Source organism: Arvicola amphibius, chromosome 4, assembly GCF_903992535.2.
Source record: "Arvicola amphibius chromosome 4, mArvAmp1.2, whole genome shotgun sequence".
Lineage (NCBI taxonomy): Eukaryota > Metazoa > Chordata > Mammalia > Rodentia > Cricetidae > Arvicola > Arvicola amphibius.
In genome coordinates, this window is record NC_052050.1 from 26,094,691 (window position 1) to 26,228,476 (window position 133,786).

The following is a 133,786-nucleotide window of genomic DNA, read 5'->3' on the forward strand; positions in this document are numbered from 1 at the left end:
ATGGTGAAGGCTTGTGAAGCACTTGAGGTACCCCCACCCCCGCCATCCCACCCCCCTTGGAGCCTAAGCAATGCACAGTTTAGGACTTTAGCACTCTCCCTCGGGGCATTCCAAGTCGAAGGTCCTCTGAGATCTCTCTTTTTTCTTATTACTCTCTACACAACAGCCTCTGAGCCCCCCTGTGGCCCTGCTCTGCCCCTGCCGCAATTCCGGCTGACACTCCCGTGAGTCTCCGGGCTCACACACTGGTTTGCTTTGGGCAGTCTGACCTCAGCTGTCATCCATTTTCACAGTACTTGAGTCCCAATCCCCACAGGCACTTCCCACACCTGTGTTCCCTAGGCCACAGAGCTGGGGGTCAACTCTGACCCTTTACCTTCTGCCAGTGAATTGACCTCCTCCATCCCCCCCCCCCCCCCCCCCCAGACACTTTTCAGAGCCACACACAGTCTCCTGTCCCCACTATCCCTTTCCTCACATTTCTAACCCTCTGGCCTAACTCAGGCTACCATCACCTCCTGGCTCACCCTGGCTCCCAGATTCACCCAGCTCTCAGCTCCACCCCTCACAAAGACCAGGATGTTCTTTGGGATGCTGTCTCCAGAGCACAAAGCCTTACATGAGGACTCATGAGCCACACACTGAGACCCCAAAGCTCGGCGCTCTCGCACCCCTGCCACAACCTGCCCCCCTTCCCTTGGGTCCCTCTTCCTGTCTTCCACACTGTAGCCTTCTCCAGTTAATCCCTCCTTCAGGCTTCCTAGGCTCAGGAGAGCAATCCTCCATCCCTTAGCCTACAAGGCCCTATCCCAACCCCCTGACAGTCCCAGGCCCTGTCACCCTTTGGACCCCAGGTGAATCAGGACCCTTCTTTCTCCCTTCCTGTCTCTTGGAACTTGTCTTCCCTCAATGCTAGGTGCTGGCATCTCAGAGAAAGGGCCTTCCCTTCCTGAGTCTTCCATGTCTCCCTCCCTGTTCACATTCCCCATACAAATGAGAACTACCGTCTCCTGTCCAGAGCCACACTGCACACCAGCTAGGACCCGACATAAAAGTAGACACTTGATAAGTATCCGTGGAACAAATGACTCTTTCATCTGGCCCCCTCAGAACCCCACTCCTGGGCTGTCTTTCATCTGTGGCTTTTCCTCGATCTGCTTCATCTGCCTAGAAGGTTCTTTTCTCCCCCTACCGCTCCACACATCTCCCACTCATCTCTCTGGGATCCATGTCGGCCCCCCTATTTAAGTTTGGCTTTTCCCCCGGGCTTCCCTAATGCCCGATACGAAACTTTCTATCCTAACTCTTTAAAATGTAAATTGACATCTAAACGGGGGGAGATTATTAATGATTATGAGCTAGCCTCTTCTCTCCCTCACACCACTCCAGACTCTGTCTGTCTGCCTTTCAAACATTGGCTGAGCGCAGACCAGGGGCCGGTGTGCTGTTTTCCTGGGGGCTGCACTGGGGAGGCAAGGGGGAAACGACGGAGACCAGACTCATCGCAGGGAAGAGCATAAGGAGGTGACAAGCAAATGCTGGGCCAGGAGCATTGGGTGCAGAGGGGGCTGGGCCTGGCAGGCCTTGGGCACTCGGCCTCTCTCCCTTTGCTGAGTACCCGCTGTGTGCAAGGCATGCTATGGCAAGGACCTGGGGCACGGGGAGATGTAGCCCTGAGTGACAGATACACCTTGGGAATCACCACTACGCCACCACCACGGTGTTTGGTTCAGAGGGCGCTGTGTCTGTGTCCTGTCTTCCCACTCTTTGATGCCCTCAAGGGTCACTATTTTCCTTCCCTCGCGTCCCCAGCATTCCTTTGTTCTTTTGTGCTGTGGATCATCCCCTCCTTTCCAACACTCTCCATAACAGAGTTTTTCTTTCTCCCTCTCCTTTTAGATGGGGTTTTACATAGACCAGGCTGGCCGCAAACTCATAAAGATCTGCCTGCCTTGCCCTCCCAAGTGCTGGGATCTAAGGCGTGCACCATGACACCCAGCCTTTCTTCCTACCTCAGATATGGTCTTGGGTAACCCAGCTGACTTAAAAAATCACTATGTAGGGGTTGGAGAGATGGCTCAGTGGTTAAGAGAAATGACTTGAGTTAGGCAGGGTGACTTCTACCTTGAATTCCAGTACTGGAGAGGCCAAGGCAGGAGGATCTCTGAGGGTCTGAGGCTAGCCTCATCTATCTACTCACATCCAGGTCAGCCATAGCTACATTGTGAGGCCTTGTTGCAAAAAAAACCAAACCAAACCAAACCAGCAAAAAGAAGAGCACCAGTTGCTCTTCCAGAGGATCCAAGATCGATTCCCAGCACCCACACAGCAGCCTACAACCCACCGTCTGTCATTCCAGTTTTAGGGGATCTAATGCCCTCTTCTGGCCTCTACAGGCACCAGGCAAGCAGGTAGTGCACAGATATACATGCAGGCAAACATTAAGAACAAAACAAAATTTAAAAAAATCCTTCAAAATCACTATGTAGCCAGGTGGTGGCGCACGCCTTTAATCCCAGCACTCTGGAGGCAGAGGCAGGCGGATCTCTGTGAGTTTAAGATTAGCCTGGTCTACAAGAGCTAGTTCCAGGACAGGCAAGAAAGCTACAAAGAAACCCTGTCTCGAAAAACAAAAACAAACAAACAAAAAATTCACTATGTAGCTGAGGGTAGCTTTGAACATCTGATCTTCTGCCTCCACTTCCTAAATGCTGGAATTACAAGTGTGTACCGCCATGACTTGTTTATGGGGTGCTAGAGATGAAACCGGGGGCTTTGTGTATGCTGGGCAAGCAATCTACCAACAGAGTTGCATCCCTATTTTCAGAAGGCTGGAGGCTACCTGGTTGGGGGTTAAACACTTGTAAAGATATACATATTCCCCCAATGAGGAACCCCGGGGCCTTCATAGTGGAGGCTGTCACTCTGCCCCGCTGCGTGGCACATCCAGGTGAGAGAGTTCCTGCTCCTTCAGCCTCCAGAAAGGTCCTTGTGGCCCACTTTGCTTCTCACTGCCTGCGCTGCCCGAGAGCACCTGGGAATTTTCTTCCTTCGCCAACTTTTTAAATGTCAGACTGCCCAGGACTCCTCCTCTTGTGCCTACATCTTCCCCAGTGCCCTCCACACCCCAGGGCAGACTTTCTGGTGCCCCCGAATGACCAACAGCAGCATAGAGAGACGTCATCGCCGCAGCTGAATTCCCCCACGACATCCGCTCCACACACCAGAGACTTACCCCCCCCCACCCCCGTCTGTCACACAGCCTGTCACACAAAGCAGGACACTGCGTGGCACCCTCACCCCTCCCTGCATCTGGCAACAGCCAAAGCCTGACTGGTTTTGTTCTCCAGGTTTGCCAGCTGCTGATGTCTTCAGGCCCCCAGCCCGATCTTCTAATTGCTTCCCTTCCCCCTCCTCTTTCCAGTGAACTCTCCGAAAGCTGCCCAAAATGCAAGCCGGACTGGAACCAGTACCTTAAAACCCTCCGGAGGTCCCCCACAATGGGTCCAGACCCCTTCAGCTGACACATAAGCCCCCAGTGGCTGGTCCCTGCCTCTGGTCTTTCCCAGGGAGAGGCACTCCCATAACAGCGAGGTGCTGTCATTTCTAGCTTCCTGTACCCCTGCGAGGAATAGCCCTTGCCAGACCTTCTCCTCTTGACCTCTTAGGTGGGAAGGTCAGTTCCCTCCCCCGCCTTTCCGGGTGCATCCTCAAGGCTTTCTGGAGACTGTGCCATCACACTCACTGCTGTGACTTATAATGATGGATTTTCACACACAGAGAGGGGAGATCCTTGAGGGCAGGGACTGTGTTCCATTCATCTCTGGAGCCCAGGCCCTGGCCTGGGCCTGGTATGGAGGACAGGTCCCACCAGTGGCTGATAGATGAAGGCAGAGAAGAAACTTGGAGGAAGTGGGAGCCAGGAGTGTCCAAAAGGGAAGCGAGGGCAAGCCTGGCAGGAAGAACAGCCCGAGCAAATGTGTGGGCAGTGCAAAAGCGAACCCTTCCATTTACTGCACTCCCACGATGCCCGCTAGCCGTGGGGCTTGCACTGGGTTTACACATCGTGTCTTCTCTCCTTCCCTAAATGACAGATCTGAAAACTGACATCAGAGCCTGGAAGTAACCTACCCAAGGTCACACAGCACATAGGGGTCCCGGGTGGAATCTAAGCCTGTCTGGCCCGAGAACAGTACTCCTTCTGCTGGGCCATGCTGCTCTCCTGGGAGCAGGACTTGGAATGGGTAAAGAGTGGGCCCAGCTACACCTCTGCCTAGCTGAGAGCGGGAACAAGCTGCCCACGCTCAGACCAACAGCGTCTTCCTCCCAGCTGGACCAGAGACTCCAAGGCCACATGAAAATTTACCTGCTTCTTCCTCCCCCGTGGCTTTGGGAATCTTTGTGCACACCACACACACACACACACACACACACACACACACACACACACACCGGAAAGGCCCAGGGCATCCAGGAGGCAGGGGCTCATGCAGGCTAGCTCCTTCTGCAGTCTCTCCCTCTTTCCACTTGGCCCAGGCCGATATTAAGATTCATCTGCATTCCTCGCACAACGCCTGGCAGATGGTGGGGGAGGAGGCTGGGTGTGAGCTGGGGGCTGCAGCCAGGGACCACACTGGATCTCAGAGGGACCATAGAAGAGAGTGCAGAGAGCCTTCCACAGGCCCGGCCTAGACTGGGGCCACTCCAAATGCCTCCAAGGGATCCGAGGATGCGACCTTTTGTTTTTCTCAAGACGGAAGGAGTTCTAGAGAGCTAGGAAGAGGTCTAGCTACTAACAGTGCTCCCATTGATGAAGGTGGTCCTGCCCCTTTGGGAATCTCTTGTCTAGGTTAGTCCTTCTTGCCCTGGAGATCTGAAGAGACCAGGGCAACCTGGGACCCCACTGGGATGGGCCCCCCTCAGCCTGATGAACACCTATGTGGTAGGGAATGGGTAAGAAAGAATGGAGGGACAGCCTCCAAGAGGCCTTATTCATCCCATTTAATGTCCTGTTTCTCAGGAGGCAAACCCTTACCCTAACCCCAGAATCCAGCCTGGCCCCTAGTGGTCTCTTCAGGCCAGCGCCTCAACCAAACGCTTCATAGTGATTGCTCCCAGGTCCTGAGACCTTCTAGGAAAAAGAACGGCCATGCTAAGAAAAGGGGTGCGAGCTAGACACTTAGAAGAACTTCCCTCAGCACCCTCATCAAGTCTTGCAGGAACCAGCCTCTGTGGCCCGCTGTTGATATCCTTAGACCCTTAAAATGGGTTTGGGCAGAATTGTCTATCCAAATTCCAGGACTCCTAAGGGTGGGGATAGGTAGGGCGACAGAACCCCGATGCCCGATACAGAATATGAGGTGCGCTGCCAGAAGGGCAGAAAAGCTGGTGTCCCCATCGGCGGTCTTCCAGTCTCTCGCCTCCTCTTCCAGGGCTCCTCCGCCCGCATCCTGTCCTCTACGCTGGAAAGTCGGCGTCCCAGGTCCCCTGACTGCGGGCCGGCAGGGGAGGAGTTAACTCCGGAGGTACCGACTGGGCTCACGGTACCTGCCGCCGCCGCCAGTGGGAGGGACGAGGAAGCGGGAGCCGCCTGGGCGCCAGGAGCGCTCCAGTCTGGCGGGGCGCAGCGCGGGGAGCGGGCGGCCGCGGCTCGGCTTGGCCCGGGGCGTACGCCAGGGGGCGCGCCGCGACGGGGCGGGAGGGGCCGTCTGGTCTGGGGAATTAGCACCGGGGACGGGCGCGCGCGCAGGTCCCCAGCACATCTGGGCGAGAGCCGAGCCTCTGGAAGCGAGCGGGGCGCCGAGCGCCTGTCTGGAGCGTCAGAGCCACCGCGCAGCCGGAGCCCCTTCGAGACGCTCCGGGCTCACATCTGGCACCGGGAGAAGGGACCGCGCAGCGCGCAGCTGGACACGGGGAGGGGGCGGCGGCTACACAGCTGGACCGAAGGGGGCGGGGTCGGTCCCAGCGACGGGCTGAGGGGAGGGCCGCGAGCCACCGGGACCTGAGCATGGGACAGCGCGCCTGAAGGAGCAGCCCGGGGAAGAGGGGGCCTGGGACCCCGAAAGAAAAAAAAGAGACGGGTGAGAGCGGAGGAGGAAGATGCAACTGACCCGCTGCTGCTTCGTGTTCCTAGTGCAGGGCAGCCTCTATCTGGTGAGTGGTCCGCGGGGAGCGGCAAAGGGCGGGGGCCAGAGGATGGGGAGAGCGCGGGAAGCTGCGGAGCCCTGAAACTTTCTCCCTCCACCCCACCCTGACATCCCGGGGCTGCGGACAAACGCTGGAGGCTGGGGGAGAGGGCGGGTCCGAGGCCGGAGGCCGGACAGGAAGGGTTAATAGGGGCGGGGAGGAGGGTGCTCGGCTGGCCCACCCACTCCGCGGCTGATGGCGGGAGGTGCGAGTGACACTAGGGAAAAGGGCCCTCGGAGCTGAGTCGCCAAGGATTACCCGACCTCTCGTAGCATCCCAGGACGCGCGGGACGGGGGTGGGGCAGATGACCTGCCGGATCAGGGGACGCGGGTTTCTCCTCTGACCTCTAGGGCCCAGAGAACCCCAAACTGTGGGCCCTGGCGCGCCAAGCCCGGGCGGACTGGGGGCGGCCCCCGCGTCCCTGCCTCCCGCCGTCCCTCCCGCTCCCTCCCTCCTCGCCTGTTGTTTTCCTCGCCTCTCCCGGCTGCGCGCAGCCCGAGCCCCACAGGACCTGGGCAGGCGGCTCCCGCCCCAGGCGCTCACAACAGCTGAGCTGAGCGCCTAAAGCCCGTTCCCCCGCGACCCAGGATGCCCTAGAACCCCACCCCGGACCCTAGCCCAGAGCTTAACTCCCCCGCCACCCATGCCCGCCGCCCCACAGCTGCCCCCGATCCCAATCCTGTCCTGGAGAAGCCTCAGCGCCACTAGATATGCCCCCTTCCTCAAAACGATTCCCATTGACAGCATCCCTCCCACCCCCAGTCCACTGTTGGGAAGGAAGCCTTCCCTGCTTGGCCCTTACCTGTGGCCCTGTAAACTACTGAGCTATTGACTATCTCAACCATTCAATTAAACCTAGAGCCAAGTACGAACAAGTGGGCAGCCTTGAACCCAGCCCTAGGAGTCTCCCTTCCTGCCTTTCCTGACCCTGAAGGCGCTGGGAATCTGGAAAGCAGGGCCAGCCCTAACTGCGGGACAGATACTGGCTTGGTCACAGAGCACAGCCATAGGCACAGCCGTAGGCACAGCCAAGGCCAAAGCAAGAGGCTAAGGACTAACCCTGTATGGAACCTCCCATCCCAGCTGCTCAGTAATCCTTCGGCCCCACCCATGTCATCTTCAATCCAGATGTGGTAGCTGAACTGGTGTCTCCTCGCTGGTGACATAGACACACTCGGTTTCAGAAACTGAGCAAACACATCCAGGCCACTGAGTCTAAGGAGCCAGGTAACCTCCCCGTTGCCCTGCCGAGCTCTGCCTGTTCTTTCCATCCTCCTCTAGAAAGCCTCCCCAAGGTGTGGCCTGTCACCATAGCTGAGCCTGCTGAGGCAAGACAAGCCCTGGCAGAGTTGGACAGGACATTCCAGGTGGAGACAGGGCTTCGGTAAAAGTCTTTTGCAGAGGTACATCTGGTCTGTGCCTTGGGATGGGACACTTGTGGCCCGTGTTGTGTGGTGATGTAACCTGCACATCCTGATGTCTTCACCTGGGAGACGGGACTCCCAAGAACTGGTCCCTCATCATGCAAGTGCCGTCTTGGCATGTCGTCACCGGTGTTCCCCAGAGAAGGGTTTTGCTTCCACAAGCTTGGCCATCCTAAGTGTGGCATTCGTACCTGGGTCTCCTAGTCTCAGCAAAACCTGAACCAAATTGGTTCCTGGTCAGAACTGTCACTGGGTTCTAGAGTCCTGTTTTATGGTCCATAGGCCAACAGTTAGGCTAGGAGTGGTGTCTTGGTCAGAAGATGAAAATGTCTTACACAGCATGAGATATGTGTGTGTTGACCCAAGGAAGCTCTAAGACAAGGATGGGGCTCCCCAAATAACTTGCAACTCCCCAACTCCAGGTGAAGGACTCCTGAGGACAGGAATGATGTATCCCTGGCATCTTGGCCATTTCGAGGGTAGGGAGTCTTCCTCGCCTTCAGACAGGGGGCTTCTGCAAGATCAGAAGCTGAGCCCTTCCCACTTAACTGGGGTTAATCTGGAGAGGAGACCTGTGTGTCCCTGATACCCTAGTCCATGAAGGGGAGAGACTTCCCGACCATCCTTCCAGATTTTGAATAGGAGCCAGGGGCTTGGTCAGTAAAGAAAGAAGGTGATTGAAGTATCAGAGCATGAGAATGGATCATGAGGGGGCCAGGGCATACACCTGACCCCAGCACAAGGGAACAAGCAGGTGTCCCCCTTAGCCTGGGTCAGACAGGGACAGAGACCCTGGAGAGATGGTGATAGGGTGGTGGACCAGATCTCAAATCCCCTGGGTCCTCTGGGGACAAAGCTCTAATTCTCTTTCCAAATCCCCCCATAGGTCATCTGTGGCCAAGATGATGCCCCCCCTGGCTCAGAGGACTCTGAGCATGATGACCATGAAGGCCAGCCTCGGCCCAGGGTGCCTCGGAAGCGAGGTCACATCTCACCTAAGTCCCGCCCCTTGGCCAACTCTACACTCCTAGGGCTGCTGGCCCCACCTGGGGAGGTGTGGGGTGTCCTCGGGCAGCCCCCCAACCGCCCCAAGCAAAGCCCCCTACCCTCGACCAAGGTAAAAAAAATATTTGGATGGGGTGATTTCTACTCCAACATCAAGACAGTGGCGCTGAACCTGCTGGTCACGGGGAAGATTGTGGACCACGGCAACGGGACCTTCAGCGTCCACTTCCGTCACAACGCCACAGGCCAGGGTAACATCTCCATCAGCCTTGTGCCCCCCAGTAAAGCTGTAGAGTTCCACCAGGAACAGCAAATCTTCATCGAAGCCAAGGCCTCCAAAATCTTCAACTGCCGGATGGAGTGGGAGAAAGTAGAACGGGGCCGCCGGACCTCGCTCTGTACCCACGACCCAGCCAAGATCTGTTCCCGAGATCACGCTCAGAGCTCCGCCACCTGGAGCTGCTCCCAGCCCTTTAAAGTTGTCTGTGTCTACATTGCTTTCTATAGCACGGACTATCGGCTGGTGCAGAAAGTGTGCCCAGATTACAACTACCACAGCGATACCCCCTATTACCCATCTGGGTGACCTAGATGGGCTGCAGAGGCCTGTGCAGGAGGCCGGCTGTCTGGGCGCTGGGCAGGGAAAGGGATGGGCCTCAGGAAGGGAGGGGGTGGAGAGGACAAGAGGTCAGGTGGGGGAAGGATCCCCAGTGCTGGCCCCAACCTGAGGTTAGAATGTACTCCCTAAGGAGGAAGATTGGGCTCTGGGCAGCCTTAGAGAGTTTTCCCATGGGTCCAAAGCGGACGCTAGGCCTTGAGGCCCCTGGGCAGGCAGGCCAGGTGCCCCCAGATCAAGCCACAGAAAAGACCTTAACCCTTGGCTCTCTCCTTGCCATTCGGAAAGAGGACAGCAGTGGACAAAGGGGTGTTGGACTGTGTAGGCCAGGTAGACAACTTGGGATGGACAGCTCAGTGGCTTCCTCCAATGGGGCTGGCAGTGGGCAGCCTGGAGCCCCTTTCCTACACTTAGGCTGAAGTGGTGACCTCATCCCCTACCCTCAGGTCTTTGCTGTCATGACTACCTGTTACCAGCCAGGCCACCCCTTCTCGCTCCGAAACCCCTTCTCCCTCCAGCACTGTCCCCTGCTGTCACCCTCTTGCTGATGGCACACCATCCCGTCCTTCAGCCGAGACAGGACCTTTAGTTCCTCTTAGCATGAAGGGCAGTGAGCAGAAGCCTGCCTGTGTGCTGCGTGCCCATTCTCCGCCCTAACCACTCTGAGAGTGCTCCCTCACCAGCCTGCTCTTCATATCACACAGGGGGACTCCGCAATAGGAATGGGGATTCCTTCTCTGGGCTGTGGGACTATCAGCAGAATGGGGCGCAGGAGGCTGGACTGTGTGGCCATGCTGGAACTGTGCCCTAGTGTTGTCTGTGGGGTGGGGGGAGGGGTGGAAAGTCTTGTGAAATGCCCTGTCACTTCTGTGTGCAGAGTCTTGTCCTTGGAGCAGAGAATAAAGCTTTCCCGGGGCAGCACATTCTGAGTTATTCAGGGGAGAGGGACCTGGGGCCCTGTCTGACTAGCATTTTCCAGATGGGGACCAAAGCTGCAGGCCTCTTGGTGCTGGGGCTCCCTGAGACTTTGGGGCTGCCTTCTCTGACACTCTTTGTAAGCAAACAGATTTAGTGCCCAAACAAACACGTTTGAGGCTGGGCATGGCACCTGAAGGGACAGCTTGTGGGTAAGAGTCAGCAGGGGAAGTATGGGCCAAATCTTCCTCCTGGGTCCTCACCGAGTTGCCATCTCTGGCCCTGCCTGCAGTGGTAGATGGTGTCCCAGCTCTGCCATTGTTTTTCTCTGCGGCCTGGTAAAGTACACTGGCCTCACTGGTCTCTTTCTGTTTCTCTCCCAGCATCACACGGCACTTACATCTCTTGAGAATCACCCAGAGGGCTGGTGTCATACAGCCTTCAGGGTCCTCCCTAGCTCAGCACGGGTGGGTAGGGCCTGTATCTCAGCCCTGGGCTTGAGTAAATGCTGACATACTTTGAAAACCTGCCCAATGACCTCTAAGCAAACTTGGCTCCAGCTCCAGAGGATGAAGAGATTCCTCTCTTCTCTCTCCAGCTGTGACTCCCATCTGCCTCTTGGGGGAAAAGGAACAGACTGGGGTGGCATTGGGGACAAACAGAGCAGGAGAATAGCCACTTCTCCCTCCTGCTGAAGAAGGCACCAGAATGGATGGACGTCCGGGATGGTGCCCCTACCATGATGTCCCCTCTGGAGGTCTTTTTGGGTCTATTTTCTTTGGAGGTCAGCACTCAGGTCCAAAGGTCCCTTTGGGAAGTGTAGCCATAATGTGGAGAGTCCTAGAATGGGGACCAGTGGCCTGACCTCTCCCAGTCTTTGCCCTCTGCCCACAAGCCCTGCGTCCAAATGGTCCACACTGGCACCCTGCAGCACACAGTCACCTGGCTGCAGCCCCTCTACATGGGAAATGACCTAGAAAAAGAGATTGGCTGCGGGCAGGGGGAGGGGGCACACTCTCTTTCCAGCTATGCCCTGAATCATCCTGAAGCCATTTCTTCGGAGCAGACTTAAGACACACATGCCCCTACACAGCCTTCTCCCTCCCTCCCTCCCTCCCTCCCTCCCTTCTGTACCTGTGACTGCAGTCAGAGGGTCTGGAGCTTCCCCCCCATCCTCTACCCCCACCAAGAGAAACCTTGGCTGCTAAAATCCGGAGGCTTCTCCCACCTGTGCCCCTCATCAGACACTGTCCTAGGGCACCTGTGGGGTGTAACAGAAGAAGAAACTGTGAGGCGCCCCCATTTCCACCTCTGTGTGAACACTGAACTCCAGAGCGGAGTACAGGGGCACTCTGACCGGCCCCTCCTACTCCTCTTCTCCCGTGGAGAGCCAGCTGCTGCCGACAGCTGGAGGGCCCGGCCTTTCTGGCACACGGTGCTGCCTGCACAGGGGGTGGGTTCATTTTAATAACTTCATTTCACCCTCTTGCACATTCTGCCTCCTCTCCCCTGCCTATCTCTGCCTTCCCCAGCAACCAGGCTGATCTCAGTTCAGATTTGGCTAACAAATGTCTTCCCAAATCCTGATTCCTCGGAGGAGCCTTCTGGCTTCTCAGTCTTTTCAGATAGTTCATGAGCCCCCTTGATCCTCACAAGGGTAGTAGGTCCGCTCAATTTCTCTGGCTAACAGGATACCCACTTCTGCCCTTCTGAGCAGCAATGGCTATAGCGCCCTCTGTAGAGATGGACCTCAGGTCCCATAATGTCCCTGATCTCTCACTCTGGCCTTGGGGAGCACCCACAGGAGACTGGCTTTTTCCTGAAGGAGCCCTTCAAGAGACGATGGTCAGGGTCCTGCCTCACACCAACCCTTTGACCTCCCTAGAGCACCTTGAGGTCACTTTGCAACCTTCTCAAGCTGTTTGGGGACCCTGCTTCCGGTCTGTCTTGTCCCCCCACCCACCCACTCAACTCAGTAAGGGTCTTGTCTCTCCTACAGGCTTGCCCCTGAAGCAAGCCTAGCACACCAGGCCAGGGAGATCTTCAGTTTCTTGGTTTGTGTCTCCCCACCAGAGTTTAGGTGTCCTCTGGAGGTAGGGGTTGTACCTCCCTCAACAGACTGGACACTCTTTGGTTGACACCAGTCCAAGGTAAAGACTGTGTCTCCCTCGTCGGTTAGCATCTTTCTGAGGGCAAAGCGCTGTACTGTGGCCGAAAGAGAAGCACTGGTCTCCAAGTGCCAGGGTCCCTAGAGTTGCTTTGCCCTTCAGTACTACCTGGCTTCAGCAGTGCCACCTCTGTGCAATAGCTTGCTCTGGAGCTTGGGAGCTAGTAGACGCTCCACCGTCAGCAAAGCCGAGTCCTCCTCTTGGTGAAGCTTAAGGCAAAACTGAATGGGCTCTGTCCCTCCTCCTCTCTCCTTCATTCTCCTTCCCTAGATGAGCAAGCGGGAACTGAGTCACCCCCGTCCCCATCCTTGGCAGGAATGCTGATGACCTTGCATGTGGCAGGCTCCTGTGGCGAGGACCATTGCTCAGAGAGGCACAAGGTGGGTGGGTGGAGAGGGAAGCTGGAGGAAGGGGTTTGTGGGGGTGGAGGCAGCTGAAGGTCACAGGGTGATCAGGGACTTGGATCATTGAGTGGGCATTTGCAATGGGTTGAGGGCAACTCCGTGATCCAGTTACTCTTGGTTGGGAAGTGAGCCAACGGAATGGCTGGGAGTGGGAGAGAGAAATGTTACTTCCGAAGGCTTGTAGTTCTGCCTTGCTGCCTGGAGAACCGGGGGCTGGGGTGACAGGTGACAAGAGACACCATCAGCCCCACCAGGCAGAGGCATGGTGGGGTAAGGGTGGCACCTGCCAGTTACGCCAAAGTCCTGGAGTGGCAGCTGACAATATCCCCAAGACACAAATGCCACAAGAGACCTGCAATTTGCCCATCAGGGGCTGAGTTCTGGCTCCACCAGGGACCTTGCTTCCTGTTGACCTGTCAAGCCTTAAGAGTCAAGTTTGCCGAGCTCAAGGCTTCTCAGTTCATTATCTCAGAGCCACCTGGCTAGGTGTCCCAAGGACCATGTCAATTCCTCCAGAACCACAGAGGCTTGCGAGGAAACGGCTACAGGCTGTGCAAGGGGCTCAAACTAGTCCCCATCGGGAGATGGGGTGTCCGGACGACCTGGGACAGAGGACCACCTCCAAGCACTTCTTTATTTGAATTTTTGCTTTGTTGTTTGAAACAGGATTTCTCTGTGTAACCTTGGCTATCCTGGAACTTGCTCTGTAGACCAGGCTGGCCTCGAACTCACATAGATTTACCTGCCTCTGCCTCCTGAGTGCTCTGTCTCCTCCAGGCATGCATGCACCACCATTGCCTGGCTGATTTGAATATTTTGAGGCAGGGTCTCATAATGTAACCTTGGTTGGCCTGGAACTTGCTAAGTAGACCAGACTGGCCTCGAACTCAGAGATTCACTTGCTTCTGCCTCCTGAGTGTTGGGAACAAAGGTGTGTGTTGCCTCGCTCAGTGAGCAACCTTATTTGAAAAAGTGGAAGTTCTCCCCACCTTGGTACACTGCTGGGGAAATTAAGTTACCTCCCCCCTTGCTCTTGGAGATAGGTTTCTGTGAGCTTCTTCCTCCCTCTGTGTGGTTGGGCGAGAGGGCCCAAGGCTGGAGGGAGAGACATGAATTCCTGCTTTACTTCTGATACATGATGCCTGCGGCAGAAATGGCTATAATACATGCAATGGTTTATTTGCCTTGACTGGATTTAGAACAGTATAGGGGCCACACTTCTACCATTGTGTAGTGGGTGTTTCCAAAAGGTTTAACTAAAGGAGAAAGATTGGTCCTGGATATGGGAAGGACCATCTCTTGGGCGAGAGTCCTAGACTGAAAGAAAAAGAAGCTGAACACCGGTGTTCATCTCTTTGCTTTCTGCGGATGCAATGTGACCAGCTGCCCCACACTCCTGATGTCATCCCCTCCCTGCCATGATGAACTGTGTCTCTTCAAACTGGGAGCCAAACTAAGTAAACAAACAAACAAGCAAACCCTTCCTTCATTTGTATCACTTTTGGCTGTTGTCATAGAAACAAGAGAACCAATACACTAGCCATTTCCCCTGCCTTCTTAGTAATGGGGTCCCCGCTTGTTAGTTGGATACACAGCTGCCTGGCATAATCCTACATTTCTCTGCCCCCACCCCACGTTCCCTGCCTTCTACCCGTGGCCATGTGCCTGAGATCTGGCCAGTGACCTTTAGGCCAAGTGATTATACTGTAAGTTTCTGGCGTCTTAAGGCAGAGGTGTTCATCCTTTGTTCCTTCTTCATCTCGTCATCCACCCAGCTGTCTGGAAATGTGGCCACTAACCCTAGCTGCCGTCAGACTCTAGTGTAAGTGCCACAGAGAAGTGGGAGAGCGGATGAAGATACGGTCCCCGAGAGCCCTAAACTGCCTGCAGACTTCTGCATGTGAGAAAAAGGAAATTCCTGCCATCTTTAAGCCTCTGCTTTAGGGCTCTATTTCTTCTTCTTTTTTTTCCAAAACCCGTTCTCACGCAGGCCAGGCTGTAAGCTAGAAACTGGCCTTGAACTCCAGGACTCCTGCCTCTTTCTCCGAGAACTGGGATTATAGGCAGGTTCTGGCACACCCAAGGGTTTTCATTTCTTGAAGCTGTAGCTAGTGCTGGAGAACTTCCCTGCAGATTTTGGTCTTCTCGGCTGTGAAACTGAGGCAAGGCCCGCACATCCCAACACATCTCAGAAATGTGTATAGATTCCTGGGCAAGAAGGGAGGGGCTTCTCTCCCCCTTCCCTAGCCTCACTTCTGGAGATGGTACAAGCTACTTCTGCTTTTCAGGGAACCCCAGGGAACTCAGGATACTCTGCCCGTGTCTGAAGGACCTCCAGATCCCAAATTCAGTCCTCACGTGTCTAAGTCCCCATACACATTCTGATGTTGGTGACACACAATCCTCGTTAAGGGCCTGACTGATCCCAGCCAGATGGGATCCTAATTTAATTAAAACCCTTTAATTACCTGCAACAACACTGCTTTGGAAGTCCAAAGGCAGAAGGGGGTTGGTGATGGGAGGGGGCACTGTTGACAGAGCAGAGGAGTGGCTAGCCTTTTGGTCCTCTGGGAGCTGGCATTGCCTCCCATGACTCCCATCGTGGTGGCCGCGGAGTGCATAGAAGAGCCAGCACAGCCAGAATTCTGGCGTGGTCTATAGGGCACAGCTGGGACAATGGGAAGTGGTTGGAGCAGAAAAGATCCTTGGGAAACTGAGTCCAGGCTCTGAAGCCTACTGCTGTCAGTGTTGGTCCTGAGGTGAGAGCAGGACCCGCATGCCCTGTTTATGGGACCCCGGCCCTGCCCAGGACACTCTGGGGAGGTGAAAGCATGGTTTGGATCTCTTGCCAACGGTCTGGCTGTAGAAATAGGGGCACCTCTGTAGCTACCGAAAGAAAGCTACGCCACTACAATAGTTTCTCCTCAGTGTCATTGTCCTCGGTGTGGACAATGAAAAAGGGTCACTTAGGTGGGCTGCAGAGGGGCCATGCGGTTTGAGGACTCCTTCCTGTGATGGCAGAATGAGCTCCGGCCAGGCCAGAGCCTGCCAAGCCCTGGCAAGGACAGACTGAAACCTAGGCTCGTGAGCTGAGCTATTTATAGCCCATGTGGACATCATCCGTTAATACCCCTTCTGTTCTTCCGTCATACTTATTCACTCCACAAATATTGTTTAATAAAGCCTCTCGAACTTCCAGCTGGTCTCCACTGGGCCGGGAGACCCGGAGAAGAGGTGTTGGTTCACACTGGAGCCATCGCCTCAGAGGAACTGTTCCGTTGGGGTCGATGTGATGCCAGGGGCTGGAGTCGAAACAGGAGGGTGTGAAGCTCAGTGCCCACCCCTTCCCCACCTGAGTTCCCCTCCACACCTACAGCACAGGAGCTTCTGGGTTTAGCTTTACAAAAGGGGTCCCCTAATACCGTCCTCTCCTGATGTTCCAGCCTGATCCTGACTTGGCCCGTATCTACAATGCTGTGTATCTGCTAACTTTGGGACTCCTAGAAAGCGTGGACATCTGATAGATGCGTGCACACACCACTCTGCCATCAACCTAGAGGCTCCCTGAGACAGGGCATGGCAGACCCCATCTAAATGGTCTGGGTGGTACTCTCCCTAGAGTGTAGTATGAAGCTGCCCAAGCACGCTGGCACATCCAGATCTGTGTGTGAGATCACAGCAGCTGGCTGTGCCTGTGAGTACTGTCTGTGTGAATACCTTCGTTCTCAGTAGGACCAGAAGTGGCTACCCCTTTGTCACTCCTGCAGCGGGGACAGTGGAAGAAACACAGCATCAGTGTTGGCACACTTCCTGCCCATTCTTATGGACTATATTGTCGTCTCTAGAATAGTCTGAAAACCCCACCAGTGAGGGGCTGGAGAGATGAAGAGCACAGGTTGCTCTTCCAGAGGTCCTGAGGTCGGTTCCCAACAACCACATGCTGGCTCTCAGCCATCTGTAATGAGATTTGGTGCCCTCTTCTGGCCTGCAGTTCAGGTATACATGCAGGTAAAACACTACATACAAAATAAATAAATCTTAAAAACAAACAAGCAAACAAGTGAGTTCTTTGGGGAATGGTGATGGCTGGGGTCCAGCCTAGGCCCATCAGTTGTAAGATAAATAAATCTTTTTTAAAATTTATTTTATTAGTATATTATTTTATGTTCATTGGTGTGAGGGTCAGATGCCCTGGAACTGGAGCTACAGACAGTTGTGAGCTACCATGTGGGTGCTGGAAATTGAACTCAGGACCTCTGGAAGAGCAGTCAGTGCTCTTAACCGCTGAGCCATCTCTCCAGCCCGATAAATAAAACTTATGGCTCTTGCCATCCTCTTTATTCCAGGAAGCCTCACCTGGACTCATTTTGTGACTGGGGAAAGAACAGTCTCCAAGGCGCCAGGGAAGCTGAGCACTCCCAGGAGTCTGGGAAAAGCTGTGTAGAGCCGATGCATGGCTGAAGGGAACAGTCTTACTTGCCAGGTGATTTTGCTGTAGTCCCCTGGGCTCTCTGAGACAGGGCAGTGATTTCCCTATAACTATACCCGCTCACATTGTGGCTGGAAAGACTGGCCCCACCAGTAGTGAGTGCCATGTCAATGTGGTCAGTTCTGAGATGTTGTCACTCAGCCTCCCCCCAACTTATAAGCATCTCGAAGGAAGAGGGATGGCTTCTCCTGCACAAGGCAGACTGTGTAGTCCAGCAGCTGAGGATCAGTTCTGGAGCCAGGCTGCCTGAATTCAAATTCCATTTTTGGGGGGGAAGGTTGAGACAGGGTTTCTCTATGTAGCCCCAGATGTCCTGGAATGCTCTGTAGACCAGGCTGGCCTCGAACTCAGAGATTCGCCTGCCTCTGCCTCCCAAGTGCTGGGATTAAAGTTTTGTACCACTGATGCCTGGCTTGAATTCAGATTCTTGTTCTGACATATCCTCATATGTTTGTGAACATCTTTGTATCTGAATTTCTTTACCCATGGAATGGGGATGCTCTTTCCCTCTCAGAAGGTTGCTCTTAGAATGAGTAAAGAATCTGAAAATATGTTTATCACAGGGACACAGACTACAACTATGCACACTACAGTCATGATGCTGGGTGGGAGGCTTGAAGGATGGTGGCCATGGGCTTTATCATGCCTTGCTCCAGGAAGAATGTACAAGAAAAAAAAAAAAAACTTAGGGAAGGTCAGAAGTTGTTGTGTTTTTTTTTTTTTTTTTTTTTTTTTTTTTTTTTTTTTTTTTTTTTTTTTTTTTACAAAACACATAAAAACCAGGGTCCCTTTTTGCATGTGTAGCTCCTTGGGTCCAGATCCCACTTCTGCTGGCTCTAGAGAAGCCCCTTCCAGCATGAGCTGTATGTCCCTCCAGACCTCTACCCACTAACAATACACAATTCTGAGGATCTTTATTTAGGAGGCAAGTTGACAGAGTGCAGCCCCCGCAAACACACTCTAGGCCTGGGTGTTCTCCCACCCTGTTAGCCACTCTCAACCCCACTCCAGGCCCCCCAGCTGTGCCCTGATCAAACTCAGCCATTTCCCTTTCTCCTCGGCCACCTACACCATTTTCACTCACTTGGGAAAGAATGGTCTCCAAGGTGACCAAATCCTTTCTCTGGTCAGGACAAGGCTCTACCAAGCCAGCACGTTTGAAACCATTCGGTTTGGGTCTTAGCCCTCTCCACGCTTCCCCAGCATTACCACTAGCCCATCAGCCTGGATGGGTCCAGAGTCCCTTGCTGGTACCCACTTCGTGTATAAAACACGGCCCTGCCTTGGATGGGACTCTGGAGGGTGAAGACTGTCTGCTCAGCCTCGTGGTGAGTTCTCTGATGGGCCCTATGTGAGTCATTTCTGCTGCATCCCGGAAGGGCTGAGGACATGGGGTACACAGGACTTGGGTCAGGAAGTCTCACTCACAGATGGGTCCTGAATTTGGTGGCTATGTAGATGCCTCCTCGAGGGACAGAGAGATGGCTAGAGAGGGGCTGCACCCCTCCAGGTCGTTTTTTGTAGGACATGACAGTGTTTTTTGTTTGGGTGAGCACCAAGCAGGGGTACACAAATGTAGAGAGGCTCATAACTAGCCCATTTACTAGCCCTGGCAGCTCCCTGGCCTGGGATGGGGGGCTGCTGCCGCTCACTCAGGCTCTGCCATCTGCCACATCTCCGTGGAGATCAGAACTGAAGGGCTCATTGGAAGCAGAAATTTCTTTTTCCTTTTTTTTTTTTTTTAATGCAGCAGGATCAGGCTCAAGATGTCACTCTAGTGAAAGGGACCGGAGATGGGAGAGAAATGTCTAGGAAAACAGGAGAGAAATAAACGGAAGCTTCCATGCTCCAGAAGGAGGGAGGAACAGGGAACAGCAAAGACAGGAAAATGAGAAGAAAGAGGAGGAGGACTGTGCAGAGAGGGGCTTGATTTAGCATCCATCTTTCCTGGGCCGCTCAAGGCAGCAGCAGCCCAGGAAGCAGGGCTTTGGGCGTCAAGTGACTTCCTCCTGCCAACCTTTATTTCTGTGTAACTACAGGCTGAAGTGGCTCCGTCCTGCCTTTACCCCTTCCGGAATGTCTGCTCTCCTGACCTTTGGAAATAACACAGTGATGACAGTGAGGATCATAATGGAGAACCCAAGAGTGATTTCTGGCTGACCGAAAGATTCAACGCAGACTTTTCCCTTGGACTCCCAGGGGCCTTTCCACCTCTGCACATTATAGCAGTGAGACACCTGGAGCCCACAGGACACTGGCTAGCAGACACCCCAAGAGACCAGATTTCTGGAGTGAGTCCCGTTGTGGGAGACTCCTGCAAATCCAGAGGTGCTCACGTTTGTCACCACCTCACTGTAGGTTTGTGTTCTAAGAAACCCTCTAAGGAAATGGACTCCAAAAGCCACATGCGGCACAGGTTAGAGATGGAAACATGGATAGCACCGCCGGCAGCTTATCTTTCTAGAGGCTTTATTCAATGCCAAGTTCAGTGTTAGGGATGTGATATTTATTTGCTCACTAACTCCTTAGACATCCATCTGCTGTGTCCATCATACAGGTAAGAAAGTGCTTACCCTGATCTGACTCAGGCCCAGATTCTGCATGGCAGCACTCAACAATGCCAACTCCTCTCCACAGCTAGCTCAGACCTTCACTTAGAGCCCCACTCTTTCCCAGCTGTGGCCATTACCTCATTTCTACTTAACTAGAAAAAGCATAGGTCAGGTATGGTTGTGCTCACCTTTAATCTCAACACTTGAGGTGGGAGGATCTCTGTGAGTTCCAGGACAGCTTGGTCTACTTAAAAAGTTCCAGGAGAGCCACAGTTACATAAAGAGACCTCACCGGCAACCCACCCCAAAAAACAGAAAAACAAACAAAAAATGTGAGTCATCAGAAATAAACAAATTTTCTTACCTTCCCACTAAAAGACAGGTCTGCTTGTTTCTGCACTGCCTGGGCCCATGCACCCAGACTCATTGTAGGCAGGCTGTCCCCTCTCTACTGGGTCGCCCCAGCACTCCAACTCTAAACACACTGAGGTCTTGCCTGGAGAGATCACTCAGCAGTGAAGAGCAAATACTGCTCTTGCAGAGCCAAGTCCAGTCCCTGGCACCCATGTCAGACAGTTCACAACCACCTGCAACTTCAGCTCCAAGGGACCAGGGAGCAGCTACCTCAAGGCTGCCTCTGCAGACACATGCACTTATGTGCACAGACCCCCACCATTATGACACATACATAATGAAAAATGTGCACCCATGCTTTGACTGCATGAATAACTGTGTACGTGTGTGCCAGATGCCCAGAGGGCAGAAGAGGGCATCGCGAACTGTAGTTACAGATGGTTGTGAGCAGCCATGTAGGTGCTGGGAACTGAACCTGGATCCTCTGGAGAAGCAGCCAGTGCTCTTAACCACTGAGTTCTCTTCATCCCTATATATAATTTTCAAAAATTAAAAAATTTAAAACATGTTCTCATTTTGTAACACACACACACACACACACACACACACACACACCCCACCACCACCACCACCACCACCACACCCTCCTGTGCTCCTTTGCCTCCTCTGTCCTTCCCATCACAGCCATACCTGGAAGATTTGTCTGGACACTTTGGCCAAGTACCTCCCTGCCTCATTTGCAATCTTGCCCTGAAATGACCATAGTCACTGAGGATTGCTATGCTGCCAATTCTCCTCTGCCTCCCTAGTGCTTGGATTAAAGGCATGCTTGCTACCGCTACCACTGCCGCCACCACCCAGCTGCTATGCTGCTGCCAATTTGAATGAACATGCTTTGCTTTTTCTTGATACTTTTAGCACATTTTGTTAAATTTTCTGGTCAACATCACTTTTTCACTGGTGATTTGTTGGGAGCAGTGAGACCCCAGATCCTGAATTTCTTGTAATCCCCTGATCTGAGTGCCTACAGCTGCTCTGAGCACGAGACCTTCAGGAGTTCCTGATGGCAGGAGAGTGGTTTCTGGCGGGGTTGGCTGGGGCGCGGCTATCTCTATATAATCTGCCCCTGAACACAATAAAGGGGGCATTCTTGGGGAATTCAAGGATGACCCGTGTCGCTGTCTGTCTGTCTGTGTGTGTTTGTGTATTTTAACCTCCTGCCCCTTGCCCAAATCTCGCGAACTGGGTGCCAGCACACCGAACGCAGACGGGGGGGGGGGGGGGGGGGGGAAGGGGGGAAGTGCAGTTCGCGGCAGTGATTCTTTAATAATTTTTTTTTTTTTTTTGAGACAGGTTTTCTCTGTATAGCCTTGGCTGTTCTGGAACTCACTCTGTAGACCAGGATAGCCTTGAACTCACAGAGATCTACCTGCCTCTGTGCCACCACCATCTGGCAAAATTTTAAAGCAAATTTTGTTAAACTCTAAGCTCCCATGAGTGCAAGGAACAGCTTTACTTGTGACTGTGTGCCTACATACTCCTCGGCATACTGTTAGATCTGTGAGTGAGTTATTAGCAGTAAACAGAAACAGTATAAAACCTTTAAAATATTTATTTTTACTTATGTATATATGTATAGATATGTACATATGAATGCAGGTTTCCGGAGGCCAGAGGTGTTGGATCTTCTTGGAGCTAGAATCACAGGCAGTTGTGAGCTGGGTGCTGGAATTCCAACTTGGGTCCTCTGTAAGAGCAGTAAACCACTGAGCCACCTGTCCAGCTCCTGAAGATTGTTTTTTATGTGTGTGTGTTTATATGCCATGTGTGTGAAGGTCCCCAAACAGGCCAGAAGAGGGCACTGAACTCCCTGGAGCTGAAGTTACTGGCAGCTAGGAGCCACCTGGCCTGAGTGCTGGGGACCTAACGTGGATCCTCTGCATGAGTAGTCCATGCTCTTAATCAGAGCTACGGCTCCAGCTTCTCTAAAACCTTTATGGGGCCAAATTAAGGGAAAGACTTTTGTTTTGATGGGAGGATCCTGAGGACCACCCACTGACAGCTGGACACACTCAAATGCCCTTTCTTTTCTAAAGAACTTTGGAAGGATGCACAGTAGAGGCCACGGCCCTGGGAGGACTGCTGGCAATGGTGGGTAACTCCCTGGTATTGACGCCTGCTTTCCATTAGCGTTCCATCAACAGATTCCTAGTGCTGCTGAAAGACAGAAATAAAAATGTGTTAATTTACCCAGAGAGATCAAAACGTGTAATATGACTATTGGTTCATGTATCAATGTCAACAAATCTACAGATGAATAAAAACACACTATTTCATTTTGCCATTAAATGACATAAGTGCATTTTAAAAATTTATTTTTATTTTGTGTGTATGGATGTTTGCTTCCGTGTGTCTGTGCACCACAAGCGTTTTGGTGCCCAAGGAGGACAGGAGGGTGCTGGGAATTGAACCCAAGTCTTTTGGAAGAGGAGTCAGTGCTCGTAACTCCTGAGCCCTCTCCTCAGACACAAATGCATTTTAAAGTACCATGGGTCAACAGGAAGTAACCAGGTACAGACATCTCAGAAGACAATCTGAAACCACACTTCTGGTGTGCTAGAGCTGGTTCACACTGGGTTTCTAGAACCAATTGCTAAATTTTCAGGAATCTTAAAAGCTAGCTGTTAAATAGCCATAGACATCACTAAAAATTACAATTGAGAGGTGGTGGTGAAACTCGCCTTTAATCCCAGCACTTGGGAGGCAGAGGCAGGTGGATCTCTGAGTTTGAGGCCAGCCTGGTCTACAGAGTTCCAGGATAGTCAGAATTGTTATAATAGAAAAACCCTATCTCAAAAAAACCAAATAAATAAATAAATAAATTGTATGACCATGGCAAAGTACTCAAAAGCTCTTCCTAATCATCTCACATCTTACTACTGTCTATGTGTATGTTTTGTTTTGTTTTTTTTCCCCCCGAGACTCTCTGTAGCTTTGGAGCCTGTCCTGGAACTAGTTCTTATAGACCAAGCTGGCCCCGAACTCACAGAGATCTGCCTGCCTCTGCCTCCCAAGTGCTGGGATTAAAGGAGTGCGCCACCACGACCCAGCTGTGCGAGGTTATTTTCATCTATGGTGTCTCTACATGGGAGATTCTAGAAAATGGCACACTGTACATCTCTCCAATTTTCATTCAGTAAGGTCACCTTGAAGATGTGAAAGTCAGTCATGGTGAGAGCATCTGCATCATGCAGACTGGCAAAGGGCTTCTGTATATAGGAGCCGAGTAACATGCCTTCAGTAGCATACCACTGAATCCACCACTGGCCCATGAAAACATTTAAGGTGTGAAGAAACTTCTACTTGAAAGATAGGCTGAAAAAGCCGAGAAGTGTGTCTTTAGGGAATCATTCTCAAAAGACTGTAGACTGAAGCTGGCTGTTTTCTTCCTCATCTGAAAAGCCTTATTATTCCACAAACATAACTTTCACTACATTACAAATAGCCGTGGCTGCAGTGTTCGAGACATCAAACAACCAAGTGAACAGCCTGTATACCATTACACATTGAAACAAATGAGTTCATTGACTTGACTGAATTATGTGATCAGGGGTTGGTTCTTTTCTTCTCTGTCAAAACTTGTGCCTTTGTACTCAGTTTGTTTATTTATCCTGTCAAGCTTGGCTTCTTCTGCCTCTATCATGACTGAAAATGCTTTATGGTAACTGCTGCCCTCCTAACGTATATGCTTTTAGTCTTAGTTCTAAGGGCTCTCTGGTTTGCTTCTACCTCTAGGACTTCATTGGTAGAGCAGATATTCTACCCACTACCCTAGACCTCCAGTGCTGTATAAGCATTTGCTCTCTTAGTGGCCTAAGTGTTAGTCTCTGTCCTTTGGGCCCTTTTCCTCTTTTCTGGATGTCTGTTTTCTCTGACATGAAAAGATGAATTTTGTGACCACCTCCTTCTTCAGTTTGAGAAGTTGTCACCATTAAAACCTTTCCTCTGAGCATTAGCAGGCAAGTTCATGTTGCCATCAGACAAATGTGGCTTTTCATCTTCTCTTTGGTCCTTGGTCTAAGCTCCAAATATTCTACTGATGCTGTTGTTTCTTGGCTCTGGGCCAGGAGGTGTGACCTTGAAGAAGTGACATTTCCACCTTCCCAACTTCCACAAGTGCAATGAATGAGAGCTATACAAGACAAGCCAGTAAGTGCTAGGATGCCTGTGACATCTGTCAGCTGCAGGTACATTCCTATACTGGAGTGGCATGTACTTTATCTTCATAATGTCTTTCCCCTAGAGTTGATCCCCTTCAACTCCTTAATCATTCCTGCTGCTTGTATTGAATTCCCTCAAGTCTACAATTCTTTTTTTCTGAGTGCAGAAATCAGCAAACAGTATTGTAGATGTCACTTCCTCCTCCAGCATTACAGACAGGATTTACAGAGGGGAGCACTCATTCTGCTAATGGCTTAAAGATCCCATCAGTCAACAATATTCAAGTTCTGTTCTCATCTGGAGGTCAGAGCTTCTGGTTCTCCCAGCTCATTATCCCAAAGACTGATCTTCCTACATCTGCTTTCTTGCTCACTGTATCCAGGAGGCATCTACCTAATGGGTCAAAGGGCCCACAGTGGCAGAGTCACCTCTGAAATTAAAAGCGGGAAAGTACAGCTACCTTGTGCATGCACATACACAGCAGGCCAACAACACTTACCTGAATGTTAGATTAGCCAGCAAGCATTAGAAATGAATCTAAATGACGGAGAGCAGATGAAAAGTCACGAGACAAAAGGAAACACACAGGGCCCAGCTGATTAAAAAGATAATTAGTTGTTGAAAATAAGGTTGGGTTTCAGCCAATAATTTGTTTTTAGCAAAGGTATAGGAAGGGATGCATGGCAGCCATGCTGCACGTTGATCTAGTGGCTCTTTTATAGGAGCTGAAGGGTGCCAGACGCACCCTGCCCCTCTGCCCAGTCTGTTGTTTGCGCACACAGAGCTGTTTTCCTTTCATCAGCACAGGGCTCATCCAATATGGCGGTCCCATAATAAGTTGAAGCCACAGTTTAAAAGGAGCTCCCAGAACACTGGTCCAGCTAGAGATTTTCTGGCCTGTCGCAGGATCTTCATGTTCCTGGCTGGAATTAAAAAGGAAAGCAAAGCAGCAGTAGCTCTCTGAGAGCTCAAGTCCAGCAGCCTTATCAGTGAAAAGGGAAAGAGACATTTCCTAAATTGTTCAAACCTATAAAGGTCTTCAAGTTGCCTGATAACTGACAGGTTTAATCTCTATGTAGGAAATGGGAAAATTCCCCACCCCCCACAGATGGCCAGATATGAGGCAGGGACTGACCACAGGGAGGTGGGGAGATGGGGACACTGCCAGATATTCTATTTGGCCCCCAAACCTGCAACTCTGAAGGTTCTCTGGAACTACCTGCCTGAAATATTGTTTTGATAAATAAGCCATATCCTTGTGGAATTGCCATCTCCAACTGTTCCACTGGCACGGACATCTCTGCAGTGACAGCACATGCCCCAGATTGTGGAGTTAACTGGAATTAGATTTCAGATGTGGGGGAGCTAAGGGAAGAGGTGGTGGCAGTGGGAGGTTTATGAACAGTATGCTGGGGCTCTGATGTTGTCATAACCAGATGGCTTCAACTGTATCATTTAAACAAAAACAAACATGGCCAGAAATAATATAATAACAGGAGCAGCATTGAGCATCATCATCTATACCTGAAATTTCATCAGTTTTCAATCTACAGTGAAGTCCACATTGGAAATTCTCTAAGTATGGAAAATCCCAGAAGAGACCTTTATCCTGCCAAAGCCAGATGTCAGGCCAGCTCCCTTCCTGAGAGCACATGCTCCGAGTCCTCCATCCTCAACCCAACTGTGAGTGAAGCTCAGCGAAGTAAATCTGCTTCACCCTGCTGGGAGCTCTCAAGAACAGGCCAGTAGAGGCACCTTTCTGGAGCTTTGTTCTTACTATTCCCAGAGGAAGCAAGCTTCACTTCCAATTTTATACCTAAGCACTCCAGAAATGGAACTTCCTCTACGCCTTATGTAATCTTCAGGATATGACATTAGACGATCTGGTGCTCGGTATTCATGTGACCTTAGGCCTGTGCCTTCCTCCAGTTTCACCTTTTCCAGCTACAGACCAACACCAGCTAGCACCTGTCCAACTACACTCGTCGAGAGGCTAGAGGTTCAAAAGGACAGTAGAGACGAAGGTCTGCTGAGAACTGAAGGCTGTAGAACAAACACAGAGGCAGTATGGGCAAAGCAGATCTTGTGTCCACTGGATCACTAGGTCTGTGCACCAACTTGGGAAATGGGGGCCAGAATGACAGTGGTCAGCAGCCAGTACACAAAGAACCAGACACTTCCTTACACAGGCCACACTTGGGAGGAAACTGGGAAGAACCACAGAATGCAATAAACAAGTCCCACTTGTGAAAAAACTGCCACTAACTCATACATACCCAGCCCAGTAGTAGGTACACAATGAAAACCAGAGAATTTGCAATGAGCAGCACTGAAAGAAAATAGAGTGTGAAAAGGGCTGAGATTCCACCTAAGACTAAATAATGCAACCTTGGCCAAACAATGTATTTCTAGTGTTCCACTGTCTGGCCAGTGTTATGGAGCTGGGAGTTCCACACATTCTTGTGATCTCACTGCAAGTTAAGACCTTAGTTTCCTCAGAAACACATCAGTCAATGACAGGACCCATCAGAAACAATAATTTCCCTTTATTTAATCTCCATATTCATGTCTCCTAAATACTTTTTTTTTGTATTTTGTTAGGAGAAAGGAGATTTGGGATTAGGTATTAACACACATAGGGGGTGAGGAGGCAGAAAAAGCCCACTACAATTGCTTCTCTTGGCAGAGTAGGGCCTGGTTCCAGTCTCTCAATAGGACATGGTTGGCAGATCCTCAAGGAGGTCAAGACTGGCAGATGCTCACAAAGGAAACTTGAGATTATGGAGAATAAATAAATCCCTACTGCTTCTTGGACATTTTAGATATAATTCCTGAAAGATGAAGACCAAACCAGGGCTTCAAAACCCTGTAAGCATAAAACTCATATCCGAAAGACAAGCCAAGTTAAGTGAAACAAAAGACAAGAGATACCACACAGTACAAAATAGTAATTATTTATATTTTCAAAAAGAAAAAATTAACATTTGGAAGTCTCCCCTTTGGAAGAGGGGCTAATCAGAAGTGACAGGACTGGCTCCTATGCAGGCGACAAGTCAGGTACAAACAGCCGGACAATCTGGGCTGGAATTTTTTTCACATAGCAATAATAATAAAATTTCTTTTTCTCTTCTTTTTGTTTTATGTATTTTCTGGATTTATTTCTTCTCCTTTTTTTTGTTTTTTTTTTTTTAGAAAAAGGGATGGGGAAGGGAAGAAAAAATAAAATCAGAGAAAAATGCCAAAAAAAAAAAAAAAACCAAACATTTTCCACAATATCTAAAAACAGAACCATAGCTCTTGTCAAGACAGTATGAATTCTGGACGAATAACTTTTTTTTCCAGTTTTCAACACCAATCAAGATTTTGCAAAAGCCACTACCATTAAAACACTCATCTTCCAGATCAAATAACCTCCTTCCCCCTTTGCTTTCATGTGTCACTTTTCATAAGAGGATAAAAGGATGGGCTCCGTTCTTGCAAACGGTAAGTGCCTAAGAAAGAGCTGCTGAGACTTGCATGGTAGTGAGGAGTTTTCACAAATATCCAAGGTTCAGCACAGCTGGAAGGACTAAATTTTGCTTCTTTCAACATAAATACTACTGGAATTCACAAACTGATTTCTGAAAAAAAATTCTTTCTTCTTTCTTTTTCCCTTCTCTTAAAACTAAATGTCCATTTTGTTTTCCTTTTTGCTCCAGGCACCTGATGATTTGTTCTGCTCAGTCAGATGCAGGCAGGTTTCTCCAAAGTACCACTGCTGGGATGTGCTTGGGGCCAGCACCTAAACTGAATCCCAGGGTCAACTTGGTCAGGCCAAAGGGAACACGGTGACACGGCAACAGGGTTTTCATTAGGTTGAGCAGCCCCGAGTCCTGGGCCCTTCCCTCCCCCCCACCCGTTCCCCTAAGTTATTTAGTGCTGTTTTAAAGTCTGGGTCATGGTACAGTCTTTCCCCTGACACAGAGTAAAAGCTCCACAGATTGCGCCGTCTACCTGGTGGTCAGTGGCAGCAACGATGGCTGCAGCTTCTGGAAAATAAATGGAGTCTTATAACAGGCAGGATCTTAGGATTGCTTCAGGCGTTTGCGTGGGGGCCCCAGGAAAGGGCATTGTGCTGAAGCCAGAGAGCGGTATGCTTCAGCCACTAAGTGGGGATGTGACACCACCATTGACTTCCACCCAGAGGTCTCCAAGACATCCGAAGCATGACTAGGAGAAATGCAGAGAGAGAGGTTACCAAAGGAAGTGTGCACATGGACCAAACAGATGCCTAGATAGCCCACTCTTTCAGTGTTTGGTGTAGATGTTGTCAATACAATCAACACTACCCAAGACAGAACCCTTAACATGCATAAAAATGTGCAGACAATGTGCAGATAGGTGATTGGGCTGTGGCTCTAATTTCCAAAACTTGGACTCTGAGGCACTGAACTCTGAAAATGTGACCTGTTTGACAGAGTCAACATTGATGATAATTATATTCACAGTTGACAATAAAGAGAAAGAGCAAGGGGTTCCTTAGACATCCAGCTCTGAGCTCCCACCTGGCACATCACAGCCAGAGCCGCTTTTTGCTCAATGGTTGAGTTACCTTCTAAAAAGTAACAAGTACATATCCAACATATAGTGAGCCTGAACAGAACTGACACTGGTCCTTCACTTCCTCTTCTGTCTCAGGTTCACACCTCAGAAGCAACCATGTAACTAGATCTAAAGATATTATATTACTTCTGCATTATGCATTAAACTTGACCCCTTATCTATCTGAGGACCTTTTTTTTTTTTTTGGTTTTCGAGACAGGGTTTCTCTGTAGCTTTGGAGCCTGTCCTGGAACTAGCTCTTGTAAACCTATAAACCAGGCTGGCTTCGAACTCATAGAGATCCACCTGCCTCTGCCTCCCAAGTGCTGGGATTAAAGGCGTGTGCCACCACCGCCCAGCACTGTGAGGACTTTTTTCACTCCAACTTTTGCTTCCCATCAGGCAAGGAAATAATAGAGTATGTCGCAATGAGAAGGACTACAGTTATAACCTCCTTCAAAGCATTTTAGAAAGTGCACCTGTCACTTGGAGTGAAGAAACAGATCTGGTAGACTGTTTCCTTTTCAAAATAGTCTTTAACAATCAGTTTATGTCCATCCCTTCTCTTTCCCTAAGCCCACCAGAGACATAAAACATATTTTGCCAATTCATAAAAAATGAACCTCTGTTCTTTTGGAATCTGTCTATCTTTTATTTTGCCAGTGAAAGTAAAGTGAGGTTGCTGTCACCTGGGACACACAGCTTTTCCAGGTCACTGCTCAGTTCCCACGCTGTTTGGAAGTAAGGGGATTCACTCATGACTAGGACCTGATCCATGCTCGCAAAACCATTTTAACACTGTCAAGCTGAACAGATAGACAAAAATTCTCTACTTACTACCAAAAGGTTAATGAATCTCCTTGCTCACTTTACTCACTACTTCAAAGTCTTTTTATTTCTTTATCCCAATTATTCTGAAAGAAAAACTTTGAAGATGCTACTCACTAGTTGATGAAATCCACTGCCTGAGTTTTCAGTTGATCCGCGCTGTGGAGGTCAGCCAGGATGAGAATTTCTGCAGCGTTCTCCACGGAGAGGTTACTGCAGAGGGCGTCCTCACACATGACCTTCAAACGCTCCAGGGCATACTGTAAAACAAGCAGTGCTGTCATCAGAGCAGCAGTCCTCAGGGCTGACCGCTACTGAAGTTGTTCTCTGTAGTGGCACTGCTGTATAGCTGGTATCTGAACAGAACTGCAGAGTGCAGGAAAAGCCACCACCACAGTTATAAAGCACAACCACACTCTGAAGGCCGCTGCTTAAGCTTGAAAAGAAAACAACTGAAATATGGTGGGTAGCATCTATCAAAAATTCCAAAGTTTACTGCTAGAAAATGGCAATCAGAGCAGATTTTTATTCCAAAGCTCATTGCATTACCTGTCTGTCTTAAACCTACCTTGACAATGATGCATTAGCCACCTGCAAGCCAGCAGAACATTTTATTACAACTTCCATAGTCCTACAACTTATAACCAACTGAGCTAAAAGCACAGCTGTTTTGCCTAAGCAGTGTCACTACCCTGGCAAGATACCCCAAAGACCTATTAAGCTGTGAAAAGGGACCCTGTGGTAGTTTTCACCAGCATTTCTACCACATTGTTCCTGAGTGAGGGTGAATCAAAGGCTCCTTTGGAATAGGAAAAGATAAATTAAGTCCTACTTTATTGGGGTTGATGTTAAGATTCTTAGGGTAAAGGACAAAGCAGCAGAAACCCTGGTTCAATTTCAGTTTAAAACTTCTATTTTCTAAACAAACAACACAAACTTCTGGAAATGAAAAGTCTAGGCCACTGGGCACACTGATCCGCTGACTAGTCTGATGCCACTCTGCTACCTGCTCTACCACAGCATGAACTTACTAGGAATAAAGAAGGCACAGAGCAAAATGCCATTAATTACTTCACAGGAGAAGCGTTTGCTATGAGGCTTTCCAGGCTCTCTACAGAGCCTCCACTTTCAGGCCTCAGAATCATGACACAATGCCCCTCCAGGCTGAGTCATGGCAACCAAACCAAGACAATTTTATTATGAATTTCAGGCAAGGAGGCATACCTGCTGGCACTGTGATCTCCTGAAGCAGAATGGAGCTTTATTGGTTTTGGTGCCAGTTTAATTTCTTACATTTGAGTAACTGGAAAAACAGTTTCCATGGAAAAGGAGAATGGCACTAGACGAGTAAGAGAGGAGGGTGCTGGGAAAGTTGAGCAGACGTTCAGTTTTTCTTCAGTGCTACTAGACTGCTCCTCCTACCTTTCTTTACACATTCTTTTAAAAGGACTTCTGCTGTGAATAGCTCTGATCCCGCCTGCATAATTAGACCAAAGTAGCCACTCCTGTCTCTTGGGGGACAAAGTTTTTTCTTAATTATGCTCCTGAAAACCCTGCCTAATGGCAGTACTTACTCAGGAGATTGAAATTGTGTCTCCCAGGCCTGGCCAGCGTGTTTTATTTTGTTTTTGGTCTAATTACACACGTCCCCCAGGAGATTGAAAAGGCTCAGAAGAAGCTATTTCAGCCTCCAGGGTAAATTCTAGATGTTTAGATCCTTCCATGAAAGATTTTTTTTACTGTTTTCCTAAACTCACAGAGAGGTGTAAAGGTAAAGCCTGCTTTCAAACAGGCTTGGAGCAAAGGCTACGCAGTGGGAAATTCTGAACGGAATTTGAAAATGCACCTACCAATTACTACCCCTGCCCCCCATTTTCCTGAGATAGTGTTTCTCTGTGTAGCCTTGGTTATCCTGGAACTCTCTGTAAACCAGGCTGGTCTCAAACTCATGAGATTCGCCTGCCTCTACCTCCTGAGTGTTGGGATTAAAGGTGTGTGCCACCACTGCCTGGCAACTTCTCATTCATAAATTTATTGCACTATTGGGATTCAACTTTTTTTTTTCTTTTAAATCAGAAGGAAACATGCTGCATTGAAACCAACATCCAAGTGGCAATTCGGGCTAATTCCCATTCCTCTTGCCCCAAAGTCACAATTAGCTTTTTGGCAGAGAATGAAAATGCAGAAACATAGAAGTTTTTAACTTTGACTCTAGGTATGTGTAACTTTGAGTTTCAGTCTTTCTGTATAAAATGTGGGCTTTGTAGTACTCATCATTCTTACAGGACCTCAAAGAGAAGTGATAAAGACCTGAGGTATATAAGAACAAGGGACCACTTCTTTGGAAACCAGAGGCAGGTTAGACAGAACCATAGTAACTCTATGAAAGTTTGGAGACACTCAGCTAAACTCAGTACTCAAGAACTGAGTAAGGTTCAGGGTGACTGTGAGGTCGAAGGCAGCTGGGGCTACAGAGCAAAGCCCTGCCTCAAAATAAACAAAAAAAAAAAATGAGCATTGGACTGTATTAATTTTACCCAGCTTAAAGAGAATATTTTCTCATTATTTCCATTGAAACCAAGTTTCTACTAGTCAGAAATGAGGCTGACTAGAAGGGCGTGAACTTTCCTTATTTATTTATTTATTTATTCATTTATTATGTATACAATATTCTATCTGTGTGTATGTCTGCAGGCCAGAAGAGGGCACCAGACCTCATTACAGATGGTTGTGAGCCACCATGCGGTTGCTGGGAATTGAACTCAGGACCTTTGGAAGAGCAGGCAATGCTCTTAACCACTGAGCCATCTCTCCAGCCCCCGGATGTGGAGTTTTCATGTTGCCAACTACTAATCAAGTCTCCAAAGGTGATAACAAAAATAGTTACTATCCCAATCTTCATCAAGAGCAATGATTAGGTCTATATGCCTCACATTTAGTAATACTCCAAAATGCTCAACACAGATAAAGCCTCTGTGATAAGTCTAGGCACCCTCACAAAAGGAGGTATAAGGAGACAATTCTTCATAGCAAAAACTAGAAGGCTTTAGCGTTCTTAGCTAGAGCTACTTTTTCTTCAGAAAAGTTCTGGAACTCGGACACAATAGGAGAGGTAGCACCCCCAGCAAGCATTTGCTTTCTCCTGAGATCTACTGCTGGCAGCTAAGTAAGCCTTTTAATTCTTCCACATCAACTGCTTCTGCCTAACACACAGGGAGCAATTCTACAGGGCAAATATCAGTCTTCCTGGCCACCTCACAAGTGATATCTGCACAGGCCCCAGGACACAAGCAGGCAGCCATTGGGCTCCACATGCCTTCACAATAGAAGTCAGTTCCCATTGTGTTCTGAGGTTCTTTTATCAGATGTGATTCTTGAGAAAAATGCTTCCAGGGTAAACTAAATTGGAGCAATTCTGTCTATTGTTACTTGAGAAAACTATCAGTAAACCGAGTGTGGTAGCCTTCACCTTTAATTCCAGTCAGCACTTGGGAGGCATAGGCAGGAGGATCTCTGTGAGTTAAAGTCCAGCCTGGTCTGCCTGCCTCTACAAAGGCATGTGCCACCAACTGTCCAACTAGTTTCTCTCTTTAAAATTACATTTATTTGAAAAAAAGAAGACAGGAAAAAAAGCCAGGCAGTGGTGGTTCACGCATTTAATCTCAGTATTCAGGAGGCAAAGGCAGGTGGATCTCTGTGAGTTTGAGGCTAGCCTAGTCTACAGAGCAAGTTTCAGGATAGCCAGGACTACACAGAGAAACCCTGTCTCAAAAAAACTCACACACACACACACACACACAAATATCCATTGATTTATTTGTTTTGTGTGTGGGGCGTGTGTGTGTGTGTGTGTGTGTGTGTGTGTGTGTGTGTGTGTAGGTCAGAGAACAACTTGTGGGCGTCAGTTCCTACACTCTGTGGGTTCTGGGAATTGAACTCAGAACCTCAGGCAAAGGACCTTAACCATTGAGCCACCTCATAGGCCCAAGACTTTTTGATAAAGTTTGAATAAGTTAATGAAGTAAAAATATCTTGAAAATTATAAAGTACAACCCAAAATGTTAGCATTACCTGAATCTTTATTCTTGTCGGGTTAAAATTAAGATAGAGTAAGAAGAGGGTGACTATTAAAAATCCCCCTTCACTCCACTGGATGACTCCGATAGTTTACCATTCAGAGCACAACACCTCTAGCACCAAAAGGTTACTACTGTGCTGGAACAACAGGATAAGTAAGATCGTCCTGCACAATTAAGATGTATGTATGCTCACTTCATCCATGATACAGCACATAAGCCCTTTCACAAAACTGAAGAGGTCACAGGAACACCTGGTCCTGTGATTAGTTTCCTATTCTTTCTTATCTTACCTTGTCAGCAGCCGCCAGCAAATCATCAGCCATTTTGTCAAGGTTTGGCGCCTTCCCTGTGTAGATGAAGCACATCATTTCCTTAAAGACATCAGGTTCCACATCGTTGATTTCGACCCGATTCTGTGCCGGAAAAGTCGAAAATGAGCAGCATTCCAACAGAACACAGTTCTAAACTATACTCCTGATGTTAAGTTCTGGTGAAGAAAGCAGCTTGTATGAGTTAAAACCTAGCATGGATAGAAAGCCTCCTCCCTCTTCTCTCCTGACTGTGTAAACAGCACCTTCCCTCCCATCACTGTACACTACTTTTATTTTATTTTCTCACAGACAGTAGCAAAACAACTACATGTGTGATTTTTTTTAAAAAAAAATCTCTGGACTTTCTAGTATCTTTAACCCAAACCGCTGAGATGATCTGCTGAACAGTTAAGTCCACATCAACTGGGACACTCCCTGCTCTCAGAAGGTGTCTGTTAAAGAAACAGTACTTTAATAACATGGAAAGATAAAGATAATTAGGAAAATGAATCTGCCAGACTGGGAAAGGTCTTGCTGTAGTCACATGTTCATTCTGTCACACACCTTTTTGCTCTCTTCCATTTCGTGTTCAAACATGGCACTGAAAACTGGAGACCGAGCTACAAAGTGAGAGGGAAACAATGAGGTTATGACATGGGAATTGCTTGATTACCCCAGTAATAATGATGATCTTTGTTCTGTCTATTTCATTCCCAAGGCCTCAAATCACATCAGAATTATAAAACATATGTTTTCAAAACATTTCTTTGGCTCTATTTTAATCATCCACATTTTAATGAAATTATTTATCTATATTGGGCAACAATAGTATATATACTACTTGTGTAGACTTTGAACTCCAAACTGGAAGGTATTCCATGGTGTAAGCAGGGTGTTCTAATATCTGGACTTTTGGCTGGAACAATGACTGGCACTTCTATAGAGACTACACAGGAAGAAGGTCAAGAGCTGGGCTCAATGGCATGCACTAGCTTGATAATGAACATTTATGGCAAATTGCTTGTCCCTCTAGCTATGTGTTCTATGCTCTTTCCTGTTTGGTGAAACCATCTTCCTTAACATTTAATTTTTTTTCATCACAGAGAATTCAGTTTTTCTCTTTAGAAATGGGAATGAAGACAAAAGGTCAAGAAACAGTGCTATAGTCCACATACTTTTCATGAACACCCATGAAACACCACACATACACACAAAAAATAAGTAGACTTAATTCCAACCAGAACAGTAATAAAGAACTCAATTTTTTTTTCATATTGTTGAGTAAATCAGGGGTTGAGGCCAAAGTTGACACTTCCGATCTAGTACCTAAGAGCAGAAGGACAGAGAGTGGGTAGGATGGCGGCAGAGACTCAGAACTTTTGGCCTTGAGTTTACATCAGAAAGAACTAATTTTAGCTCTGCCATTTTCTAATCATTTTCTTGGTAAAAATCATTTAACTCTCTGAACCTGAACCATTTACCCCTGCTTCTCTTGCTTTATATATGTATGTATATATATATTTTAATTTTTTACAAAAAAATTATAAATAAACGAGGCATAGTGACGCATTAAGTGTAAGGTAAGAGAATTTCGAGTGTGATGTCAGCCTGGTCAGAAATTTCTCCCCACTTTTTAAGATTTTGAATGTGAATCTCAGTATTTTAATCTATTTCAGAAGGTTATTTATACCTTCTGATCTTATCTCAGAAGAATTACAGACTATATGGTGCTCATGGACTGGTACTTTAATACAAAGGAAGGATCCACAGCAGCAGGTGGGGTTTAGAAAGTCATCAGTAGGCCGACCACAGCTAATGCAATGAAACAGAATTCCCAGCAAGAATAGAGGAAATACTGAAGCAGACTCTTAGGGCTGACAGCTGCATGAAGGAATAGGTGAAGAAAAGAAAGGGAAGGCACACAGGAGAAATAGCTGGGGCAAGCAGGAGATACAGCTTGGCGATAGAGTGCTTGTTGAGCATATGTGGGGCCTAGAGTTCGATATCCTGAACCATAAAGGAAAAGAACAAAGTAGTCAAAGAACCAGGAGAAAACTGGAGCACGGAGTCAACTAGGATGTGATCTGCAGCCTTTCCAACTTAGGAACTATCAGGTAGTTCACATAACTTTGGAAAATTCTTTCCTAGCAAGGAGGTGAACTGAGGACAATGTGGAGAAAGGAAGCATACAGTGAATGTGCTACCTCAAGAAATTAAGCTCAGGGTATGTGGGGAAAAGAGCACATGCACTGAGAGAACCAGGTTTCTAGGAAGGCAGGGCAAGACTCAGAGAGCAGAAGTATACAGAACCATTCATCCTCAAGTTAGAGATACCTCCTTGCCACTGAGAAGACAGGTGAAGAAACAGTAGTCAAAGATGCTCCTACAAGAGGGCCTCTTGGAAGGAAATGTGGGCAAAGGCATCCTTTAGGAGTTGGAGGAATTTAGAGGGGATGACAGAAGTCTGAAACATCTACTGTTGGGAAAAAGAAGGAGGCTAGCCGGGCGGCGGTGGCGCACGCCTTTAATCTCAGCACTCGGGAGGCAGAGGCAGGCGGATCTCTGTGAGTTCGAGACCAGCCTGGTCTACAAGAGCTAGTTCCAGGACAGGCTCCAAAGCTACAGAGAAACCCTGTCTCGAAAAACCAAAAAGAAAAAAGAAAAAAAAAAAAGAAAAAAAGAAGGAGGCTGACTGACTGCATCTACAAAAAGATACACTGGGGGGTTGGGCGGGATGGGGAGTTGAGTCGAGGAGATGGCTCAGCAGATAAAATGCTTGCTGTACAAAGCACGAGGACCTCTGTTTGGATCCCTAGCACCCACTTAAAAGCCAGACATGTATTTGTAACACCAGCACTGGGAGGACATGGGAGAGCCATGGGAGGGATCCACTGTGTCCCTCCCATGTCCTCAGGATCCCTGGATCGCACTGATCAATCTGCTCAGTAAAAATGGTAAACTGCATGAGAGACCTCAGCTCAAAAAGTAAGGTAGAAAGCAACAGAAGAAGACATGCAACTTCTGGGCTCTGCACATATACACACAGTAATGTACTTGCATAGACATGTGCAAAAACATGCTTGTACCACACATACAAGAAACAAACATTAAAAGAAAGAGAAAGAGAAAGAAAGGGAAGGAAGGAAGAGAGGGAGGGAGGGAGGAAAGGAGGAAGGAAGGAAGAAGAAGAAAAAGAAACACGTTGAGGGCCTCACTATACAGGCAGACACTAGTCTGAGTTGCTCACTTCCTTCAGCACTGACAACCTAGTTGAGGCAGAAAATAGGAAGTTGTCACATGAGACAGCTTGAGCTTGTTTCAAGAGTAAACCTTAGAATGATGGAGTCAAGATGTCTCAACAGAGGAGTCCTGGGAAGAAGTATGTTACTTGGAGAGCCACACAATATTCTCTTATGCTCTGTACTCTGCAGAGCAGCGTGTAGCTATGGCTCCCATTTTCTATAAGGTGAAGGCAACCTTCTCTCAGTTCCTCCTCTGGGTGAATCTTTCTGGTCTTAAATATCAAAAACCTGATAGAACAAGACCTGATTCTCTGGGTCAGTAGCAAGTCTCATTCTTCTTGTATGTTTATAGTGAAGAGAAAACTTAACCATCTGAGGCCTAAGTCTCAGCTTGATAATACGTACTCCCTTGACCAGAATCCTCTCCATTGCATCCAAAGCCCAACTAGGAGCTACCACCTGCTCTTAGGTACTCTAAGAGCTACTTTCCCAATGCAAAGATATGTAATATTTTTATATAACCGCCATTTACACTTTGAAAATGATATAGCCTAAGAGTCCATTCAAGACAAACCAGAAATGCTACTTTTATGAAAAGTAGCCTTTTTGGTTATGAGAACTGTCCTCAGAATACAAAAATAAAGTACAGGTATGATGGCATATGCCTATTATTCTAGCACTGGGAATGGGGGGTGAGGATGGGGTTAGGACTGAAAGTTTGAGGACAGTCTGGGCCAACATAGGAAGTTCCAGGTCAGCCTAAGCTGTCTCAAAATATCAAAATGAAAATGCACTTTGAAAATGTATTTAGGTGCAGAGTTCAAAAGCTGAAGTTGTTCCAAAGGCAATTTTGCAGCCACTAGTTTTCCTATTGCATCAAAATTATAAAGTGAGCTGGGCGGTGGTGGCGCACGCCTTTAATCCCAGCACTTGGGAGGCAGAGGCAGGCGGATCTCTGTGAGTTCGAGGCCAGCCTGGTCTACAAGAGCTAGTTCCAGGACAGGCTCTAAAAAAGCTGCAGAGAAACCCTGTCTCGAAAAACCAAAAAAAAGAAAAAAAAATTATAAAGTGAACCATAAATAAATACTAACCTGCTAGGATAGCCTTGTGAGCCTGGAATTCTTGGCCAGCTACACACAAGCAGCAATCTGTGAATCGGGAATTCTCCCACAGTCCTCCTAACTCATCCGCCAGCCGGCACTCAGGAACCTTCACCATGTTCATGGTGTTCTGTCCAGAAATATTGACGGAATCTTGTACTACACTCACCTGTGAGATATAAGGAGACAGAAACAAAGCTTTTGTTACCAGCAAGTGGAGAGAGAACTTCTGCCACAGTGCAGAAATAGAAGATTTAGATACCACACATTTTCTTGAAAACTATCTCCACAAATCAAGACTTTCTCCTTTGAATCAATTAACCATTTATTATAATCGTACTTCTTTCATACCACACTGTAGACAATAACAGCCTCACAGAATAAGTTCTTCTCCAGTTTCTAATAAGTTCCATCTCCTTGCAAACCCAAGCACAGCTACCAAAGAGAAACTGACAGGAACAAATGCTCAATTTCAAGTATTCCCTTTATCCTGCCTTAAAAGAAAGGCCACACACACAAAGAGCTACTATAGAGGTCACTGCCTTAGTTAGCATTTCTATTGATGTGAAGAGACACTATGACCAAGGCAACTCTTATAAAGAAAAACATTTAACTGAGGTGGCTTATAGCTCAGAGGTTCAGTCCATTATCATCATGGCAGATCATGGCAATGTGCAGGTAGACATGGTGTTGGAGAAGTAGCTGAGAATCCTACATTTTGTAGGCAACAGGAAGCGGCTGTCTCACTGGGCATGGCGTGAGCATATATGAGACCTGAAAATCCACCTCCACAGTGACACACTTCCTCCAATAAGATCACATCTACCCCAACAAGGCCACACCTCCTAGTAGTGCCACTCCATTTAAGGAGCCATTTATTTTTCAAACGATTACAGTCACCATATAAAACTCTAAAGAAATCTAGTAACTTAAGCCCAAAAGCATTTCATTTATTTTAGTTAAGTCAGGAAACACAGATAAACTGTGGTTTCTGTAGAGCTTGGTAAGTAGCTGACATTTCTCAAAGACATTTGATTAATGAACATGATGGCCCACAACCCATAAAGATTAGACTAGGAAGAACCTCCAGTAGGGAAACTGGGTGAGTATACCATAAGTTTTACACCTGAATTCAGTCATCTGTGACAATGACATTAAAGATGGCTGACTGCAACTTAGATATGCACTTAACACCCCTGGAACAGAATGGCAATGCCAATTGTATGGAAGGCTCCTCCAACCTTCCACTCTGGTTTCAGAAGCATGTTTCAACTAGTTAAATTAATTCAACCTAGACAGAAATCAAGCTAAATTTTTAGATGAGTTAGTGAAAGTCAGCTGTTAGGATACCAGTTATAAGGACTTACAAATCACATTAACATTATAAAATATGCTAGTCATTAAACAAAAAATAACATCCTGCAAAGCAGCCATGCACCCAACAAATACTGTGTTTTGTTTCCTACAACAAACACATCATGTTAGAAAAGTTAAGTTCAAGCAGAACTCAAGCCTTGAGAATTAACTCCCTGCTCTTCTACTGCTAAGAATCTGATGAGAAAGACAGTTTAAGAACATCCTTGATGACCCAGATTTCTTTTGACCTTCAAGATGCAAGTCATCCTTTAGCTGCAGTCATAAACCCAGAGGCAAAGTTAATGCTTGATCCAAATGACCTATAATCCCCTCTGTGTAAGAGTGAGGTATTTACTACCAGGTCAAAAAACTTATTCATTTGTTTAAAACTGTTATGATCTTGCACAAGGAGGCAGTCAAGCTAATCAATTATGAATGTGCTCAGCATTAGAGCACATTTATCAGGAACAGATTATAACAATATTTTAATAAACCAGGACCCAGCACAAACCACCCCACAGAGATCCTCTCTTTTTTTTTTTTTTTGGTAAGATTTCTAATTTGGTTCAATCATTTTCTCATATTAGTATCCTCACTTCTTTGATATAATATTAACACTAAAAGTGAGAGCTGTCTGTTCCCAGTTATAATTCTAAATACTAATTTAGAAAAAAAAAAGGAAAAGACCAATTAAATCCTACTTCCTCACAGGGAAAGGCAGGAATCCCCAGGGATGGTCAATGTAGAGAATGGAGAAAGCTTTTGGCACTATGTTTCTAGTTTGAATTAAATCAGGCTGACAGGAGCCCAAAATCATTAACACTTAATAGCAATTGAGTAGACTGGTAAATGAATTGGCAAAGCTAAGCTGAATTTCAAATGAACTATGGTTACCAGTGGACGTTCTGCTGGCTAGATACATGCTGGGTAATGAGTGGAGCCCAAAGACTGTGACACCCCCAGTAGGGCTATTCTCCTCTTTGGACATAGACAGGAACACAGCAGGAAGGAGAATGTACCTTTACTGCCTGAGTCAGGCTTGTTCTGTAGATATATGGATGCTTGGAATCTCCAGAGCCCTGAATGTCTGGCACCTCTTACCAACATTAAATACGCTTAATTAAAAATAAATTTTAAATGGCACTCAGAAATGAGTCTTCAGAGCCCAAACTTTTAACTTAGAGAGGAATTGTTTTCCTTTGCAAATGATGATGCTAAAATGAGACCATTTTGAGAAAAATTAAAGTTTTTTTAATGCCTATAAAGTTGACTATGGAGACTCATTCAGAACTGCAGCTGTGAAGATGACGTGACTGTGACATTTATGTCGTCTTATAAATGAATGCATGAAAATGTCTCAGGAAGACTGTATAATCTACAGTTTCAAGTTATGGGAGGGTCTCACTTTTAAAGTCAACTTCTTTTTCTTCTCTCTCTCTCTCTCTTTTTTTTTCAAGACAGGGATTCTCTGTGTAGCCCTGGCTTTTCAGGAACTCACTCTGTAGAACAGGCTGTCCTCCTATTCAGAGATGGGCCTGCCTCTGCCTTCTTAAGTGTGGGACTAAAGGTGTGGGCTACCATGTTTGCCTTTAACTTCTCTTTTTTAAAAAAGGAAATTACAAAGAAAAAATTTTAAAGAAAATTTCACGAACAACTAAGGATTCTCAAGCCTTGTATATATTCATCCACTAAAGGGGAAATCCATGGAAATATTTAATAGCCATGAAAGACTAAATACTGTCAAATCTTGTACAGTCATCTCTACAAAAGGGATAATCCATGAGAGTCTCTTTAGTGTCTACAGAATTAAAAATTGAAAAAAATAAGAAAATGCCACACATTGTTTATAGCGTAGCACATCATTTGCAGCAGAAGACTAGCAGCAACCTGAATGTCAATCAGTAAGAGAACAAACCACACAATCATAAAACAGACTTTCCCTTGTACTAAAAATAAACTGTGGTTGCATTAAAGTATAAATCTTAGAAACAATATTTTTAAAAAGCAAGTCCTAGATGACAACATTAAATCTCAAATCAATTTTATAAAGCTCAAAACCAAGTAAATCTTAAGAATGTATTGTTCAGGCACATAAACATTAGGGAATAACATAAAAAGTGAAGTAACTGCCTCATTCTTTGGTCAGGGGACAAGTATTCCATATACGAGAACAGCACACAGGCTATCCTCTAGTTACCGAGATATCAGTGTAGGCTTGCTTCATCAACATGTTTTATAACCTACCAAGATGCTACACAGCAAGCTAACATCTCTGTAGGTCAAGAAAAAGCAAGTATTAGTTGTTCCATATAGTATAACTAATGCATACCAACAATTCACTAAAAAAGAAAATTATGAATAGACATATTTATTTAAATTGGGCAAAAATACATATTCTCACACAACCAAAGGAATAGTCTATGCAAAGAAATAGTCTATTCTTGAGAATGGAAAGGATATTTTAAAAACATAAGCTAATGTCTAGATATTTTACAAGTGGTGTTTATATTTTATATGATGTTTCCTATTTCATCTTAACTGTCAACTTACAAAGAGGACTCTTCTACCTGCATAGGCAAAGAAGGGGGAACACATGGCACCTTCATAGCTAAAGGGTATTTGTTTTCAATATACGTGACTGGAAAGGGTTAACAAGCTGAAAATTTTCACAAAAATTTCCTATGGCCCAAATTATTAAGGAGAAAATTTTAAAAATTTAATTTAAACATGCTTTGTATGTTCTCCCTTTCATTACTAAAGTAAATACGCTCTACTAAGAAAACTTGGGAGAGCCCTTGCTCTCTTGGGTGAATGGCATTCAGCTCCACTTAGTACAGCACAGCAGACAAGAAGTGGAAAATGGAGAGCTGACATAGCCTTGACATTAATTTGCTGTACAATGTTAGGAAAAATTACCTGACCTCCCGAGGCACGGCTTCGCTTGTGTAACAGAAATGAAGAAAACAGAACTAGTCTAGCTCAAAGGATTGCGATAAAGATGATTCAAGAAATGCTTAGAAAACATTTAAGTATGTTAATTAAACAAATGCAACTTGGGAAAATCGCCATATTTTCTAATAGAAAAAAACTCATCAAGAACTGAAAGTGAACCCCATGTGGCATATTACATACAAGACCACTCACCTGATACCACTGAATTAAAGGCCAAAGAGGCACAAGCATGGTTCTCAGTCTTTCCCTTTCTGATTCCTTGTGACCTCTGGGAGCACCAGAATCTCTGAACTAGCTGCACTCAGTGCACATCAGGAGAGCAAAGAAGTATCTGGGCATAGACTGAGGGAGCAATATAGCATAGTGTGTACTTGTGACTAAATTCCATGTGGATATCCTTTCATAAAAACCTCTAAATAATTAGAAAATAAGGAAAACAATAGAACATAAAATATAAACAGAAATTAAACTTGTTTATAAGTATTCCACTGATACAAGAGAAACAGGTCAAAGGAATAGGACTTACATAGAAAATGGTCTAGCTGTGAAAAGTGCTAAGAACTTGGATGAATTGCAGACATTTAAAAAATCCACATATCCAATATACACCCCCACGCAACCGTCTTGCAGTGTTGAATGCTACTAAGTCCACAGAGAGCCTTGGAACAGGAACGAGTCTCACTAGGCACAAGACCAAGTACGAGAAGCAACACTCAGCACCTGTGGCCAACTGGGAAGTGTGAGAGGAACAGATGGCACACCTGGTTCTATGGCGAGAAACCACGGCATCAGCAGAACCCAGCAGACGTTTCCCCGTTCAACATCTCCTCATTTCCAACGTGTCATCGCACTTCCCTTCTAAGTCAGTAAGGCAAATCTAAACTTAACCACAGGATTTCTCCTAAGAGAATTTCATATGGGGAAGTGAAAAGAGAATGCTGGAACTCAGCCTCAGCCCTGACTATAGGATAAGAGTAACCAAGTGAGGGCAGGCCAAACAGTTTCCAAATCACAAATCACAATCCAAGGGTCAGAGCAGCTGGAATAGTATGGGGACACCAGGAAAGGATGGACCCACTGTAGACTTGAAAATGCTACAATACGAGTCACGGTACTGCCTAAAATGCCAGCGGTAATATTTAGAGAAGATTCTCTTTAGAGAGAAGCTTAAAGACTGGCTTTCATTTTCAACAAAATTAGAATTTTCTACTATCTTAAAGGTTTTGTTTTGTTTTGTTTTTTAAATACAAATCTTCAGCACTCAGGAGGCATAATGATAGGAGTGATCTTGAGGCCAGCCTGGGCTAGACAGAGCTGCTTTTAAAAAACCAAAGGGGTAAAAAAAAAAAAAAAAAAAAACCCACAAATTTCTAGGATAGACAACAGGCAAAGACTGAAACTGATGCTGTTTACACAACATCTCACCTCAGACAAAGCCACTGTCAGTTCTTATTGTTCTCCTCAGGCAAACGAGTGTGACCTGCAACTAGCAAGACTGACATGAAATTCACATTTCAAGTTCATTAAACATAAAACTGCCACTCTTTACTTATTTATTCAGATGCTGATACTCTACCATTTCTTTCAATTACTCTAGAATTAAAATGGAGAGGGAATGGCTATTATACAAACTAAATTTTACCTTTTCAGTGTACAAAGTTTTCTAATCATTAGCAATTATTTGTTATAATCCACAGTTTGCTACTACTGGCCATGCTTCACGAAAGGGCAAGAGTTTTAAGGGACAAGTTCCTGGACTACACAGGTGTGATATGCCTTTGGAATGGTCATTAACACACAACGCAAGCCTATATTATTTGATGAGCTAGCTGGCAATTGCGACACTTGCCTGAACTCTGCCTCATGAAAGTACAAAACCATTTGCTTCACTCTCAGGAAGCAGTTCCCTGACTATGAGATATACAGGGACACTAATACTCCAATTTAATAGATAGAATTTTTATTTATTTACCCCAAGTTTCTTGCATTTCTCCATATATGGAAAATGGCAGGAAATGTCTCATTACAATATATTATACCCATTTTAATAAGCCCTTTTCAATTGGATCTTGGGTCAAGAAATTTTTCTAAGCTTCTCCAAAGACTCTTTGGCCACTGGTGAGAGACACTGACCCTTCAATATGATGACAGCTGACTCTCCCCTTCTAAGCTAACCAGTTTTCACAGCTTTTACCCTAGAAAAAGTAGCCCCTCCCTTTCCTACTTCATAATGATCCCAGCAAGACAAATCATGAACACTCAGCTCCTCCAAGTAGTCACCTAGTCCAAAGAGCAGAAAAGGAGAACCCAGCCAAATACTTGCCACCCAAGAAGGAACCAGAGAGTTTAAGCAACAGAAACACAAATTTAATTGTAGTTGTTAGCCACTGCTCAGCTTGAAGTGTTAGCCTTTCCAAATATTATTTGAACCGCCCCACACACACAAAAAAGAAAAGAAAGAAAGAAAGAAAGAAAGAAAGAAAGAGTGAAGATCCTGACTCAAGTAACTCAAAACTGACAGATACAATCTTCATTTATGAACAGTAACAAGTAGAGAGCCCAGGTGCCCAACAACCTTGAAATCATAAGGCAGTTCAATCAGTCACATAAATAACATTTGTACAGAACCACTCCCCTTGGGGATTTTTCTCATTTCACATCCTTGACACAATACAATTAAGTCTACCAATACACATCAGGTCAGGGAATTGCCAGTCTCAAAGCAGGGCAAAAGGACTCACCTCACAGAAGAGGGTGAGCTTGTCATCAGGGAGAAGCCCATTGGCCTCATCCAAGAGAAAGTCTCTACGAATGAATTTTTTGAATCCCCAGTCTTTGCCTTGCACGAACCTATAAGCTCGCTGACTCTCTGGAATGAAAAAGAGAGTCATATTTAGAATTACTCAAAGAACAGCTCAAATCCACAACTTATCAGTGTATGAAGTTACTGGATGTGAAAGTAGAGAAACATTTACCCATAGCTTTGGTTTCTTCTCCCTTGGCATTCAGGATGGAGAACTTGAACTTCGCCCGAACTTCACTCTTTGGACAGCTAACCAATAACAGGTAAAGTGACAGGTAATCTTTGCTTTCTTCATCTAACCCTTTTGGGTTTACTCGCAAACACCTGCCCAACACAGAAACAAATATGGATTAAAAGCCTTATGGCTCCTGAAGTCTAGCAGGAAACATCAGAATCCAGAGGGGAAGAAGTGTTTCTGTTGCTGTTGTTGTTAGGTTTTGTTTTTTAGAGTCTAAGTCCCTTACCAGAAGACTGATTCAACAGAAACTTGAAAACAAAAATTAGACAAAAATAAAAGGGCATTCACATCTCTTACATCTCTGCCATTTCCTTTATAATTGTCAAATCATTCACCTATCTCAGCCTAAGACATTTAAAAAGTTTTTCAGACTACTCTTTTTCATTCTTTAATCCCAGAAAAGATAGCCCTCAGTTTCTCATGGGGGAAATACTTTTTTAAAAAGTTGAGAGCCATTTAGTAACCCTGTGTGAGAAAAAAATGTATTCTGGAGAATATCCACATAGTACATACTCTTTTTTTATTTGTTTGCTTTTCTAAACAGGGTTTCTCTGTTTAACAGCCTTGGCTGTCCTGGAACTGGCTCTATAGACCACGCTGGCCTTGAACTCCATTGAGATCCATTGGCTTCTGCCTTTTGGAATTAAAGGTATGTGTCACCACATCTGACTGATACATACTCTTATAGATATTTTAGTGTGTGTGTGTGTGTGTGTGTGTGTGTGTGTGTGATGCCTGTGGAGGTCAAAGACATGAGATCCCTTTGGAGTCGGGTGGTTGTGAGCCATCCAATGTGTGTGCTAGGAACCAAACTCAGATCCTCTTCAAGAGCAGCAAGTATTCTTACCTGCTGAACCATTTCTCTAGCCTTCAACAATTATATTTTAAGAGTTAAAATAACAGAGGTATTGTGTAAGAAGCACAGATAAAAGTAAACTCTTATTCGACAGGGGAATGTTCTAAGCTTGGCTTCTAAATAAGAGTTTGAGATGCCAATCTGTTAAGGATGATTCAAAACAGAATCTAGACAAAACTTAATAGGTTCAACTGAGTTAAATTGTAAATGTCATGAAATGCATGGAGTTCAGACACTGCTCTACCACACAGCATACACAAGCCACATGTATCGTCAGGCCTTGCCAGGGTTATGTCACCTTTCTCAAACAGGTGGTCTAATCCAGTGCCTCTCTAGAGAGTACAGATGCCAAATATACCACTATACAGTATGCTAGAGAGGTTAAATATAATGCCTAGGATAAACATTTCACTCAATAGTTAGTCTACAGTTTAATGTACAAAGTCAGCAAATATTAAATGTGGGTTATCAGAGATCAAATGGAAGATTTTTTTTATTTTTTATTTTTAAAGATCTATTTATTTATATGTATACAATGTTCTGGCCGCATGTGTGCCTACACTCCAGAAGAGGGCACCAGATCTCATTACAGATGGTTGTGAGCCACTATGTGGTTTCTGGGAATTGAACTCAGGACCTCTGGGAGGAAAGTCAGTGCTCCTAACCTCTAAGCCATCTATCTCTCCAGCCCAAAGTGGAAGTTCAGAAACAAAAATGTTCTGATTTTTGCTGGGGACATATGGTTGGTTGTGTCCTTAACTACTTGCTCCTATTTCTCAAGATGACACTCATCCTCACTCCCAGATGATAGTCACCTTGCAATAGGCACTAGTTCAGGAACCCCAAACTTAATCCATTCAGAGCATGAACAACATACTATTGACTATACAGTAAATTCAGAGAAAGTTCAAAGACTTGTTGGCACGTGGTAGATATACCCATTGTTACTTTATGCACAGGGAAGCTACACTTAAGACATGTAATAGCATCGAACGTGAGAAGAGGAAATAAAGTCTGCAATGTAACAATGTGCCTCCTGGATAAATTTTATCTCCACCCTGCCAGTTACAAAGCCAAATAAGGATGACCTTGAACCACTGCCCTGTTCCTTTTTGAGAAAGTCTCAGCATGTAACCCTGGTTAGCCTGAAACCTGCTATGCAGACCAGGATGGCCTAGAATTCAGAGACTCACCTGCCTCTGCCTCCTGAGTGCGGGGATGAAAGATGTGTGCCAGCATACCCAGCCTAATCTTGAACTTTTGAGAGGTAGAGAACGTCTCTATCTCTGAGCAGTGGGATTTCAGGGATCCACCACCATGTCCAGTTTATGAGTTCTGGGGATGGAATCTAAGTCTTCATGCATGTGCAGGTAATTTAAAAGTCAAGTCAAGATTTTATGTTAAAAATCTTAGATTTGTTGCTGCATGTGATGACACACACCTTTAATCTCAACACGCAAAAAGCAAAGGCAGGTGGATCTTTGTTTTGAGTTTAAGGTCAGCCTGGTCTTCATGCTGAGTTCCAGGCCAGCCAACACTTCTTAGTGAGATGGCATCTCCAAACAAACAAAAAGAAACCCATAACAACTAGACTTGCTGCTTTCTGAAAAAAACCAGAAAATCTGGTGATAGTTGGCCCTTCTCCAAACAAAGCTCTAGTTAGCTGAGCTGGGTGACTACCAGTCCTTCATATACTTACTGAAGTGCCAAGAACTAATCCTAGAACCTCCACATGCTAGCTGAGCACTGTCACTGAGCTACATGACCAGCCTTCTATAAACCTTTAAAAACTTTAAATTACACTTATTAATTTCTTTTTTTAAAATTTATTATATATAGTGTTCTGTCTGCATGTATGCCTGCAGGCCAGAAGAGGGCAGGGCATCAGATCTCTTTACAGATGGTTGTGAGCCACCATGTAGTTGCTGGGAATTGAACTTAGGACCCTCTTAGGAAGAACAGCCAGTGCTCTTAACTCTGAGCCATCTCTCCAGCCCAATTTCTTATGTGTGACTGTATCCGTGGGTCCATGAGTGTCATGGTTCTAGTGTGAAAGTCAGAGGACAACTTGCAGAAATCAGTTCTTTTCCTTCCACCATGTGGGCCATGTGGGCCCCACGGGTCAAATTTGGGTCTTCTGGTAACACTGGCAGTCTTTACTCATTTACCCTATACAACTTGAGTTTGCTAAATTGTAATAAACTCATTAAATTATTTCAAACACTTGTAGTTGAGTACCTACTGTGTCTGGCACTATTATAGGCAATGGGACAACAAAAGTAAAATCTGTGCCTTTAAGAACTTACATTCTGCCCATATCCTATTCAAACCAAGCAAAACAGGCAATTTATGGAACCTCACCATTTCAGTTTATCATTGGCTCCTGATGAAAAAGTTGAACTTTTTATGACTTCACCCATTTCCTCCCGGCAAAAACTAAAATTATTGATGGTCCACATGTAGGAGAATTTCACTACCTTGATCTGTTGATAGAAAATTAGGAAGGAATTAAATAAGATGTGGGGAACCTGAAAAAAACAGGTTGAAGATCAGACAAGCACCCCTCCCTTATTCCCACAGAAGACTGCAGTTAAAGCAGTCCCTCGTCTACATGAGAGAAATCTCTGACCTACTGCTTTTATAATGCTTTCAACTTTTGAAAACACTGGTTGGAAATGAGAAAAACACAGTCAAGGAAAGAACAGCAACAATAACAACAATACAAGAACAGGGTAGGTAAAGTTTGAAGCTTTGTGGTCCTAAAAGAGTCTGTAATTGATATGCTGATGCCATTCCGGGGGCTGTGAATCTCAAATACTGCTCTGAGCATTAGAACACATACCTATCAAGGAGGATGTAAAGAATCTAGACAAAATTTTCTCTGTGAGTTCGAGGTCAGCCTGGTCTACAAATCAAGTTCCAGGACAGCCAGAGCTGTTACACAGAGAAACCCTGTTGCAAAACCAAAACCAAAAAAATCTAGTTAAAGATTCCCCCTTGAATCACCATAGAAAAGCATTAGCCTTGGGGATTTAGACTCTATGTAAGGAAAATAAGAAATGCAAGGCTAATAATAATAAGGACCTTATCTTGTGCTTTTTGGCCCCAGAGAAACTAGGAAACCCAAAGTTGAAAAGTGATTATGTTGCTTTTGTCCACTAGTGAAAACTTGAACTTACCTGTGTATAGCACCAGCTCTCAGCCACGGGACCACTCGACATTTCTGCCGGAGGTGGAGGACTTGGAACCCTTGACATCGCCAGTTTGAAGGTTAAACTGGGTTTTCAAAGTCAGGGGGCAGAGATTCCTGGTTTTTCTTCACGCTGGTAAGATCCAAGAATTAAGATTTATTAGCCTCTTTTTTAACTGATATTTATTTATTTATTTATTTATTCTTATTTTTTGGGTTTTTGAGACAGGGTTTCTCTGCAGCTTTGGAGCCTGTCCTGGAACTAGCTCTTGTAGACCAGGCTGACCTCGAACTCACAGAGAACCGCCTGCCTCTGCCTCCCAAGTGCTAGGATTAAAGGTGTGCACCACCACCACCCGGCTTAACTGATCTTTTAATGTTAATCTGAATTTTTATTATTCTTCTCTCATATAATACATCCTGACCTCAGTTTCATCTCTCTCTACTCCACCCAGTCTCCCCAGTCCTTTCCCTCTTCCCAATTATCCTATTATTTATTTGATCTTCTAAGATACTGGAAACTTTGTGGCCTGACTGAAATGTTCTATCCTGATTTAAATATTAACTTCAGAGAAGACCATGTAGTCTCCTAGGCAAAATTACATTATTGTTCAAGCACGGTGGCTTACATCTCTGCTGGGAAGGATGTCATATACAACTTTCATCCCAACACTCTAGAAACAGAAGCTGGTGTATCTCTTGAATTGGAGGCCAACCTCGTCTACACACTCAGTTTCAAGCCAACATGTACTGCACAGTGAAACAAAACAACAAAAGAAATAGACACACGTGATCAAAGGGTGTATTAAAGCACATCTCTGAAAAGCTGTCTGACAAAGTCAACATGGCTAGCACTAGATATCTCCTTGCCACCAAAACCTTTCCTTAGGATACAAATGCTCTGCTCCAGTGGAAAATGACCTTGGTACCTTACTCTCCAATTTTCCTGATCGCCTGTGCTTCACTGCAAACTTAAGAACAGCCTTCTGTTCATTTTCTCTGCCAGCTGCTCTCTTAAAGGGCAACATTTTTACACCTCCCTTAGATGTGTTCCTTTCTCTACAACATCACGTCAAATTTTACCTGGCTTTCTAGATTTTTTCTTGCTTTCTCTGCTAACCACTCCTCAACCTCAACTCACTCCCCCCACCACACACACAACAGAATCTATTATGTAGCTCTGGCTAGCATGGAACTCACTATGAAGATCAGACTACCTGGAACTTAAGAGATCTATCTGCCCGCTGCCTCCTGGGTACTGGTATTAAAGGTGTGTGCCACTATATCTGGCCTTCTTCAATTTCTTTTATTGGATTTTTTTCTTTTACTGTTATTCCCCATGGCTTAATTTTCAATCATTTCCCCAATTTACATTCTTATGGCAACCAATCATTTCAACAGTATCAAATTTCTGCCAGTACACAAACATTCTCATGTCTCTTAAACTTACACCTCTTCTATAGCCCCAGGCCCCTTTCAAATAGCTGCTATACATCTTGATGGGATGTACCACTAATAAATCCAACTCAAAACTATTTTTATAAATTAGGTCATGGACCAGTGTGATGGCTCAGCGGATAAAGGTGCTTGCCATCAAGCCGCTGACCTGAGTTTAAGTCCTAGAATCCACAAGGTAGAAGGAAATAACTAAGTCCTACAAATTATCCTTGTACTACATGTGTGTCATGGTGCATGCATGATATCCCCACAAAATAAGTAACATATATATAATAAAATTATTTAAAATGTAAGGTCAGGAGTGCTAGTACATGCCTGTATCCCAGCACTTGAAATTCAGAAGCAGATCTCTGTGAGTTCAAGACTAGCTTGGTCTACATAGAGAGTTCGAGGCCAGCCAGAACTGAGAACCTGTCTCTCAAAAACCAAACCAAACCAAAACAACAACAACAAAAAAACATTAAAAGTCAAAAGATGCAAAGTTGCAGAGATATATAGGGTAGACACAGAAACTCTGTTCCACTGTTGGTGAGACACTAAAATGAGACATATACTATGTATGTAGGAATTTGGTCATATCTAGCAAAGTTTAAAACCACAGAACTTAGAACTCCCACTTTGAATAGAACGTGCACTACAGCGGGGCTTGCCAAGTTTGGAAGTCACAGAATTACCTCTTAAGAAGAATGTTGGTCTTACCCCCTAGGATTCTGATTCAGCAGCTTGAGATGGGCCCAAGAGTGCACTTCTAGCATGGTCCCAGGTGATCCTGCTGAGCTAGTTCTGGGACCACAGTGAGAACTACTGCCCTAGAGAAGCACTTATGCACAAGACATGGGCTAGAGTGTCAATGTGACACTGTAACAGTGAAAAACTAGAAACAAATTAAAAGCCCTTTAGTAATGAACAGGTAAGTAAACTGGGTTACTTCCATATAATGAAAAATGAGTTTTAGTGTTTAAAATAATTAGATTCTGTAAGACTGTGGTCTCCAAACACAATGCCAATGAAAAGAACAAGTTTTTGAAAAATAAGTGTAGTTCATTATTTCTACAAATATAAGTATTGGTACAGATAAAAGCATACTGTAGAAGCAAAGTAAGAATAAGAGAAACATAGCAAGTTGTTACCAGTTTCATGGGGAAATGAAATTTGAAAAGAATAGAAGATACTTTGTCTCTTATGTTTGTGTTTTTAAAGATTTATTTTTATTTTATGTAAATAGGTGTTTTGTTTGTATATACACACGTGCACACACATGTGCCTGGTGCCCAAGGCCTGAAGAGGACATCAGATCCCTTGGAACTGGAATTACAACAGTTATGAATTGCTATGTAGATGTTGGTAATTGAACCCGGGTCCTCTGGAAGAGCAGCCAGTACTACTAAGCACTGAACCATCTCTCCAGGCCCTCTGATATCTGCTTTAAAATAAGGGTGCTAGGAAGTAAATAAAACAATACAAATCTCAGCTAGAGATAACAGGTGCTAGAGTATCTACTATTCTTTGAACAGTCTGGCTTAAATAATTTTTAAAATGATAATGATAGTATGTGTGTTTATTACATATGTGCAGGGGTATGTGTGTGTGTGAGCACATGCCATCGTACGCATGTGGAAGTTAGAGGACAACTCTTTAAGAGTCAGTTTTCTCTTCTTCCCTTTACATGGACTGCTGGGATTGAACTCAGGTAGTCAGGCTCTCAGAGTGTGCACTTTACCTCCTGAGCTACCTCACCGGTATGGTGCTATCTTTCCTCTCTGCCTGGCTACCTGGAAGATCTAAGACAAATTCTTTGACTCATCTCCTAAAATGACAGGTTTACATTCCTAGTCTACCCGTTTTGTTTTATATTTAATCACACATTCTACTCTAAATTAGTTTTAAGTTCATTATTTTCCTTTACCTCTTTGCTATAATTCTTTGCACTATTATAGTGTGTGGTTTTTTATGGGTGCTGGGATCAGAACTCAGGTCTTCATGTTTACATGGCATGTTTATTGCCTGAACTGTCTCCCAAGTACTTTTTCAGTTTGCCTGATGGTATAAATGAATAATAGCAAAAATATTCAGTAGTAACTCAATTCACAAACATTTGCTTAAATAGTACTGGTAGGATTAATAAGATATATCTATCTGTACTTATCCAAAATAAATGTAACTAAATATTCCATTGGTCATAACACTGTCCTAGAAGCATTTATAACTAAAGCATCATCTGCCATCACAGACGAAGTTAGTTGTCTTACACACATGGCATGCTGTTCCAAACAACTGCGTTCACCATGGGCTAGTGCAAGTCATGAAACCCAGTCTCACAGGCTTGTTTGTCTAATAACTAGTTAATATATCTTAGGCAGTTTTACAAATCCCAGTTATCATTGCTACCAAGAAAGAAGTTACAGATTTCCTACTTTTGGGCAGTGCAGCAATGAAGATGTGAATTTTACACGTGAGTTAAGAGCTTAAAACCTGGCTCATGAGGCGTGTGTTGAGGCTATCCTCCACACTGAGTCATCACAAAATACGGATCTGAGCTTATTTTGAAGTTCTTTTTTTTTTTTTAAACCTTCAAATTCATCTAACAATAATTTATAGGGCTGGAGATGGAGCTGAATGGTAGAAGGCTTGCTTAGCCCCAGTTTTAAGAACCATTACTTTAACAATTACAAATTTTAAAAGCCTAGGAAAAAGACATATTTTTTCTAATGCTATGCTGTTAATTTCTTTGATGGAGGAGTGTCTATGTGTTACTTTCATTATTAATAAAGAAACTGCCTTGGCCCTTTAAGAGACAGAAAATTAGGTAGGCGGAGTAAACAGAACAGAATTCTGGGAAAGAGAAGGCAGACGCTTCAGGCAGTCGCCATATGCAGTAGCCATGCCTCTCCTCTCCGAGGTGGATGCAGGTTAAGATCTCTTCTGGTGCCAGGCGGTGGTGGCGCACGCCTTTAATCCCAGCACTCGGGAGGCAGAGGCAGGCGGATCTCTGTGAGTTCGAGACCAGCCTGGTCTACAAGAGCTAGTTCCAGGACAGGCTCCAAAGCCACAGAGAAACCCTGTCTCGAAAAACCAAAAAAAAAAAAAAAAAAAAAAAAAAAAAAAAAAAAAAAAAAAAAGATCTCTTCTGGTAAGCGATCCACCTTGTAGTGCTACACGGATTACTAAATATGGGTTAATCAAGATGTGAGTAAGAGGCTGAAATTAATGGGCCAGGCAGTATTTAAAAGAATACAGTTTCCGTGTAATTATTTTGGGTAAAGCTAGCCGGGTGGCGGGACGCAGCCCTGAAGCTCCATTCTACAGTAGAAGGCTTACTTAGCCCCAGTTTTAAGAACCATTACTTTAACAACTACAAATTTTAAAAGCCTAGGAAAAAGACATATTTTTTCTAATGTTATTCTGTTAATTTCTTAGTTTCTTTCTTTTTCTTTTCATTTTTCTTTCTTTTTTTAACTTTTGACTTGTTTTATAACCAACTCTTTCTTTGATCTTTTTTTTCTTTTTCTTTTTTTAAAATGCCCAACCCAGCACCTAGAAGAACCGAAGAGTCAATCTCAGCTCTGAGAAGCTCTAACCAGACAACCTACTGGGAGGGAAATTGACTGCGATGGCAGAAGTCTAATTAATTTCACTTACAGTGGACACCGTGGGCAAAGTGTTCATCAGCAAAGTAACCTGGTGCTGCATGAACTCTTCAGCACTTCATGCCAACCACTGCAGATGCTCGGTAAAAACAATCACAGGAAGGAAGAGATCTATTTGAAGGTCATAGTTTGAGAATGTTCGCAAGAGACAACTAGAGCCAAAATATATTGTTCACAGTTTCAAACAAGTTAAGACATGACACTCCAAGTTCTCTAAGGAGAAAATGATTTCCCCAGCTTACCAAACTCTAGTGCACTGACAACTCTAGGTTGAGGATGCCTTTATGTACCACCCTTTATCTATCTATCTATCTATCTATCTATCTATCTATCTATCTATCTATCTATCTATCTATCTATTTTGCTGTCTCTGTAAAATCCTGACCTGTAAGGAAAGACCTTCCTGAATTAAACAGAAAAAGATGCTCTTCAGCATATTCCTCTCAACTCTAATACTGCAGGCAGTGTTACTAGTTAATGGCCATCTCTGATGGGATGCTTCCTAGCAGTACTATAAGACCCTAAAATTACTAACCATCTTTTGACAGGAAATTTAAATCAATAAATATCATACAATTTCTAACTAGAAGGTTAAACTGTGGAAGGTATGGTGTAGGTAAAAGACAAACATATAAATGTTGTCATGTAAAAACAATGCTTTTCACTGAGTCTATACAGTTCAATTTTTCAACTGAAACACCTCTTCCTGCTTTGTTATAAACTTGTAAATATCCAATTGCCTGCAGTAGGTTTTTGTTTGTTTTTTGTTTTTGTTTGTTTTTTTTTTTTTTTTTTTTTTTTTTTGAGACAGGCTTTCTCTTTGTAGCTTTGGAGCCTGTCCTGGAACTAGCTCTTGTAGACCATGCTGGCCTCAAACTCATACAGATCCGCCTGCCTCTGCCTCCTGAGTGCTGGGATTAAAGGCTTGCGCCACCTGCCACCGGGGGCCTGCAGTAGGTTCTAAAGGTACTTAAACATAATTTGCATCTGTTCTTTGTATCCACTCCTTTATTGCCTAACATGGTGCCTAGAAACAAAGGTATTATTCACTCCGTAAACATACTTCAATTAAAATCCTTATCTAGTTACATTAAGTTAACTTTTCTGGGTTTTGTTGTTTCTTTTAGACAGATCTCTAAAACAAGATTTCAAACCAACACTGAGTACATCAGATGTGCAATGCAATGACAATCAGTAATTTGTTCTTTTGGATAAATTGAAAAACATAGGTGCAAACTGTTGAAGGAGGCTTCTTGGCCGCTTGTTCGTTCCCCAGCCCCCCAAAATAATCACACAGGAACTGTATTAATTAAATCACTACTTGGCCCATTAGTTCAAGCTTCTTTTTTTTTTTTTTTTTTTTTCTGAGACAGGGTTTCTCTGCAGCTTTTTTAGAGCCTGTCCTGGAACTAGCTCTTGTAGACCAGGCTGGCCTCGAACTCACAGAGATCCGCCTAGTTCAAGCTTCTTATTGCCAACTCTTACATATTAATTTAACCCATTTCTATTAATCTGTGTATCGCCATGTGGCTGTGGTTTACTGGCTAAAGTTCCAGAGACCGGCAGGGCTACATGGCTTCTCTCTGACTCTGCCTCCTTTCCCCCAGCATTCAGTTTAGTTTATCCCCACCTACCTAAGTTCTACACTATCAGGCCAAGGCAGTTTCTTAATTAACCAATGGTATTCACAGCATACAGAGGGGAATCCCACATCAGCAAACTCCTAGTCTAACTCCTAGCCTATAACATCAAGTCCAAAATCTAGGGAAAATGAGGGTTTGGGCCAGTATGAAGTTTATCTTCCTTTTATAAAGAAGAAAGATTGACTGTAATTACTTCATTTTGAAAATACATATCAAGAGGGCTAATTAATTTGAATTAGCCAATAATTAATTGGCTTCTTATACAATCAGAATTATTTTAACATGTAGACAGATTTTATTAATAAACAGGAAAGCCAATTGTTTGTGTGTTTTTCACTGAGGTAAGCTAGTATACACTAGAAAAGTATAAATCAGTTTGTACAGCTATTTTGTTTAATCTTTCATGAGCATCCCTTCATCATTAATCTAATCTACTCATCCAGAGAATTAAAAAAATAAATCAATACACACAGTTTATCTCATACATGCTGAGTTAACTTTATATTCATCAGTTTTTAAATGACAAAAATAAATAAGATCATAAAAATATTAAGTTAAACCATGAAACTAAATAGTGCTTACTGGCAATCCCATGTGACACAACATAATACCTAGCACAAATGAACTAAGAATGTAGCATGAGCTAGGAACAGAGCTTTCTGCCAGAGAAGAGTTAAGAACTTTAAAAAGCCTACCTCTACCTTTCTTCACTTTTAGACTTGTTCAGTTTCTAAAGAAAACTCCCATGTCATACCTATTTTAAACCTGAGAGACGTTAACATCTTCTAGAATATAAGATGCCAAAACAGCTGATTTACAGATACACACACACACACACACACACACACACACACACACCCACCAAAAATACATAAAAGATTTGGGTATATTATTTTCCAAAGACTAATGTGACCTAAAAGGAGTTTCTGTTTCTTTTGTTAGTGTGTTCAAGCATATTCAGCCCAGGAAGTAATTTTTCATTACCTTAGGGACAGTTATTACAGGTCATAGTGACATCTTTTGCAGCAATATTTGAATGAGATTTTAATATTTGTTATAAGCAAACCCTTTGTAGTTTGGCCTAATCTAATGAAATATTAAATACACTGGGTTTTTTCTTTTTTAAATGTAGAGACACTTTTTTAAAAAAAAATATTTATTTATTATGTATACAATAGTCTGTCTGTGCGTGTGTCTGCAGGACAGAAGAGGGCACCAGACCCCATTACAGATGGTTGTGAGCCACCATGTGGTTGCTGGGAATTGAACTCAGGACCTTTAGAAGAGCAGGCAGCACTCTTAACCACTGAGCCATCTCTCCAGCCCCTAGAGACACTTTTTAAAATAAAAATAATCCAGGTGGTGATGGCGCATGCCTTTAATCCCAGCACTTGGGAGGCAGAGGCAGGAGGATCTCTCTGAGTTCGAGGTCAGCCTGGTCTACAGAATAAGTTCCAGGACAGGGTCTAAAGCTACACAGAAAAACCCTGTCTTGGAAAAAGAAAAAGAAATAGAAGAAGAAAAGCACTTGAGATCTTAATCAGCAAAGAAAAAGTTGAGGTTTCTTGTATGTCTATCCAGCTCATGTTCTTTACAATCCTACAAGACCACTGCTTTTTTGTTTGTTTTCATAAAAAAAAAAAAAAATCCTACATGCCTATACAAAGACTTTGTAATATTAGGTGAATCTAGAGATAAAAAGAAGCAACTACTTCCAGTGTGGCAATGGCAGCCAAGGCAACCACAAACCCATAGCAGTTCCTGCATCTAGAGCTTGTGGACAAGCGTACAGGATCAACAATTCATACTGTGATGAATAGTGATAAACTGTCGGTACACTTCCAAGACTTGATGACTTTGTCAATATGGTGCTGGAAGATGTCAGAGTTTGAAATTACACCAGAAGGATCTAAATTAGATCAGATTTTACTAATGGAAATAATGTAACAATGCTGGTTCTTGAAGTAGAAGGGCCTGAAGTATAAGTGGAGCTCCTTGACTTATGCTACATTCTGGCTTTTTAAAACAAGCTTCAGGACCTGAGTTCAGATCCCCAACATCCTCATAAAAAGCTGAATGTGGCAGCACACATGCATAATCCCAGTGATGGGAAAGCAGAGACAAGCAAACCCCTGAAGCCTACTGGCAAACTAGTCTTGCCAAGTTGGTGAGATCCAAGTTTAGTAAGAGATCCTGTCTCAAAAAAATAAGGTGGAGAACAACAGAGAAAATAACCTGAGGCCTAACTCTACACACACCCACATACCCTTCATAATAAATTTTTAATTCAAATGAGACAAGACACAAATTCTTTGGCGATTTATGCTGCTCTGAGTAAGATTTGTCTTCTTGTCCTGACCTGACCACCATGGCCTCGCTGCCTCATAGTAATGCCTACATTTCTTTTCAACCAATATGTTTTATCTAGTGTTGGCACAAATCACTACTGAGCACATGGACTTTTTCTTCAGCCTGGAGAGCCTTCTCTCCTTACGCTCCTCTCCTATGGAGCAGGGGTCGAGATGGGGGTCTCACTTTGTAGCACAGCTGGCCTCCATCTCACTGCAATCTTCCTGCCATTCCCTCCCAAGTGCTGGGATTAGAGGTGTGAGGCACAGCACCTGGCTCCATCAGGTCTTTCTAGTTGACTTCCTTCCAGTACGGAGGTATCCTATAAAAAGTAATATAGCCTGGGGGCTGGTGGCTCAGAGGTTAAGGTTGCTCTTGCAGAGGTCCTAAGTTCAATTCCCAGCAACCATATGGAGGCTCATAATCACCTATAATGAGATCTGGTGCCCTCTTCTGGCAGGCAAACATGCAGGCGGAATACTGCTTACATAATAAATAAATAAAATCTTTTTTTTTTTAAAAAAAAAAGTAGTATAGCCTAAGAGATCTCTTCCCTGACCACCTAATCTAGGGGCAGTCCTCATTTCTTAACCTGTTTCTTTTACCACATTACTCATTTTTTTCCTTTCTTGTCACTAACTAAAGTTATCTTGCTTTTATTTCCACAGCTATCCTAGTCTTCCTCACTAGAATTTAACATCTTCCTGTCTCCATTAATAGGCACTCAATAAATATTTGTTCCATTATCTTGTTGTTTGTAGCTACACTCTTTGGAATTTATTTTCCCTAAGTGGTCCTAATTACTAAACTAAACTTCATGAACTACTGAGTAAATATAGATATAAAAATTCTGGCATACCTTTTTTGTATGTATATGCATGCATGGTATATGTGCATTCACAAGTGAGTGGGTGCATGTGCATGTGAACCTGTTTTTCTTGCGTGTGTGTGTGTGTGTGTGTGTGTGTAAAGGCCAAAAACTGATGTTCAGTATCTTCCATCATTCTCCCTTTTATTTACTATGGCAGGGTCTCTCATTGAAGCCAGAAGCTTGCCAATTCTGACTGGTCTAATGAGGCAGCTTGCCCCTGGATTCTATTTCTGTCTGCTGAGATTACAGGTGGCTACCACCTGTCTGGTTCTGGAAATCCAACTATGGTCTTTGCACTTGCTTGGCAGGCACTTTATCCAACCCCCCAATCCCTCAAGCATACCTTTAAAAATTAAAAAATAAAATCATCATTCTACTCATAGAAGATTTATTAAAAGTATAGTCAGAGTTCCTTTTTTAATCTTAGAAAAAAGGAGAAAAGGGAATCTGCAGGGATATGGGAGAATTCCTGAATTTACAAGGCAATACTGAGAGAAGCACACTACCTAGAACAATTTCTCTTATAGAACATCACATTAGCAGGCGCACACCTTTAATCCTAGGCAGAGATAGGTGGATCTCTGTGAGATTGAGGGCAGCCTGTCCATATAGTGACTTCCAGGACAGCCAGGACTACATAGAGAGACTGTAACACACACACACACACACACACACACACAGAAAGAGAGAGAGAGAGAGAGAGAGAGAGAGAGAGAGAGAGAGAGAGAGAGAGAGAGAGAGAGAGAGAGAGAGAGGGAAGGAAGGAAGGAAGGAAGGAAGGAAGGAAGGAAGGAAGGAAGGAAGGAAGGAAAGAAAGAAAGAAAGAAAGAAAGAAAGAAAGAAAGAAAGAAAGAAAGTAGCATTACAGAAACTGCCAGGAAACAAGTCTAAATTTCTACATTATTTCAAGTTAAATTCTATATAATAAAATTCCAATAAAATAATCAAGCTGAGGCAGATAGTTAACATTTACTTAGATTCAATCTATAATATTCCTATTTGACACAGCCTGATTACCTTAAAACTGACATATACAAAAAAGATAACTACAATGGTAGACATATCTATGTCTAGACACTTAACTAAGTTTTTCTAAACTTACTGTTTTTCAAACTACTGTATATGTGGGAAACTCTGAAACTAGGACAGAATTTAGTATATAAGATTTTCCCAGGCTACAGACATTTCTTAGGCAAGTACAGATTCTGAGAGGGATGTGAGGACTCAGATGTTTGAAACTAAAGAACTACTGTTCCTTCTTCCCTAATACCAAACAGACTGAAAGGGCTCATGTGTACAAAGTTAAACTGGCAAGGAACAAAAAAGTATATAAAATATAGACTATCAAGTCTTTTTCAAAATGCAATAGGTTAACAGCACAATGTTCCCACTCATTCCCAAGCTTCAAGGTATGCTGGAAGTTGACAGCCTTATTGCCCTCTGTAGAAGGCAGTACGTTATATAAATAACCATAAACTGTCCTTGTCCCTAAGGAGATCTAGCAGCCAGCTCAAAGGTTAAAATATGGAACAATTTTCACTTTAAATACATCTTTTCCAGATAGCAAAAAATAAAAATGCAAAAATTTTTATTGCCAATTTAAGGGTCTGGAAGTAATTTCTTTACCCAAAGATCTACTCCCCACTCTAAGAGTTACTGGTACAGACACACTGGCATCATTCTCTACTCTGCGAATAACACTGGGAGAAGGCAGCATTGCACCTATGCTCCAAACTCAGAAGTTTGCCCTGGAAAAGAGATCCCTCCAACTACTTGTAGGACTGAAAAACTCCAGATATTAGAAACACTTTTGGAGTTCTGTTTTGCTTTTTAATTTAGGCAAAAACAGCTACAAAACAAAATACATGCAAATAACAATATATGAGGAAAATAAATTCCACCTTAACTTGGACAAGAGAATCCAGAAAAACAAAACAAGTCTGAAACAAGCATCAGTTCACAAGACTTGGGCTAAAACCAGCAGGTGATACAGCTGTTTTTGTTAATTATAGAACCCCCACTGGGAAGCAAAACTACCAGCTGCTTAAACAAAACAAACAAAAAAGTAAAACAACAACAAAAACAGCACCCAGGCTCATCAGAATAAGCTCTCCACTTTAAAATCTATCACTTGGATGATGTCTAAAATGGAGTAACACAAATTCAAATAAAAAAACAAATTTACTTTTAAAGGGCTGTTTCATTTCAAAGTGGACTATTTTTAGGACTCCATTTTCATAACTTAAAATCAAGTGTTACTTCCAAGGAATGGCATGAACAAAACCTTCCAAGACCACAATGAGTAAGCCTGGTAAAGGTAAAGATCTCCCACATGTCTAACATTTCTCTACTGGACAATAATCAAAAAGAATTTTTAACTGGGATCATCCTTGTAGATTCCTGGGAATTTCTCTAGAGCCAGGTTTCTTGCTAACCCTATAATGGCTCCCTCAATTATAACTCTTTCCTTGCTCTCATCTCTTTTCTTCCTTCTTCTCAACTAACCCATTCCCTCATGTTCTCTTCACCTTTACCCTTCTCCCCTCTTCTTACCCTTCCAGCCTCCCTTCTCTCCCCACCCCCATGCTCACAATTTTGTCAGGCGATCTTGTCTGTTTCAACTTTCCGGGTGGATCTATATATGTTTTTCTTAGGGTTCTCCTTATTACTTAGCTTCTCCAGGATCATGAACTATAGGCTCAACATCCTTTGTTTATAACTAGTATCCACTTATGAGTGAGTACATACCACATTCATCTTTTTGGGTCTGGGCTACCTCAGTCAGGATAGTGTTTTCTAATTCCATGCATTTGCATACAAAATTCAAGATGTCATTGTCTTTTACCACTGAGTAGTACTCTAATGTGTAAATGTGCCACATTTTCTCTATCCATTCTTCGCTTGAGGGGCATCTAGGTTGTTTCCAGGTTCTGGCTATTACAAATAATGCTGCTATGAACATGATTGAACAAATGCCTTTGTAGTATGATTGAGCATCTTCTAGGTATATACCCAAGAGTGGTATTGTTGGGTCCTGAGGTAGGTTGATTCCCAATTTTCTGAGAAACCACCATACTGATTTCCAAAGTGGTTGCACAAGTTTGTATTCCCCCAGCAATGACTGAGTGTTCCTCTTACTCCACATCCTCTCCAGCATAAGCTATCATTGCTGTTTTTGATCTTAGCCATTCTGACAGGTGTAAGATGGTATTTCAGAGTTGCTTTGCATTTCCCTGATGGCTAAGGATGTTGAATGTTAGGGACTATGGACCCCCAGACCCTGAATTTCCTGTGACCCGTTGCCTGCCGGAGTAAACAACTTGTTTTCCTTGCTGGCAGAGGTTCTGAGCAAACAACTTGTTTTATAGCTGCTCTGAGCACGAGACCCTCAAGAGTTCCTGATATCAGGGAAGTGTTTCTTGGGGGATCTGCAGCTGAAAGTTAGGGCCATTAGTCAAGGAGACCCTATATAAGCTGCCCTGGAACACAATAAAGGGGGGGAATTCTTGGCGTTACTCCTCTCTCTCTCTCTCTCTCTCTCTCTCTCTCTCTCTCTCTCTCTCTCTCTCTCTCTCTCTCTCTCTCTCTCTCTCTCTCTCTCTCTCTCTGTGTGTGTGTGTGTGTGTTTCAATCTCCAACCCCTTGCCCAACTCGCGAACTGTACCGTAGAGCGCAGAGCAGGCGTTGGGCTACAGCTGAACATTTCCTTAAGTATCTTTGCCATTTGAGATTCTTCTGTTGAGAATTCTCTGTTTAGTTTTATACCCCATTTTTAAATTGGGTTATTTAGAATTTTGATGTCTAATTTCTTGAGTTCTTTATATATTTGAGATCAGTCCTTTGTCTGATATGGGGTTGGTGAAGATGACCCCAGCTAAGACCCTAAGCAATAGAGGAGAGGGGGCCTGATCTTGACTTGCCTTGTAGTCAGACTGATGAATATCTTAAATATCACCATAGAACCTTCATCCAGCAACTGATGGAAACAGAGACTCGCATCGGAGCACTGGACTGAATTCCCAAAGTTCAGTTGAAGATTGGGAGGAATGAGAATATGAGCAAAGAGGTCAAGACCATGATGGGTACACCTACTGAAACAGTCTACCTGAGCTAATGGGAGCTCACCAACTCCAGCTGGACTGGGAAGGAACAAGCATAGGACCAAACTAGTCCCTCTGACAGTGGTTGACAGTTGCATGGCTGGGGCAGACATAGAGGCCACAGGCAGTGGCACCTATTGGCTTTTTGGGAACCTATTCTCTTTGGATGGATACCTTGATCAGCCTAAATATAGTAGGGAGGGAACATCACCAAAGCAATGTGCCTTACCCTCTTTGAGGACTGGATGGGGGTGGGATGGGAGGGTATATGGAGGGAATGAGAGGAGGAGAGGGAGTGGGAACTTGGATTGGTATGCATAATGAAAAAAAAGATAGTTTGCTTTCTTTTTTTTTTTTTTTTTAAATATTTATTTATTTATTTATTATGTATACAATATTCTGTCTGCGGGTATGCCTGCAGGCCAGAAGAGGGCACCAGACCCCCTTACAGATGGTTGTGAGCCACCATGTGGTTGCTGGGAATTGAACTCAGGACCTTTGGAAGAGCAGGTCGTACTCCTAACCGCTGAGCCATCTCTCCAGCCCGCTTTCTTTTTTAAAAAATAAATAAAAAAGAAAAAAATTAATAGGAGAAAGTAGAAAGAAAGAAAAGAAAATCCTAGTATTAATATTCCCAAAACTCACATATGTGCCCCACACACAAGAAAAAATGTGAGGGAAAACACAGATTATTGCATAAAGTTTTTTATAGGCATAGTTGAAGCGAGAATAGAAAAAAACAATTTCAAATTTAAACAAGTTTGGGGTTTTGGTATCTCTAGCAAAAATTTCATAATTTATTTAGTGTGTATGGGGTAAAGTGAATACCAGGGTTCCTGTATGAAGGCACAAGGCAATTTGTGGGAGTTGGTTCTCTCCTTCTACCATGTGGTTCCTAGGGATCTAACTCAGGTCATCAGGCTTGGGGACAAGTGCCTTTATCCACTAGCCATCTTGCTAGCTGACCTAAAACTTTTTACACAAGTAAACAAGCTAAAGAGATGTCTCTGCAATTAAGAGCCACACTGTTCTTAGAGAAGACCTGTTCAATTCCCAGCACCCATTTCAGGTGCATCACAACCCTCTGTAATTCTGGCTTTAGAGAAGAATCTGAGCATTTGGTCTCCATAGGCTTCTGCACTTACATGTACATACTTACACACAGACACACATGCCTACTACACATAGTTAAGAATACTTTAAAAAAATCTTTAAACCATAAATAGAGGAAAGGTTAGCTCTAACGCTATGTATGTGTGTCCAGCATGCAAGGAATTTAAAAACTGAAATCATTTCATTTAACAAAGAGAGTTGCCTATAACCCACAGTATCCTCCAGTCTTAAAAAGCCTCACCTACTCCAGGGTATTACCATACCTCAAAAGCAACCCATTATATTCCACATTAACCACTACAACCTATCAGGAAACTCAATTTTCCTCAGAAATACTTTTTGAAAGGAAAAGCCCTATCCTCTCCAACTAAGATAAGCAAGTACTCTACCAAAGAGTTACCTTCCCAGTGCCCCCCCCCACCCCCAGTGTGTGTGGGGGGGAGCTCACCGTGCTTGTCATCACCTTTCTTAAAAATAACCAAATTCAGTCAGGCAGTGGTAGCACACACCTTTAATCCCAGCACTCGAGAGACGGTGGAATCTCTGTAATTTGAGGCCAGACTGATCTACAAAATGAATTCCAGAATAATCAAAGCTGTTTCACAAAGAAAATCCTGCCTCAAGAAAATAAACAAACGAACGAAAATAACCATATTCTGGCCTGGGCATGGAGCTCAGTTGGTGGAGTTCTTGTCTAGCATACAGAAAATCCTAGGTTCGATTCCCAGCACCACTATTAACTGGGCATAATAACAGATGCCTATAATCTCTGCATCTGGGAAGTGGAAGCAGAAAAGACCAGTCACACAGCTTGAGGCCAAGACTACCTGAGACTCTGTATTGGTGTGTGTGTGTGTGTGTGTGTGTGTGTGTGTGTGTGTGTTGGAGATGAGGGGGGCAGAGAGAAGGGAGAAAGATAGATGGAATACTCACAAGAAGATGGCTCTTTGGGTAGTCTTGCCAGGGACCTAGACTGGAAACCCCAGCACTTGGAGGTAGATAAGGAGAGTCTTGGGGGCTCAATGGGGTCTAGTTAGGCAATGAGCTATGTTAAGGATCTAAATAAACTCAACAGAACAAAGGAAAACCAGTGTGCATTCCAAATTCTTGAATCAAGGGGAAAGTAAAAACATATAGGCAGACAAAACAGGAACACTGAACAGGATGTCTATCTTAAGAGAATGTTCTTAGTTCCTGATGAGCTTTGAAAAGATTAAAATGCAGTAACACCCATTTGCCCAATAAGACTCTGTAAAAGTATACACAGATGTTTGAGGCATAAATCAGAGCACAGAGTAAACACTTGAAGAGTCATTTTGGTAGCAAGATTTTAAATCAACATTGAAGAGCTAAGTTCTAAGGTACAATACAAAAAGGTAAAATGCTCAAAATTCAAACTCCTTTTACAGCCCCAAAAAGCCACCACACTGCTTATGGTTTTTTGCTTTATAAACCATAATCCTAACCCTCTAAGGAGCTCTACTTACTCTACTGTTTCTATATCATGTATTATCAACCCTTGATTAAAAATTTAAACCCAGCTGGGATTGCTGGTATACACCTATAATCCTAGCATTTGAGAGGGCTGAGGCAAAAAAAGGATGATGAGTTTGGGGCCAGCTTGTGCTATACAGCACCACTATGTCTCAAAAAAAATTTAAATACAAACACAATTGCTTCCCCCATCATTAGTATGTATAATCTTCTCCTAGTATATATTAGTCACCAGGAAAAATATGATCAAAAGCTTCTAGCTTATTCCCAGCAGGGATATTTAGAATAAAACCATTATTAGAGTCACTTACAAAAATGTTACTTTGGGTTGGTCTGGAGAGATAGCTCGGGTGGTAAAACACTTACCTTGTATGAATAAGGACCTGAGTTCAATCCCCAGAATCCATGCCCATATAGCTGGACATGGGAGCACTCACTGCTGGCAGGCAGAGACAAGGGGATCTCTGGGACTCACTGGCTAGCCAAATTATCCTAATTGGTAACTCCAGGCCAATAAGACACCCTTGTCTCAAAGGAGGTAGATACTGTTACTGAGGATGACAGATTACCTCTGGCCTCCACATGCACATACATACAAGTACATACACATTAAAAAGAAAATCAAACCTATATTTTCTATATATGACTTCAATTTTACCTTCCACAGGCACTAAAATCAAACAGTAAATCGCACTAAAGAAATGCATTTTACAATCACAATAAATATTTCTATCTCATTCTGCTTTACCCCTTTATGATCAAACTGTATAAATAAAACTACATAAAACTCACCAAGTCAAATCAGTAGGAAAGCTCTAATTTGTCTTGTCTAGCAGGAAATCTCTGTTGGAAATAGAAATGATGAGTCAGCTTAACTAGATTCTGAGTCTCATACATGTCTTACTTTGGCTGTTCTTAAAAGGGAAAGTCTACAAAAATCAGGTGCTACATGTGCCAATGGCATGACTGATGAGAGGACTTAGTAGACAAAATTACTATTTTAATGCTCTTGTCTGAATGATCTACTTTTTATTCAGCTCTCAAAAAGGGTATACTTGAAAGTCAGAAACCCACTTGGTTCTAACACTCTTGCTTATAAGCAAAAATAAAATCATTTGCCCTATGTTAATTTTGTTGAGAAAAAATTACTACAAAGTATAAAATATGCCTTTAAAGTGTAGCTAAATTACACCAAAGCAATACCCATTTAAACAAAGTCATTTATCTCATGGTTCTAGGAAACAGCAGGAAGGAGTCCACAAAAGACCAGGTTATTACTACTGATTATACTGTGAGAGAAAGGGGTTTGTGTTGAAAGTTGGAGAGATTATCTTTGCTGCTGTCTGTAGCACAACCTCTCCAATAATCTATCACATATCCTGCAAAGGGAATTAGGCTTGTGGGAACAGAACCTAGGCAAGAATGGGTAGAACAGATCCTGTTTTCCTTTAATATGGAAATCTCTGGTTAGCCTTCGAAGTCTCTTGAGTGTGTGCACATGAATTTTAACACACTGACTGAAATTAATTTTCCTTAGACTGTAACAGATTTTGGTAAAGACAAATGTAGTTACTATTAGTAACAGAAAGATCCACCACCCTAAACAGGACACCCTAAACAGGATGCCAAATTAGAGACCAAAAAAATAAAACTTAGAAAAATCTCACAAACTTATATCAAGAAGCAGAAGTCGAATCAAATCCATTCAACAGATATTTGGTGAGCACCACTGTACAAGGCATTTCTTTGAAATGGAAGTAGTCAAAGGGAGACAGTTCTGGTCAACCCAAAGGCAGGAAGATAAATGCCTTATAGTACTAACTTCCAGGCAGAAGATATCCAACTTTTTCAAGTGAAAAAGGCTCTGAATATGTGTGAATTTTGTGTTGCTCTGGTTGTCTTGGAACTCACAATGTAGGAGAGGCTGGCCTTGAACTTACAGAAATTCACCTGTCTTTGCTTCCTGAGTGCTGAAATTAAGGGTATGAGCCACAATGCCCAGCTTATATGTGATTCTTGAAGCAGAAACTTTTAGCGCTTTCCTCACTTTTTCTTAAGTTTCTGGGTTTTGTCTTAATTTCCTAGAATTAACATTTCTAGGCCCGTATACTGGAAAAGGTTAAGGTAATACTACAGTGTATAGATACATAGCTATCCTCTACTGCTTAACAGTGAACAAAAGGTCTCCCACAAAACACACCTTTGACTTTTCTCTATTTCAAAGATAATTCAGGATTGAGACCTCAGTAATAAAGCAGGGTCACCCTAGAATAAGTATTTACGGACCAATATCCTATCACATTACTTAATTAATTTTACAATATAAGACCTGTATTTCAGGAGTTTTCTCTAGTGACATAAGTGTTGAAGTTTAATGCATGTGACTATTCTCCAGGATAGTCACTTAACACTCCAATTATATGAGAAGCAATGCTTCTGGAAGAGCAAGATCAGGACATACAGATTTTCTTTTGCTTTGTGAAATGTCACAGCAGTCGAGGGAACTTTCAGTCACCCCATCTCACACTGAGTAAAAGCCACAGTCTATACAATGGCCCAAGGGCCTGCACAAGCAGTACTCTATTACCTCTCTGGCCTTATCTCTACTCCATCTCCTAAACTCGCTATGTTCCAGCCGTGCCAATTTTCTTTGTTGTAGTTCCTCAGCACAGGCTCATTCCTGTTTCGGGGCTTTGTACTTGCAGTTTGCTGTCTGGGTAATGTTCTCAGTCCCTGAGAGATTATTGGGGCACATGCCCCACTACTGGTGATTCCTTAATTGTCACCACCGCTGTGAGAGCTTTCCTTGACACTCTTAAAACGCAGTTCTCTCTCCCAGCCACAGTCTTATTCCTGCCTCGTTATTTTTCTATATTAAATAGTCATTCAGCATACTATATTTTTTACAATCTGTTTCCTCTAACTGAAAAATAAGCTGTATAGATTTATGTGTTCTGTTGCTGCACCTAGACAGTGTCTGGCACATGGAAAACCAGAAACAAACCTATTTAATAAGTGACTAAATTCAGCTTTCCTTCTGAACTTCCGTCCTTTAAAGACATGACAGTAATTCTATATATTCCTGTGGTGGCAGATGCCTGTTACCCAGCACATGGAAAGGTAAGGCTTGAGAATAAGTTTGAGGTCAGTAATAGTTACAGACTAAAGCTCCAGACTAGCTTGGAATACATAAGAATACCCTGTGTCAAAACAAACAAAAAAATGGCCTCTCTATAAATTAGGAATTTTTTTTGTTTTATTTTTTGAAACAAGGTTTCTCTGTGTAGTTCTGGCTATCCTGTAACTCGTTCTGTAGACCAGGCTGGCCTTGAACTGAGAGATTCACCGCCAGAGTGCTGGGATTAAAGATGTGTGCTATCACACCTAGCCTAAAAGATTTATTTATTTATTTGTTTATTTTATGTAATGGAAGTCTTATCAGCATGAACACTGGAAAAAGACACTGGATCCCACTAGACTACAGTTATAAATGGTTGTGAGCTTCCATGTGGATGCTGGGAAGTTGAACCCAGGACCTCTGTAAGAGCAGTCAGTGCTCTTAACTTCTGAGCCATCTCTAGCCTCTTAAAATTAGCATTTTTAAGGAACAATGTTTAGGCTTATGCTTTTAATATCCAAAAAGGTGATAAAAGTATAATTATATTTTCCCCCAACAAAGAAAAATACTTGTTTTTAATGATAACATCCTTGAAGACAAAAACAGTTCAGAACTCCTGTGCAGCCGGATGGTGGTGGCACACGCCTTTAATCCCAGCTCTAGAGAGGCAGAGGCAGGTGGATCGTTATAAATTTGAGGCCAGCCTGAACTACAAGAGTTAGTTCCAGGACAGGCGACAGGCTCCAAAGCGAGAAACTGTCTCGTAAAACAAAAATAAAAACAAAACCAAAAACAAAACAAACAAACAAACAAAAGACTCCTGTGTTATGGGAACTAATTGACAATGCACAACAGAGTTCCCTTTGTACTTATTAAGTTTCCAAAAACTGAGCATGCTTTATTTATACTATAAGGTAAAATATTTTAAAAAGATAAAATATGTAAACAAAACAAAAATATATGGGCCTCCAGTAGTGGTGCATGCCTTTGATCCCAGCACTTGGGAGGCAGAGCAGGTGGATTTCTGTGAACTCAGGGCCAGCCTGGTCTACATAGAGTTCCAGGCCAGGCAGGGCTACTTAGTGACATTGTCTCAAAAAACCAAAAAAATAAAAGAAAGAACAAGCTCCCATTTTGCTTTTTAAATATTGTGTTTTAAAGATTTATTTTTATTTTATATGCATAAAGTGTTTTCCTTAGATGTATGTATGTGTGCTGTGTGTGCAGTGCCTGCCAGAGACCAGAAGAGAGCACTGAATCACCTGGGTCTAGAGTTAACAATTGTGAGCTACTATTTGGGGGCTGAGAACTGAAACCCAGGTCTTTTGCAAAAGCGTTTCCCAGCACCCAGAAAATGTACCCCCCTTTTTGCATTTGTTTGTGTGTATTTTACCATGTGAGCAGCACACATGCAGAGAGGACAACTGCAGGAGCAAGCTCTATTCTTCACCATGTGGGTTCCAGGACATATACTTGGGTCATCAGTGTTGGCAGCAGGCACCTTTGCCATTCACTGAGACATCTTATTGGTCCTTAAAAATAAAATTCTTTAATATATTTTGAGTGCCACAGAATAATAGATGCTGTTATGTATCCAGATGAAACAGACCAAAGGATGGTTATAGTTTAAAAATTTTTTTTTTTACTAAAAAGAGATTCATAAGCAATTTTTAGAACAGAAGGAAACTCCATAGTGTTAGTGTTCTTTTTTGTTTTTTGTTTGTTTGTTTTTTGTTTTGTTTTTTCAAGACAGGGTTTCTCTGTAGCTCTTAGAGCCTGTCCTGGAACTAACTTTGTTCTGGCCTTGAACTCACAGAGATTCGCCTGCCTCTGCCTCCCGAGTGCTGGGATTAAAGGCATGAGCCATCACCACCCGGCTTTGTTTGTTTTTGTTTTTCAAGATGGGGTTTCTCTGTGTAGCCCTATTTGTCCTGGAACTCACTCTGTAGACCAGGCTGGCCTTGAACTCACAGAGATTCAGCTGTCTCTCCCTCCTAATGTGTTAGGACTAAAGGCATGCACCACCACCACCCGGCAGCTAGTATTAGTGTTCTAAAGAAAGATTTAAGGTATGTCTCTGGGGCTGGTGAGACAGCACAGTGGCCAAAAGCAAGTAGTGTTCTTGCAGGACTCAAATTTGTTTTTCAGCACCTACTTTAGGCAGCTCACAACTGCCTATAACTTCTGCTTCAGGGCAATCTGATGACTCTGAACTCCAAAGACACTACTCTCAGTCATACCTACATTTAACAACTAAACAAACAAACATATCTTTGCAACATAAAATATAAAATATGGAATTGATGTGACAAAGAATAGGTTACTAATTCCATCTCAACTCCATGATTACCATGGCATAAAGGAAGAATATTCACTAAATAAAAGCACCTAGTTAACAACATGAGACATATATTTCGGCATATAGACAGCATTTGTTATTTTGCTTTTTTTTTTTTTTTTGGGCAGGATTTGGCTGTTTAGCCCAGGCTTATCTAAAACTCTCCACTCTCCAGCCTTCCAAGTGCTGGGATTACAGGCTGGCAGTAAGCCTCACTGCATTTGCACTTTTGAAAGAATACTTCACCCACATAAAAGTGAGAATACGCCTGATTGTAAGGTACTTTCCAGACCCAGTACTTATGACCTGCACCACGCCCTAAGATGAGAACACATATGCAAGAACACAGACATCTGAGACTCTAGTTTTATTAATGTGGTTTCCAATTCAAGGTCATACTGGCTGTTAAAAAAGAAGTACATAAATTCTTCCAAGTTCTTAAAGATAGTTCATATATTCATGAGACGGGTTGCTCCCCAAACTGGTTGTTAAAAAAGTCCTACTTGACACTTGCAACAGGCAGTGTGTGCTATTAAAGAAAAATAACAGTTTTCACTGTAACACTTCTAGATTCCAAGTGCTAGAAACCTCTGAACAGCATCCAGGTTTAAAGGGGGAAAAGCATGCACAGTACAAATTAAAAATATACTCAACCTCTCAATAATAAATAAAGCACAGCTAATTAAAGGCCACAAAAATTTTTACATGAAAGTCATTGGTCACTGAAATATATGAAAATATATTTAAAGCCGGGCGGTGGTGGCACACGCCTTTAATCCCAGCACTCGGGAGGCAGAGGCAGGCGGATCTCTGTGAGTTCGAGACCAGCCTGGTCTACAAGAGCTAGTTCCAGGACAGGCTCCAAAGCTACAGAGAAACCCTGTCTCGAAAAACCAAAAAAAAAAAAAAAATAAAATAAAAAAAAAAAAAAAATATATATATATATATATATTTGACAAAATTTATATGAAATAATTTTAAACTAATACCAATGTAAAACCATATTTTAAAAAATGTCACTCCTATCTGTAGCACTTAAAGTCATTAAATTTGAAGGAAGCATAGGAATGAGGAAAACCTTCCAGAATTCAGAATATTGGTCTTCTTTTACTAGGACGAGGCTCTGAAATTTTCTTTCCTTATAGAGTCTTCTAAGAATCTGATAATGAGGTAGCACTGCATTTTTATGTTATATTTCTAGTGACTGCCCAGTGGTTTAGCAGCTACAACTGGGACACACTGAATTTCTGAGGCAACAGCCTGGATCAGAGGTCATTAAACAGTCCCACATTTGTGAATTAAAGTATCCAAGTAGTTAAAAAGTAGTAAAATAGCTAAGCATTGTGGTACAGCCCATAATCCTAGCTCTTGGGAAGAGAAATCACCACAAGTTCAAGACTGGCCTAGTCTATATAGAAGAGAAAAATCTCAATAGTTATGGAAGTTTATGGAAAACAGATATTAGATATAAAACAATATAATGTGGGCTGTGAGAAATGGCTCAGTGGTTGAGAGCTCTGGGGGCAATTCCAGAAGACATGAGTTTAATTCCCAGCACCCACATGGCAGCTCACAACTGTGCATAACTCCAGTTCCAGGAATCTGACACCTTCACAAGACAACATGTAGGCAAAACACCACTGCACATAAAGATAAGTCTTTAAAAGAGACCTTAAAAAGAAAATAAAATGCAAAATATTAAAATGCAAAGCTGTCATTATCAAATTCTACACAGGGTCCATAGGAAAAAAATTTTCAACACTTTTCACACCAGTAAAAAGGAGAAGTATTAAAATTACATAAAGGTTTTCCTCATTCCTCTTCCTCCTTCAAATAATGACTATAAGATATTGGAGGAGCCGGGCGGTGGTGGCGCACACCTTTAATCCCAGCACTCGGGAGGCAGAGGCAGGCGGATCTCTGTGAGTTCAAAACCAGCCTGGTCTACAAGAGCTAGTTCCAGGACAGGCTCTAGAAACTACAGGGAAACTCTGTCTCGAAAAACCAAAAAAAAAAAAAAAAAAAAAAAAAAAAAGAGATATTGGAGTAAACAGAAAAATTTAAATGAAACTCTAGATAAAAATCAAACAAATTCAAGCCACTGAAGGAAAAAAGGAGCAGTACTCCCCCCCCCACACACAATACCTAAATTCTTCAATGTTTTTGTCTTTAATGGCAAATTAAAAAACCATCAGCTGGGTGGTGGTGGCACACACCTTTAATCCCAGCACTTGGGAGACAGAGGCTGGTGGATCTCTGCAAGTTCAAGGTCAGCCTGGTCTACAGAGTGAGTTCCAGGACAAGCTCCAAAGCTACACAGAGAAACCCTGTCTCGAAAAACCAAAAAAAAAAAGTAAAAAATTAAAAATAAAAAGCCATCAACAGAGTGGTGATACTATGAAATAAAAATAAAAATAGTATCATTAGAACGGGAAGCCTAGGGCCAGGCTTGATAGTGCATGTTTTTAATTCTAGAACTTAGGAAGCAGAAGCAGGCAGATCTCTGTGACTTCAATGCCAAACTGGTCAACAGAGCAAGTTTCAGACCAGCCAGCACCATACAGTGAGACTCTGTCTCAAAAACAAAACTAACAAAACATGACTGGCCGAGCATATATAGCAACATGGATAGAGGTCAGAAAATAAGAACAAATGAAAAAAATGATTGTTGTAGAATCTTTAGCCAAATATGGTGGTGCACACCTTTAGTCCCAGCACTTGAGAGGCAGAGGCAGAAGTATTTCTGTGAGTTGGAGACCAGCCTGGTCTACATAGATAGCTCTAGGACAGCCAGGACTACACAGAGAGACCCTATCTAGAAAAAAGAGACAGAATCTTCATATATGTACAATAGACATGCATAAGTCATTAGAAATTAACATAAATATTATTAAAAACTGAACACATATAGCAATACAATATCCATACCTACACTACACTGGAAGGATACATATTACATTCTCTGTGGAGCACAAACGGGAAACTAAGGATGACTTCTTTAACTGATAGTACTCCTCACAATCTCTATGGTTTTGTTAAAAACTTCAATGAAAACTCAGGGGAAATGGAGAATTAGAAAAGCTAAAAACAGAGCAATCTTTTAAACAGACAATAACGAAGCCTGAATGGAGTCTTACCATACCCCAAAAGTCAAAAGATCTAACCAGATCTCACCATAAAATACCTTTCCTGTGATTGATGGAAATAATATAGTGGCGGGTGACTTAAGCAAAGAGGAAAAAGACACTGGTTTCACACACTTTAGTAAGGAAGCACTTCCTAAATAAAAGAAAGCTCAGAAAGGCTTTGGTCCCTGTACAGAATGTTTTTCATAGCAAATCTCATTCTTCCCCCACACTACTCTGAAGAGGGGCCCTCCCTACCTCTGAAGACCAATCCCTCCTCCTCGAAACGACCTCAGATTTTAGTGTGTGAAAACTCAAAGACAGATTTTCCAAAAATCACTTGAGACTTTTTTTTTGAGGGGGGAGGACTACTTTAAAACATTTTAAGTCTTTTTTCTTTCTAATATTTTTCCTTCCCTTCCTTTACTTTTCTTGTTTCTGGCATATTTGTACTTTTCACTTCTTTTTTTTTTTTAATATTTATTTATTCATTATGTATACAATATTCTGTATGTATGTCTGCAGGCCAGAAGAGGGCACCAGACCCCATTACAGATTGTGAGCCACCATGTGGTTGCTGGGAATTGAACTCAGGACCTTTGGAAGAGCAGGCAATGCTCTTAACCGCTGAGCCATCTCTCCAGCCCCGTACTTTTCACTTCTTGAGGGAAAATACAACTCCAAATAAACCAAATAAAATTCACGTCATAGCTCAAATCTAAAATAAAGGGAGAAAAGGGGGGGGGCAAGAAAAAAAACTAACCTTATATTGTTATCTTCATTTTAGCAATAAGACTAGAAATAAAGTTCTGATTATCAAGTATGGGAGTGAAATCAAACTTACTTGTACATCACAAACCTTCAATTAATTCAGAGTCACCAGTTACAAGTCACCTTGTTTAAGAACTATAAAGCCACTTGAATAGGTCTGTACAACCGACCACTATAGTAGAATTTATAACTTCAAAATTCAGAGCTGTGATACAATCTATATATACCTACCCCATCCTCCTGGTCTCCCCCCCAAGGACCTGTTTATTTCAGTGTTTTGAGCTATATAAGGACTGCTTCAAAAGCAGAACTGTATTCAGTGCTAAGTGGCTTCGGTTGTTTTCAGAGCACTCTGACATGATCTTATTTGGGATTTTTACCAACTTAGTGAAGCATGCAGAATAAGCATTTTACAAACAAGGAAATAAGCTTCCCAGCTGTCCTGGTCACATGGTTATTAAGGAGCTTAAGCTAAACTACAAGTCTTTTAACTACTAATCTAAGAGTCTAATCCTTTGACTTCCTGATTCTTACATAAGGTTGTATGTAAGAATGTGTTATATGTGTTAGGATTCAGGCTTTATGCTGGCCCCTGTCACCTGGTAGGATGAACTCAGGCAGTACCCTAGCCAGCCTAGGGTCCTATGGCTGCTATGTCACTATGCAGGTGCAAAGGTCCCTTTAAGAGACAAGTTCCACCCACTCCAGCTTTCTTCCTTTCTGTCACTTCCCTGAAGAAGTGGCTTTCTGTCCTTCTCTGTCTCTCTCTCTCTTTTTCTCTTCCCCTTCCCATTCCCCCACACTGGTTCTCTTTCCTCCCCTATTCCTTTTTCTCAATATACTCCACACTCAAGCTCTATCTGTATGGTGTATTTGTCTTTCACCCACCATGGGACCCACCAAAAGTTGGACCTCACACTGTAATCATAACAATATGTCTTTTATTCAACATGTAGAAAATTGGGGAAACAGCTCACAGAAAGCATGTTTATATACCCTATCTTGCAATTTTGTTTTGTTTTTTTTGTTTTTCGAGACAGGATTTCTCTGTCCTGGAACTAGCTCTTGTAGACCAGGCTGGTCTTGAACTCACAGAGATCCGCCTGCCTCTGCCTCCCTAAATGCTGGGATTAAAGGCGTGCGCCACCACCCAGCATTTGAGCATCACTATTAATGGAGACATCAGTAAGCTATTGACTGGGTTCATACCTTTCTCTAAGACTGAATACTGGGAACAGATACTATGTACCTAATTCTTCTATAATGACTTTCCACACATAAACAATTCATCCATCAGCTCTTAAAAATAAAACATTTACTATTCCAACCTCTCAGAATAATATTCTATTGTTTCCAGGAAACTAGTATCTTTTCTTCTAAAGACCTCTACTGCTCCTTTGCCACAAGTTACAGAATTAAAAAGCAGAATTTCTACAGTTCTTAAATTACATTTACTTGTGGTATCTAGCATAACTACAATTAACTGCCACTGCCTTCAACACAGTTGCTCAGGTCAACAGGATATGTTTGCATACCCCACCCATTATCAAGTCCTACCAGGCACTAGGCCTCTTTACTCCATATTATTCACTGTGTCCAAGCCACAGTGTTCTCTCCCCTGAACAGTGTTACCTGGCTCTTAACTTACTTTCTGACTTCCTCTATAGCTCAGTCTACAAAGTAGCCACAGTAAACTTTTTAAAATGCCAACCAGATCATGCACTTTTTTTTTGTTTTGTTTTGGTTTTTTTTTTTTTTCGAGACAGGGTTTCTCTGCAGCTTTTTTAGAGCCTGTCCTGGAACTAGCTCTTGTAGACCAGGCTGGCCTCGAACTCACAGAGATCCGCCTGCCTCTGCCTCCCAAGTGCTGGGATTAAAGGTGTGCGCCACCACCGCCCGGCTAGATCATGCACTTTTCCTCTTAACCACATTTAAAATAAAATTCAGCCTCTATATCAGACCCCATAAGATCCTTATATATGGGAGCCAGCTCATGTTAAATTCATGCCTGCCTCTCTTTCCGTATTTTGACTCCAAACACACTGGCCTTCTATAAACGAGTCAAGCTTGTTTTCATCTCAGGCCTTTGATTCTCTCTTCCTTGCTGAGAAGTTCCTTAAAGATCATTTTCCTAGACATTCACATCGCTAGCTCCTTTTTGTTATTATGAGACAAGGTCTCACTATATATCCCTGGAAGGACTGAAACTCACTATGTAGACCAGGATGGTCTATTTAGACCTGGCTGGTCTCATTAGAGATCCCCCTGCCACCACTGCCTCTGTCTCCTAGCACTGGGGATAAATGTGCATCAGCACACTAGCTCATTGCTAGCTTCCTGTTACTAACTCAAGACACCTTTTAAGGGGTAGAAAGATGGGTCTCCTTTTTATAGAGTTTGTGACCTCAATCAAAAGTAACAGCCCAGTCCCTATTCCTTGGATGATGTTTCATGTGCATTAACCCACTATGGTATTTATAGCCTACAGTCCAATCATCTTCTTGGTGCAACTATAATAATGACATTCTAATCAGGTGTGGAGGCGCATGCCTATAATTCCAGTTCTCTAGAGGCAAGAATTCAAAGACAGCTTGAGCTATGTAGTCAGACTCTATATCAATTAACAAAAGAAAAAAAAAAAAAAAAACAAAGACATTCTGTTCCTACAGAACTGAGGACCAGGACAGGGTACCGAGGCTCTCATGAGAAAATTCAACAGTGGTTTGCTGCTTCTTTTTTTTTTTTTCTTTTTCTTTTTTCTCCCCATACTCAACAGGATTTTATCTTTATTTTGGTCATAAACTTTTTTAACAAAGTCACAGATTTATGATACAGATTAGATACGTTTTTGAAACAGAGATTCACTATACTACCTAGTGAATCTCCTAAGGTCAATGGATCCTCCTAGTTCACCCTCCTGAGTAGTTGAAGACAGGCCCAATCCACTATACCCAACTCTAGGCCATACTTAATCTTAGAAAATTCCCTTGTACAATTAATTTAGGTCTGATTTAAAAACAAATAATTATTATGCCTCTAAATTTTGTCGCTTTTAACCTACTGAGTCCAATTAGTGCTGCCCATATGCACAGAAACACAAGGAACCTACCAGTGGCTACACCTGTAAAGAAAACCAACTCTCCATTCCCCAGCAGCTATAAACTGCCAACCACTAGTTTCTCAGTCAGAGTGGTAGGGTTTCCTGAGCTGCTGCTGCTCTTCTCTGATTGTGTGTGTGTGTGTGTGTGTGTGTGTGTGTGTGTGTTTGTGTGTGCGCGCGCGAATGTAGCTACACATATGCCATGGTGTGTGCATATGGAAGTCAAAGGACAACTTTCAGGAGTTGCTTCTCTCCTTCCACCTTGAGTTCTAGGGATGGAACACTCATGTTGCTAGGCTGTAGAGCAAGTGATTTTACACACTAGCCACCTAGCTGGCCCCTGTCCCACCCTCGCAGTCCCCCTCCACTTCGAGAGAGATCACTAGTTTAGGGCTGAGGGCATAGCTTAATGGTAAGGGTTCTTACCTAGCATTCGAGAGGCCCTATACTCAGCACCCACCACAGATAGAATGGGAGAAGGAGTGAAGGCAGGAAGGCAGACTAGTTTTCTGACCACTGAATATATTTTTGTGTATTTTATTTTTTGCCTGCAAATACATCTGTACACCATGTGCATGCCTCACATCCAAGTATACCAGAGAAGGTATAAAATTCCCTGGATTGGAGTTACAAACAAATGATGATGGACAGCCATGTAGACACTGGAAATATCCTGGACCTCTGCAAGAGCAACCAGTGCTCTTAACTGCTCAGTCATTTCTCCAGTCCTCTAACCATTGACTTTAACTCTATCGATCTATATAGTAGTTCCAGGGCAGCCAGAGCTACACAGTGATGCCCTGTCTCAAAGAAGAAAACAACTAATCATAATGAGACCTGACAGTAACACTGGAATTTTCCAAGATGAAAAACTGCTTATAAACAGGGCAGTGGGGAAAGGTACCAACATGAGTATTTTAGACAATTTTGCCTCAGCATTCATATTCATTCTCTCTCTCTTCTCCTTCCCTTCCTTCCCCTCCGAACCCACTGGATCCAATTAGTGCTGTCCATATGCACATAGGCATGGGTCATCCACTGGGGCATGAGAACCAACCTGTGACCACATTTGTAAAGAAAACTGAATCTCATTTCTACATCAACCACTTTAACGAATATCTTATTGAGTGAAAACTGAATTTGTTAATACTAATTTTTCAGAAGTAAAAGACTAAATTGATCTTAAGAAAGAAAAGGAAAGCCGGGCGGTGGTGGCGCACGCCTTTAATCCCAGCACTCGGAAGGCAGAGGCAGGCGGATCTCTGTGAGTTCGAGGCCAGCCTGGTCTACAAGAGCTAGTTCCAGGACAGGCTCTAAAAAAGCTGCAGAGAAACCCTGTCTTGAAAAACCAAAAAAAGAAAAAAAAAAAAAAAAGAAAAGGAAGTTCTTTGCAATGAATCCAACTATTCTCTTGAGGGAAAAGGACTACACCCAGAGCATCTTATATTGTGACTGGCACATAGAATGAGCTCCATAAATGTTTAATTAATAAAATCATCCTGAAGATATATCTAGAAACGTAATTTTATACTAACGATCAGGAAGCTAAACTCCAAAGCAGCTTAGTGGCTTGCCAAATGTGACATTGACACTGAAGCCAACAGCAGAGCTGAGACCAAACACAATTATATTGGGAAAGGGAAGTACTGGGCTGAAGAATTTCAAAGTGCAAATGGAAGATAACCGTCTGGCTGTAGTTAAGAATAGAGCTAATAATGATAGACAAATTAAAGCAACACCACAAAGACTCTGGTGAGGTACTAGCTACCCGGTACACAGAACACAAAAGGACTGAGCAAATTCTCTCCCCTATGAGGACAGACGAAACACTGACACCGCCACCCTAGCCTCCAGTCTTATGTAATGTGACTGCTCAGTTTAAGTCAGCTGTCAAGATGCCCAATCGACTGCTCAGTCACAACCAAAACGAAATTAAGGTAGGTTTACAAACTGGATATGGAGTTATAATGATAAATTTGGAAATTTATTTGTTCTTGACCCCAGTAGCCCTTTCCTCTTACAATTCAACCAATCCTTGCTGATTAAAACAGCGCCTACATAGTTTGATTCTGATGTTCAAAAGGTAAAAGGGCTTTCTACTCAAAACTCTCTTTCAAAGCAGAATCATCCTATTACCTAAATCAAATTATCTGAATTATCAAATATTTAGAGATACCATTTGAGACAGGGCTATGATACACTTAAACTTTATAAAAGTTTTTCCCATCCCTACTAGTAGTAAGGTTACTCTGCCTCCCAAGTGCTGGGATTAAACCACCACTACCTGGTTCTAACTAGCTCTTATAACTTAAATAAACCCATTTATATTAATCTATGCTCTATCATGTGGCATTACCTCTCTTCCATCTTGTACCTCCTGTTTCCTCTCTGTGTCTCCTGGTGTCTCTCCCTTTCTTTATCTTAGAGTCCCTCTGTCCCCGAAGTCCCGCGTATACTTCTTGCCTAGCTATTGGCCATTCAGCAAAAATGCAGCTCTTTACAAATGAGAAATGGGCATCAGTTAAATAAACTTAGAAGAAAACAAGAGCTGCCAATATACTCATCAGCTCCTGCTGCTCTGGCACCTGAATTCTAGTACAGTTTTACACATACATCCCTAAATCTGAATTTTCTCTTCTTTAAACTATGTCACCTGTGTAAAAGTTACAAGATAGTTATGAAGACTATCATATCTATTCCCCCGGTTATGAATGAGATAAAAAATAATATCAATTTTAAAAATATAGACTAGTCAAGCATTAAAGTTCATCTGATTTTCAGTACTAAATTTCTGTGCCCCTTTGGAAATAATGTAAAAACTGTTATCCTGGCTCCCTTTACGAATGAGTGTGAACGCAGTTCATATGATGCAGTGCACATTGATGCAAAGTTCTAGGAAGCACGGTGGCCCAAGTCTGTAATCTCTGTAAACCCTGCTCTTGGGAAGCTGAGACAGGGGAACTGAGGCTTGAGGTCGGCCTGGACAATATAGCAAGATTCTGTTTTTAGAGAGAGGAGAGAGACAGAGACAAACAGAGAGAGTTACAGGAAGCTATAACCCAAAAGTTAAAGTTCTGTAGACTCTCTAAAGCCCTACCAAGCCTGACAACCTGAGTTCAGTCCCCACATGAACAAACAGTTTTGGGACATTGTCCTTGGACCTCCATGATGTGTGTGTGTACATGCATTTGCACAACAATAAAAATGATAAGTAGCATAAAACAACCCCCCCCCCTCTCTCTCTCTCTCTCACACACACACACACACACACCTTGTAGGCACATACACTCCCTAATTCTTGTTGTTTTTTTGTTTTGTTTTAGTTTTAGTTTTTCCATACAGGGTCTCATTATGTAGCTCTGGCCGTCCTGGAACTTAACTATGTAGACCAGGCTGGCCTCTAACAAAGATCTGCCTGTCTGTTTCCCAGGGGCTGGGATTGAATGAGTGTGCCACCATGCCCAGCACCCCTATTTTTTAATGGTTGCACAAAACTCTTTATCTATACACATACACACACCTTTTTAATGATAGTACAGAACTCCCTTCTAGCCCTGCTGTATCATTTCCAGGTTTTTGTTACTACAACAACTTAGCAAAGCAGTCTATGAGGAGCCCTAGGAACCTTGGTATACTGTTAGCTATTATATCAAAATGTACTAATACTTCCAGTGCATTTCCTCACTGAGTATCTATCCATTCGATATGGCCAGAGATTGGGGGAAATGGGAATAAACAAATTTTAAAGTAAAAGAATCAGTGAGATTTAGACCAAAACAAAACAGGCCAAACTGTCTTTCATTAACTAAGTGGAAAACTTCAACTAAAACTCCAGCAGATGTGATATATGGTACTGTCTATTGTCTCTAAGGCTGAAGTGCTGATGTGGGCAGAAAATAGATTCCTACTCAGAGAGGAGGTAAACACCTTGTATTGTGAGTTCTATCAACACAAGAAAATGCAGTTCTGTCTCAGGTCAGGAAGCATTTTACTAAGATGTAAGCTAACCTGGCCACTTTTGTTCAGAATGAGCTACTAGAACAATAAGTATGATTTATTTTCTTGCCTTTGTTACCAAGAAAGAATTTCTATTAATTCAGCTCTCTTCTGCACATCAGTCTATGAGTCCAAAGGTGGCAAATATAAATATGCTAACATAACAAACATGAAGAAGCTCTTGGTATTTTTACGGTTTTTAAATTAATAATTCATACAACATCTAACATGCAAGAGATGGCCAATAATAACTGATTTAATTCATGGCACCTACTTTGGCTACTGTCATCTAATTCTGTAATGGAAATATTTGCAAAGAAACATGCAAACACCAGAAAGCCCTAAGAATTTACATGTATAGGGAAAAGGAGTACATGGGTTCCTTTTTTTTTTTTTTTTTTTTTTTTTTTTCTTTTCGAGACAGGGTTTCGCTGTGTAACAGCCCTAGCTGTCCTGGAACTAGCTCTTGTAGACCAGGCTGGCCTTGAACTCAGAGTGAGTTCACAATCCCGAGTGCTGGGATTAAAGGCATGTGCCACCACTGCCTGCCTGGTCGAGTATATGGATTCTTAAAAGCAAAACAAAACAAAGTTCCTAATTTACTTCTTTGTAATTTGCTATTTAATACATATAAAAGTATTTTCAGCAAAGGTTCTCTCTAGTATTATAAGGAAGAAAAAACAATATGACTATTCTCAATATATTCTTTCTTCCTCACCAATGTAAACTTACTATATCTAACATCTAAACTACTTAAGAAAACTGCTTCCCACTTCTGTTAATATCAAGGATCACCAGGATTCACGTCTCATAACTGCAGGCAGTAACAAGAAGCACTCAGAATCAAGGCCAACCTTATAAACATCTACCCATAAGAGGAACCATGAGCCAGCCAGTGGTGGTGGCACATGTCTTAATCCTTTCACTACAGAGGCAGAGGCAGGCAGATCTTTGTCAGTTCAAGGCCAGCCTTGTCTACAAAGTGAGTTCCAGGACAGTGAAGGCTATACAAAGAAACCCTGTCTTGAAAAACAAAACAAAAAACAAACAAAAAAACTAACCATGTTAAGACCAGTGCTGACAGCTAGAACTCTTTCTCATGATGAGGATAGTCTTTTAGCCTTTGTTCTGATTACATCATTACAGGGTCCAACTGTGACATAGACTCACAACAAACAGTTTTAGGCACCTAAAGAGATATCAATAGGTGCATTAATTGGATGGAATGTCAAATAAGTGGCTAGGGTGATGACTTAACCAGTAAAGTGTTTGCCTTATAAAAGTGAGCTCCTAAATTCAATTACCAGTATCCATGTTTATTAGTTTGTTTGGTTTGGGGAGGGAGGGTATATTCTTTTAAATCTCCAAAGTGGTGGCACGTCCTAGTAATTCATGCATTGGGGAGGCAGAGAAGGGCAAATCCCTGGGGCTTGCTAGTCACCACTCTCGTGAAATCAATGATCCTCAAGTACTAGTGAGGATACTGTCTCAAAAAACAAGGTGGGACAGGTCCTGAGGAATAATACCAAAACTGACCTCTGGCCTCCACACACACATGTGCACCCAGATACACACAAGCAACCACACACAAAAAGAAGTCAAGACCAAAAGACACCTTTAATCCCAGCACTTAGAAAGTAGAAACAGGTGAATCTCTATGAGTACAAGGTCAGCCTGATCTACATAATAAGGTCCAGGTGAACCAGATACATAGCGAGACCCTGCCTTAAAAAAAAAAAAAAAAAAAAAAAAAAAAAAAAAAAAAAAAAAAAAAAAAAACTCAATTACAGTTTACTTAAAAAAATGATTAACAAAGAGTGTGGGTGGTCCCCAAACTCTAAGACTATTAAGCCTTGATCTGTAGGTTTATGATTTGGGAGTTTATGATTTGACTATAAGCTGAAAAAAACTGAAATCTTATAGTTGTGTTGACAAATTCTACCTAACAGTTAAACATCCCATTTATCAAACAAATTCTAAACACTAGCAAGTAAGAATTTTCAAATGAAAAAATTTAAACTATAGGAAAAAATATTCTAACCACACAATCAGCAGATAAAAATAATGACATTATTCAATACTATCTCTTGTTTGTTTCCAAGACACAAAAACATATTTCTTGGACTTAACATTAATAAGCAGCAATGACTCAAGGAGAGAAAAATAACCTACCTGATATTAATCCAAACACCAAACCCAAAGACGTCCGACCCAACACTAAGCATGTTCACAGTGTAAAGATAAACAGTGTTAGGTTGGGTTGCTATGTTAAATGCCAAACTACTATGATATAAGAAAAAAGAAAATGTGGTGATTGACTGTACATAGCCTGATAAGTAAACTGCATATTCATTGGCTGCTGTCTACTAGTAGTAGAAAACTTTATCTAATCAGATTACAGAAGGCAAATAATTTACAAAAATAAGTGACTTTGAAATTGATGATCAGCTGGGCTGATGTAGGTGTGTCTTCTATCTATCTGATGATTTCATTGGTTAATTAATAAAGAAACTGCTTGGCCTGATAGGTCAGAACATAGGTGGGTGGAGTAGACAGAACAGGATGCTGGGAGTGAGGCAGATGCCTCAAGCAGTCGCCATGACTCTCCTCTCCAAGATGGATGCAGGCTAGAATCTTCCCGGTAAGCCACCCCTCGTGGTGCTACACAGATTACTAAAATTGGGTTAATCAAGATGTGAGAATTAGACAATAAGAGGCTGAAACTAATGGGCCAGGCAGTGTTTAAATGAATACAATTTGTGTGTTGTTATTTCGGGGCATAAGCTAGCCAGGCGGCCGGGAGCTGGGTGGCAGGAACACTGCCTGCAGCTCTCACTACAGAATGGCACCCAGACCTGGATAACTGAATCCACAGAAAGCCTGAGAAAGCTTGGGAAAGAATAAAGCATGTTTTCTTGGTAGCAGCAATTTCTTGGGTCTGCTCTGCTTACCAGAGGCAAGCAACTGCTCTCATCTAAGAGAGGCTTCCTGACTCAGCTTTAGCTGCAAAACCCTGCAGCTTTTAAGAGGTCCTGCTACGAAACACTCAAATGGTGTTGATAAAAGCTGACTGCATGCTTGTTTGTTTTCAGCCATAGCAGGAAAAAAGTTGTGCTGTTTTAAAATACTGGCGTTCTGGTCCGTACTGCCAGGGCAAACTGTGACTCTTTCAGACAGGCAGGCCGACTGAGTGTGGCCTGCGAGCAGAATGCTGCAGCTTGCTTGCTGGCAGGGATCTTGAAATGCCATAGAGTTGTGGCAATAAACACGGCTACAGCCGGTACTCTCCCATGAGGCTGGAAAGCTAAGGAATGGGCTGGATCCAGCTGTCAAAGCCACAGCTTTATTCCTATCGATATTGCTTGGTAAATTAAAGACATTAAAGTCTCATGTGGTCAGAAAAAGAGAGATACAGTAAAGAGAGATTCAAAAACAAAGAAAACCTCTAAATGATTTAAAGTGTGTTAAAATATATGCAGGCTAAAGGTTAAAGTTCTTAGGGTAAAAAAGGATGAAAGAAAGTAGTTGGGTGTGGTAGTACACACCTTTAATCCCAACACTTGTGAGGTAGAGATAGCAATATTGACCTCTGTGACTTCAAGGTGTGGTAGCACATGCCTTTAATCCCAATGCCTGGAAGACAGAGACAGAAGGATCTCTTGTGAGTTCAAGGACAGCCTGGTCTACAGAGTTATTCCAGGACAAAGATATACAGAGAACCTGTCTCAAAAAGTAAAAGTAATAATAAACGAAATAGAGGTTAAAATAAAGCCGCATAAAGATGGAAAATACACAGAGAATCTTGTTACTGTATGCTATTATGCTCTCTTTGAATTGTTTGAATGCTGAGGAAGGAGCAACAGCTGCTAAAAGATATTTGTTTATAAATGCTGCTGAACTAATCCAACATAGATATTTTGAAAATACCTTGATTTCAGAATTTGGATCTAAGGATATGATACTTTGGAAAAGAGATTCTTCTTTTGTTTTCACAGAGGATGAGACCCTGTGGATTGCTTCTATCCCAGTATGGTATGATAGACCATGCCCTCCTGAAAGGTTGCTGTGAACACCCTCAAAAAATTACTTTGCTCAACTGCTGACTGAGAGGAACCTGACACACAGGTTACACCAAGAACGATCTGATTAACAGCGCCGCCATTCAGCAGGAAGCAGTTTGGAGAGAACTGTGCCCATATTCCCAAATATTGCTTATGAATGTTCTTTTACATTTAAGGGGGAAATGATATAGATATAAATAATTTGCATTGATATGGATTTTGTTTTAGTGGTTTATATTTAAGGTCAATTTTGTTATATGTATATGTATTTCTGCTCTTGATTGAGTTATTGTGATTGTGTAGTTCATTTTTAATATAGAGAGATATATTTTAGTTAGATAGGCATTTTTCATCTCTTTAAAAGACTACAGAATTTGGCATTTAAAATGTTTTAATAACTTAGGACTGTTCATGACAATGAGACATGTATGCTCCTGGCAGCACCAATCTACTTCAAGAGGAAGATGGGCATCGAAGAGGCTCCTTATTGAGTTTGATAGCCATTTGGGCAAGAAACTGCTCTTGCCTGGACTGTTGCATAAACTGGACACAGAGAACCCGCAGAGAGAGGACTGCTGAACTTGCCTAAAGGTGAGATGATCTTTCGAGGTTTCTGATTCATGAAAGAGACTGTGAGACATCCTGCAGGACACAGCAGATACTGACTGAACTGCCTTTGGAATTTTCTGCTTCATGGAAATGTCTGCTGGAAACTATGGGCCTGTAGGCCGAAGATGGATGCCCCAAGAGTACAAAAGAAATTTGGGTGACTGTCCAGACAGCGAGATGTCTGTCATTTCTAGAGTTTGGAACTTGCTTATTTCTTGTTTACTTAGGTAATATTATATCCTTCTGGAGTCTTTGATGGAGTTGAAGAATAGACAGTTATGGTTTTCCTTAGATATGATAAAAGATAAAATAGAGCCGGGCGGTGGTGGTGCACACCTTTAATCCCAGCACTTGGGAGGCAGAGGCAGGCGGATCTCTGTGAGTTCGAGACCAGCCTGGTCTACAAGAGCTAGCTCCAGGACAGGCTCTAAAGCTGCAGAGAAACCCTGTCTCGAAAAACCAAAAAAAAAAAAAAAGAAAAAAAAAAAAAAAAAAGAAAAAAAAGATAAAATAGATATAAATATTGTAACTGTAATTCTTGCTTGATAACTGTTTTGTTATATGTAATTTTACTATGTTAAAGTGAAAGCCTTTCTTTTTTGTTTAGCCTGTCCTCTAAGGCTAACTAGTGGTTTAGGTGTGTGGCTAACTAGTGGCTTAGCTCTGCATTCTGATCTTTAAGCAAGTTTTATTTGTTAGATTATAAACAAAATACCACTACAACTTGGTCTACAGAGGGAGTTCCAGGATGAGCCAGTGCTGTTACACAGAGAAACCCTATCTTGAAAAATATAATATATATATATATATGTATATATATATATAAAAAACGATGACCAATGTTTTCTTTTATACTATTTATATACAACTCAGCTGCCTTTATAAACTTTAAACTTCAATTTTCACAAACTGCATTAACTTGGCTAATTTCAACATATCTTTGTATTATGGTTAAAAACAAAGATGAGCCGGGCGGTAGTGGCGCACGCCTTTAATCCCAGCACTAGGAAGGCAGAGTCAGGCCCGTCTCCGTAAGTTCGAGGCCAGCCTGGTCTACAAGAACTAGTTCCAAGAGAGGCACCAAAAAAAAAAAAAAAAAAAAACAAAAAAACGGTGATACTGTTTATCCTTTATTCTGGAATGAAATTATGACCTTAAATTATGTATTAACCATAGTTGAATGAGCTCAAAAGCATATTCAAAAAGAAATTTAAATACAAATTATGTTTGGCCAGGTGTGATGGCTCACATCCATAATCCTAGCACTTGGAATGTAAAAGCAGAAATAATAAATTCAAAGTCATCCTCAGATACATGGTAAGATAGAGACCAGCCTGAAATACATGAGGCCCTCTCTCAGAATAACAACAAAAAATTATGTTAAACAAACTATATGAGATCACTCTCAACTGATTTGGATAAAGAAAGGCTAGTGTTCATTCAGTAACTACTTAGCAGTTTGTGGCTCTTCAGGACTTTTCTTACCAGCTTCTTAAGTAGAAGAAAAATAGTTACACTCAAACCAACATGTTTTTATTTGTGAACTTGACAACAGAAGTAACTACAGAGTTTAGATGCGCTAATGTCTCACATGTTAAGGGCATTTGCTATTCTTGCAGAGGTTTGGTTCCCAGCACCCACGTGGTGACTTACAACAGACTGTATCTCCAGTTTCAAGTGATCCAACTTTTGAACTCAGGCTTCTGCACACAAGCAGTACACAAACATACACTCGGGCACACATATACATATACACATAAAAAAGATTTAGCCAGGCCCTGGTGACACTCACCTTTAACCCCAACACTCAGGAGGCAGAAGTAGGTGGATCACTATGAGTTTGAGGCCAGCCTAGTCTACAAAGTCTGTTCTAGGACAGCCAGGGCTATTACAGTAACAGAGAAACACTGTCTCAAAAAGCAACAACAACAACAAAAAAGATTTAAGATAAAAATTTAAAAATTAAAATGAAAGTTTTTATATTTTATATTTTCAAAAGATCTAACCATAGGACACAGACAGTAGAATATCCACAAAATTCTGGAGCAATCTTTTTTGTTACAATTTTTATATAAACAAAATATACCATATAGTATACAACTGTGAATTCTGACAAACACCTATAGTCATGCCCCTCCAATCAAGACACAAAACATTACGGAGGTAAATTTCAGGACAACCACCTAAATAAGAGTAACTAAAAGAATACATTTCAGTAGGAAAAAAATTTTTTCTTACCAAGTTTGAAGCAAATAAACAGGATCTAAAAAGTTAGATCAGAGCCAAGCATGGTAACATGCACCTTTAATACCAGCACTCATCAGGAAGATCACCAAGTTCCAAGCCACTCTGATCTACATAGGGAGCTCCAGGCCAGCCAGGGCTTCTTAGTAAGATCCTGTTTCAAAATTTATATTAATAAAATAAAAATTTGGGTGAGGATTTAATGAAAACAGAGAAATGGTCCATTCTCTACTCCTAATCCTATTTCTGAGACAGTCCAAACTATCCCATGATCCACCCATCTCACTGAGTTGCAAGCTTGCCTTCACCCTTCATACTGTAACTTCCTGCTACTCAAACAGCTCTGTATTCTTCCATTTTGGACTTAGAAGTCTTTCCACAAAAACCTGATTATTGCTAGGCAGTGATGGTGCATGCTTCCTTGGGCAGTGGTGGTACACACCTTTGATCCCAGCACTTGGGAGGCAGAGGCAAGTGGACCTCTCCAGGACAGCCAGAGCTGTTACACAGAGAAGCTCTTGTCTCAAAAAACAAACAAAAAGCCTGATTATCTTCCACATGATTCTACTATACATCCAAGTGTTAAAGTCTAGCACCCTAGAGACAAAGGCAGGGAGAGCTCTGTGAGTTCAGGACAGGCAGGACTATTGAAATCCTGTCTCAGAAAAACAAAAACCAAACAATATAGTCAAACTAAAAAAACCCAGGAGTCAGCCTTCACTCCTCACTCTCTTCTCCTCTACCTCAACTCCCCACCTCCAATTCTAGTCAATATTATCTTAGAAACACATCCCTTTCTCGATCTCCACATCAGTACAGAACCATCAATATACTGGAATATTATTTTAATAGCAATACTATATATACTCTCTCCTCTCTCACTCCTATTAACAATGAACTCATTTTTGCTATGGCATTTTTGAGTGTTTTCCTTCTTTTTTTTTTTTTTTTTTCGAGATAGGGTTTCTCTGTCATTTGGAGCCTGTCCTGGAACTAGCTCTTATAGACCAGGCTGCCCTCGAACTCACAAAGATCCGCCTGCCTCTGCCACCCTAGTGCTGAGATTAAAGGCATGTGCCACCACTGTCCAGCCTTGAATGTTTTCCTTCTATCCAGAATGTTTCTCCCTCATCTTTGCAAACACCTACTGCAACCTTTCCAAGGAAAATTAAATGCTTCCTCCCTACTCTCAATATGTAGGTCTCTTGCAGTTGTAATTATTATTATTCTTTCCCACTAGATTGAGACTCCCTGGAGAGTACTTGCTATGTTACATTAACCTTAGTGAGTTTGGTGTTTAGGCAGTACCCAGCACGTTGCAGGTATTTAATAAATGTTTGAACAAGTGTATACATCATGATTTAGATAATCAGCCTCTAGGTCATTCACTTTTCTGGCTAAGATTTCAGGCTTACCATGTAGTAATGATCTTTTTTTGAATGATTGTTTTTTGAGACAGGGTTTCTCTGTGTAACAATCCTGACTGCCCTGGAACTTGCTCTGTAGACTAGGCTGGCCTTGAATTCACAGGGAGCCACCTGTTTCTGTCTCCCGGGTGCTGAATTAAAGGTGTGGGCCACAACCACCCAGCTAGTAATGATCTTTTGATTATTATAGCAGAGAATATCAGTTATAAAATTTCAGGCGAGTTACTTAAAACCCTTTCTGTGTCTCAGACCCCTCGCGTGTAAAACACAGAGGAGACTATCTTACTAGAGCGCCGTGAACACTAAATGAGTGTAAACACTAAATGAGTGTGTAAAACACAGAGGAGACTATCTTACTAGAGCGCCGTGAACACTAAATGAGTTCAACACATGTAAATGTCTAGTGTGCTCTCTTCCGGCTGTTGGATTCGGTTGCTGTTCCCCTTTTGAGCATTGGACTGTGATCTGTGAGCCTACCCCTAAATAAATAACTTTTTATTATACTATAAAAAGAAAGAAAGGTCTAGTGCAATGCTTAATATGTGTGATCAAATATTACAGTAATTATTTTTTTGTACTACTGTGTCTCTAGGAAGGGAAAGGACTGAACAGAGATGTGTTCTCTGTCACAGAAAAAAAACTTTTCAATGTAAAAAAAGATATTCTAGTTTCTCTGTCATTCCCCGTGAGTTTAGTTACCTAAGAACTCTACTGTCAACAAAGTTGAGGGAGTTTGAATCTGAAAAAGTCCACAAGTCAACAGCATTCTGAGACAGCTTGTCAGAAGAGCTACTTATTGGCCACTTTATGACAACTTATGTTGATTCTCCCTATAGTCAATACTTTGGTCAAAAGTAGTATTGCTTAGGTTTTTTGTTTTTAAAATGCTCCTAGCAGAGAAATAAAGTACATCATTAAAGAGTTTTCAGTATTATGTACTTTAAAGAGAAAGCGCTTGAGTTTTTTGTTTTGCTTTGTTTTCTGAGGTAGGAGTTCTCTGTGTAGCCTAGGTTGTTCTGGAACTAGCGTTTAGACCAAGCTGGTCTCAAATTCAGAGATCCATCTGCCCCTGACTGGAGGGCTGGGATGAAAGGCATGCATCACCATTGCTAGGCTGAAAGTGTTTGAGTTTAAAAATTACTATTATTATCTGTACTCGGTTTTTAAAATATACGAATAACTAAAAATAAATTCTAAAAAAATCCATAACATTTTACTTTCAAATGCACTAATATAATTCTTCCTAAAGATTTACATCCAAAATTATCTCCTCAATGAAATAATCATTTATATATCCTTGGTATACATTAAAGATATCATTGAGGTAAATGAAATACGAAGCCAGCATGAGTAAAATGAAAACAACTATATAACAATTCCCTATGACCTCCTATCATCCTCTTGCTGCTTTTTCTTAGCCATAGGATACATTCAAAAGAAAATCTCTGGGCCAGCAAGAAGATGGTTTAGTGAGTAAGTTCACCTGTCACCAAATCTGAAGAACTAAGTTAGAGCCCTGCCACCCACAGGGTAGAAGGACAGAACTCCTGCAAGTAAGTCCTCTGACCACCACTCTCCATCCATGGCATGTGCATGCACGTGAACACACACACACACACACACAATGTGCAAAATAAATAATATGAAAAAACCTCTAAATGTTATTTAAAGATGAAAGATGAGAAGAATCAAGTTGCATGGAATAGTACTGTGCCTAACGAACCAGAAATGGGTACCAATATGAATATAAACCAGTGATTTCATAAACCTCTTATTCTTCAAAGTTTCTGTAATAATTTCACTGTCAAAAAAACTAAACCTTTTAATTTTACAGGAAAGTAAGATAGCTGCAATATGCCTATCAAACTATACAGTAAAATAAATATTTGTTATTGGAAAGTTCACTGTTTAATTTACACATAACCTCTATTCTTTATTTCTTATAAAAATTAACTATACAGTTTCTAGTTTGTTTAAAATTGGGCCACAGCTGTCTACTTTATATTTCTATACTATATAGTTTAAAATGTACTAAAAATAAAAGCAGTCCTCTGAGATACAACGTAGCTCTCATAAAGCCTTCCAACTATATCACAAATAAGCTCTCCTCTCCAACTAACTGACTGTGGTCTCTTTGTCATCTCAATAACCTGCTTTTCTCAAATTGATTCACAGCACTCTGAAAGCCAAAAGCATTCTTCTTCCTCTTATCAGAATGTTACTTTTCTAGATCAGGCCAATTCTACCTTGCTGCCCCAGTTCACTCTGAATTCCTACCATTCTTACTGTAACTAAATGCTATTTAGAACTCAGAAGCTGAAAATTAACTAGAATTATCTTTCCTAAATCTCTCATGCCCCCCCTTTTCAAGATTTATTTTACATATCCGAGTGTTTGCCTCTGTGTGTGTGTGTGTGTGTGTGTGTGTGTATACCACATGTGTGCTTGATGTCAGGGGGCAGAAGGTATAAGATCCCCTAGAATTAAAGTTACGGACAGTTGTTAGTTGCCATGTGAGTGCTAGGAACCAAAACCCAGTCCTTTGCAAGAGCAGCAAGTGCTTTTAACTGTTGAGCCATCTCTTCAGCCTCTCACATATCCTTTTGATAGAGATAACGACACCTAGGATAACTGCTTAATAAAAAATTTAAAAACTGGGGCTGGAGAGAAGGTTCAGCAGTCAGCCTTGACAGTAGGCACCTTTATAAATCTGAGCCATTTCATGGGTCCTGTTGCTCACACTTTCACAACATATGACACTTTAAAAAAATCAATCCCAAGAGATCTGATCGGCATATAAAGATCTGTGTACAAGAATGCCCATGGCAGCATAATTTATAGATAAAACTAGAGAAGAAGTTTTGATTAATAGAGTTCGCTAAATGCAGTATTATATATTCAGGAACTAGGGATGTAGCTCAGTTAGTAGAGTATTTGGCTAGCAGGCACAAAGCCCTGGGTTCTAGTCTGAGAACCACATAAACCAGATATGATGGTACACGTCTGTACTCCCAGCACTTGAGAATTAGATAAAAGGATCAGAAGTTCAAAGTTATTGGTTACACAGCATGTTCCAAGCCAGTTCACACTATATGAGACCCTGTTTCAAAAACAAAATCCAACTAACTTAAAAAACAAATAAGCAAACAAAACCATCCTAACTAAACAGAACACTAATGTATTATGTATCCGTACAACAGACTTCTGTGATTATTTGTGGTTTGTTTGTCCATGTAAACGTGTGCTGTGCTTGTGGTGCATGCACCTAAGTTTGTGGGTCTGGGTACTAGTGTGTGCATATGAAAAGGCCAAATGAGGATGTCATGTCTTTTTTTTTTTCTGTGACTCTTTGCTTTCCTTCAGACAGTGTCTCTCACTGAAGCTGAAGATCACTGTTTTCCTTAGGCTAACAGGCTAGTGAGTTCTGAAGATCCACTCGTCTCCACTTCCCAGTGATGGAGTTAGATGTATATGCAGCCATGTGCAGTTTTTTTTAAAATATGAGTTCTAGGGATGTAAACTTTTGTAAATATTAAATATATATTTATTTAAATACATAATACAAAGCTGGGCCATAGTGGCACACATTTTTAACCCTAGCACTTGGGAGGCAGAGGCAGGCAGATCTCTGTTGAGTTTGAGGCCAATCTTGTCTACAAAGTAAATTCCAAGACAGCCAGGGCTACACAGAGAAATCCAGTCTCAAAAAAACCCCAAATATGTTTGTATTATGTATGTATGTGTATATATACATACACATATATAAATAAATATGTTATGTATGTAAACACATACACGGACATTTTATAAATGCCCAATAAGAGTTAGAAAACGTTGGGCTAGTGAAATGGCTCAGAGGATAAAAACTCAGTCACTAAAAAAGAAAATGGGGCTGGAGAGATGGCTCAATGGTACAAGTGTGTACTGCTATTTCAGAGGACCTGAGTTTGATTCCCAGCACCCAGGTCAGGCTGCTCCCAACTGCCTATAACTCAAGCTCCAGAGGGATCCAGTGCCTCTGGCCTCTGAGGATATCTGCATTCACATGAACAAACCCCCAACACAGACATACATAATCCTAGTGACTCTACTACTCCTTCTGCTCTTACCATGAGAAAGAAGGCAAAAGAAAGAAAGTCATTGAAAAGTACATGGACCAGATAGTATCAAGTACACAGAGAGACAGAAACAAGACAGACCCTGCCTCAACAAAGTCGAAGATGACAACTGACTCCTCAAAATTGTCCTTTAACCTCTACATGCCCTCAATGGCATGCACAGCCCATATTCATACACCTGCACTTACAGTAACAAACAACCAAATGGTTTAGAAAAATAAAAATGTCAATTGTTGTTAATTTCATGCAAGGTCTTGGGGTGATTTTTTTCCACTCTTATTTTTTCATGAACTATTTTATGATGAGAAAAAGCAAATACTTTTATTCTGAAAAAAATAAAGTACAGGGGTGTTTTTTGGTTTTGCTTTTTGTTTGTTTTGGTTTTTCAAGACATGGTTTCTTTGTGTAGTCCTAGTTGTACTGGAACTCACTCTAAAGACCAAGCTTGAATTCACTGAGATCCACCTGTCTCTGCATCCTGAGTGTTGGGATTAAAAATGTGAGCCACCACTGCCCATGGTTTTTTAATTCTTTAAAGCCTACTGTATGGGTTCATTATTCCATTCACTATTATCACCACTACTTAAGGAGTGACAAAAGTAACTAATAAAGAGCTATTTTCACTAACAGTGAAGTCACTAACAGTGTATCAAAGTTGGTTTAATTAAATTCTCAGCTTTTTTTTTCTCATGCAGTCCTGGCTGGCTTCGAACTTAGTGCATAGCCAAGAATGCCCTTGAACACCTGATCTGCCTGCCCTCTATGCCTCATTTACAGGCCTACATCACCACACCTGATTTATGTGGTGTTGAGGATCAACTCAGAAGATTCTGGCATGCCAGATAAGCACTCTGCCAATTGACCTACACATCCAGCTACCTTTGTCATAGTATTTGCAGAAGTTTCTCAATTAATTTAGAGTCATTTTCATTAAAGAAACTTTTTTGCCTTTGCAGAATTGGTTTCCATAAGCAGTAACAGGATGAATGACCACGAGTCAAGTCATCACCAAATCAACTTACATTCCAAAGGTTAACCATCACAACCATCCCACTACTTTAGGGTACACTAAGACCATCATGTAACATTCCTTTGTGTTGACAGGGTTTCAACAGCATCAGCTTTCATAGCCATTCCATTTTAAATGCTAACCAGCACTACAATATTATTTAAAAGATTCATTTTATTTATTTATGTGTCTGAATGTATGCATACATGTATGTGTGTTTTATACATCTATGTACATGTGAAGGCCAGAAGAGGGATTGGAGTCCTTAAAGCTGGAGTTACAGGTGGGTCTGTGGGATGCCTAGCTTCTTACATGGATACTGGGATGTGAACTCCAGTTCTCATGACTGTGCTTCAGGCCCTTTTAACCACTGAGCCATCTCTCCTGGCCCCTAGTCCCACCTTACTTTTGGGACTTTCTCTGCTTCTCATATACTAACTTATGAATTCTTCTGTCTGTATTCACTATCCCTTTAATCAGAGAAAAAGAATCAAGATGAAGGGGAAAAAGTATAAAAGTTACAAGGGAAGAATTAACTTGGGATACTAGAAATACAGGAATAAAGACAGTAAATCTCAAGAACAGTGGCCAAAGGGAAATAGTACATTACACAAAAAACAGGCAAGGACACATAACAGACAGCCTAACACATCAAAATTGACTGTAGATGTTACCATTTTTATAAATTTTAGTGAATCAATTTTATATAAATGAAATTATTTCATGAAAATGAATTTCTAGAATTGTACTTTGAACTTCATTTGTCCTTCCAAAACCCAGTATAAAAAAATACAAACTGCCTGCTGCTGAGAATGCTTCTTATAAATGGTAAGCCGTCTAAGCCAACCACTTCCCAAACCCGTTCCTCCTGGCTGTTTATAGCCTCAAATAGACCCACCGATTCATCCAAGCTCAGCATTCCAAAGCTATCGTCAATTCCTTGTGCACTGTCCACTTCCACTGAATACGGTTCCAGATGTCCTCAGATCTCCAACCTACTTTCTGTTCTATCCAGCTGACACAGTTCTCATTCACACTAGCGCCACTTCTTGTTCAGATAACTGTGAAAGGCTAACTAGTTCCCACACTCCCAGATCTTTCTCCATCAAATTTATCGCGTAAAATGTCATTTAGACATTTTAAAGACCATCAATAAGCAGATGGTATACAAATGTATTACATTAAGGTCTGATTTCATTTGAAGCTCCACTCATGGATCTGCCTACTTAACATAGTTATACTTAGCCTCATTCACATCCCAAATTTGACATATCTAAAACTGAACTCCTGATTTTTAATCTTCCCTCCAAATCCCGCACCTACTCCCATTCCTCTCTATCTCTCACCCTCATCTCAGTGACACCTCTACCCATCCAGTTGCTTGAGCCAGAAACCTGAAATCATTCATGACACTTTCCTTTCCCTCAACCTCCACATTCAATCTATAATTAAATGGATTCTGCTTTGACATACTTCTCAGATATAGTCACTTCTCTCACTCTCCTCTGTCACAATCCCACCTGCAAATATTCCTATTTAGTGGTACAGTTACAGCCCAGGAATTGGGACTCTTGAAGGCTCCCTAAGCGTGCTATCCTAACAAACAACTAGCTATAAGAACTAGACTTCATTAGCCTCTTACTTTATTTCTACTTTGCCTCTTGCTCACTTAATTCTGCTATCTTCCTTGCTGGGTCTTCGAACACACCAGACACAAGCAGCATGCCTCACAGCTTTTGCCCGCTTGTCTCTTTGACCTCCAACAGATATTTTCTTAAACCTTATGTGTACAGTGATTTCAAGAAGCCCTCTCAAACTAGACCTAGGATTACAACCCAATATTCTCCATCCCTACTCCATTTCTATAGTCTTGCTCCTGACATCTTCTGCCTGAATTTCCCTTTCCCTTCTCTGCTAATTAAAGATCTACACTTTTGATTCCTAGGATCTACACAGTGAAAGAAGACAACTGCACCCCCACTGTCCTCTGCCGCACACACACACACACACACACACGTGCAAACAAAATAAATAAGAATGTACCTAATTGTTTGAAAACATTGAATTGTATACTATATTACATTAACTACATATTATTAAAATAGTTTATACCAAGATTATTACATGCTTTAAAGAATATCTAGCTGAAAAGCTCAATCCCTTAGTCTGGTGTTTGAAAATATTAACTCCTAGAATGTATTTCTAATCAAGAAATCTAAAATATTTTAAGCTCTTTTAAAATACAGCATTCATTTTGATATCATGTTAAGCAACTCAAAGTGACTACACTAGCAATCCAGGAAGATTACACCATGAAGCACTTGTATCTCCTCATAAGGTTGCAGTTCTCAAAAGTGTGGTGTGTCAGTGCCTGGCAAGGCTTTCAAAAGGTCTCGAAGTCATAACTATTTCAAAAAGGAAGCAGGAGGAAGAAGAAAGGAGGAGGAAGAAGCTGTTTAGCTTTATGAATATGTTGACATCTGTTCTGATTATGTAAAGTAATAATGAGTAAAAACTGTTATGTCTAGTATAAAGCTAGGTAAATGGCATTAAATTAATATTAATCTTTGAGACATTGTCCACTGATGATTTAGAAATAAAGGCAACTGCACTAAGAAAGTTCCTGTGGTTTTTTTGAGACAGGGTCTCATGCAGTTCACCCTGACTGACTTTCAGTTAAACTCCAGATCCACTTCCTCTACCTCCCAAATACCAGGATTACAAATGGGGCCACCACGCCTGAACTCAAGGATGTCCTTGATAAAGTAATAAAGCCATGGATGGATATGCTGTGAACAGAAACATGAGGGATGCCTAAAGCACTTCTCAGTATCCTCGAGCACAGTGGTTTCGAGGAAAAGCACTTGTGACTGAGTTTTGAGATCAACTAGCTTCTTTTTTCACGAAACACTACTTTTTCTTGGAAAAAGAATAAACTGGGTATTCAGACATAAATATCCAGCAGACATTTTCTTGAAAATAAAGTGAGTCTGTCACATTAAGGAAAACAACTGACAGTATTTGTTGCCAATGATAAAGTCTGAGTGTTTAATGAAAAAAATTACAATTTTGCATAATTGTAGCTGCTTGACAGCTTCCCAACACTGATTTTTTTTTTCATGAAAAGGGTGGTGATCATAACTGAAGTGTTTTTGAAAATGCTGAGATGTCTTAGACATTTAGAAGATCTGATGAACTCAATGAGGCAATAATTTTCCAAATGACCAGTGCTTGATACTCCTGGTAAAATCCATCAAGTGTGCACCTTCTCCAGCAGGAAGTTAAGACTGGAGGGTCTCTCAAATGGAAGAGTCTGGAGCCAGCGTGGGCAACACAGCAAGATTCTATCTCTTTAAATAAAAATCTAGTCAAATGCAAGACATATCAACACATGGCAACGTAACAGTTGCATCAATATAATTTCAGATCAACAGTGCAAACTAACTTATGAGAAACTAATGTTTGTCAAGTTTTATTATAATATCAAATGTATGTGACTTTTCTAACTGTCCTTTGAGACTACATTTCCTTCCTTTATTTCAATCAAAAATATCTAGCACATTGGACTGAATACAGAAGTAGAGGACCACGAACATGGCTCAGTTGGTAAAATTACTTGACAGGAAGGCCTGACAACCTTAAATTTGATCCCTAAAACATATGCAAAAAAGTCCAAGGGAGAACCTCCCAATAGAATCATGCAGAGGCTCAGAAGCTGGCTAAACTTAAGCATGCAAAACTGCAGAACCGAGAGAGGCTCTGCTTCAAAAACAAGGGGGAAGGTAAGAAATGACTCCTGAAACTTACCCTCTAATCCCTATATAGACATAGTAGTACATATGTGCTCATTTTCTCTCTGTCTATACACACACACACACACACACACACACACACACACACACACACACAGCACATTCAAATAATAATAAAAGGATATAGAATGTTGGGCGTGGTTTACACTTTAATCCCAGCACTCAGGGAGGCAGAGGCAGGAGATTCTCTGTGAGTTTGAGGCCAGTCTGTTCCACCTCTGTTCTATATAGTTCTAGGATAGCCACAGCTACATAGAAAGACTGTTTCAAAAACAAACAAATAAAAACAAAGAATATAGACCCAGATACAAAAATTTAACTTAGCTGTCTTCTATTAAGATAGACATTTGGGGGTTTGAGAAATGGCTCAGCGGTTAAGAGCACAGCCTGCTCTTCCAAAGGTCCTGAGTTCAATTCCCGGCAACCACATGGTGGCTCACAACCATCTGTAATGAGGTCTGGTGCCCCCTTCTGGCCTGCAGGCACACACACTGACAGAATATTGTATACATAATAAATAAATAAATAAATAAATAAATATTTTTTAAAAAGATAGACATTTAAGGGACTTACAAAAATGTAAAAAATGCCAACCTCACTAATTTTTCAAGTTTTTGTTTAATACTATTTCTAAAAAAAAAAAAGGTTGGGTAGTGGTGGCGCACACCTTTAATCCCAGCACTCAAGAGGCAGAGGAAGGCGGATCTCTGTGAGTTCCAGGCCAGTCTGATGTATAGGGCGAGTTCCAGGACAACTTGGACTTATGTAGAGAAACACTGTTTCAAAAATAAATAGATTAATTAATTAATTAAAATACCATTTCGTTTAATATGAGATGGAGGAGTTTGGTTATCTTGAGAGAGGGTCTCACTATGTAGTCCTGGCTGGCCTAGAACTCACCAAATAGGTGAGGCTGGCCTCAAGTTCAAGAGATTCACCTGCCGGACAGTGGTGGTGCACGCCTTTAATCCCAGCACTTGGGAGGCAGAGGCAGGAGGATCTCTGTGAGTTCGAGGCCAGTCTGGTCTACAAGAGCTAGTTCCAGGACAGGCTCCAAAGCTACAGAGAAACTTTGTCTCAAAAACAAACAAGCAAACAAAAATAGAGATTCACCTGCCTGAGTACTGGGATTAAAGGCATTCCTCACCATGCCTAGTTACATGACTTTAACTTTATTTTTTTTAAGTAAAAAAAATTCTTAAAATATTTTTCTTGGTGTTTACTTTTTTATTACAAATATTTAGAGTATTTGTGTTGTGGCATGCAAAGTGGAGGTCAGAGGACAACGTACAGAAACCAATTCTCTTCTTCTTCCACCTTGGTAACGGTGAGCACACCACCTGTTGAGCCATCTCTCCAGTTATGTATTCTAAGTTCTAATTTGGTAATGATCAATAAATATAACTCACATTTTTAAAAAAGAAAACAAAGCTCTTTAAAGCACTCAATAACTTTTAAGACTGTAAGACATCCTAAGATACATCATTTCTCAAAGAAAACCTGTCTCTAATTCCAGCCATTCCCCAAATTTCTATTTATACCAAACTTCCCCTTCCCCATAAACAACTGGAGTTGAACCTGGGGCACATATGTGGCCCATGGGAAATCAAGCCTTGGCCTGACCAAATCAGATCTCCCTTAGGAATCTGAATTAAGCCTCATGGAAACTGAAGTTTATTTATAGAGCACCAGAGTCCACCAGTTCTTATTGCTGAAGTCCCTGTAAGCAGCAGTTTTGGTTTCAGCACTTTCTGAAACCTGATTGTTTAGCTTTTCCTGTACTATACAGTTACTATATATCATTTGATAATCTCTTTGTTTTAAATGGATCCATTTCCTCATGGTCGAGATTTTAACACTACTGGGCAGGGTGACTCACACTTGTAATCCCAGCATTTAGGAGGTTGCATCAGGAACCAGTCTGAGAAAAACTGAGACAATGTCTCAAACAACAATGACAAAAAACAAAAAGAAGAAGAAGAAGAAGAAGAAGAAGAAGAAGAAGAAGAAGAAGAAGAAGAAGAAGAAGAAGAAGAAGAAGAAGAAGAAGAAGAGAGAGAGAGAGAGAGAGGAAGAAATCCTTAACACCATCAAGTTCAATATCAATGCCATTACCAAAACTGTTTTATTGGTGTCTTTATACCATCGTAACAGGTCACTTTCCAGGTGAATAACTGATCTATATATAAAAATGAAAGCCACACAACCCAAACTAAAAAGGGAATTGGAATTATAAACTCATTCAAAACAAGTAATCAGTTGCTTGATAAGGAAAGCTTAATTTTCCCCCTTTGAAGGCCATGATATACCACATGAACATATTTCAATAGCAAGTGACTATGTTAAAATGTATCAACTGATTAGACAGGGTTTTTCAAGAAGCTTGATGAACATAAAGAGGTACTAACCCTTGTTTATCAGATTAAGAATGATCACTATAAATTTCTGATAATGAAAGCAGTATAGTAACAGCACAAGATAGGCAAGCTGACCAACCAATGGCACAGAAAAGAAAATAGAGAGGCAACCCTCATATACACAGACAAACACAGATGACATTTTAACAAGAGTAGGGAAGAGATGGATTATCCAAAACATGGGGCTGGGTAACTGAGTTAACCTCATGGAAAATTAGATCCATATTTTAGAGTCATCCTTATAGAAAAAAGTAGTTTTATCTTTCCCATACTAAACAGCAAAATAAACTGAAGGCAGAGACCTAAATGTTAAAAGCAAAACTATAGCCACACATGCACCTTTAATCCCAGCACTCAGGAGGCAGAGACAGGTGGATCTCTGTGAGTTTGAGGCCAGCCCAGTCTACAAGAGCTAGTTCCAGGACAGCTAGGACTATTACACAGAGAAACTCTGGCAGGGTGAGGCGGGGGGAGAGGGCAAAACTATAAAACATATAGGAGAAAACAGGATTTAATTTCCCTCTAATATAAAAGAGAATAAAAAGTAGGTGTGATGGCATATGCCTGCAATCATACTACTCAGGAGCCTGAAGCAGAAAGATCACAAGTTTGAAGCCAGCCTGGTTTATACTGCCAGCAAGACTCTTTTTTTTTTTTTTTTTTTTTTTTTTTTTTTTTTTTTTTTTTTTTTTTTTTTCCGAGACAGGGTTTCTCTGTAGCTTTGGAGCCTGTCCCGGAACTAGCTCTTGTAGACCAGGCTGGCCTCGAACTCACAGAGATCGGCCTGTCTCTGCCTCCCAAGTGCTAGGATTAAAGGTGTACGCCACCGCCACCACTGCCACCGCCACCACCGCCCGGCTCAAAACTCTCTTTCAAACAAACATCAAAAGGAGAACAAAATAAATTTGATTATTGTAAAGTTTATGCTGGTCATGATGCTCATACTTGTAACCTAAAATCTAGCACCTGAGAGACTAAAGAAGGAGACATGAGTTTCAAGCCAGCCTGGGCTGCAGAGTACAACTATGTTTCAAAAACAAACCTTGTAGACTGAAGAGATGGCTCAGCAGTTAAAGCAGTTAAGAGCACATACTGCTCTTCCAGAGAACTAGCATTCCGTTCCCATATCACGTGGCTCAAAAACCACCTGTAAATCCAGTTCCGAGGGATCGGACGCCTTCTTCTGGCCTCAAAAAGCACCTGAATATTCACTGTACACAGACATATATACATAAACAAAATTATAATGCCATTTTTAAGAAATTAAAAATAAAACTCAAAACTCAGCCTGAGTAAAAGATAAAGCTAAGAAAGGATTTGGTAACACCCACTAGGATGCCACTACCAAGAAGAAAAAAAAATTGTTGGTAAGGATGTTGAGAACTTGGAATGTCTTTGTACTGTTGAAGGGAATGTAAAATGGTACAGGCACCATGGAAAACAGAATAAAGGATCTTGAAAAAATTAAAAATAGAATTACCATACGCTCTAGCATTCTAACTCTAGATATATACACTAAAGAATTGAAAGCAACATTTTAAAGATAAGTTTGTATATCAATTTCAGAGCATTTCTAAGTTAGATTCTGAAAAATCAATATACCAATGTCAGGCATAGATTGGAGAAATAAATGACTCAGCTGTTAAGAAAATAGCTGCTTTTCTAGAGAACCAGCATTTGGTCTAGCACCCACATGGTAACCACAATTACCTGCAATTTCTGTTCCAGGTACTCTAACACATGGTACACACACATAATAGCAGGCAAACACTCATAAACCTAAACTAAAAATAAACAAATATTTTAAATAAAAGACTTTTTTTTAAAAAAAAAAAAAGGGGGGGGGCTGGGCACATGGCTTAGTTTTGTAATCCCAGTGCTAAGGAGACAAGAGGATCCCTGGGCAACTTGCCAGCCAACCAGTCTACACCAAGTGCTAAACTCCAGGCTAATAAGAGACCTTGTCTCAAAGAAGGCGGTTGTGTTTTTTGTGGACAACCTAAAGTTGTCGTCTGGCCTCCACATACATAGATACACACCAAAAGATTTTTATATATAATTTGGTGATAGTATATGAATGGCATTATTCCTTATACTTTTCTACATGTTTAAAGTATTTTATATTTAATATTATTTATTATTTTGGGGGTAGTGAATGTGGGTGCATGTGGAAGCAAAAGTCAACATCAGGTATCTTCCTCAATCACTTCACCTTGTTTTTTGAGGCAGGGTCTTTCACTGAACCTGGAGTTCACTAATTTGACTAGACTGGCTGGCCGGGAAGCCCCAGGAATCCTCCTGTCTCTGCCTTCCAGCATGGAGATTATGGGCACAAGGTGCCATGTTGTTTTTTAATGAGTGCTAGAGTTCCGAATTCAGTCTACCAACTGAGTTCTCTCTCCAGTCCCTACTTTTTGTGTTTTTAAGGCAGGATCTCATTATGAAGCCCTGTCCAATCTGAATCTCCATAGGTAGACCAGACTAGCCTTGAATTTGAGGCAATCCTGCTCACTGCCTCTACCTTCCTTTTCAATGCGGGAACTACAAGTGTGTACCACTATACCCAACTTCTAATTTAAAAATGAAGTCAGGCAGTATAAATAATGTCCTATGTTGAAAAGCTTATTTTTATGTTTAGCAAACTTCTACATGGCTACCTTTTTAATAAAAAATCAAGTAAAGAGAGATATACATCTCAATTTAAGGAAATAAATAATTACAAGTACATTTTCCTTCTTAAAAATAAAAAAGCAGATCTGCAGACAGAGAAATTAGAAGTTTTTGGAAAACTTGTGCAAGCCCCTTCTAAGGCAGCTGATGATGGCAGGAAAATCTACACCAACAGTTTCCCAGGAACAGTCAGGAAAAGAGGTCTCTGAAGACTTATGCATGTTGAAGCGCCACTCTGTATCTAGCTTCCCTAAGCTGCATGCCCAACTTTATTATCCAGAGAGCACCTAGGCAACGGCTAGCCCATTCTTTGGAAATGTGCCCGTCAGACCTACGAGATGGCTCAGTTGGTAAAGGCAGTAGCCACCAAGCCTGACAACTGGAGTTTCATCTCTGTGACCCACATGTTAGAGAGAACTAACTCTTGCAGGTTCATTCTGATCTCCCCACAAACACTGTAGAATGCATGCACATCTTTACACACACACTCAAATAAATAGCTATAATTTAAAAATAAATAAATGTGACTGCAGTAATAAGAATTATAGTCTAAGCATGCCTTTATAATTCTACTTTCAAAATATTTTCCTGTAATGGGAGCCTTAAGAAAGTGAAAAAAGCAACTGGATCCAATTTATTAGCAAATGTGTCCACACAGCTTTTCAGAGTAATTTTACCAAGTCTGAAAACAAACACAAGAAACAGGTGTGCGTCCTCAAATACACAAGCAGAATTTAATGTGAAGCCAGTATTGTTATGAAACCAGACTGAGAATAAATAACCTTTGTAAATATGACAAGATGGTAAAAAGAACTTGGAAAATGGATTTCAGATAAGTATTAGAATACTGTTATTGTCTGGCTTTGAGTAACCTGAAATCAGTGAAAATATTCAAAATATCACCATATGGGAAGAGTCTAATTAAACTTTTGTTGCTAAAGCAAGAATTTAATCTAGACCCTAAGACCAGCTACAAAATGTGGTTCTATTGTATCTTTTATTTGTGTGACATTAGTGTGTGTTCATTAGTGTGACAGAGCTGCAGAAAGCACTCAAATGAGCAGACATTTTCCTGAGTCTACAGTACACAGTATCACAGGATGCAGCAATGTTCCAGACTCTGAGTTAAGACAACTGGGAATTAGAGGTCACGGTTTGGCTGAAAATTTTCCTTAATTAAGAACAATTTGTCTTGCTCCTTTTGAAAGATGAAAACCTAATGATAATAAAAAAAATATGCTATAACAGCAGAATCTTACATAACATTCTTATAGAGAAATAAATGTGGAGAATTTAAAAGAAATGCTTTAAAAGAGGAAAAGGAAAGAAAAACAAATCCGTACATATATACCCACAAAAAATTATTTTATATAATGTTAGAACACCACATGCTCCAAAAAACTTGTGTGACAAACTCCCTGTGTAGCTAAGGGATGTCTTAAACTTCTAAGACTCCTGCTTCTACCTCTAAGTACTTGAATCATAAATGTGGGCTAGATGTTCAGTTTATGTGATGCCAGGAATCAAACCCAGTCCTTCCTTCACACTAGGCAAACACGCTAGAACTGAGCTGTATCTCAGCCCTCATTTCATATATTTCACCTCAGAAAAACAAACAAACAAACAAATTTGTTTATGGGAAAAAACAAACAAAAAAAAAACACTACCGTATTTTCTATAGCCAATTTTATATCTATGTGAAGATAGCAATGTGTCCCTTGGGACACTATCTTTCACAAAGAATATTCAAGACAAAGAAGTTGTGAGTTTTAAAATCTAGATCCTAGCAATGCCAGCAGCACAGAGGTTAGTAAAACACTAGGTATACAGAGTTTAAATAAAGGCAACTTTGTTTTCAGAATTTAGCTGCAGAGACCCACAAAGGACATGAACAACCTCTTTACGGAAAGGGAAGCTACAGAAAGGTAATGTGGGAGGCTGGAGAGATGGCTGGTTGGCTAAGTATACTGGCTGCTCTTCCAGAGGACCTGAGTTCAATTCCAAGCACCCATACCACAGTTCATAACAATTCAGGGAATTTCTTCTCCTGGCCTCCAAGGACACTGCATTCACACAGTACACATACATACATACAAGCAAAACACCACACACATAAAATAAAAGTAAAAATATTTAAATAAAAAAAGAAAGGTAAAGTGAGGGCTGCACATCTGGGATAGAAAAAAAAATACAAAAGAGTCAGAAACTTTTTGTGCCAAGCAAGGATGCACTCATATGCTGAGCTGAGAGGACTCCAGAGGCCAAACAGGGAAGGAACATTTTGTGCACCATAAAAAATGTTCTAACTGTTGGTAAGACACAATACATTAAAAATCCATGCATGCAAGACAACAGTAACAGAAAGAAAAAGAAACTATTCATTTGCTACCAGTAAAGTTGACTATTTGACCTATGGGGATAACCCTAGATAGAGTACTTACTTGTTTCCCATGTTCCAAGGCCTTTAATAAATCCCCAGGACTGCCATTTGCCCATGGCCTTTCTACCTACTGTACCACCTCCTTACTCAGAAAATATTAAATGGAAAGAAAGGTTCATCTCAACTATTTTTTATAGAAACTGTAATTTACTAACCCATACAGAAAAGTTTTGTAGAAAACCAAAAATTAGTCAAACGAAAGGAATTGCAGAATTTTAAAATCATTTTGGAACTACTGAATTAACTAAGGTAAAAACCATCATCTTAGAATAACGGCTGCTGGAAAAACAGCAGTACAATGCCAGGGTGGAACCACTCTCCAGAGTACCTGCTAATTTTAAAAAGAAGAAATTTAACTGAAGAGTCTGGGTTTCATCACTTAAAATACATGACCAAACCCCATATCATAAACAGAGGGTTCTAGTCCTATGCTTCCTAAAACTGTTTAACTGGAATCTAACCAAGCCTTTAGGTCTCAATATCAGCTTATACTGATAAAAGAACAAATTATTAAAACCAAAAAAAAAAAAATTTTTAAATTTTAATTTTTTAAAAATCAGAAAATTCCAAGAGATGATGTACCTTGGAACGCAAATGGTCTGGTCCCTTCAAAAAGCAAAAGCCACTTATCCTGAGTAGCTTCAGATAGTTTTGAGACTAAAGAGACATACATGTTTGAAGGGGGAAAAAATACAAACAATGGCAGGTATGGTAGTACTTGCCTTTGATTCCAGGACTTGAGAGGCAGAGGCAGAGGCAGGTAATTACCTATGAATCTGAATCTGGTCTATATGGTGAACTCTAGTCCAGCCACAGGACTACATAGGGAAACCCTGTCTCAAAATATAAAATAAAATTTAAAATTACTCATTATTGACTTGTGACAAATACTGTAAGAATAAGCAAGTAAAACAATGTATTTCAAGGAGATACATCTAAGGGGTGAAATATATCTGCAATATATAAAAGTTTGTATACTATACATCATAAAATATATCACATATAAATTTTAAAATACACTGGGCAGTGGTGGCTCATGCCTTTAATCCTAGCACTTGGGAGGCAGAGGCGGGCAGATCTCCAGGTTCAAGGCCAGCCTGGTCTACATGGTGAGTTCCAGGACAGCCAGGCTTCACAGAAAAGCCCTGTCTAAAAAAACAAAATTTAAAAAAAAATTAAAATACAATAAAAATGTGAACAATCACAGTGACTGACAGAAGGTAATAAGTATACCATCCTTTCTACTTTTCTATCTCTTTAAACTTTCATTTCAACAGTTGGAAAAAAACAAAAACCTCAACATACACTTTTTTCAGAAAGCCCTCAAAACAAAACTTTCCTTCAACCGTTGGTCCTCCTTTGCAGGTCTTCTCAGCACAGAACACAAGCATACCATATATATATATATATATTATTTATTTATTTATTTATTTATTTTTTGGTTTTTCAAGACAGGGTTTCTCTGTAGCTTTGAAGCCTGTCCTGGAACTAGCTCTTATAGACCAGGCTGACCTCGAACTCACCGAGATCCGCCTGCCTCTACCTCCCGAGTACTGGGATTAAAGGCATGCGTCACTATCGCCCCAAAAGCATGCAAGCACTTGTTTTGTTTGTTTGTTTGTTGTTTTTCGAGACAGGGTTTCCCTGTAGCTTTGGAGCCTGTCCTGGAACTAGCTCTTGTAGACCAGAGCTGGCCTCGAACTCACAGAAATCCGCCTGCCTCTGCCTCCCAAGTGCTGGGATTAAAGGCATGCTCCACCACTGCCCGGCCTATATTTTACTTTCTAACTCTTATTATTTTATATATTTACTACATTAGATTTTCCAATGATCAAAATATCCTTTAAGCACAGAAATCTTTTCATTCATTCATTCTTTTTTGGGGGGGGGGGTGGCGTTGTTGGGGTGAGAGTCTCACTATGAAGTTCGAGCAGGCCTGGAACTAACTATGTAGATCAGGCTGGTCTGCCTGCCTCTGCCTCCTGAGTACTGGAATTAAAGGTGTGCTCCAACATACCCAGCCTTTTCATTTCTTTACAGCTCACAGTGAGGTATTCTGCAATCAGAAGACTACTAAGACCAACATTCTGGTGGAGATAATAGCCGGCACCTTAACAACTGAATTGCCTTTTCAACACAACAAAAAGCAAGTAACATACTTTCAATTTCAGTCATAGCTACCAAAAGGGCATCAGACGATATCACATAAGCTTTTGGAGTTCCATGGAAAGAAACTAGAATCTGAGTGAAAAGGAAGAAAAAGAAATACAGGTCTATACACCTTCCTAGTGCTGCCATGGGCTTACTGTTCTCCAGGCATATGACTTCACTCTAATGGCATTGTCCCTTGATTGAGGCATATTCTTTAACATCCTGAACATACAGAACAGTGACAGAATGTATCCACAGCTCCTCAATGTAATGAAACTTAGGAAACTATATAATGAACTTAAAATCTCAGAGAAAACACTATTTAAAATTTATTTTTAAATTAGAATAGTGTTAGTTAGGAAACAGGCAGATGAGCCGTTGGCAATAATATAAATTCATAAATCACTGTGGAAAATGATTCAGCAATATTGCCAACATTAAAGATGCATACATCCATTGAACTGGCACATTCACAAAATATAAATTAATCCAATAGACACCTAAGTACACATAAAAAATGAATTGTGGCTCTGGAAACCTACTGTTAAGTAAGAATTGGCTAAATGATGATCTACCATATACAATGCAACCCTTGCCACTTTTTAAAAAGATACTACAGACACTATATGATCACCAAGACAAATTGAGTGAAAAAGTAAAAATTGGATATAGTGTCTCACCATTTGTGAAAACCAGACACCAAAGAATAAGTAGATATATGTATTTGTAATGTATGGGTTCTGGAAGGAGACGATGTTGCCTTGGGTAACTTGATGGGCAGGAGGAGAATGACAGAAGGCTTTTCATTCTCACTGTGTACCTTTTGAATTTTTTTCACCTTTGATTACCTTTTATTTTTTAAACAAATTTCTGTGCCAATATGAATTAACAACTTATCTTAATCCTAAAAGCGGTCCATTCTTTTGTACCATCGAAAAATTAAATAAGGCTTAAGTGAATTTAGAAATGAAATGTGTTCAGATAAGAACAAAGCATCCTAGATGAAGAAAGACAATTCAGAAGAAAGCCAAGCATTACCTCAGTAGTTTTACTTCTAGATTCTACTAGAGCCTGGTCCAGGTATAGAGGTAGGCCACATTATTTCAACTACCAAACTAGCCACTGTAATAACTCTTTTAAAAGGTATAGTGGCCAAAATACTGAAAGGACACCAACTACCCTGATTGTCCAATGTGGAGTTAGCACAGTAATTTATACTATTGGGGGGGAGGGGGGAGAGCAGAGTAACCAGCTCTTTTCCAACACAGGATGATATATGCTCCCTCCAATTCCCAAACCCCCTGGCTCCAAATGCAACATGGCAACTGGAAACAGCACAATAGACACCTGAGCCACATAAAGGCCAGTGTTAAATGAGGAAGTGCAAAGTGTACACATACGTTAAAGCCCAGGAACCTAAGGCTATAAAGTTAACAAGGCAACCAAATAAGTCTTGTGAGAATACCCAAGAATGAACACAAAGGAAAGGGAATTTGAATTATTATTTCAAAATAAGGCTGTTTTAGGGCCCACTCCCAGGAGTCTAGCTGAGCCACTAGGTTAGCTAGCCAACCGAAAAACAGAGAAGGCCCCTCCCTTTTCCATTCTCCCCACCTAACAATTATTTAGCTATTCATTTCCATACAATTCAGCAAACCTTCTGCTAGTAAAGAGTTTATCTTTGTGACCAGATGTGTGGTGTACACCTAACACTCAAGAGGCAGAGGCAAGCAGATACCTGTAACTCCAGTAGAGACCAACTTGGTCTGCATAGGCCGTCCAGACCCGTCCTGGCTCTATGAGACCCTGATTGTCTCAAAACAGAAACAAACCTCTCACCCCCGTGGTAGAGGTAAGACAGAGTTTCTAAGGGTGACAATACAGCAGCAAACTAAAGTCGACTGAAACTCCAAAATCCTAAGGCACTGAAATACTTAGGTAAAGTTCGTCAGTTTAATTTTTTTTTTGGGGGGGGGGGGGATTTCCCCATAGGAAAGAATTATCACTCTCTTTATTTAAAATTAATACTCCTGGGCAAGCTGTTCAATTGTTTCAGGTTGCCTCTGTTTTCATATGGCCACAGAACATCAGCTACGTACAGCTAAACTGAAAGACTATATTAGAACTCTGACCCCCCGCCCCCCCTCCCCCGCAAAGAACCAACTAGGTCAGACAACTGAGATGAAGCTCCTGAGCTCTTCATTTCCGTTCTGGTTTTGTTGTAACCCCAAGCCTTAAACTGTGTGTGACACTTTCCCCTTCCTTGCCTAACTCTCTAAAGACAACTCTGAATTTTACTAAAAAGGAATTCCCACCGTGGTTTCTTTTTTATGGTCCTTAGTCCTTCATAACAAGGCCATTAAAAAAAAAAAGTCCCCTGCCAGCATAAATGAGTTGGACTTACTCCTAAATTTAGGGAAAGTTTGTAGTAAGGGTTCAGCATGACGACCGGAGTGGTGGAAGGGGAAGTAAAGTAATTCTAGAACTAGAAGTTGCAGTCAGTTTCAAAAGGAGGGTCAGCGTGGGACACGTTGGCTCTAGGAGGCGTTGGTAGCCTGGGAGTCTCTAGGGCAACACCAGATGCGAATAGTGCTTTGTCCTTAAATCCCTCGCATAATTTAAATTCTCCCTCTCGGATCGGAGCGACAAGCTCACTATTGGGTGGCAAGTCTAGCACTGCCTGGGAAGAAGGCGGGCGCGTGGTCAAGGGGCTCTTTATCCCCACAGGTCCCTGCAACACAGCAATGCGCATGCGTCCTAAGGCAGCGACCAGGCACCCCAAGCTCCTTCACATTCGAGCATGCGCAGTCCTCCATCTCGCCGCAGGCGACAGCTCACTATTTGGCAAGGGGGATGGGGTTGGTATATGATGGTGAGGGAGGCTGGAGGCAGGGGGCGCGTTTGTGTTTCCTGAATGCTTGAGGTAGGAAGAACAGACGGCAGACTAGGCTCTGGCTTCCTCAGGCCATGAAACCAGGGTGTAGGAAATGGGGCAGAGAATAATACATGAGGGGAAGTGTGTGTTTGTGGGAGGGGGGTCAGTCACTTCTCAAGGAAAACCCCCGCACCCCGACAGGCCAACCCCCTTCCTCGACTCTTGACACACACACACTCACCTGAGAACGGCGGCGACAGCTGCTGGTCCCTGTCCCCCTGCGCTCGCCTCATACTGCCCGCAACATCCGGGACCTGCGGGACCGCCGATACACAAATACACACTCTCGGAGCGCGCACACACACACAAACACACACATATACACACACACACACACACACATACACACCGACACACACCGGCCCGGGCGTCCTGTCGTCAGCACGTCGACGCAGCGAGCGCGTACCCGCCGGGCCCCACCCCGCGCGGCCTCCTCCCCCGGCTTCCCGCCCCGCCCCGCCTCGCCCCGCCCCGTTCTGCCCCGCCCAGCCCCGCCCCGTTCAAGGCCCTCCAGCTCCTCCTCCTTTAAGACCCCGCCTACCTTCCCTAGTGCGCAAGCGTCGCGAGGCGGTTCCAGAGCCCCGGGATTTGAGCGGAAGGCGGGGCCAGAGTGGGAAGAGGCGGGAACTTGGAGGGGGTCGCGTGCGGTGCGCAGAAGATCACGCCGAGGTGCGAGGCCGGAATGGAGGAGGCTAAGAGCCAGGGACCGGGTTGATGGAGCAGCTACAGGCATTTCGTAACTGAAATCTAGATATGCAATTTGTGGATTACAGATGACTTCGCTCTTTCTTTTTTAGCGAACTCTCAATAAAATGTTTTCTGAATTTTAATGATTGCCAGAGACCTTTTTTGAAAAGAACTTTTACATTTTATTTTTGTTTGTTTCGTTTTTTGAGATAGGGTCTCCCTATGCAGCAGGGCTGGCCCGGCACTCTCTTTGTGGACAAGCTGGCCTCAAATTCATAGAGATCCATGTCCAGTAAGTCTAGCCTGCAAATGCTAACATTTATAAAGTACTTTACTCCGAGGCTGTGCGGCACACCTGTAACCCAGCACTCAGGAGGCAGAGGCAGGAGGAGTTCTATGAGTTTAAAAGTCCAGTTTGGACAGCCAGAATTACATGGTAATACCATGTCTCAAAAATCAAATGAGTAAGCCGGGCAGTGGTGGCGCACGCCTTTAATCCCAGCACTCGGGAGGCAGAGGCAGGCGGATCTCTGAGTTCGAGGCCAGCCTGGTCTACAAGAGCTAGTTCCAGGATAGGCTCTAGAAACTACAGGGAAACCCTGTCTCGAAAAACAAAAAACAAAACAAAACAAAACAAAAACAAAATCAAAAAAAAAGAAAAGAAAATGTTTAAATAAAAAAAAATCAAATGAGTAAATTAGCATTTGTAAACAATAACCAAAGGACCATTCTTTCTGGGAAAGGCATAAGGTGTGTGTGTGTGTGTGTGTGTGTGTGTGTGTGCGAGAGAGAGAGAGAGAGAGAGAGAGCGCACAAATGTTGAGAGGAAGCTGATTCTGTGATGATTTATTGGCTGGACACCTGGGTCCCCAGTCTGTCTCATGTTTTAGCTCCTATGGGCCAAAAGTGATTCTGGAATTGAGTAGAATTGTCTCGGAGCATCATCTTGGCCCTGGAAGAAAACAAGCATCTTTGTGTTGAAGTAATGATGTGAGCAATGGGATGTTTGTTGTTGTTACTTACATTCTTTGCTTACCTTAAACGTTAAAGAAAAAAATTATTTCCGAATCAAGCCCTCAAAATCCAAAGCAGAGTCTGTCTCTTTTGCCTACACAACTCACACGTGCACCTAGCACTGGAGAAGAGAGCAACCCAGTGACCCAGTGCGATATGAGGTAGGCACAGGTTGCAGCCTGTCTTGGGAATAGCTTCCTGGAGCCCTACTGCTTTCCAGGCCTGTGGGACAGTCTCCAGGAGACTGTGCTTCTGTCTCTTGCCACATGATTCTTGGCACCATGTGGCTGGTGAGCCTGTTCATCAGGGAAGGCTGGCAGTCCGTGAGAACTCTTGACAGTGCCGTGCTGCCTTCCACTTTCAAGTACAGAAGCAGACCCCGTTCCCAGTTTTAGATGTCTTATGAACCATGGGCAAAACTCTCTGAAAACCCCAGAACTTAACAGTCTGCGTTCCAGATAAAATTACTCTCATTGTTGTTTGTTTTCTGCTTTGTTTTTGGGTTTTGGTCCTTGTTTTGAGACAATCTCACATAGGCCTGGCTAGCCCCAAACTCACTAACAGAGGCTGGCTTTGAACTCCTGACCCTTCTGCCTTTACCTCCTGAGAGCTAGGATTGCAGGTGTGTTCCACTATGCCCAATCAAAATTGTTATTTTATAAAATTGGAGAGCCTTGATTCTCTAATGATGTTAATGTGCTTGCCTCTGAAACAGAAAGAGCTCTTGTCACCTATTAGGCTGTTGCCTGAAACTTTTCCAATTAGATTTCATTAATCACCATTATCAACAAACATTCATCTCTTTAGCTAAAGCCAGAAAGGTGTTTGGTCCTTGTAAAAATTCAAAATGTTCCAGTGGAAACCCAGTGACCAGTTACAAGTCACTAGCTCTTGGTGATACTGAGGCTGTTTAATTACCTATTCTCGACTTCGGATTTCACAGAAGAGCAGAGGGAGAGAGAAAGAGAGAGAGTCCCTTGGGAAAGGAGCCTGGGGAAGAGGTGCAGAAAGGAACGGACATCTGTTTCGGCTTCCTTACAATTGAGACTAATCCTTACAGTTTAGCTAGCCTCTGCCCGGGATATGGGAGAGGGCTCCTCTGGGTATGGAGTCTGTGCCAGCAGCTTGTCCAGACTGGGCCTGAATCCCCAGTGATCTGGAGGTCCATAAGAGGTCCTATTGCCATCTGTGGCTCTGTGCAATGAGGCTCCCATTTTACCGTGAGGACCACACCGCCCACCTGAGGTGTGATCCCAGCAGCCTGTGCACAAAGGGCTTTGATTTGGTGTGGAGCTGATTAAACGATTGTAGATGTCCTTGGAAGCACTGTGTGCAAGAATTTTAAACAGCTTCTCCTTTTTAATATGCACTTCCTCTTCGGTTTTAATTATTTTGTTCCTACATTTTCCCTTTCAATTTACTAAAATCTAGAAATGTAATTAGAGCAGAGGCCAGGCTCAGAGAAGGCTGCCAGGATTTCTACAGCATGATTAAATATACCAGGCATCCCTTTAGTGTGGGACTGAAAAATAAGATTCTCATTATTATCTTTCCCTTATCCAGGAAAGAATCGGCACCACGTACCAGTACGGATTTATTGAAAACGCAGCACTAATTAAAAACTCACCCAGCCTCTTGACAAGATTTGGGTAAAGAAAAAAAAAGTTCAGTTATTTAATTATTTTCTCCATTTCATGTTTTGTTGTTGTAACCACAACAAGCAAAGAAGCCCTCATTGCTCTTCGTTCCTCAAAATAAAATTTTTCTCTCCTCATGAGGGACTTAATGAGGCTTTTATCTATGCAACAACAATCAAGCCTACAATGGCACCAATTCAATTCCTGGCTCCTTGTGATGCTAGGAGACAGGCAGAAATCATTTTCTTAATCCAAAACACAAACGACAAAATGTTCATCGGCTGTCATGAGCCAGGTCTGGGCAAGGGCTCTGTCCCCAAAGACCCTGAGGTGTCTGGTGTTTATTTATTTGGACAACAAGGATCATGTGCTCCATTTTACAGTTCAATAAGAAAAGGCATAGCTTTACTTGGAACCACAAGGGAGGTAGAGGCAGGCCAGGCTGAAGAGAAGTATGAATTGCCATTTTAGTCGTAAGCACTTCAAGGAGATAAGTCTCTTTTCTTTCTTTCTTTTTTTTAAGATTTATTTATGGGGCTGGAGAGATAGCTCAGAGGTTAAGAGCATTGCCTCCTCTTCCAAAGGTCCTGAGTTCAATTCCCAGCAACCACATGGTAGCTCACAACCACCTGTAATGGGGTCTGGTGCCCTCTTCTGGCCTTCAGAAATACACACAGACAGAATATTGTATACATAATAAATTTTAAAAAAAGATTTATTTACTTATTATGTACACAGTGTTTAGCCTCCATGTATGCATGCAGGCCAGAAGAGAGCACCAATCTCATTACAGATGGTTGTGAGCCCTCATGTGGTTGCTGGGAATTGAACTCGGGACCTCCAGAAGGGCAGTCAGAGCTCTTAACCTCTGAGCCATCTCTCCAGGCCTCTTTTTTTGTTTGTTTGTTTGTTTGTTTGTTTGTTGAGACAGGGTTTCTCTGTAATTTTGGAGCCTATCCTGGAACTAGATCTTGTAGACCAGGTTGGCCTTGAACTCACAGAGATCAGCCTGCCTCTGCTGGGATTAAAGGCATGAACCACCACTGCCGGCTATTCTCTTTTCTTTGTAGAGTTCTTCAGTTAGTTCTCTGGCTGCTTTGAATCCCCCTGACCCGCCCCCATCCAGCCCAATGGCTGCCATGTCAGGATCCTTTGTAGAAATGGATATACAGGAAGATTGGCAGGGAACACAGTCCTGTGTGTTGGCAATGTCCAAGCCTAAGGAAAAAGAGTCAGGTGACACATTCAAAGACAAAAATGTAAGATCAAAAACAAGAAGAAAAAAACCAAGAACACATTGACAGTGTTGTTCTAGGGTCACGATGAGGTTAATAGAAAATTGACAATGGAAACATGTTCATTGATTGATTAAATTTCATGGTGAAGCTGTGGCTTAATGAATGAGCAGGCTTCTTTTCTGCAGACTCAAGTTCAAACCCAGAACTAACATTTACTACCAAATAAATATAGCTAAGACTCGCATTCTCCGACTTATTATATGGTGTTGAGATCTATTTGAGCACAGCTCCGTCTCTGGCCTGAGTAGACTTGCTTATTTACGTGTGTGTCTTTGAACATGGACTTGGGGTGACTGTTCTTCTTCACTCACCCCTCTCCTCTATGCACCATGCTGACTCTGTGCCTCTGCCCTTTTGTGGAATTCTCCAGGCAGCACAGAGTCCAGGAAACACAACAGCACAGCCGGCCCAGGCAGAACACTGCCTCTTACCAATTATGGCTCCTGAACAAACTCGTTGACCTTGCAGCCAGTTTCCTCACATTTCACCCAGAGCACCTGGTTGCAAGCACCATGCCAACTCTGGTTCTATCCACCCGGACTGGAATTTTCTGAAGTACTACAGAACTGGCTAGAGTTTCCAAGAGGCCGACTTGGAAATTTGGCTGGAGACCACGGACAGGTGGAAGAGGAATCACCCTCAAAAAGTGTGGCGACGAGGTTCAGCCTCAGGACACTGCAGCTAAGTGCCACCCACCATCAGACATATCACCACTGCCACAAGGGATGCCTAATCCTCCCTCCATCTTTGTGCTTTATGCTGCAAAGCCCAAGCCCCAGCTAGCTGCACCCAGCTTACCAATCCTAGGTCCCACCTGAGACCCTGGCCACCAAGGGAACAAGGAGGAAAGGCTTCACTGCCGTGGTGTGCATAGCACGATGCACAAAACTCCTGTCCCTAGATGATGTCAGTGGCAAGGGACTCACAGGACACAGGTCAAGTGTCCCTATCTCCTTGGTGAAATGGACCGTGCATCGTGGGATAATACAAATCATTGAATGATATATTTGTTCAAAAGCTCTTGGCATATAAAAGGTATTCTGTCATTTTACTTCCCTCTTTAATAAAACAAAAGACTGGGAATGATGTACTTACCCAGGTATTTGATTTCAATAAGCTTATAGATATTGAAGTGCTGAATTTTTAACCTGAGAAAATGGCTGGGAAACACGCTGTCTCAAAGGTGGAGCGCCAGGCAAAGAAGCAGCAGACAGAGAGCAGGGGAACTGCGGACTCGAATCCTAGTTTTTGCCTTGGAGCAGCCACACAACTCCATCTGCATGCCATTGATTTTCAAGATGAGTCTAAAGCCAGATGTAGCAGCTCACACCTATAACCCCAGCACTAGGGAGGTTGAGGCAGGAGGACCTTCCATGAGTTCAAGACTTGCCTGGGCTACATAGTTAAGTTCCAGTCCACCCTGGGCTACAGAATAAGACTCTGTTTCAAATAAATCAATAATAAATAATAAATAAATGCTGTAAAATGTATCCAAACTTATCACTTCAAAATAAATTTTAGAAGCACAATGTCTGTTTTACACAAAGAATACATTACATTAAAGACAGGAGGCAGAGGCAGGCAGATCTCTGTGAGTTTGAAGCCATCTGGTCAATACAAGTGAGTTCCTGGATAGTCCGAGTTTTATAGTGAAACCTTATCTCAAAAAGAAAGAAAGAAAGAAAGAAAGAAAGAAAGAAAGAAAGAAAGAAAGAAAGAAATTAAAAAACAAAGAAAGAGGGGGTATACTAAAGAGTAGATTTTATCCACTTTGCATGCCCCGTTATGAATTTTTATCAATATATTTGAAGGGGAGGTTGTTGATGTGGAAAGTCCTTCTGTATATGTGTTGCTTTTATTGGTTAATGAATAAAGAAGCTGCTTTGGCCTATGATAAGGCAGAGTATAGCTAGGCAGGAAAACTAAACTGAATGCTGGGAGAAAGAAGGCGGAGTCAGTGAGAGCCATGTAGCCTCAGAAGAAAGTTGAAACTTTGCTGGGTAGGCCACAACCTTGTGGTGATGCACAAATTAATGGAGATGGGTTAGTTTAAGATCTAAGAGCTAGCTAGATACACCTTAAGTTATTGCCAAACAGTTTCTGTGTGGTTATTTTGTGTCAGAGCAGCTGGGAACAAACAAGCAGTCTCCCCCAACAGGTTGTTTTTTATTTTGTTTGTTTGAGACATGGTCTTACTATGTAGCCCTGGCTGGCCTGAAGTATTTTGGGTAGACCAGGCTGGCCTCAGACACTGAGATCTGCCTGCCTCTGCCTCCCGCCTGGGTACTGGGGTTAAAGGTGTGTGCCACCATACCTGGCTTCTTTTTTTTTCCTTTCTATTTTGAATAAAATTGATTCACCTGTTGACATCTGCCCCCAAACAACATCTGCCTAAATGCAGATGCAGATGATTAACTTAGAAAAAAAAGGGGTTTCTGCCTCCGCTCACATAGGAATTACTTTGAATTTTACAATTTTAGATTAGCCTTGCCATGGCTCTACTTTCTCAAGGTGAATTGATTTCAAATGAAAATTTACTCTACATTAGAATTCTATTTTTTTAGGAATTTAATCTAAAATTCAATTATGAAAGTTTGGTGCCCAAGTGAAAAGTCAGCTAGCGATTACTGAATGCTCTTTGGGTATGGAATTTCACCAGGCACTAAAGGATGGGTCCAAGGAAATCACAAGATTGTTCCAATTTTCAGATTTTTCAGTACATAACAAAGCTAGGTTATAACTAGCAGGGACCTCACAGATTGTGACTTTTGACAAGGCTTGTTTCTCAAGCTCCAGGCTTCTGAAAATTTCCCTATGGGCTCCAAAGGAAGAGTGAACCAATGGGATTAGGACAGGCCAAGCCTCTCTCTGCTGGTTCAGGGCAGAAGTTAGGCACCATCTCTTGTTCTTCTATTTCTCCAGAACCTCTCATCAAATCTTTTGGGAACTCCCATAAATTCCAACTTCAGATCGCTTTTGAATGCACAATTTTGTACTGTCTCATTCAAGTTAAAGCTAACGTCTTCTTTTGCTTGGACCTAGAAAGTCCTAACTGGTTTTCTTTTTTTTTTTAAATATTTATTTATTTATTTATTATGTATACAATATTCTGTCTCTGTGTATGCCTGCATGCCAGAAGAGGACACCAGACCCCATTAGAGATGGTTGTGAGCCACCATGTGGTTGCTGGGAATCGAACTCAGGACCTTTGGAAGAGCAGGCAATGCTCTTAACCTCTGAGCCATCTCTCCAGCCCCCCTAACTGGTTTTCTTAATCTTTTTGTTTGTGTTTTTAAATTTGAAACAGGATCTTACTATGTAGCTCTGGCTATCCTAGCAGTCACTATATAGACCAGGCCGGCCCCTAATTCAAAGAGGTCCTCCTCCCCAAGGCTGATATTAAAGTGATGTACCGCCATGCTCAGTGGTTTTCCTAATCCTTTGTGTATCCCTTAGTCCATTTTTCATTTAACAACTAGGGCAATCTAACAAAAACTAAAGTCATATGTAAGTCCCGATTGAAACCATTGACGGGCCAGGACTAGTATTGCATGCCTGCAGTCCTAACAGTGGTAAGGAGACAGAAGCCAGGAAACCAGGAGTTCAAGGTCACATTCTGCCACAAATCAAGGTTGAAGCCAGCCTGAGATATGTGAGATTCGGTCTTAAAAAACTAAACAAGGTTCTCAGCACTTAAGAGCACTTCCTATTCTTGCAAAAGACCTAGGTTCAGTTCCCCAAACTGGCAAGGTGGCCCACAACCACCTGTAATTTCAGTTCAGGGTATCCAGTGCCTTCTTCTGGCTCCTACAGGCACCAGACAATACACACATGCAGGTCCTTGTACATACACATAAAATAAAAACATGTAAATTTTTTTTGAGACAGGGTTTCTCTATAGTTTTTGGAGCCTGTCCTGGATCTAGCTCTTGTAGACCAGGCTGGCCTCGAATTCAAAGATCCACCTGCTTGTGCCTAGTGCTTTAAAGGCCACCAACAACAACTCCCCATGGTCACAGTGGTTTATTGTGGTAATAGAAACCTAACAAGGCCGGGTAGTGGTGGCACACACCTTTAATCCCAGTATTGGGGGCGGGGGGGGTGCAAAGGCAGGCGGATCTCTGTGAGTTTGAGGTCAGCCTGGTCTACAAGAGGTGGTTCCAGAACAGTCTCCCAAAGCTACAGAGAAACCCTGTCTCAAAAAACCAAAAAAAAAAAAAAAAAAAAGAAAGAAAAAAAAAAAGAAAAAAAGAAAAAAAGAAAGAAAAAAAAAAGAAGAAGAAACCTAACAAGACCAGAAATTGCTATCTGGATCGTGGGATATTTCTGTGACAGACCTGACCATGTTGTGTTTGGGAGGACTTTAATTAACTGTAATGAAATAAACCCTTTCCTCCCCAAGTTGCTTTCGGTCAGCATTTTATCACAGCACTAGAGAGCAAACTGGGGCAGAGGTCTAAGTGGAAAACTGATAAGCAAAGGGGTAACAGAGAAGACAAATGAGGAGGACAAACCATCCAGACAGAGACCAGGGAGGGTACGGGTGTGTGTGTGTGTGTGTGTGTGTGTGTGTGTTGGCTGAAGGGCGGAGAGCAAGTGGGAGGGTCGTGTGAGTTGGGGCGGGGTTGTTGGCGTAACTATAGAGATGAGGACAGGGAGAGGTGGGGTTCTGCTATTGGCAAGAGAGGAGTCCGTCCCCTGAAGACTCCTGTTCTTGTTTCCCCCTTCCTCTGACTGCTCCTTCTGATATATCAGACCCTTTTCCTTAACTCTCTTGGAATACTGGCTTTCCTTGGATCCACTCACTTCCTCTTGTCACGCTGTCCTTACTTGCCTGGCGATGGCTCAGTCTCTCTCAGTTCCACTTCCATCCATCTGCTAGAATATTCCCAGTCTGCCTGGAGCCAGGCCCTTCTCTCCAGCCCCAGACTTACCCAGCTACCTTCCTGGTGGCTCACAGACACCTAACAACAGCAGATCTGGAACCTGCTTCATCTCTGAACTTCTCTAGCTCAGCAGCAAGCCGCTCAAGCCTGGGAACTGGGAAGCACGCTTGGCACCCCTGGGGCCACGTCCAAGGCATTGCTGAGGATTCTGACACTCATTCTTTACTCATACCTCAGGCCTACCCACTTCCTTCCATCTCTGCTGACACATCCCCTGGTTTTCTGTGGATCACAAAAGCCTCCTCCCAGGCCCCCCAGCCTTCCATCCTCCGCTCTCCAGCCAGGGTGACACGCTGAAACGCCAGCCTAATCCGATCACTTGTTTGCATAAAACCCTTCAACGGCGCCACACTACCCTCAGGGAAATAAAGTCCAGACTCTTTCATGAAGAAGAAAGACTCTCTGCTGGATGACCTATGCCCTTTGACCTGGGCTTTGTCTCCAGGCTCCTCCTCCTCCTTCCCTTAGCAATAGAGTTTCCAGTCATACAGAGACCTGCTTCGGTCCCTGAGAGTGGACCAAGTTCTGGCTTTTTGCACATGTCACCCTCCCCCAACACCTTTCCCGGTTCTCACTCATCCACTACTACCCACCCATGTTAATTTTCTGCTAAGGGACCAGCGTGAAAGGGTCAGTGGGTAAAGGTCTTTGCTGCCCAACCTGACAACCTGGGTTCAAGTCCTCGGTCCCACGTGACGGAAGGAACAAGCCAATAACCCACAAGTTAGTCTCTGACCTCCACATGCATACCATAGCATACAAATATGTACTATGGCATGTTCCCTTACACACACACACACACACACACACACACACACTAATATAATAAAAAATGTTTAATTCTCTGCTGATTGTTGAGGCTCTTTACCCAGATGCCTTCAGGGCACTGTGTGGTGTTCAGAACCCTGCACTACTTCTACCTATATCTCTGGCCTTGCAGTCTCATTTCAGGCTGCAGTTTGTCTGGTTCCTTCCCCCAAGCTGCTGCCAAAACTGTCCACTCCTAAGGGTGGAGGTTTTCTTTTGCTTTTTTTTCTCTCCTGTAAATCTGGGACCAAGCAGCATTCCTGGCACATAGCAGGTATTTGGGTAAATGTGTGTGGGCTGAATGTATAAACGAAGGAGTGAAATAAACATTCCTTTCAAGAACGTGACTCCTGGTCTTTGGGGCACAGAAGCTTCCATTAGCTTCCTCTTCCTGAATCCATTGTTTAGCCAAGAGCTGGTTCTGAGGACAGGGACACTCTTCCAAAAGGCTCCTTGACTCAGGCCCTCCGCTGGGAGCCAAGCTTCCCTTAAAAGGCCACCTTATCGGAAAGTGCCCGTGATGGCATTTATGAGACCTATTTTTATCTGTGCTGGAAAGCCTCAAAGTTAATTCCCAAGCCAAAGACATTAAACTCAGGAACATGGATGAGCAAGGAAGCATCTTGGAGATGCCTTTGAGTCACGGCTTTGTTTCCTGTAGAAGAGCTTCGGATCCTCCCCATCGCCAGCCCTTGTTTTTAAGGACAGCCTGACTCTAAAAGGCCTTTGATCTTACTTTTGTTAAAACGAGATCCTGTGGCCCCTAATGACCTGGGCCGCGGTGTCATCTTCCCCTAGATTCTGCTCTGCTGGAGCTCTCGGGGGCCAAGCACAGAGCAGCTTGCCTGATAGCTCCAGCTTATTCCAACTGCTTTCCCAGCCCCACCCGCAAATGGAAATTAATCACTAGATGTTAGAAGGACGCAGGATGGCTAGAGGGAAGGGCTCCCACCCAGCCTGGCCAGAGGGATAATTGGACAGAAGCGGCAGAAGCAAGGAGAGGAACCCAGCAGGATTGTCATGCAGACGAGGGCCTGTGCCAAGGAAAGGATTCAGTACGGCCACTGCAGAGCTGGGGAAGGATTGCACTGGGGGTGTAAGGAAGAGGGATATCGGGAAGGGGGTTGGCAGGGAACACCAGAGAAGGAGGGGAAGAAGGGGCAGCGGAGATGAAAGGGGTTGGAGGAAAGGAGAGAGAGGGTGCAGGCGTCCAGGTGGGGTGGAGTGGGAGAAAGTAGGTCAGGGTCAGATGGTAGCCCCAGAGAGATGGTCAGACCTATCCTGAGCTGTGGCTAGAAATCTAGATGTGTGCATTAGAAATGAAAGCTGGGCCGAGCACGGTGGTGCATGTTTATAATCTTAGCATTTGGGAGGCTGAAGCAGGAGATTCAAGAGTTTCAGTCAGATTGAACTATATAGTGAGACTCTGTCTTTTGTCTAAAAAGAAGAGGGGGAAAGGATGTAGGGGGAAGGAGAGAGAGAAGGAGGGAGAGAGTGAGACAGACTGTGAATGTAGCTTAATCAGCAGAACATTGTCTCACACACACAAAGCCCCGGGTTTAACCCTCAGCACCCAAGATAATCAGGCAGAGTAACATACACCTGCATTTACAGTATTCAGGAGGTAAAGACAAAAGGATCGTAAGTTCAAGGTCATCCTTAGATGCATAGTGATATTGAGGCTAGCCTGGACTATGTGAGACTCTGTCTCCAAAACAAAAAGAGAGAGAAGAGGGGAAAAAAGCAAAGAGGAGGGAGGAAGTGGGGGAGGGAAATGGAGGAGGAAGAAGATGGAGAGACAGAGAGAAACACTAACAAAAATCTGAGCAATGTAACAATGAATGCTCTTACTCCAGATTCAAGACCTGGACTTTACAGAGGAGTGTCATGGTACACCCCTATAATCTTGCCACTTGAGAGGCTGACACAGGAGGATTACGCGTTCGAGTCCAGATTGGGTTACATAGCAAGATAATACATCCAATAAATAAATCTGGGACTGTAGCAACGGCTGCATGGTTAGAAGCACTTACAGCTCTTGCAGAGGACCCAGGTTTGGTTTCCAGCACTCACATGGTGGCTCACAATAACCTGTAACTCCAGTTTCAGGGGCTCCAATGTGTCTTCTGACCTCCTCAGGCACTGCATGCACATGGTAACACATGCACACACTGAGGCGCGCACACACACGCACACACACGCACACACACACATGGTAACACATGCACACACTGAGGCGCGCACACACACACACACACACACACACACATGGTAACACATGCACACACTGAGGCGCGCACACACACACACACACACACACACACACATGGTAACACATGCACACACTGAGGCGCGCACACACACACACACACACACACACACACACAGGGAGGTGATTCAAAGCTAAAGTGTTGACATTGCAAACATAAGGACCTGAGTTCAAGCCCCAACGCCCACGTTAAAAAAACAAAACAAAACAAGCCTGACGGTATGTGTTCGTAATCTCGCTACTGGGGAGGCAGGCACAGGCAGATCCAGCCAGCCTACTTGGTGAGTTATTGGTGAATGAGATACCCTGTCTCCAAAAAAAAAAAAAAAAGTGTTCGGAGCCTGGGAATGACACCCAAGCTTACACACACACACACACACACACACACAAATAAACCAGATCCTTCTTTTATCGCCATCCCCAATGGGAGAGTGAAATTAGGAAAGATACTATACTGTCTTAAAGAATGGGAAGCTGGACCTCTTTGATCCTTTCTCCCAGGAAAACCCTCCCTGGTTCAGGATCTGTCTCATTTCCCTTTTCTCCTCTCCCTTTCCCAGCCCCTTCCCTGGTACTATAGGTACACTTGGGAGGACCACAGCTCCCTGGGTACCTCTGCCTCATTGGCCACTCTGGGACAAGGATCAAACAAGAGCTTGGAGCTGGGCAATCCAGAGTGGCCCCCTCACTCACCAAGGGATTGCTTCCTGGGAAAGTCTTGCTCCAGGGATTCCCTCTCGCCATGCCCTGGGTGACTGAGTCAGGCTGCGGGGTGGTTTATACTTTTTAAAGCTGTTCTCATCAGAGAGGACAGCATGGGGCAGATGCTTCCACACCAGCCTAGAGAGTGACTCCGATCTACTCCAGCTGCCCTAGTCCCCTCTGCTCTACCCTGTTCAGAAAGACTCCAGAGGCATTTCAGTGCCAAGATGGAAGCTCTGCTTCTTGAAGGATCTGGTTACTTGGAAGATGAAATATACTTTGGAGCCTCAGATAGCTAGTTTTCAAAGACTTGCCCTTATTCACTGGGGCAGGGAGAATGCATACGGGTTGCTCTGTGTGGGCAGGAAGCAAAGTCCTCTCTAGATGAAAAGCACAGCACAGCCTTCCAGAAAAGCAGCCGATTATGGCAGGGTCAAGCGACTGCTCTGCTTCTGGGGCCCACGATGAGGAGTGTGAACCACCCCCGTCTTCCCTCTCCCGGGCAAGTTTTGATCACTCATACTGTCTGCTCCCCCAACGCAGGGGAAGGGATCATTCTGATGATCTCATTTTGGACAAGTGAGAAGCGAAAGCTTTTTAACTCTGACCCACTCGACTGCTTGCTATGCAGTGGGCACTCCGGTGTGTAGGCAGTGGGTGGCAGCAGCTGCCAGACACCTTCCCCCGAGGATGCATCAGTTGGTACCAAAAGCCTACATCAACTCTTTCTCATCTCCGTGCCAGCGGCTGCAGGTCCTGGAAGAAAGCCAGGAAGTCCACCGTGAGCCCTGCCTTCTTCCCCGGCCCCCATCCTCCAAGAACAAGAAGGGCTGGCTGGGGAGCTCTCCGAGAATGGAACCGAGGGTTCTTAGACATGTTTCCAGCTGTCACACCTGCTAACGTGAGGACTCACACGCGCGTGCACACATGCACACTCAGCAATAAATTCAGTGTCAGGCTTTCGCGCTCCATCTGTCCCGTGCCCAGAGCAATGGCAGGAAGAACTCTGTCAGCGAACTGTCACTCCTGTCTCCTGCCTCCCTCCCTCCCTCCCTTCCTCTCTTTCTCCAACATTTGTTGAATGCCTGCGGTGAGACTGTCAGTCTTGGGGTTAAGGCCCTTAGAAGCACTACTCTGATAATAGGCTCTGATATTAGTGGTATAGCAAAGGGGGTGGCCGCTTGGTGGGCCTCGGGCAGACCTGACAGGAAGGCCTGTTCACTTTAAGCCAGCCAAGAATGATACAAACAAAACCCTGGGAAAAAGAGGTCTTGGAAAAGGGAGCATTTCCAGTCTCTTCTTCTCCTCTCCCTCCTCTTCCATAGTCTGTCTTTCCTTCCTCTCTTTGAGGCAGGGAGGGTCTCACGTAGTCTAGGCTGACTCGAGCTCACTGAGTAGCTGAGAATGACCTTGAACTTCTGGTCTTTACGCCTCTACCTTTCAAGTGTTGGAATTGCTGGCACGCACCACTGCCTCTGGTTTGTGAAGGGCTGGGGATTGAAGCCAGGATGTGGTGCATGCTAGGTGAGCAGTTTACCAACTGAACTATGTCCCCGGCCCTCCGTCTTCTTGGCCCTCCGTCTTCTCCTACCATGACAAATGTCATTGATCGGGAGAAGATGAAGATTCACTGCACCCTGTAGGTGGATTTGCATTCTAGTCTATTGCAAACAGTTCCATCCTAACCCCTCACGCTCCTCCCTTCCCTACTGACTTCCTGTATGTGTGTTCGCTGCAATGACCGGACAGGTGTCAGGATTTTGTACCCTTAGCATAAGAGGATCTGAGATGGAACAGTTAACTCTATTTGAGGAAGACAAATCAGTTAACCCTTGAACTAAGTCCAAGCACTTGGTTATGTGTTTACTTGTATCACCCTCCCCCAATGGGAATCATAGGGGAAGGGTTCCAGGCAGCCTTCTGCTCCACAGTCTCTCTGGCACGCAGCACGTTGCCACGGTCTGTCTCAGCACATACCAATGCAATGTGTTGAATGAACAGAGTGGCTAAAAGAACCAAATGGAAAAGGGGATTCCAAGCGTAGGGAACTCTGGGCACAAAGGCATGACAGTAAATACCATACAAGGGAAGCTGCAACTGGTTCCTGGTGAATGGGAGCGCTGGGAGTGTGAGGTGAGTGGGATGGAACAGGCTGGAAGTAGCAGGAGTTGACGGAGGGAAAATAGATACCAGTGGGCTCCCGAAGGGCTTTTTATGCTGCCTTGAGAAGGTAACCGGAGAACCTTGGAAGTGATTTCGGAGCGAAGTGACAGGATCAGGTTCTTGATTCACAGAAATAGCTCTGGCAGGGTGTTAGGGTGAGAAGTGAGCTCCGAGGGGAGGACAGAAGCAGCAAATAGAACCTTCAGTTCTGTGTCCCCCCCACCTTCGTCTTTCTGAAGCCCCCAGCAACCCGCCTGGAGAATCTATTCTAGGAGAGTGGTGCCCCCTGCTGATAATGTCTGGTACTGCACTTCCCTGGGCCACGGGAGAAATAAAAAATTTGGCCCTGAAAGAAAAGTACCTGGAAGCCTTGAGCACAGAACTGCGACTTGAATGAAAATGAGAGCGCCTCCTTAGGAAGAGAGGGGCCCATGAGGACATTTTGGATAATGACTAATGCCAGATAAAATATAGAATGCTGGCTAAATTTGAATACAGAGACATATACCAAAAATGTGGTGTTTATCTGAAACTCAAAGTGAGATAAGCAGCTTGTATTTTTGTTCATTAAACCTGGCAGCCCTGGAGAGTATCTGGAGGGTCCAGGAGGAAACTGGAAATTCAACTGGATGGACTGCTGTGGTTGGTGTACAGTGCCCTCACCCTTCGCCTCATCCATAAAGCCACTGAAAGCAAGTACCTTATTTTGCAGGATGCCAAGTTGCACTGTTCTGTTTTGGAAATCACTCTGTGTGTGTGTGTGTGTGTGTGTGTGTGTGTGTGTGTGTGTGTGAGAGAGAGAGAGAGAGAGAGAGAGAGAGAGAGAGAGAGAGAGAGAAGTTCTCCCTATATAGCCCAAGCTGGCCTCGAATTCACAGAAATCTGCCTCCCGAGTGCTGGAATTAAAGGTGTGCACCACCATGCATGTCTGGGAAGTCACTTTGAATTTAAAAAGCCCCATGATTATTATGGATCTTGTGTATGGAGCTCCCAGTAAGTCTGAAATGAGTATGGACCCTTTCCCACATAAAAGTGAGCCTACCAGCTTGCTCTCTCTCTCTCTCTCTCCCTCTCTCTCTCTCTCTCTCTCTCTCTCTCTCTCTCTCTCTCTCTCTCACACACACACACACACACACACACACTTCATGGAATGTCCAACCTTCATGTATAGAGTACTTGCAGGTCTGTGGTCTGAATGTGGCGATCCCAGGATCCCAGGTAGAAGGAAAAGCATCTAGTCAGATCTAAGATGAAACATAGCACCTTTACTAGCTGTGAACATCTAGATACCACAACCAAGACTGAGAATGGGGAGGAGCACAGGCCCCTTGTCTTGGCATTGGCTTGAAACACTTCCCTCTTTTACCTTCCCCAGAAATCACAGGGAGTTCACCCATTTGAACAAAAAAGATGAACGTCAGGAGAAGGCAGGAGCAGCAAGCTGCACTTGAGGGCTTGTGTCTGACTGAATAGTTCTTGGTTTCTCAGCCCTTTGGGTCTCCTGGCTCCTTGCATTGACTGAATCACTCATGGTTTCAAGTTCCTCTGGGTCCTCTTCCTGCCCTCCCTACCAATGGCAGACAGGGCTCACAGGCTCCAAGTCTGCGGAGCTACAGTGGCTGCTCTCCAGTATGTTCTGGAGGACACTGGGAGCTGGCTGGTTAAACCAGTCTGAACATCCTTAAGGGAGCTTTCAGGAAGAACCATCGGAGACTCCTTGCAGCCCCTCTTGAAAAGCCCCTGGGACCTCCACAGCCTACCCTCCACCTGGCTTCACAGAGAGGACAAAGGCTCAGGAAAGGTTGTCTGGGGCAGAGGCCAGGGGAGGTCATTTGGGGCTCACAATTATGGACACTCTCATCCCAAAACTTGTGCCTTTTTCAGCGTACTTGGTTGGCATTGCCCCTCTGCAGGGACGCACTGTGGAACACGGCCTCCAAATCGCAAGGGGTTTTACCTTTTCAGGGCTGTGAATTGAACCCGGGGCTTCCCTCACGCTAGGGAAGTGTTCTGTCACTGAACTACACCCCCAGCCTTTGCTAATTTTTGTTTTGAGATGGGGGCTTGCTGAGTTGTCTAGGCTGGTCTTGAACTTGCCATCCTCTTGCCTCTGGCCCTTGGAAGCTAAGATTACCAGAAGTGAGTCATGGTATTAACTCAAACTGAAAATTCTACCACATGAGCACTCCTAGTGAGATACCCTTGATGTCTAATCAAATAATATATTTATTTATGTAGTACTAGGGGTTGAACCTAGGGTTTCACAAATGACAGTAGGGTTTCACAAATGACAGCCTCTGAGCTATATCCCCAGTCCCGGCTTACATTTTTTTTTCTTTGACTCGAGATCTCATGTAGCCAAGATTGCCCTCAAAGCTGCTATTTAGTTAAAAGAGCCTTGAATTTCTGAACCTCCCACCTTCATCTCCTGCAGAGTGCTGGGGATGCAGGCATGTTCTACCAAGTCTGGTCTTAACATTGTGCTGGCATGGACTTCATGCATAACATTGTGCTGGCATGGACTTCATGCATACTCAGGCAAGGACCCCACCAGCTCCACTCATTAGTTATTTAATTTGGTTTTGGGTTGTTTTGTTTGTTTTCTTTTTCTTCCTTTCTCTTTCTTTTCTTCTTCTTCTCCTTCTTCTTCTCCTTCTTCTTCTTCTTCTTCTTTTTTTTTGAAAGGAAGAGTCTCATATAGCCCAGACTGATCTTGGACTCTGTATGGCGCCAAGGATTAGCCTGAATTCCTGAACCTCCTGTCTCCACCTCCCAAATGCTGGGATTACAGGCATGGTAAACACGCCCAGCGCTCCCCGCCCCCACTCTTTGAGTCAGGCTCTCATTAACTTGCCCAGGTTGACCTTTAATTTGCTACCTACCTTGGCCTCACAAGTAGCTGAAATTAGAGGCAAATGCCACCGGGCCTGTCTACAGAGAATAACATTTTGTTCAACATCTCCTGCAAGTGAAAACGGAATTTATCATCGAGACAGTGGGATGATTATATTCTCTTTGGAAGAAAATGGATAGCCTTTCCCAATATCTTTTACTTAGAATGCTCTTTTCTGAGCTGTAATGGTGCCGGGCATGGCATTCCACGCCTTGTAATCCTAGCACTTGAGATGAAAAGCCCGGAGTTAGTGTGTGTTTCTTAATTATATGTATGGGTCTGTGTTGTGGTTAATGCACATGAGTGCAAATGCCCTCAGGCAAAAGGTATTGGATCCCTGGCAGCTGGAGTCATGGGTGGTTGTGAGTCACCAACATGGGTACTGGAACCCTGGTCCAGTCATCTGCAAGAGCAGCAAGAGCTCATAACCCCTAAGCCATCTCTCCATCACCTAGACGGGAGTTGAAGTTTAGTACTAACTACATACTGAGGTCGAAGCCACCCTGGGATAGATGAGACTCTGGCTCAAAACATAAAACAAAGCAAAATAAATTAAACCATAATGGCAATAGGGTCTGTGTTTCCGTCTCTATTTTTAAAATTATTTACTGTCAGTCCCCAAGTTCTTTGGAAGTTCTACTAGGAATTTCCAGAGAATCCAAACAGCTGAGATCCACTAGCTCAGTTTACTGCAGACTAAAGAAGTCCCTGACCCAATATAGAAAAACAAATCAGGCTCCCTGCCCCCGCCCCGCCCCACCTGTGTGTTCAACCATCAGCTGATGCACCTTGGTGAATTTTAGGCTTCCCTCCTTCAAATGTGGGAGGCTGCTTCTGGCCCAAGTCTCCCCAGGAGTGCCTTAAGGATAAAATGGCACAGCATAAAGAGCCCTGGGAAAGCAAGAGCATTATAAACATGTGAGCTCACTGTTCCTGAAGACATCTGGTCTGTTTTCAATGGGAAGGGCTGAATGATCCCACAGAGACTGAGGGCAATTTCTCTGCCAGGGCATCTCGGGGAAATGACCAGTTCTGCTTGTAAAACATACCAACTGTTCCCTGACAAGTAGAACCAGCTATTGGAGGCAATGGGCCTCCTGAGGGGTTTCACTTTTCTTCCTTGGAGGGCCCAGGTCCAGAAGACAGCCATAACTGGAGGAGATCCCAAAGACCTACAGCTGGTCACCTAACCTTCTTGGCTCTTAGGTTCTCCTCTCTCCCAAAAACACAGACATGCGTTTGGTGCTCCTTGCAAGTGTGTTACGGGGAGCAAGGGTACAGAATCTGTTCCTTATGCATGATCTACAGTAACACTTAGTACCTGCCTTTCCACATCCTTTAAAAAGCGACATCATTTTTATTTCTATGTTTAATTACAGAATAGCTTTCCTTAAGATTGTACCCCAAATAGCAACTGGGCTACTCTTCCTTGCTGTAGGCCAAAATGGTTTATCAGGAGCCTGAGTACAAAGACCCAAACAGAGAAAGCCGACCTTATGTTTTGACCAAAATAGAGCTAAACACAGCATAGCCCGCAGAAAAAAACACAGGGCTTAGGAAGTCTGCAGGCTGGGTTCCTCCCTTCTGCACATAGCTGAGAATTAACTGCAGAGTAGGACCTTTGATCTTTCGAAACCCGAGGCATCAGGTTTTCCAGGGTTAGCAGATCAACATCACCTGTTTGAACTTGCCTGGCATTTCAGTATCGGGCCTGTTAGAGACCGACATAGGGCTGACTTAGTCAACTCTGGCCTTCTATTCCCGTGCTCCGACAGGTAGCATGCCAGCCGGAACAAGCTGGCGGCTTAATTCTTGAGCAGAACATTGCCTCAGCTGAAAACCATAGTCTCGCCACGTGTTCCCACAGAAACTAACTGGAGACAGCAGACCAGGGGAGAGTGCGAGGCAGCTGAAAACCACCTTTCCTGCTTAGCAGGGAAGCCAACGCTCCAACCTCTCCTGCTTTCAGTTTCACGTGAGTCAAGCCCCACCTTGCCCAGACACCTTCCTGTGTATCACTTGCATTTCTGAGATGTTGTGGTTTGTCTTCCAGCCTCCCTATTAGATTGTAAGCAAGAGGCAAGCACCAGTCTTAGCTGCCACTGAGGCTCCTGCATGCTCACTGGTAGCATTGGAAGTGTCGGATGAGCAGATAGGAATACCCAGGAACTGAACTCCCAGGCACCCAGCTGGCAGGACAAGCTGATCCTATGAGCCATCTCATCTCAAGCTGCTGAAACCAGTCTTGTCTTGGTGACCAGTGCTGGATACTTTCAAGATAGATAAATGGCAGGGAAAACTGATGCTTCTTGTTAGAACAGTAGATACAGATGATGGCCACCTATGGGACCCTAGCCCAGCTGACAGGCTCTCATCCGCAGCCAACCCACAGAACACCCAAGAACTTTGAGTGCAGCAGAGGAAACAACCTTCATGGTGCTGAAAAAACAGGGAGACAGGCAGTAAACGCTACCAAATAGATT

General features: G+C 43.1%; 2 protein-coding genes and 1 pseudogene across 7 annotated transcripts; 2 read left to right on the forward strand and 1 right to left on the reverse strand.

The window, feature by feature from the left end:
* Window positions 1–6,099: 6,099 nt before the first annotated feature.
* Nxph3 (neurexophilin 3) lies at window positions 6,100–9,202 on the forward strand. Its single transcript, XM_038328902.1, has 2 exons — window positions 6,100–6,153; window positions 8,498–9,202. Exons 1-2 carry the CDS (start codon window positions 6,100–6,102, stop codon window positions 9,200–9,202), a joined length of 759 nt encoding a protein of 252 aa, XP_038184830.1.
* Window positions 9,203–27,572: 18,370 nt separating this feature from the next.
* On the reverse strand, window positions 27,573–113,270 carry LOC119812836 (speckle type BTB/POZ protein). 6 transcript variants are annotated; one of them, XM_038327814.1, is made up of 13 exons: window positions 113,069–113,270; window positions 89,903–90,062; window positions 67,339–67,389; window positions 65,562–65,618; window positions 49,861–50,004; window positions 49,043–49,164; window positions 45,760–45,911; window positions 45,526–45,653; window positions 38,468–38,645; window positions 34,699–34,754; window positions 34,114–34,236; window positions 29,862–30,004; window positions 27,573–28,544 (listed from the first exon to the last, which is right to left on the reverse strand). In XM_038327814.1, exons 5-13 carry the CDS (start codon window positions 49,936–49,938, stop codon window positions 28,400–28,402), a joined length of 1,125 nt encoding a protein of 374 aa, XP_038183742.1. In that variant the 5' UTR covers window positions 49,939–50,004; window positions 65,562–65,618; window positions 67,339–67,389; window positions 89,903–90,062; window positions 113,069–113,270; the 3' UTR covers window positions 27,573–28,399. The 6 variants fall into 6 exon arrangements, with proteins under 6 accessions (XP_038183742.1, XP_038183741.1, XP_038183740.1 ...); XM_038327813.1 differs by lacking the exon at window positions 89,903–90,062 and having other exon boundaries at window positions 65,501–65,618; XM_038327812.1 differs by lacking the exon at window positions 65,562–65,618.
* Window positions 58,345–58,604, forward strand: LOC119812837 (annotated as a pseudogene).
* Window positions 113,271–133,786: the final 20,516 nt, after the last annotated feature.

Bases quoted from the DNA above. Each gene is read 5' to 3' on its own strand.
- LOC119812836 (XM_038327816.1), bottom strand. From the start codon at position 49,938: ATGTCAAGGGTTCCAAGTCCTCCACCTCCGGCAGAAATGTCGAGTGGT. The intron at 34,755-38,467 runs GTTAGTATTTAT...CTCACTTTGTAG, and splicing joins TCACAAGGCTATCCTAGCAG to CTCGGTCTCCAGTTTTCAGT. The intron at 28,545-29,861 runs GTGAGTAGCATC...CATTTCTCCTAG, and splicing joins GCAGTGGATTTCATCAACTA to TCATGCTTCGGATGTCTTGG.
- Nxph3 (XM_038328902.1), top strand. From the start codon at position 6,100: ATGCAACTGACCCGCTGCTGCTTCGTGTTCCTAGTGCAGGGCAGCCTC. The intron at 6,154-8,497 runs GTGAGTGGTCCG...ATCCCCCCATAG, and splicing joins TGCAGGGCAGCCTCTATCTG to GTCATCTGTGGCCAAGATGA.